The sequence below is a fragment of the Acipenser ruthenus genome, chromosome 13, assembly GCF_902713425.1.
Source record: "Acipenser ruthenus chromosome 13, fAciRut3.2 maternal haplotype, whole genome shotgun sequence".
In the NCBI taxonomy this organism is placed as follows: Eukaryota; Metazoa; Chordata; class Actinopteri; order Acipenseriformes; family Acipenseridae; genus Acipenser; species Acipenser ruthenus.
In genome coordinates this window covers 27208507-27352685 of record NC_081201.1, presented here as the reverse complement: position 1 = coordinate 27352685, position 144179 = coordinate 27208507, and the positions used below count along the sequence as shown (strand labels likewise).

The 144179-nt window shown below is 37.5% G+C and overlaps 5 protein-coding genes and 1 pseudogene across 8 annotated transcripts in view; 3 read left to right on the top strand and 3 right to left on the bottom strand.

Annotated features, from left to right (window-relative positions):
• Window positions 1-48858: 48858 nt before the first annotated feature.
• Window positions 48859-58774, bottom strand: LOC117417781 (5-hydroxytryptamine receptor 7-like). Its single transcript, XM_034030077.3, has 2 exons — window positions 58007-58774; window positions 48859-52732 (listed from the first exon to the last, which is right to left on the bottom strand). The coding sequence occupies exons 1-2, from the start codon at window positions 58534-58536 to the stop codon at window positions 51979-51981; spliced, it is 1284 nt and encodes a 427-aa protein (XP_033885968.1). The 5' UTR covers window positions 58537-58774; the 3' UTR covers window positions 48859-51978.
• A 1624-nt stretch (window positions 58775-60398) lies between these two features.
• zgc:65997 (uncharacterized protein LOC794398 homolog) lies at window positions 60399-63900 on the top strand. Of its 2 annotated transcripts, none has more exons than XM_034030701.2 (3): window positions 60399-61017; window positions 61870-62083; window positions 63060-63900. In XM_034030701.2, the coding sequence occupies exons 1-3, from the start codon at window positions 60694-60696 to the stop codon at window positions 63344-63346; spliced, it is 825 nt and encodes a 274-aa protein (XP_033886592.1). In that variant the 5' UTR covers window positions 60399-60693; the 3' UTR covers window positions 63347-63900. The 2 variants fall into 2 exon arrangements, with proteins under 2 accessions (XP_033886592.1, XP_033886593.1); XM_034030702.2 differs by having other exon boundaries at window positions 60414-61017; window positions 61870-62047.
• Window positions 63901-66800: 2900 nt separating this feature from the next.
• On the top strand, window positions 66801-90158 carry LOC117418467 (pantothenate kinase 1). Of its 3 annotated transcripts, none has more exons than XR_009306748.1 (7): window positions 66801-67336; window positions 79214-79566; window positions 81746-81999; window positions 83071-83247; window positions 83740-83863; window positions 86272-86418; window positions 87292-87417. XR_009306748.1 is itself a non-coding variant. In XM_034031555.3 (7 exons), the coding sequence occupies exons 1-7, from the start codon at window positions 67069-67071 to the stop codon at window positions 87694-87696; spliced, it is 1362 nt and encodes a 453-aa protein (XP_033887446.2). In that variant the 5' UTR covers window positions 66804-67068; the 3' UTR covers window positions 87697-90158. The 3 variants fall into 3 exon arrangements, 2 of the variants coding, with proteins under 2 accessions (XP_033887446.2, XP_033887447.1); XM_034031555.3 differs by lacking the exon at window positions 86272-86418 and adding an exon at window positions 87637-90158 and having other exon boundaries at window positions 66804-67336; XM_034031556.3 differs by lacking the exons at window positions 66801-67336; window positions 86272-86418 and adding exons at window positions 68002-68265; window positions 87637-90158.
• A 13263-nt stretch (window positions 90159-103421) lies between these two features.
• Window positions 103422-122179, top strand: LOC117418588 (monocarboxylate transporter 12-B-like). Its single transcript, XM_034031767.3, has 7 exons — window positions 103422-103627; window positions 111233-111471; window positions 116279-116382; window positions 118606-118749; window positions 119079-119679; window positions 121001-121260; window positions 121817-122179. The coding sequence occupies exons 2-7, from the start codon at window positions 111362-111364 to the stop codon at window positions 122041-122043; spliced, it is 1446 nt and encodes a 481-aa protein (XP_033887658.1). The 5' UTR covers window positions 103422-103627; window positions 111233-111361; the 3' UTR covers window positions 122044-122179.
• A 7123-nt stretch (window positions 122180-129302) lies between these two features.
• LOC117417859 (interferon-induced protein with tetratricopeptide repeats 1B-like) lies at window positions 129303-133680 on the bottom strand (annotated as a pseudogene).
• Window positions 133681-139553: 5873 nt separating this feature from the next.
• LOC117417631 (interferon-induced protein with tetratricopeptide repeats 1B-like) overlaps window positions 139554-144179 on the bottom strand; it is a 10750-nt gene continuing 6124 nt past the window's right edge. Inside the window, 1 exon segment of the mRNA XM_034925700.2 lies at window positions 139554-141856. Within this exon segment, the coding sequence (XP_034781591.2) occupies window positions 140425-141856 (1432 nt within the window). The 3' untranslated portion in view covers window positions 139554-140424.

The window sequence follows — 144179 nt, the reverse complement described above, 5'->3', positions numbered from 1 at the left end:
GAAAGACATTTGTCTATGTTTGTGACAAGCAGCTGCTAGCTATACAACTCTAAATATAAAACATTTTCTCTATGAATCCAGCATAATAGTATTTCAAAATCCAGCACTATTGAGTGTTTATTAGTGTTAACGAGCCTTGCGGCTCGGGTTCGTTTTGCCCTTTAAAATACGGACCAGACACAGAGATGGAGGGTTTGAAAGCGCTTTTGCGCTAAATTTTAATACAGAACCAAATCAAACAAACACAAAATAAACACCTAGCTCTGTACGAGCACTAACTAACACACAAGAACACCCTGACTACAAGTGGGACAGCTAGGCTGTTTCCCCACTAAACAATAAACAACAAAAAACCCACAGGTTTACTACAGCACCTTCTTTATCTCACGACTGCCAGGACGCAGAGTACCACTTTCTGCCTCCTTCTTCTCAGCAGCCTTGAGCAGACTAGCTGCCTCTCTTAAATACCCTGCACCTGGTACTAATTTAACAATGGCTACCAGGTGCAGGGGATAATTAATAATGAAACCATTAACACACTCAATTAAACAATACAGCAATACAATCAACCAATTACATTTAAACAAAACCACACATTTTACTGTGGGGAGGATTTCAACTCCATCCCCACTGTGCTACATTGATATTTTGGATTTCTGCTTTTGTGCCTACATAGAAGAGCTAGTGGAGAGGTCTACATGGAATACACACGGACTACACTGTCCACAGTCGGGGTGGACGTGGAACACTGTCAATTCACGGCCCTAAAGAATATTAAGAGATTTCCATATGTATGTGCTTCCATACAATGGTACGTGACATACGCTTTATGTTCTCTTAATTGGTTTTAACATTTAGACAAATATGGTAATTCTAAAACATATATATATATATATATATATAATGTGTGACAGGATAGCGTGTGTGGTGACGTCAGGCAGAAGCAGGAAGGGAAACTGACACTAAGGAGCACTGCAGTTAAAGGTGGCGTTTGCCGTTTTTATTAACAAACCAAAATAAATAAAATATTTAAACAAAAAAAGACTCTCAAACACAAAAGTAAATAATAATACAGGTCAGGCTGGGCTATAGCCTTCACTCTCTCGTTCCTCTCCGCTCCTCAAACACCCACCCCAAGCTGGAGAGCTGCAGGCTTTTTATAACAGGTGACCATCTCCCGATTAGCAACAAATTAAATCACCTAATTAATTCGGGAGATGGCCACCTTCTGCACGAGTTTACTAATCACCGTGTGGATGGGGCTTCCCATCCACGCTACTAAATAATAAACAAATGGCTACGCCATCATTTAAAATACAAAACAACCGGCGCTTCGCCGTCATAAATATAATACAATAAAAATAAATAAACAATACAAAATAAACACAGGGGTGGAGGGGGACCCCGCTCTAAAATAAAATAAACAAAACAATGTACAGGGCACCTCACCCTGTTACAATATGTTTCAAGTATTCACTAAATACATGTTTTGACAATCCTCTTCAGATCGAATCTTCTCTCCATTTTATATTCATGATGCCTTATTTCATGCATTTGTTATGCATGATGTGGGTCCATAAATATCTTTGTTACTAAAGTGGAATATTAGGAAATTAAATCATTTATCATATTTTAAGCTTGAACTCTTTCTAGCCTGCAGACCTGTTTACCGATCTAAGAAACTGAAAACGGCAGACTGCTCTGCTCTGAAAGATAACTCCATTCACAACAACAGACCAGCAAACTTATCCAGAATTCTGTATATACAGTGTAATGGTCATTTAGTCTATTTGTGTTTAATAATAGTGAAGCTTCAGTAAAGGACAATAGATGGTTTATTGTGAGGTTGCTTTACCCTCGAGTAACATTAAATATGGAAAATATCAACAGGATGTCAGATTATATTTGCAGCTTGTGTGGATGGCAGTCAGCATCGTGTCTGCTGCAGTTCAGTGTCCCTTCCACAGTGGTATTTTCATGCTTCAAGGATGCTAATTTCAACATAATATTTAATTTGAAAAACCTATAGGTCATAGCTTTTAATAGGACTATTATGTCTAAAGAAATAAAGCATTTTTTAAAGAAAGAAAGACAGAAAGAAAGAAAGAAAGAAAGAAAGAAAGAAAGAAAGAAAGAAAGAAAAAAATAGTTCATGCAAAACTGATGTTTTCAGCTTTGGTTCATTCAAGCATGCTTGAGCTTTTTGATTTCCATTTAGGTTGTCATTTCACAGGGCAATGGGCGTAATTGAGCTAGGTAGCCTGTGACTAATACTGCCTTACTGTTGCTGACAATGTGCTTGAGGAAAGCTGTCTCCAAATGTCAATCTGAACAGATGGGTTTTTTGATTTTAGAAAGTGGCAATACTCTTGGTCCATGGAAATAAATACATTTTGCTTTGCATGGGAACTTGCAAAGCAAAATGTTATTCTTTTGTGACTGGATCACTTTGAAATATTTGCTGATAATAGGTCTGCTAGGGTTTCCTCAGGGTAATACACTGGTAATAGAGAGCAGGGCATACATGTTTAGACACTTTCTTTTCCATACATTGTACATGTTATAAAATCAGAATATACTACATTGACAATCATTGAGTACTGCGGTTATTTCACTCATGAGGAAAAACAACCCACAGGGGATTGTGGGTTATTTGGCTATCCTCCTTCATGGAATAACTACAGTACACTATTAACATTCATGCTGTATCCTTTATTTATCAGATTTGCTGTATAATTACATATATAGTGTATATCCCAGGTTTAGATTTTATGGATGAATAGGGCTTTAGGGATATCGATGTTGATTTAGTCTGAATTAAAATCCATAACCTTCCCCAGCTGTTTTGATTGAATGTAATGAATCTCAACGGTAATTCAGAGAATGACATTTGTTTTAAACATGTTACCAAGCAAAGTTACCCATTCCTGTGCATAACATGTGTATTCAAGCTCTCTTTTAATAAAATACTAATAATATAAATATTTCAAGTTGGTTGACTTTTTCTTTCCGAAAGCAACAGTCCCTAACATATTGAAAGGGGTTTACTCGATGAATCCAGGACCAGAGTAACCACCAAAGGTCATCATTCTCAAAGAAGCAGGCCTGTATGTTGTCATTTCATTTCAGTTCCAGATCACTTGGTTTGTCACTATGGTTGCAGTCTCAGATCATTGAATGTGCAGTCAAAGATAACTGATCAGACTATTGCATGCTCATTAAACACCAATTATCTTCACACAGTTTGTTTACTTTAATTACAGTACTCTAGATGTTGTAAATTCAAATCATAAACCAACACACTGAGTAAGGCCCAAATAGTTTTTCAGATATGGTATAAATGATTTGTTATTTTTTTTACCTTGCATTTTATTTGAATTGAACTTATAAAAAACTTATAAAAAAAAATAGATAATGTGGGGTTAAGGGCAGTACATTTCATAGCGAATGTGGGGTTAAGGGCAGTACATTTCATAGCGAATGTGGGGTTAAGGGCAGTACATTTCTCCAATCTGCTTAAAATACAAAAGAATCACGTAGTACACTTTATATCAATGAAACCTTATTACATTTCTTCAGAGATCTAATCTTATAGATTTTCCTTATTTAAATGAATTTACATAAAAAATATCTCATTCACCATTGTTTTCATATATTTTGTTTATGCCTACACACATCTCAAACAAATGTATGTAACTCTTTCATGCTTTCTTGAAAAGTCCATCTTGAAAAAGCTGCACCCTGCATTCCCAGTTATACACAACCGGGAAATGAAATAGATTAACAATTACACTACAACAGCAATGTCAGTATTGTAATATACGCTTGTAGAACCCGAGCAGCACTTGACAGAGTTGTTGTACTTCTAGGGCTCTTCAAGGAATATAAATTCTTCTCCATCCCATTAAAAGACATTATTTAAAACAAATTGGTCTCTTAGTTAAAAATTGAAATTGGCTAATTAATGTCTAAGGTCCTAACTCATCAAACAGTAAAACCTGTAACCATCAGTCAGATTAAATGGAGGGAATTGTAATACAACCCCATAGGGAGTATCAGTATGTGCGTTATAATAAAAAAACTAATGAACAGCTGTAGTGAGCAAATCATTTTTGGCAATACGATAGGCTTCCCAAGCCAGCGTGTTATTGTAAAGATTTTATTTTTTTATTGTTGTTTTTCCTCCCAAAATTTTAAACTGCTCCTGTTTGCACGTGGTGTAACCAGTCAACGTGAAACTTGGCAGGTATCATGCCGTGTAGATTACAGTTCAGATGCAAAAAAGATTGCGCTCCTGTGTCAACCAAGATGGCGGCCTGATGAATTTCTTTAAAAACATTTTCAAAACCTTCTTCTTGGGAACCAGTGAACTGATTGATCTGAAACTTCGCATATGTCATCAGCAACCAAACCAGCTTCAAGTTTGCGAAACAGAAATTGCTGCGATAAATTTTACTATCAAAATGGCTGCTAGCAAATTCACTGAAACGCTCCCTAAACATCAAACTGCTTCTGTTTGAAAACGGTTACTTACCGTAACCCTGGTTCCCTGAAAGAGAAGACGACCACCAACATTAAGTATGGGATATTCCCTGCCCTAGAGGTAGGTAATACTGAACTCTCTATATCAGCTGACAAAGGCCCCTTCCTGTGATGATGCACTCGGTCCCGCCTACCGAGGGTACAAAACTGTCACTCACCGGAAGATCTCCCTCTTTTTCCTTGTCAAGACGGTAAGGTAGGACCTCTGTGTCTAGAACTGAGCGTGTTGATAGGAAGAGCACTCGAGTCGATTCGGGTCGGTTATAGTTCCGAGCATTCGTGCTGAAAGCTGGCTTGCCGCTTTCCTGGAATCAACGACTCTTGAATAAGACAGAGTTTTTTTGTCTTTCTGTCTTTAAGCGGCCCCCCTTGGTGGGCCGCTCTCTCTTTGCTGTCTGTTGTATGTGAGCGGCTGTCTGTGCAGCCACCCGCGAGTGAGTTGTCTTTTCCTAAAGAGAGCTACACAAGTATCCTTCTCAGGGCTAGGCCTGCCGTATCCCCACTGTCGAGTGACCCAGCCACGCTCCCTTCCTCGGGGGTAGGTACTACCGTATCCCCGTCCGAGCGGGGTCGCCGGCCAAACCTGACCGCTGCGGTGTGTCGGTTCATGTGCGTTCGGTGTGCTCTCTCTCCTTTTCTTCCTTCTTATAAACTGTAATTTTTGCTTGACAAAAACTTCACCCACCGTGGCTTCGGCCTCTGTCCCCCCCTGGTACACGCTTCGCGCTGACCAGGTGTGTGTGTTGACCACGCAGTCTGGGTACGCACTTTGCGGAGCGTCCTCTCCGGTGCTGCGGTACTGCGGCGCACGCATAGCCTGATTCTCTTGGCACAGGCTGTGTATTATCCGACGCCAGCGTAGGAGCTTAACGCACACGGTACTTGGTTCCCAGTATGCAGTGTACGGAGAATCATATTCACAGCACACACAACGCGCAGGTGTTCGTCGCTCCTTCCCAAAAGTTACGCACAGAGCGCAGAGTATGCAGTTTACGCTCCCCCTGCGCAAGGCGCCGCCCCCTGGGAGCTCCCGTCCTTGGTCGGCAAAGGAATAGCCTGGACTCGAACCGACGACGTCCAGACTATAGGGTGCATCCTGCACTCTAAGTGAGTGCTTTTTGGATGCGCCATTCGGGACCCCACCCCCGCTTTTACCATTCTTATGGTCAACTAACATCTAAGTGCCCTAAAGTATTTCATCAGTTGGTCACCAAGTCTTGCTGCTGACGTTCTGCAAAATGCACTTAATTGTTGCTGTGGGCAGATCAACACCTGCCAACAGAATGTGCCAACACAATTCAAGCATCTCTTGCATTAAAATCCTTGTTATGGTTTTGAATGATACAGTTCTTAGCAACATATTCTACAGATACATATTTCAGGAATGTGAATAATTCATCTTTAGTAGGTTGACAATGACAAACCCTTACCATGTTTAATGCCATGTACTGCTGTGTAGTAGAGCAAAATATCTAAAGCAAAGTAAAAGCATGGTTAAGCAGAGATAGGATAGATCATAGAGAAGCATGAGAAAAAGCATTGATAAGCTAAAGATTAGGGCGTAAGTGCTGTGTTAAACTTTTATAAGGGAAAGATCTTTGTGGCTTAACACTTGTCCACATTGTTCCCTCTGAGGCTTTCTTTGATCAATCTTTTATTGCTGGAGCCCACTTGCCAATCAGGATGACTGAAGGTCAACGGATGACCTCCGCTATCTCTGTCAAGGCAATGTCCTCTTTGAACCAAAAGTTTTTAATAAATTAGTAATGGCACACTTTCAAACATAATTGTCTTGACCTTCTGAGGGTGACAAGATCTGGCTTAACACCTGGTATATTGATGCTGTGCAGGTGTTTTTGAAGACAATCTGGCAGTGTTGCAGGCATCATTAGTTGAGCCTCTTCAGAATACCACCAAACTAAATGGCCATATGAAGGCAGGATTATTTAAATATAATGTGCAGTACAGATGTTTTTTTTAAATGAAGCATACATCAAATCCTTCTTTAACTACAAAGGTTTTCTTGGCAAAGAATATGGATTCACCTTCAAGTTCATAAATAATCTGACAAGCCGAGAGCGGATTTGTTTCAAGCTGTGAATTGCTAGCTGATTCCCAAGACTATGAATGACTGCAATTAAGATTCAAAAGAGGTTGAGTCTTAAATTAAAATGTAGTTTCAAAGTTAAAACAAATCACCAGATATAAATAATAATAAAATAATTCTCATTTGACTTGCAAAAGTTGACAAAGACTTGAGTACTTTAAATTGTCTAATTTGGAGCCTGCTCAGCATCTGCTGCTTGTACAACGGAGGAATGATGGGATGTCCTTTGGGGCAGATATAGTACATGTCTGCTTCACCTTCATGTTTGATTCTAGAGTGAATTGTAGGTAAAAAAAAAAAACTAAAAAAACCTAAAAAATGTACTAACACATGATTTCCTACTAGATTATTAAATTCATAATATAAAAATTAATTCAGGATATATTTTAACGACCATGTGTGTGTTAATTATACTTTATGAAACTCTGTAGTTTGAAGGAGCACTCTGATTGGCTACAAGATTCTAGAAGGGGTGGATTTATCTCTGATGGACCACTGGCTGCCGCCTCATCACAGAAACTTAATTTAAGGGTGCTCAAAATATCTTCTGCTTAAGCAAAATACAGCATACTCCTGGAATATCTCCCAGTAAAAGTTAAGATTTGTTAATAAAACCACATTTTCCTTTCTCTAAACTTAGCTAATTAATGTTTTCAATTTCTTCAGACCTGATGTTAATAAATGAAACCCTAGCTATCCTTAAAAAAATAATCCTAAACTTAAATCCAGTTTTGCTCAAAAAAGGAATAAATAAAAGTTAAATATAACTTCTTAATGCTTTTTTTTTTTTAAACAGTGAAAAAATATTCCAAACATAAACAGTAATAACGAAACAACAACATATTAGTGATGTAATGTTGGAGAAGTCCCCAGAGATTGTTTTAAAATAATGAATGGTAAATATATAAACTCGGCTCAAGGAAGCAAATCATATAAGTACTGTAATGTTTTGTTATACTGTATAAGGTTTTATAAGGTAACATACTTTCTGGAATATGTAAAAATATATATAAATATACCTAAAAACCCAATTATACACTACACCTTTAACTAACAGTCAGCTTACCAAGCAAATGTTTATCCAATTACAGATTTTAAAGTGATTTTGGGAAACTAGAATGACTAAACACTGCTCAGTTGAAGTGTAAGCTTAAAGATGGGACTCTGAACCTTTGTAAACCTGTGTAAATAGTAAATTGTCTGATACAGACAAATATAAGAGTGTTGACAGCAGAAGCCTGGACCAAAGTAAGGAGAAGCTTAAAATAGAAATACCAGAGGTCATCCCAGTAAATACGTGTAAAGACTACCAAGCACAAACAAGTGTTGTCAGGTAAGCTGGTTTTGTGTGTTCAATTTAAAGATGATCTGCAATGTCTTCATGTGGGTTAAAGCCACTGTCAGGAAAGATCTGACATTGACAGGATGTTAAGAGTCACCAGCCCCCAGAAGGAGACACTGTGACAGAATAATGGAAGGCAAGGAGAGGAATTTGGTTGTCCTTCAGAGGAAGGGTGTTCTGTGGAACAGCTAAAGGGCGCAAGTATTATGGTTATACCCTTATCAATAGAGGATCTCCAATTAAAACTTTTCATTGTAAGTAATGCCAGAAGTAGGGCATATGTTTATATGGTCCATAGTGGGTCCCCTTCACATAAAAATGTCCACTTCTTCCTGCTCAGCCAAAATAAAACACACTTCTGACCTTTTATGATTTTAGGACTTGCAATAATTACATTTAAATATTGTAATATGTTAAATAATGAAATATATATCTGGATAAAAGATGCACATCATACAGTTCATTCATTTTACAACAGTCAAAGTCACCACAAGTGCATCCATTTTGAATGTCTTGTGTTCTAAACGAATACTAAAATATGACAGATACATTATATCCAAAGACAAAGGTCAGAAAATTGATTTGACTAAGTGCTTCTGTGCAATGCATGTGCCCATTACTCCTTTAGAACAAAGTCTGTTCAAAGCCTGTTCCCTTCAAGAGAAATAATACATTTTTTAAAAACCTTTTAAAAAGTTTTTGAAAGCACATTAGGTACTTATTTAACGCAAATATAGGACCCCTTTCACATGTACAGTGCAGAGGTTTAGTAAATATATGGTTGCGGTGGTAGGAAAACTTTGCTAATTGAAAACAGATACAAACCATTACTAACTCCAGTCCTAAGTGTTTAATTTCCCATTAATTGATTTAATTCAGTAATGTTATTTAAAAAAATTACAGGTGTTATTTGTCATTTATATAATTAGGTTTGACATGCTTTCATGAATATGAACAGTGTTAGTAACAATTTATATTTCATGCTTGTCCTTTCTAATTTCCTCAGTTCCCCCAATTCTAATGTCCCCTGCACGAGAGACATAAAATAAACAGCATCATGCTCAGCTTTTCATTTGAGCAGTCAAAATGCGGCCCAGTAGTAAAAGCTAAGGACCGAATAAGTGTTTTTTGTAAAATAAATAAATAAATAAATAAATAAATAAATAAATAAATAATAAAATATGGAAGAACTAAAAAGAAACTTTTAAAAATTCTAGAAATTCATCATGTAAAGATGAGAGTTTGATTGTGAAAACTATGGTTCAAAATTCAAAATTACCGTACCAATTTACAACGTGGTAAAGAGTGTCTCATCTAGTAAAGACATGCCTGTAAGTTATACAGTCAGGGAAACGCAAGGTTTGAGTTCTGGCTGTGCAAAGTCACCACTCTTCGCTGGGTATTCCAGAGGAAGCATCACATTGGCTCAGGTGGACACCTGCAGGGCTGGCCTTTTGTCCTCCAGAGGCCGGTAGCTGTCCTCAAATTTTCTGGTTATAAAAGGGTTGGTCGTGGAATTGGAGAACGTCCACTGAACCTTCAGTGTTCCTGAGCTGTGTGGGGAATTGCTGCAGTGAGAGAACATAATTGGATATTCTAAATTGGGGAGAAAATCAGGGGTAAAATAATTGGGCACTAAAATGTAAAAATAAAATTTAAAAAAAAAATCAGTTTTGCCAAAACATTTGTCGACTGCATCATTGTCCTGGTGTTCTTTTTGAAAAAATGCAATTTAAAAATCCTAGAGGATAAAATGCTCTCCAGCTGTCAGCAGGTGTATACACTGGCTTAAGCAAGATACATTACCACACTTGTATGCAACATCAAAGGAGCGAAGGGCACAGGCTCAGGATGCATGAAAGCTACCCAAAGGAAATGAATACAATTCCTGTGACTCTAGAAAATGTTTCCTTTCTGCCCAAGATTCAAATTCTATTGCACCACTGCCCTTCTGTCTGTTTTTGAAAATCTAACAAAAAGTGCAGTTTCAAAACATTTAGTTTTAGTTTAGTTATTCTACATATGTTACTTTAGTATGTATATATATATATATATATATATATATATATATATATATATATATATATATATATAGTACTGTGCAAAAGTTTTAGGCAGGTGTGAAAAAATGCTGTAAAGTAAGAATGCTTTCAAAAATAGACATGTTAATAGTTTATATTTATCAATTAACAAAATGCAAAGTGAGTGAACAGAAGAAAAATCTACATTAAATCAATATTTGGTGTGACCACCCTTTGCCTTCAAAACAGCATCAATTCTTCTAGGTACACTTGCACACAGTTTTTGAAGGAACTCGGCAGGTAGGTTGGCCCAAACATCTTGGAGAACTAACCACAGTTTTTCTGTGGATTTAGGCAGCCTCAGTTGCTTCTCTCTCTTCATGTAATCCCAGACAGACTCGATGATGTTGAGATCAGGGCTCTGTGGGGGCCATACCATCACTTCCAGGACTCCTTGTTTTTCTTTACGTGGAAGATAGTTCTTAATGACTTTCGCTGTATGTTTGGGGTCGTTGTCATGCTGCAGAATAAATTTGGGGCCAATCAGATGCCTCCCTGATGGTATTGCATGATGGATAAGTATCTGCCTGTACTTCTCAGCATTGAGGAGACCATTAATTCTGACCAAATCCCCAACTCCATTCGTGTACCGCTCTCCAACCCTTCAGCGAACAAACTGCCTTCTGCTACAGCCAAATATTTCAAATTTTGACTCATCAGTCCAGAGCACCTGCTGCCATTTTTCTGCACCCCAGTTCCTGTGTTTTCGTGCATAGTTGAGTCGCTTGGCCTTGTTTCCACGTCGGAGGTATGGCTTTTTGGCCGCAAGTCTTCCATGAAGGCCACTTCTGACCAGACTTCTCCGGACAGTAGATGGGTATACCAGGGTCCCACTGTTTTCTGCCAATTCTGAGCTGATGGCACTGCTGGACATCTTCCGATTGCGAAGGGAAGTAAGCATGATGTGTCTTTCATCTGCTGCAGTAAGTTTCCTTGGCCGACCACTGCGTCTACGGTCCTCAATGTTGCCCGTTTCTTTGTGCTTCTTCAAAAGAGCTTGGACAGCACATCTGGAAACCCCTGTCTGCCTTGAAATTTCTGCCTGGGAGAGACCTTGCTGATGCAGTATAACTACCTTGTGTCTTGTTGCTGTGCTCAGTCTTGCCATGGTGTATGACTTTTGACAGTAAACTGTCTTCAGCAACCTCACCTTGTTAGCTGAGTTTGGCTGTTCCTCACCCAGTTTTATTCCTCCTACACAGCTGTTTCTGTTTCAGTTAATGATTGTGTTTCAACCTACATATTGAATTGATGATCATTAGCACCTGTTTGGTATAATTGTTTAATCATACACCTGACTATATGCCTACAAAATCCCTGACTTTGTGCAAGTGTACCTAGAAGAATTGATGCTGTTTTGAAGGCAAAGGGTGGTCACACCAAATATGGATTTGATTTAGATTTTTCTTCTGTTCACTCACTTTGCATTTAGTTAATTGATAAATATAATCTATTAACATGTCTATTTTTGAAAGCATTCTTACTTTACAGCATTTTTTCACACCTGCCTAAAACTTTTGCACAGTACTGTATATATATATATATATATACAGTGCCTTGCGAAAGTATTCGGCCCCCTTGAACTTTGCGACCTTTTGCCACATTTCAGGCTTCAAACATAAAGATATGAAACTGTAATTTTTTGTGAAGAATCAACAACAAGTGGGACACAATCATGAAGTGGAACGAAATTTATTGGATATTTCAAACTTTTTTAACAAATAAAAAACTGAAAAATTGGGCGTGCAAAATTATTCAGCCCCTTTACTTTCAGTGCAGCAAACTCTCTCCAGAAGTTCAGTGAGGACCTCTGAATGATCCAATGTTGACCTAAATGACTAATGATGATAAATAGAATCCACCTGTGTGTAATCAAGTCTCTGTATAAATGCACCTGCACTGTGATAGTCTCAGAGGTCTGTTTAAAGCGCAGAGAGCATCATGAAGAACAAGGAACACACCAGGCAGGTCCGAGATACTGTTGTGGAGAAGTTTAAAGCTGGATTTGGATACAAAAAGATTTCCCAAGCTTTAAACATCCCAAGGAGCACTGTGCAAGCGATAATATTGAAATGGAAGGAGTATCAGACCACTGCAAATCTACCAAGACCTGGCCGTCCCTCTAAACTTTCAGCTCATACAAGGAGAAGACTGATCAGAGATGCAGCCAAGAGGCCCATGGTCACTCTGGATGAACTGCAGAGATCTACAGCTGAGGTGGGAGACTCTGTCCATAGGACAACAATCATTCGTATACTGCACAAATCTGGCCTTTATGGAAGAGTGACAAGAAGAAAGCCATTTCTTAAAGATATCCATAAAAAGTGGCGTTTACAGTTTGCCACAAGCCACCTGGGAGACACACCAAACATGTGGAAGAAGGTGCTCTGGTCAGATGAAACCAAAATCGAACTTTTTGGCAACAATGCAAAATGTTATGTTTGGCGTAAAAGCAACACAGCTCATCACCCTGAACACACCATCCCCACTGTCAAACATGGTGGTGGCAGCATCATGGTTTGGGCCTGCTTTTCTTCAGCAGGGACAGGGAAGATGGTTAAAATTGATGGGAAGATGGATGGAGCCAAATACAGGACCATTCTGGAAGAAAACCTGATGGAGTCTGCAAAAGACCTGAGACTGGGACGGAGATTTGTCTTCCAACAAGACAATGATCCAAAACATAAAGCAAAATCTACAATGGAATGGTTCACAAATAAACATATCCAGGTGTTAGAATGGCCAAGTCAAAGTCCAGACCTGAATCCAATCGAGAATCTGTGGAAAGAACTGAAAACTGCTGTTCACAAATGCTCTCCATCCAACCTCACTGAGCTCGAGCTGTTTTGCAAGGAGGAATGGGCAAAAATTTCAGTCTCTCGATGTGCAAAACTGATAGAGACATACCCCAAGCGACTTACAGCTGTAATCGCAGCAAAAGGTGGCGCTACAAAGTATTAACTTAAGGGGGCTGAATAATTTTGCACGCCCAATTTTTCAGTTTTTTATTTGTTAGAAAAGTTTGAAATATCCAATAAATTTCGTTCCACTTCATGATTGTGTCCCACTTGTTGTTGATTCTTCACAAAAAATTACAGTTTCATATCTTTATGTTTGAAGCCTGAAATGTGGCAAAAGGTCGCAAAGTTCAAGGGGGCCGAATACTTTCGCAAGGCACTGTATATATATATATATATATATATATATATATATATATATATATATATATATATATATATGCACTGAAATAGAATATCTCACTTAGAAGAAAAATAAGTACATAGACATAAAGACTTTCTTTTTTTTTTTGCTTTAGTGTATTGTGACAGAGAGTAAATGAACCCTAGTCAACAATCTCTGTGTAAAGGTGCTGTGTAAAGGGAACAGTGTGCCCCGGACTGGATGATTTGACAGTTCATTCCAGGGTCAGCTGGAAGTTGGTCATCCACGAAAGGACGCAGAGCCATGTCTGGACATTGTCTTTGTTTATTATTGTTTCGGTACTGAAACCCAGTATTATTTCATTGTGCAAACTACACATTGCTGTGTAGCTGCCAGCGCTATTACTGAACGGTGCAAAACTGTGAAAAAGAAAAACAAAAGAACTGTTTGCACTGTGAACTCTGTATGTGTGTTATTGTTGGAGCACTGCATCACCTCTACACCTGCGCACTACAAACCACTTTGCCACATGTATACTTTCTCTTTATGCCATCTTGTAGTCATAAATTGATTGAACTTCCCCAATTGAAGTGTCCATTTACAGTAATGATTACAGAAGCATCAAAGGTGGTCCATTAGCAAGGATGCTGAAATTGAACGCACGTCACTCATTGAAAATGCATTAGGTATTAATAGGTTTCTTCTAAAAAATAAATAAATACAGGAAATCACACTTGGTGTAAACATGCATACTAAAAGAAGCAGAGCTCTGTTGTCCCAACAACTCAATGTACCTCTGTAAGTCCTTTGTGAAGCCAAACCATTGTCGTAAGTGTCAGGATGGAACACATAATCCTTCAAAATATTCAGCCAAGGATATTATGATTGGTATTATATTACAAATCACCCTTTATTTATCAGCAATCTGTTAAGAGGCGAGTGGATGTACTTTTCATTAACAGTTGTGCAATCAATGCTTGAGCAGCTAGCTTCCACTGGGAGCTGTACCGTATGATTAATATGCTCTGCATTCTTGCCATGCTAGTCACCGCCCTTTCCACTTGATCTTCAATGGAAATGCAATGCTTCTGTACAAGAGCACAGTTTGTTGCACAAGGGCAGCTGCAACGATATGGGCCATTGGAATGAAAGAATCATACCACAGTGGTACATATTTTGTCATACCAATGATATCACAATGGTAAAAACCATACAAACTGGTAATCCATTGGAGTATAGGAATAGGATGTAAGGATGTCTTTTGAGATGTTACAACACAAAAAAAAGAAACCTTAGGAGTCACAAATCTACATACGTACCCAATCTACACCCAACACATGTAACATTATATTAAAAAAAACACTGCATTAGAGAGAATTTTCTTTTAAATCTCAGCCAAAATATATCTCTCTGTTTATGAGAACTAAGCCCAATAAATGTAAAACCACTGTCCAAATAATGCTGAGAGTAAAGAGAAGGAGAATTTGTTTGTCTCATGTTAGGATGTATTTTATTAATTAGGTGACAAAGATGGTAAAATACTATTAGTCATAAGCTACCAGATAAATATACAGTTTATAGATAGACTACATTACCAATACAGTGATGAATGATGTGTCAAACCATTTTCTAAAGGTTATGGAATCAGGTTCTCTGTGTGGGTTTATTCCTCCCTCTCTGTCAGCATAGGTGCTACATTAGATGGTGCTGAAGATTGCAGTACTAGAATGAGTTGAATACAAAGCTTAGAGCTTGGTAATATCCTATTCAAGATCTCTTAGGGAAAGCTGTGTTTCTCAAATTATGTCTACAGTATTAATTAATCCCATCCCTGCCAAATCCTTGTGCAGAATGTGGCTGGAGCTCAATTGTTTAATTGAGGATCACTTAAGCCCAGCCACATGCTATAAAAGCAGGGAGAAATCTTTTGTTTGGGAGAGGGATTTTTTTTTTTAACCTGTGTTTTGATGTGTGTTTGTGTAGTGAAGGTCAATGCCAAGCCTTCGACTATTTAATCTTTTTGTTTGAATTTTTATTTTGGCCTTTGTGCCACTATTTTGTCACCCGGTGGGATTAATAAATGTGCACTCTAGTGCTTAAATTGCAGCTTCCTTGTCTCTGAGTCTCTTTCCTGCCAATAACATCTTGGGCCACAGAGCTATCCTGTTACATTAGGTATCAGAAGTGGGATAGCGCCCCCTAGAGACGAAGCAGGACTGCAGTTAAAAAAAATGGAAAGGAGTTGGGGTGCAGAGCCTGTGGAGAGGGGGGGCATCTCCGAGACTTGTGCCCCTGTGAAGATGTGTACAATTTATGGAGGCCTTCGCACAAGATGAGGTGGAGTTGCCTGAGGAATGGCTCTACCTGAAGGTCCAACCCCAGCCGCTCACCCGACAACACGAGACAGGCCCCTCTGCCTTCCTAGCCTCGTGGGGTGGTGGATTGGATGTCTAGAGGACCAAGGTTGGTGCTTTGCCTGCGGGGATTTTGGGCAATTGGTGCTATGCTGTCCCCTCTAACATCAAGAGGAAGAGTTACCCGCCCAATTGCCCAAGGAGGAACAATTTGCCAGAAAGAGGAAGAAGTGGAGGAGTGGCTGCTCCTGGAGGCAATGCCAATGCTGTCTCCAGGGCCAGAGGGAGAAGCCCTGTGGTCTCCAGAGCTGAAAGGGGAGGAGCCATTGCCGTCTCCAGTGCCAAAAGGGGAGGAGCCATTGCCATCTCCAGTGCCAAAGGAGGAGCAGCCGTTGCCGGCACCAGTGAAAAAGTGGGGGCCCCCTAACCTACAAGCAGGTTATTATCAGTGATTCATAGGATCAATTCCAACATCAGATAAACTTGTTCAAGGATTTTAAGGATTTTTCTGAAACAAATCAGGAGGCTGTGTGGTCCAGTGGTTAAAGAAATGGGCTTGTAAGCAGGAGGTCCCCCGTTCAAATCCCACCTCAGCCACTGACTCATTGTGTGACCCTGAGCAAGTCCCTTAACCTCCTTGTGCTCCGTCTTTCGGGTGAGACGTAATTGTAAGTGACTCTGCAGCTGTTGCATAGTTCACACACCCTAGTCTCTGTAAGTCACCTTGGATAAAGGCGTCTGCTAAATAAACAAATAATAATAATAAATCATTGTTAACAACCTTTTCAGCATGCTAGTAGGTAGCTTGGTAATGTTCCTTTCAAAGGGTAGATAACAATCAGATCAGCCGGACTGGACACATGATTTACTGTGAACATCTTTCTACTATAAATTTGGTTACAAAAACAGCTCAAATAATTAAATGAGACAATTTAATGTTTAATTAAACATGTGTCCTACACAAGCATATCTAAAACAGTATTTGTTGTCACAAATCAAGCACATTAAGGGATATGAAAATATGTAGCATTTTATAGCCCTATAGTTTCGAAGTAGATTATTATTATTATTATTATTATTATTATTATTATTATTATTATTATTATTATTAGTCATTTAGCATACACTTTTACCCAAAGTGACTTACAGAGACTTTTTATTATAGTAAATTATTTTAGATACTTAAAGTTCACATATTCACAGAGGATTGATTTACTAGGAATCTATTCAAAACAATGTCATTTATTTCAAAATGCAATTACACCAATGTAATTAATTTCAATATGCAATCACACAATAAAAACATTCAGGTATTCAGTCAAAGCAACTTCTATATTATTAAATATAAGACACTCTCTGAAAATGATTACATAAGTTACATGACAGTACAATGGGAACTCTTTGTATTTTCCCAAGCACAAATCAAATTGTACTCTGAATACAATCAGATTAATGAAATAAGTACCATAATTATTTCCAGAACTGCTTTTTGTGGATCTTTGCTAATATATGTATGATTTTACTATGCAAGGCGAGTTTTGTCCTTTCGGTCTGATTGGGTAGCCTATATCAATGTTCACAGTTCCTTTGACGTGAAGTTGTTAAGGCTTATCCTGCTAGGTATTGTTTCATTTAGTTCCTGAATAAATTACCTTGATTGAGGAAACCTTCAGTCAGAAAACTCGTCAGAGTGCCTCTGATTGTGTATTGTAATATAATTACTCTGATTCCTTACTGTCGGTATTGTTAATAAAAGCAACAGGACCTGCAGTAAGAACTTTTTTATGAATACCTCTATGTGGTCATTACTCATATTGTTCCATCAACAGTTTTCTGTCATGCCTTTTATGGAACTGGTTCTTTACAGTATGATGAAACAAGTTTGGTTATGTGCGTATGAGTAAATTATTATAAATAACCTTTAAGAAATCAATTGTCAATGTAGATATAATGCCTTTTCTGTTAATAGCAATTAGTATGACCTTTAATGTACAGAGCACTATAAAAAGGATGTTTCATTTAGGTCATCTGGTCATATTTTTTCAATGTGCACGCTTATCTGGAGTGTTGGGTTGTGCCCCGTGTTTTCTACATATGTTTGTGTAATATATTGTTTGGCTGCATGGTCACTTAATGAGTGGAGTAAGTGCAGTGTGCTCTTTCTGAGTGCAACACTCCCCTCATAAACATGTATTTTATATATCCCTTCATGTTGTTATACAAAAGCAATTATAAAACAGATAAAGCAATAAAAAGACAAAATAAAACCCCAAAAGGACTGGTAAAGGTTAAAATCACTAGCAAGTCCAAATATAGATCTTTGTTCCTTCGTTTCGCTGTGTTTTATTTTTCCATGGCAACGCAGTGGTATTACTATGACAATGCAATTGTTCTATTCAGTGAGGCAGAGGTAGAAAAAGGACAGCTACAGTACAATGGTATGAGGATGAGACAGCAGTGTGGAGTAGTGGTTAGGGCTCTGGACTCTTGACCGGAGGGTCGTGGGTTCAGTCCCAGGTGTGGGACACTGCTGCTGTACCCTTGAGCAAGGTACTTTATCTAGATTGCTCCAGTAAAAACCCAACTGTATAAATGGGTAATTGTATGTAAAAATAAGGTGTAAAAATAATGTTATTGTATGTAAAAAAAAATATAATGCTATTTCTTGTAACAATTGTATTGGATAAGGGTGTCTGCTAAGAAATAAATAATATATAATAAGTGGTAAAATGGTGCATGATGACATAACAATAATGGCACTAACAATGGAGTGATACATATTAGTAATGCAGTACCATATCATATAACTGTTCAATGTTTAACCTAAAATGTATTATACTACAGACAGTACTAACATCAAGTATATTAATATAGAACAAATGATTTATTTTGTTTTTTGTCTGTGTATGGTTGTTTCTACATAGAAAACTATACTGGTACTTTAAATTACATTTTTAAATAAAGTTTCCATAATACTTTTTGTCAAAAACGTTTTTTATTGAGTAAGATAAAAAAAAAAAAAAAGTCAACCAATAGCCTCACCCCAAAGTGATGTGTGTGACTTACACACACACACAGTATATATACTGCATCAGTTGCCCTTCTTAAAGATCAGAATGATTTTGGACAAGATTAACTCTCTCCTTATAAAAATAAATGAAGACCTTTAAAAAAGACTGAGAACTGTGGGCACTTAAATATCAAGGCAATCTACTGCCCAAGCTCATGCATTAGAGATAGTTTCGGAACAGTGCCAGTATTTATATAGAGAAAAAAAAGACCTTGACGCATAGTTTTTCACCAATCCTAGTGTTAAAATGTTTCCTTTGCTAAATTAAATCTGTCTCTTGAATCCTTGTTTGCTGAAACCACAAGCCTACAAGTTTGACTAAAGTGTAGGAAACATTAATTTACAAGCTTTTTCCTGAAGGGCGTTGTTTTAAACATTTTCCCTTTTAAAAACAAAATAAAAATAGTAACTAGAGTTGCTAGCAACTATGAAGGCTTCCAAGCAGTTATCGTGAAATTTAAGCGCATTGGTTATTCTAGATGAATCGTAATCATCAGAACATTATGTTCTTATTTTCTTAACTGTGCTAAATGTGTCAATTTTGGCACAAATATGAGAAGACTTTTGAAAATTGCCCAAAATTTTTATTAAATGTAAGATGGCTGCCACACCATATTGACCATGGCACAACATTCCATAGTCCTCTACATCCGTGTCAAATTTTGTGCATTTTGGTGCAGCTGATAAGAAGTTATAGGCAGTTTTATAGCCAGTTGCGTATGTTGATGATGTCATGCATCACGTTTCACCTTTAGGAGAGGTCAGAGGTCACGGGCGATGACATTTTTTCCTAGAGCACATATGACTTCCTATACGTGTTCCATTATAATTATGACCCTGTCGGCACGCCCTAGTAGTTAAAATTTCAACGTAAATTCCAATATGGCCGCCGTGCCGTGTGAGCAATCTGTTTCAAACTTCAGCAGTTATTACTTTTCAATGGTCTGTGCAATTGTGTTGACAATGAAGAGCATAAGTGCAATGGTGTTCTTGTTATGGGTTGCAAAGGTTTTTTTACAATTATCAATATGGCCGCTAAACCATGAAAATGACCAAAATGTGTCATTTTCATATCACCAGTACTTCACGTGAGTCTCTATGGTCATATAAAGTTTCATGACTGTAGTGTATTGCACCTTGGATTTATGCACAAATGTATAAAAATAGAGCTGTATGGCCTATAAAAAACATATGTTTTTATAGGCCATTGCTGCACTATCTGCTGCCATTGTCATAGTTCCACCTTAAGTTGTTTTTAATGGCAAGAGTTTTGAAAAATTCCCAAAATTTCAATGAGATCCAATATGGCGGTCGAACCATGTGACTTTTTCATTTGGGGACGCCATTCTGGTTGTCCAGCCATAGGCATCTACTTACGTATGAGTTTTCATAACTCTGCGATGTTGTTTGTGCGGAAAAATAATAATAATAATAATAATAATAATAATAATAATAATAATAATAATAATAATAATAATAATAATAACAATAGGCTTCCTAGCCTTTTGCTTGGAAGCCTAATTATGCATTGGCACTTAAAGATGTTCTTTATGAAATACAGTTAATCACTTTTATTGTTAAAGTTGTTAAAGTCAGCTCTTATAAGAATTTACCACAGTGAATTTGCATGGTAATTTCAGTTTTCCTGTGCTTTTCAACATAATTACCAATGGTTTAAAATATCCTTTACTATACAGTACCTTACATTACTTTCCTGCTTTATCATGTATTTACTATGCTATGGTAATCTTTTATAATTAGAGGTGCTTGTGAGAAACCTCGATTAGGTTTTGTAATCAATCAACAATTGTAAGCGGACAGCTTTGCCAGGAAATATCTGTAATTTGAAGTAGCCTTCTCCATTAAAAAAACAAACAAACAAAAACTAATAATTGAATACAAATTGTGGGTGGCAACAGACCTGAAGTTGCGCACGGTATTTATTCTATTAACAGGTGAAGGAGCTTACTAAAACCACCCACCTAGCTATATAATAAAATACAGGTATTATTTTAAAATAAACCATAGTGTGGCATTAACACGTTCTGGCTATACGGGACCTTTCTGCCATTTCAAATCAGTACACTGCTTCTGACGCCTATGCTCTCCGCTTTCCGGCAGCATTCAGTCGCCATTTTTGCCTGCGCAAAATCATTGTCAGACCTTCGTGAATAGCTCATTAATGTATGGCAGCTCATTATCTGTGTTTAACATGCTGCTTTACATACGTAAACATCATTAATGCCGCCCCTTTCATTTTGGATCCGCTAAATCCTTGTTTTCCGCACAGAAATGGGAATATTAAATAGGACGAGGACAGAACTGCACACAGTAATCATGTTGTGCGTACGGTAAACGCTTCGTAAATGAGTCACTAAGGGCTTTTTTTTTTCTTCACATTCACACTACACTGTATTGCTGCTTCATATTTGTTTTCCTTCTGGAGCTGTAATTGTCATTTTATTTGGGTTTTAATAATGCCCTTACTGTTTAATGCACAGCTGTAACTGTCATTTTAATAATGCCCTTACTGTTTAATGCACAGCTGTAACTGTCATTGTAATTGTTTTTTTTTAAAATAATGCCCTACTTTTTAATGCACAGGTGTATTTGTCATTTTAATTGTTTTAATAATGCCCTTACTGTTTAATGGCTTATTTGCAATCATTCTGAGTGATTCTGTTCTGTAGCTCCATTATTGAATTAGTACAATTTTTTCTCAAATGTACTTAACCTGGCTAGAATGAGGAAGGCTGTTCAGTTAAATAGTAAGGGAAATGTAAAAAAGAAAGAATTACATTTAAAGCTACTTATGCTTCAAGTTCAAAGCTGAGAAGCCAAATAATTATGAAGCACATTCCTAATCTCCACAGGCCTGTTAAACATTAATAGCTAGGTTTACAGACCCTGATTAAATCTAATCGTGGATTATTCTACCTAGATTAACACTGAGTTGTCCAAGATTAGTGCTCACCGGGGCCTGTGAATCTAGTCGTTAACAGAAGTTACATTTGTGCTTGGCAACTCTGGAAGACAAATGATTTAATTGGACTGACCTTCCCTTTAATTGTCATTGAGAAAATAATATGGTATCAGGGATTACTGCATGTCTTGCTTTTGTAAGTCCCAAAGATATGTAGATCAATATTGTAACCAGCATTTTAATTAATTTTCAATGCACATGAAAAAAAAGTAAATCTGTATAAATAATCAAATCTCTCACAATTTCTGTTATAACTAGAACACCCTGTACACTCTGGTAACACATTTTGTAATAAGACCATAAGAACATAAGAACATAAGAAAGTTGACAAACGAGAGGAGGCCATTCGGCCCATCTTGCTCGTTTGGTTGTTAGTAGCTTATTGATCCCAGAATCTCATCAAGAAGCTTCTTGAAGGATCCCAGGGTGTCAGCTTCAACAACATTACTGGGGAGTTGATTCCAGACCCTCACAATTCTCTGTGTAAAAAAGTGCCCCCTATTTTCTGTTCTGAATGCCCCTTTATCTAATCTCCATTTGTGACTCCTGGAGATTTATGATAGCAGGGTGCTGTGGATAATGGCGGCATATATTTTTTTATTACCAAGAAATCAAAGGCTTAACAACAGTGCCTGTAATCAGACCAAATATTGAATTAATATTTTGTTAAAGATTGACACAGCCCCTGCCATATGTAAGGTATAAACCACGACGGTAACTCTCAGTTTTAAAACTTAGCTACGGTTCATTAACATAACACAGTGGAATGATCACAGTATCATGTAGTAATCGTAGGACAGTATTGTGAAAACTTTAACAATAAAGCCGAAACTGAAACGCTTTAAATATAAAACTGGTTAATAGACTAGCAAGCACTGGCAAAATCAGTTTGTAGAAAAATAAATGATAAGGCAGAGTCATAATGATGTCATGAAGTCATTTTAATGAGGGGATTACCTCCAAAAGAGATGAAAAAAGTGATAAACAGAAAAAACATTCCTTAACAAGGTTTCTAGTAACAAAATTATTTCTACAAAGATAACTTAAAGGTAACAATGTGATTATGGTATTTGCTCAGCTCAAGCTATGACAACCAACTATTTCTGACAACTGCAAACTTCAGTGCACTGCAATCAGGCTTTAGAGCACTTGCACTTTCGAAAACCTCATTCAGACTTGCAAACGCATTTGATCAGCTCACATTGATCAGGCCACCAGTGGTTGTCTTCCATTGTCCATCCCCATCCTTCTGGCATGGGAATCTGTACTTGTAGTCCAAATGCCTTCCTGATAGAACACTCTCTTTATATTGTGCAGCAGGGCATCCTGAAGAGACAAAGAAGTGTAATTTATATAAACAGACACACAATAATAAGAATATGCCTGTCAAAATTATACAGAATACTGAAATATTTCATTTCAAATCTTTAACTGTGTAGGAGGAATGTTTTCCAGGCATTTGCTCTTCTTGCAGAATAGCTCCTTGTGTGCCCCATTGACTGTGGCCAAGTTGCTGGTTTCATTGTACATGACTACTGTGAGCCGAGGAATTGCAAATCTGTGCTATTCAATGTGAATGTTAACTATGTTTATTAGATTTATATTGGTATCTTTCGACTGAAAAAATTATTTAAGCCATGTAAAATAAATGTTATTAAGTTGTGGAGTAATACTGTTATTTCATCATTTTCATATAGTTACATTTGTCAAATGCATGTGAATTGACTCTTTATTATCATGCAACTGAAATTCAATTAATGGATAATTGCTTATCATTTGAATACTTATTTCTGCCTACTTTAAAATAAAGCATGCCCTCTTAAATGTTTAACGAAGTTTGATGTAATGTGTGTGTACACAACATATTGATTCCATCACTTTTTAAATTGAAATACTATAGTTAAATAAATTATATTGTATTGTAAATTGTGGCTTTGTGTTTCAATGCACATATTGTGATTTTTTTTTTTTTTTTTAAGGAAGTGGGAGATCTGGGCTTAAATCATTCTGACAGACCAAGACTGACCTCAAAATTGCAGTCTTGCACTCGGTGTAATTCTGGCAGCACAAGTAGATTAATTCTATGCTGTAAAGGACAAGTAGATGTCACTGGCAGCAACACATTTGCACAGCAAGGATAATAGTCTTGAGGAAAAGCGGAATGGATGCCATGGGTTCTAAAATTTATCAAATGATAAACAGTAAGAGATTGTGAAAGGGAGATAACTAGGAGAGCTATACAGAGCATCCCCCCTCCTGACAGCTGAGCAGTGTCATTGTGAGTCAGTTACATCAATAACATTCCATGACATTCACTTGTCTACACCAGGGAGACTACACTGATAGACAATCTGATACTTCAGGGAATAAAGTGTGGCCATGCAAGATTGTCATACGTTCCACAGTACAAGACGGGATTTCAGTTTTATGAACAGGACTTGACATCTATTTCTCACTCACAACCCTATGATTGTCAGATATAAAAGACATGGGTGTTTACATTGACTATGACAGCACAGAAAAGAAGCTGTCATTTTGTCAAATTCCATTGAAAGAGAAGATGAGTCATGATGAAACATTCAGAAAGGGTACATACAATCGAGGAGCAGATCTAACAATTGAGATGGCTGATTATTATCCTTTTATTATTATCATGAGTAGATCCTTTGATATACTGTAATTCCAAGTACTTCTGGAGAGGTGATGTGCAATCCCTTAAAATGTGTCAGGTGATTGGGAGGGTCAATATACATTTTTCAAAATAAACCATCCTTGTTGGTTCACTTTGACTGAATGTATATCAGACGTGTGTCATAACCAGAAAAGCTGCTTATTCCCTCGTTTGTATAATTGAGTACCAATGAATGGCCGAGTGATTTAAAAGCCACTTGGAAGCAAACTTTCCTGGAATGTTTCAGGATAGTAAAGGTTGCGGTCTCTGCATTGGACGCCAGTTTGAGAAAAGTGGGTAAACTATACAGATACCTGGGCAGCTCGCTGTCAGTTTGAGAGCAAGACTAAAACATTTAGGGATAACTAGCTACAAGTGAAAACTCGAACGCTTTGATTCAAAGTGCAGTGCCTGATCCTTGATTGTGTACGTTTCATTTCATATCAGACCTGTACAATCAGTTTAAGATTAATATATTTAGGAACATTTGAAATTCTCTATTTTAAGGTCTAAATCCTATCCAGACCACAGCTTTGAATGCAGACAGTGAGTGCTGCTGAAGTGGGTTTAGACCTGAAAAGGGGGCAATTTGAGTGGCAGCTTGAAGCATGTTGAGATTAGACTATCAGAGCAAGGAAAATCAGATTGTGTAAACCGGCCTCCTGAAGACAGCTTAGGACACAGAATGGCATTGACAGAAAAATCTGGTTGGAAAGATACGGTAAATGCCTAGTAATGTTGTTAATAATCTGTTGCATATAGAAAACCACAATGTGGGAATTGTATTAATGTATCATGCAGCATTCCATTTAGACATATAATATACACACTGTATATTTCTTACCTAAAACAAATTTAAAACGTATATCGTGGAGATTTGAGCAGAACATTTGTATTTTGGTTGTTCTGTAATATAATCTTGTAAACAAAAAGTCTACACTGTGTGGTTTAAAATGATGTGTGAAGGTGTGAACATGTATACACTGCTGAAGTAAACACAATCAAACCTTCACTAGAACAAATGCTACACATATGTATGTACAGCACTAGAGATTGGATTCTGTTTTCAAAGTGCTCGGGGATCACAGGGAACAGTTCAATTATTGTCCTAGCAGCCTACAAGATCAGCTACTTCAGCTGGATCAATAGATTTTGAAAAAGATATTCTGCAGTCACGACTTCAATAAAACCTAGACATAATCCAATGCTTTCTGCCACAGACAGCTGAACCCAATAATAAGTTATGCTTGGTAAGTTAACAGAACAAGAGAAGTACAACTTATATTAAATCTTTAACCCAAAGTATATTTCTACAATCATGAAGTTATCATTGGGTAGCCAGCCATAGAAGGGAACACCCATTATGTTTTGTTATCTTTTCTGCTTCTGTTAATTTTTAACTTGTATCTGATACTTCAGTTTGTTAAAAATACACACTATTGTTGAAGTGTTCATGCTGCTTGTTGTGTGTTGTAGCTTAAACTCTCTCCAGTTTTCTAGCTGCCATGACAGTGACCTTGACCACCAGCAAAAATACCAGGATGTAGCAGTTTGTTTTTATTTGAAATACTTGCATACAAAACAAATGATGAAACAGTTTTTAGAACAAAAAAGGGCCAGTAATAATGTTAATAAAGCTAATAAGAGGTATGAAAATGTATTATTATATCCTCGAAGAGCTTGTTGTCTTAAAGTTGATTTTTTTAAAAATGGGGTGTCCCTGCACCAATCTCTCAAGAGACCATGTAAGAAATACATCAGTAAGAAATACCACATGGTGTAACAAATGTGGTATGTCTTACGTCCACTGGGGGCAGTGTGTTGCAAGGGGGATAGATTAATGGTTACACTGGGGTGCCCAACATGTGATCTTAAACAGAAAATGAAATACAAGGCAATTCTATACAACAAGAGGTGTATATGTTAGTTAAACTGTACGAAGTTTCTCTCTACCTGTGGGTGTTTCGTTCTATTATTTCTGTGCCATTTGTAAAAAACAACCTTTTACTTTTACAGCATATCATTGTTTTGTCTTCACTTTTTTATAGTTTGACAAATTGATCCCAGCACTTCAAAGAGCTTCTAATGGTATATCAGATCCAATACAGTGAATGAGATGAGGAAATTTGAATTTGAAAATGGAACTGCTGAAGGCTAATTCACTACTGTGAAGACGTCGGGCTGCAGGTCAAGGAAAAGCAAGCTGATGCTGAAGCTGTCACTGGCTGGAAAAGCTGTTTGGGAGGTTGGGGGCTGTTAAATTAGAACTGTCAGTCTACATTTAATTCCAAAGGATAATGATTAAAAGGTGGGATCTGTGGAAAGCATGGCATCTTTCATTTTAGAGCCACTGTAACTGAAACCTAAACACTTCCTATCTGATGGTAAAAACAAATAACTTGCAGCTCATTCTAAAATATAAATATTGCACAGCCTATGTTGTACGTAAAGGTTAAACCACAGTGACAGTGCAATCAGAAATGCAATTTGAAGTTGTCAACATTTCTTGCATATGTAATATTATTTAAAGATATTGATATCACTAAATCTTTTTCACTGCAAAGTACCCTTGTCTGGTGAGTTTCAACCTACATAAACAAACTAATACTACAAAACTGCAGCTTATACTATACTGGTATTTTAAAACTCAGCAGACAGTTTATTAACCAGTGATAGGCTTGTAGAACCTCACTTGTCTTTGGATGGCTTTCACATTGTATTGTGTAATCAGAAGAATGCTTGGCACTTAATTTTAAAAAAGAGCATTTTGTTGACATCTGCTCATGCTGGACTAATTTGAGTCCTAACATTGTAATTCGATTTTCTAGACAAAATTATTACATGAATTAATCAGTAATTGTATTGTGTCATTGTAATGTACCGTAAATGCTTTAGTATGATATTAAATGTCAGGATTTAACACTCCATTTTGTAAAAAAAAAAAAATGTTTCAAACACAAATCTGTCGGGTACTTCTTTATTACTTGTAATATCGGTTTCACAGTACAATAATTATAGGTTTACAGGTGTTTAAACATTTTACAGATACATCCTCCAAGTTTCCAAATGCCAGACATCACATTTTAATTAGAATGGAATAATCACATGCCTGTAGTCAAGTTTAATTGCATTAATTAATGTCATGCATTCATTAAGGCTTGCAAACTGATCAGTAGTAATGACTTAAATAGTATATTTTAATTGTCTTCCCATTATAAGCAGATACAATTCCATTATAATTCCTGCATGCCTTGCATACATAATGAACAACACTTCTGTGGTTCATGAACTGCCTAATATATTTTATGAAACTGAAAAAGTTACAACTGCTTCAGCTTTGTGGGTTGAAATTGCCTGAGACTCCAATTAAAATATAATATATTATCTGACTCCAAAAAATTAAAGGAGAAAACATTAACTTATGTGTTCCCTCTGTCACCTATGTTCTATGGGCTTTTTGTTGTTATACCCCAAAACTTTGGAACACCATTCCTAAAGAGATCAGGGATTCTGCACTCTTAATCCTTTTAAATCTATCTTAAAGACCTACTTTCATAGAAAGGCATTTTTATGACTGTTTTTATTTTCTGTTTTGTTTGTTTGTAAAGCGCTTGCTTGTAAATGTTGCTTTTATGTTGCTTTTAAAGGTACTATATCAAATAAAGTTTATTAGGCTTCCAAGCCAAAGGCTGGGAAGCCTATTGTTATTGCTGTGTTTATTATTATTATTATTTTTCTTCCCAAACATCATCGCAGAGTTATGAAAACGCATACGTAAGTAGATGCCTATGGCTGGACAACCAGACTAGTGTCCCCAAATGAAAAACTTACATGGTTCAACCGCCATATTGGATCTCGTTGAAATCTTGGGAATTTTTGCCATTGGAACTATGACAATGGCAGCAGATAGTGCAGCAATGGCCTATAAAAAACATATGTTCAATCGAGGTCGATTGAACAATTACTTTGCCCGCTACGCTGGATTGGCGCCAAATATTCAACAATCTTCTTGTCTTAAACCGCAACGTCAATCGACACCTAAATTGGCACACATGTTCATGACCAGGTCCTTTCTACCATTTGTAAAATTCACGCTTTTTCATTACAAAACATGGCCGCGGCGCGCAAATAACCGTTTCACGATGGCTCTATTTTCATACATTTGTGCATAAATCCAAGGTGCAATACACTACAGTCATGAAACTTTATATGACCATAGACACTCACGTGAAGTACTGGTGATATGAAAATGACACATTTTGGTCACATGGTTTGGCGGCCATATTGATAATTGTAAAAAAACTTTTGCAACCCATAACAAGAACACCATTGCACTTATGCTCTTCAATGTCAACACAATTGCACAGACCACTGGAAAGTAATAACTGCTGAAGTTTGAAACAGACTGCTCACACGTCGCAGTGGCCATATTGGAATTTACGCTGAAATTTTAACTTCTAGGGCGTGCCAACAGGGTCATAGTTATAATGGCAAACGTATAGGAAGTCATATGTGCTCTATGAAAAAATTTCATCATCCGTGACCTTTGACCTCTCCTAAAGGTGAAACGTGATGCATGACATCATCAACATACGCAGCTGGCTATAAAACTGCCTATAACTTCTTATCGGCTGCACCAAAACGCACGAAATTTCATAACAAGTGATTCATTTAGGAGTTCCACATCAAGTTTTAGCTTACAGCAAGTAGTGTATAAAGCCTCTGGCTTGTATTTGATGCCCATCCAAAGAAAATATAGATATATCCTTGCATATGTTTACCTTTTTGGAATCAAAACAAAATGTATATTTTAGTTATGTGTAGTTTTTCTTTTATACATTTTTTTAAATCATAATCTACCTGTTTTTCTACTCAATTGGCAATCCTCAATTACTTTCAGGAAAACTGAAGATGTAACTCCATAAATTAAGAACGTGTCTGATTATCCTAAAAATAAAAGTTTGAGTATTAAATTGTGTAACAAGAGTGTAAGTACAGAGTAGCTACAGTGTAATTAATGTACCTCTATTTTAAAGTGTATGCTAAAAACAATTCAGCTGCATGCATGTGTAAATGGGCAAACACTGAAGCCTTGCACTCCCTAAGCAAGCACCTAAACCACTGTACATTTACACAAACAATTATAGAGCTTATCTCACATACAGAGGATAAAATCCATAACAGCAGTACATCATCATACACCACTGCTTGTCACACTCTGACCTCATAGATCGACTGCCACCATTCTAGAAGGATCCAGTCACGGCACCCAATCTAAATCTAAACAGACTCGCACACACTGTTAATGATGTTAATTGTCACAAAGTTCCCTTTTTTAAATTATTTAAATGCTACTAGTTTTTAGTTCCACCACCTTATAAATCAACTTTACTGTGCAAAATGTTTTTGCTAGACATGAGAATAGTGGACTTCAGCATGGGGTACATCAGTTTTTTTTTTTTTTTTTATTACAGCATCACAAAAGAACAGAAGCAATCATTAATACGTGTCTAAATCCCACGTAACTACAATCAAAAAAACCTTTCTGTTCAGCATGTGTTCTTTTCTGAATGATTAAGAATGAACAGTGGGTACATATACAGCAGAGGGAATCTTTGGTGCTAGCACTGCATGTACATGTTTTGCATGTGCAACGTCATTTTTAATAAATGAAAGGGAAACAATTTTGTCACATGAAATATCGAAGACGATGTTGTTCTGCATTAGGTTGTGCTAGAGAAATGGAATTAGTTATGAGCCATGAAAGGCAGAGGTCTGTGGTGTTCATAAATTACCTGGGAATGAGGATGGCAGATTCTCAATGGCTTAATGTTTAAATAAACTTCTAGTCTCGCAATGAGAAAACAAACCACACACACATACAGGCTTACATGTACAGTAGTTCCATCACTACTGTATAATATAACAAAGGACCTTAGTAGCATTACTAAAACATCTATATATGTACTAATATTGTGACTAAAATTACAATACTATAGATGTACAGCAATAGCAACAGTTTTCCTTAGCACACGATTCCACCTGTTGGTGGTGCTAATATATTGTATATTCTCCCCTAGTTACTGTACACCTACTGAACGAAAACAAAACAAATAATTATACCCTGTATGAATTACCTGTAGTATAAATTAATAATAATAATAATAAATAAATTCATACAAGCAAAACCCCAATTATAATAAGTTTTCTTTGAAATTCTGTACTGGTATATTTTGCTTGGTAAGTGAGATAAACAGTCAGGAAATGAATAAAGCAAATCCAACAAACAAAACATCACATGGTGTGTGATTTTATCAAATAAATGCATTTCATATTCTGCACTCATAACCCTTTCCTTTGGACTCATTAGAGTGCTTGTCCCCATGTTGGGTTCATTATAAATCTTAAGCAAGGTGTACCAGCACTGACGATTCTAAACAAAAGATAGAATTCAGCTGTAGGTTCTACCATGTGGCTTTTGGATATTCACCCTGTCTACATTTTAAAAAAGATTACATGCATGCACAGTAGGAAGTAAATCAACAAAACATACACTATTGACTGATTTCCTTCAACTTGTTCAGCACATCTGCATTATAAATATCTATCATTCCAATTACCTTTCTTGATTGGCTGTGCAGGTAATTATTGTTTTACATTACAATAAAACCATTTCTACCCTTGCCAAAGAAGAAAAGCCCCAGCTGCAGAGACTGTTTGCCCCATTCTAAAAGGCTGCCAGGTTTAATTCAGCCTGAACTGACCATATTTGAAATTCAAGTAGTTTTCCCTTCAGATCTTTAGATGGATATATTGACAACAGTATGGATTAGCAGTGAATAGCAGCTTCTAAAGATTTCAATATCACTGGTAATACTGTATTTTAGCCTTTATTTTACTTGTATTACTTGTATTCTCTGTCTCAGAACCTATATAAACCTACACATTTGTATTATATGATTCTTTGAATAAAGTTTGGTTACCATTCACCTTGTTTTAACGTGTGGCCATATAAATGATGCAACCTGCACGCTTGTCTTCTCATTTGGTACACAGCTGTTTTCTATGATTCTCTTGTTCACCTTTGATTACTTCTGTTCAATACAACAAATCATTCTGTGACAACATTTATTTTAACCTTCTGAGAAAAAAGTCATGTCCATGAACCTTTTGGGTCCTGTGCTATTCTATAAGCTGGTTCCATGCGAAGAAACTCTACTGCCACCTACACAATATTTTAAAATGACAAAACCCATGAGATCTGAAAGATACCTTCTTGTACATTGCGCCCCTTCTTCACCTCAGAATTATCACCATTCTGAGACTATAGAAATCAGAGAACACAGTAGTGTATCTGGCTACGCAATCCCACACAAACACCCCATTGAATCTCCTTATGCACACCTAAATCTATCAGCTGGTTCTTTTGCGCCCACAAGAATTTGTAAAAGGATGTACAAACTTTGCAAGTTAGTTAATATTTTCTCAGGTAGACTGTTCAAATGCCCCAAGTCTATTCATGCATGTACTCTATGTACACAGCTCCATGTGTTGCACAAACACGTCTATATACATATACTGAGGTTTATGAGTCTCTGAAATTGCAAAAGGTAAGGGACTGCATGCTGGGACATCTTCATTATTGGAACTGTTGAATGCATTAGTCAGTTTATTGCAGTGCATAGGGTACAGTTTGTTCATTAAGGCATAACAGTTATTGACACTGAACAATGTGTTCTGTGTATATACAATATTGTATGCTTTCATCTTGGCTACTAGTAAATAAACAACTCCAGTTACAGTGTATCGCGTCTGCGTCTGTTTATGGAATGTTATTTAAGTAATTGTAGCGTTTTAATATCTGCCAAGTATATGGCATTGGGTAGGGTATAGTTGGCAGTTGTACTGCAAACACTTGTCAACATGTTTTTCTTTTGATGTTTTGCCATTCTTGTTCTTGTTTTTTTGTATGTGCTTGTTAAGCAGCATAGTTAAGGTAGCTAGCTGTGTTATTGAAAATGAAACTATAATATAATGTATACTAGAATGTGTTAACTGATGATGTTGTTTTTATATGTACCGTTCTGTGTAAGTACTACTGACTTTTCTGAAAAGAAACTGATTACTGAGTGCTGTACAGCTGATGTGTGTGTGTGTTTTTTTTAAACATTATTTTTGTTATTGAGCTGCTATCATAGGTTACTGCTTGAAACCTTGCTAGGATCTAATGGATCTATTTCTGTGGCTGCAGTTATAGGCTTTACAACCTATTGGATTTGGGTCCAAGTTACAATCTGTGATGCACAACCATCCTACGATCGCAATTTGCAATGTGAGTATTTTACTAAAAACCCTTGGAGCCAACTTATTTGCTATAATGTGCTCAGAGACTTCATTGGAGCTCTCCTTGGTGCTGGGCCATGAATAACTTTGAATTCAGTAAAAAAAAGCAACTCTGGATGCCATGGTTTTTGGAGGAAAATCTCTTAGGCACACTGATCAAGAGCCCCAAGAGGTTACTGTTTTGCAATTTTAAACATTTGTGTTTCTAAGCACTTGTAGGGATACCGAGATGCTGGTTTGTCAGAAATCACCCATATGAAATTGTATAAAATGTGACGAAAATATGACTTTTTAAGTTTCACTCGTTTACATAGTCGACAAAGGAGAGTGAGGTCCTTTGGCCAGAACATAAAAATCGACCCTAACCACAGAAAGAAGGAAGTGGTGCTTGTAAAATTAACATTTCTCAAGAAGAACAAAAAATATATATTTTGAATAGAAATATCTTCAGTAACATAAGGAGAATACTGCCATTGCTACAGTAATACAATGCTTTAAAGGACTTTAAAGCCTTGGTTCACCGCTTAAGAATCATATGATCAAAGATACCTTTTTAGAAAAGCTTACACGTGAGCCATTTCTTATATTTTTGTATTACTCTAATGACCTATTGTCATAGTAGAAATCGTTCACTGGTATTTATATCTGTGTTTCCCTATTTTAATGACTGCTATCAAACGCCCTAAATAAACAGTGAACACTTCTCCAGATGGTGCCTTGCCAAGACAAGCAGAAGTATTTCATTTAGTCCCATTAAGCATAAAACAAAAATGGTCAGCATTTTAAAATTCAACAAAAGTCTAATATTTTAAAAGGTACTTGGTGTAGACTACTTCTCATTTAAAGTTGACATCAGTTACTAATGTTCAGTATGATCTGTATCTCACAAAAGACATGGGAGCCTTCTTGCATAGCATCCTTCATTTGAAAGTGAATTGTGACCTTGAATTCAATCTATTTTAGATGATATTGAGGTTGTAAAATGTGATTAAATGAAAGCAAGAAGCTGTGAAATCTTGACCAAAATTTTATTGGGCTGTTATCCTCAATCCTTGTACAGACTGTCCTAACATGTAATCTTAAATGCCTCTGTTACTGAGTACATGTTATTGAGTACACTACTTCAGTACACTGAGATCATTCCAATCGATGGGTTCAAACTCAGATATGTCATTCTCAATGGTTAAAAGTATGAGTTTCTTTATTGTAGTTCCTTGCTTATTCCCAAACAACCCTTAGAGCCTTTGACATAATATGTCCTGCTCATTAACCACTTATTAGCCAGTAAGTTTATTCAATAAATGGCAGGGGTGCAAATTTGACACTATGGCGCTAGATTCTAGCACCAGGGTACCTCATATAGTGCCAGCGACATTAAATTCTGACACCAGTAGACATGTTTATTTGTTTTTATGTATTTATTTGTATTCCTTAGCAACCATAGATGATATTAGTTTCTCATTGGATCTAGACTACTCACATGAACCAGCCACACTCCTCCACATACACAGGAGAGAAGGTTTATATCGTGTGGGAAGTTGTGAGGTGTGCTTGATTATGGTGGGTTTGGATAATTTAGCACCAGTCGGCTTCTCTGGTGCTAAAATTTAAAAACGTGTTACATCCCTGACTTATATAACCTTAAACCTGGACCACAATAATGTGATTGACCTGAGCAAAAACCAATTGTGAAGCAAATTCAAATAAGTGCTGTCGTTTTTGCTATCTTTTAAAATAAAAATGCCTGCTTTCTAATGGTTATGTATAAAAGAATAACCTGTTTATAAATGTTAGAAAAATATTTAAGTTTAGCGTGATTCAAAGCCATGGGTTGAAATCAGCTACAACAGTACATGAAGAAGGTTACATAAGCCTATATTTTCTCATGAAACACAGGAAGGGAATCATAATCAATGGTGAAATGTTATCAAATCACCATTCTGGTTCATTTTCCATTTCTGGGAAGTAGGCCAAGCCTAATAAACTCTGCCAGCTTATGTACAGCACTATATTGATGCCATGGCACTGGTAATGTAATATTTAGTGGGAAGGAATATTCAAATCTACTTGCTTTTCATTTCATTGGAACACGACCTAACAGTATGTATATTTGACCTTCAGGGATGTGCCATTTATAAAATGCAAAAATCTTTTGTTGTAGTGCTAAAAATGTGCAAAGCATGATAAACAGCAACAAAAAATGCAAAAACGCATTTATAATGTTTGATTAAATAATAAAAACTAAGGATAATAAAGAACATTAAAACAACTAGTTAAGATTGAAGAAAAAGCTTTGAAAATATTTCCCAAAGTTTTATTAATTAAATACAGATTGATGTTCTTTAAACCATTCTAAACTTTTGATATATGGGAAAATATATTTATGAGTATATTCAAATTCAAATATATTTTGTAATATATTGAAATACATTACCGTTTTTCATAAATATTTTAGCATAAATATAAATATTTTTTGCAATGTATTTTATTTGATAAGGGTCAAAGGCTGAACAACATCCAACTGAACAATATAATATGGAGAGACAACTATGATTAATTTAAACTGATTTTCAGAAAGCAGATAAAACCTTTGTTTTTTGTTGAAGGAATAAGCAATTTTGATGACTGAGTCAGTGCATTAGCAAAGCACAAAACAAATTTAAAATGTCACAACACAGTAATGTTTTCTGAAAAGCAATCTGGTTCTCCTGTTATGTATTCATAAAAATACACACATCTGCAAGAAGTGAACAAATGAAATCATTCCGCTCAGCACTAAATCCTGTGTTTTCAACGGTTTGGCTTGCATGGCTCTGAATATAACTGCTTAGTTAATGACACATCAGCAGTATTAAAAAGCAGCCAGGGCATGTCCGGAAGAAAATCAAATGAAATTACTGCTTTGTAATTGAACAGACATTAAATATTCCCCTTGATATAATGGAAAAGGCAGCTACAGCATGAATTAATATTAACATTGGCGGGACCAGTGATAATGTAGCTAGTTCTAGGAAAAGGTAAGAGAATCCATTTTAATGCTCAGTACTGGAGAGGTAAATCCACACAGCTTCATACAAATAGGACTGAGGATTTGTATAACCTTGCAGCAATATGATTCCAGACGATTGGTTCTGCCTCTCTATTTTCCCTAGTCTTGACTGTAGAATAATGTTGCAGTGAGATCAAGTTCATGACCTCTTCAGTTTCATTATTACACCCCATGTTGAGATTACAGGGCTTATTTTAATGATCTAAACAGCATGATATCTTATACCACCACCTTGTAGCTCTGTATTCAATACAATACAAGCTATAGAGCATTTTGAGGAGTTTTAGTGCCGTACGAGGATCTGCCGATGTTTATATCAGTACAATCTAATGTATATTCCTGGGTTCCAGGCACTGTAATTAAAAATAAGAAAGGCATTCAATACAAAGCCCTAATGGTTTATAATGTTTGGTTACCATGACAGTTAAAAAACAAATAGTAGTAACAAACAGCCAGGAAGTATTTATTTTTAACAAACACGTTCCAAAGTCCAGTGTATTTTTAGTCTTACTTTTACACAATCATTTATTTATTACAAGCCATTGTGCTTCTGACAAGCCTAATCCAATGTACAATTACCAGCCTTTTCTTATATCCCACATCCCAGAGGAGCTTGTATTTTCCTCTTTTTAAAAAATTTACAGAGTGGATGCATTGTTGCTTTTTTTACAATTGCCCATTTATGACAAAATTGTAAATAAATAAAAAATAAAAAATAATGCATGGTGTTTTCATCGCTACTATTTATTATGGTGCCCATTCTGTGTACCAGGAACCACATTTCTTGTACTGTGTTGTCACTAGCAGTCCCAGCAAACAGCTTTGAGTTTCAGGAAGGAGCAGTATGCTATTTGTATACTCTTAAAATGATTGTATTTCTCTCTGAAAATATGCTTTTGCATTTGCTTCAAAATATGCCCTGCTTTCCTTCTCAAACAATGCACGATTAAATCATGGCAAATATATGTCAATAAATGTTGCTACAGTGTGCTACTCCCCAACAGTGTTAATGACCCTAGTTATTGGTCTATCAAAAATGTTATTGTGAAAGTTGCTGTGAAGGGGGGACAATAGATGTTTTTAGTCTAGTAGCCACTTGTACTATATAATTAGTGACAGAAAGTAAACTTGAAAGGTTTTTTGGTCAGCTAATAAATAAATTACTTATAACATTAAGGTGATTTAAAAGATTAAAAGGAAGCCATATTTGTATTGCTAATAGGAATAGGAATAAAAAGTTGTACATCAAACTGAGTATAATACCACATACCACAAACTGAGTATAAGACCACAATACCAATGGAAACATTTGGAAGAAAAATGTGGTCTGGATACGGTGGCATACTGGTACTGCAATGGATTGTCAGTGTGAATTATTTCATATCACTGTGACACCATTGGTAAACTATGTCATTGACTTTCATATTGAAAAATGAGCAATTCTAACTACTGTGGATTAGTTCCCGGGGTTTTCTGTGACAAATCCAGTTTTCATTTGCATTGGGTCAAGTGATGATGTCATGCAGTTTAAATATTAAAAAAACACAAATAATTAAAACAAAGAGGGACTTTGCTGCTTCCTTTATTCATAATGCACCACATCAGTTACTTCAGATACAATTTAAATGAACAAACTGGCAAGAATTCATGGAAAGGATTTTTTAGACATTTCTTTTAAATATACTGTAACCAAGAATAAGCTGCAACCTTGTCAATGCTAAAAGGGACTGTTATTGTAGGGAAGTATGGTGGGGAGGCATATTAGTGTTGCACAGTGCACTGAGCTTCACTTACGGGCTTCAGTGCACAGAGCAACGCCTATATACTTCCTCATTTGTCTCACAATCAGCCTTGAGGCTACTTTTCAAAAGCGATTTTTGCTGCAGTAGATGCACGCAACAGAACAATAAACAGGTAACAGGGAAATGCAGATGACACAATGTCACTTTAAGGATTGAGTTTAGTTGAGTTCATCATCAGCTATTCTTGTTTCAATGGTGATTATAAACCCATGGGCATCTTTGTGTGCGGTATTGACATCCCCTGAAGGGAGATGTTCTTTCATCCTGAATAAGGCACAGTATGGGACACTCTTCTATATGACTAGACGATGTTCCTTTTTCTACATATGAACTGCACACTGCTTTCTCTTGTGAGAAATATAGATGCAAAGATTATAAATGAGCTTTTCCTTTTAGTCTTTCCTTTCTACTAAATGTGTTATGTCACGCCCCACAACTTACTAGGTCTGACATAATCCTAGTTAAGCATTTGATGCTTTGTTTTTGGGAGAACGGCACAACAGATTTCCAGGGTAATCCCCACATTAAATATGTGCTTGTCTGTTTTCATTACAATCACATTGATGGTGGTGAATTTGGGTTTTGCAAGCTATAGCCTCCATCACTAGGAATGAAGAAATGCACTGTACAGTGCATTCTAAATCCAAACTATAGGTGTTTTGAGTATTGAGAATTCAATGTCATCTGTTGCTATATGTGAAGGGATTGTATATTCTTGTCCCCTGGGACTCACAGTTGTTATCCTTTGAAACCAAGGATAAAGAAGAGATTCGGTAAACGATTGTCATGGTACATTTAGCATGCTGCTGTATTTTTGCAGTTTTCCCATTTTATTGTGTTTCACCATACCATCATCCAGGCTGTGTGGTCTAGTGGTTAAAGAAAAGGGCTAGGAGGTCCCTGATTCAAATACCGGCTCACTCACCAACTCACTGTGTGACCTTGAGCAAGTCATTTAACCTCCTTGTGCTCCGTCTTTCGGGTGAGACGTAGTTGTAAGCAACTCTGCAGCTGATGCATAGTTCACACACCCTAGTCTAGTGTAAGTCACCTTGTATAAAGGTGTCTGCTAAATAAACAAATAGTAATAATCCATACTTTTCTATGCTTTACTACATTTTGCTACGGCAATATTATAAAACCTTATACCGTAATGCACACAAGGTACTATTTTAATTCTCCTTTCATTTACGTCTTACTGCCTTTTTCTGAAGTGAGGGTTCATTTTTCTAAGGATTCCATGACAACCACACTGGTCAGGAACTGCGTTACTTATTTTAGGCTGTTACTACATGTTCTTATAAAATGGCAAATCATCTGAATAATTTAATTACTTTTCTAACAAAACATGATGATTGTTAGATGTGAAAACTACCTGAGTGTAGGAAAGGAAGGATGTGTTGAAAAGAGAAACCTATCACAGTTTCTCGGGTGTATTTATGTCTGTAAAAATAAAATGCCAGTTAGGGTGCTACTTTAATTATTTAGAACTAGATGTGGATCTGACATTATTTTAAGTTTTAGAATAGAAGCTGCAGCAGTGTTTCCAGTGTTTAATAGATTTTGATTTTAGTAGTGTTATATTGTGGTAATGCATAACATGTTGGGAAACTGGTAAAAGTGTTTGGCTATAGCTGTATACATTATTTTCCTTGATGTTGAGCCCTTGCATAATTGAATAGACTGCTAACCAAGGCATACAAATTAATTAACAGCTTTTACCACTGCCCCCTATTTTCTTATCTAATCACTTCCTTTGTAGTCTGAAACATGCCCTGATTGCATCTGGACCACTAGAATGAACCTCAGCTACAGCACAGGAAATTATCTGGTACCAGGAAAGTGCAGTAGTGATTGCTGGAATATCACTGCCCTTGTAAAATCTGCATGTCCCAAATCAATTAAAACACACACAAACAGAACCCATAGAAATCCAACAGAAGAAACGGGAGTAGTTATAATGCTGCTAGCCCATACGGAAAATAAATATATTTTTAATATATAGAATTATATATTTTTTAAACCTGAAATGTATTCATAATATATTTTCTTAAACATGACACGTTGCTTAAATATATTTATAATATACTATAAATGTATTTTGTAAATCAACATATTCACATTTATACATTTTATTTTTCTAAATTATATTCAAAATACATTGTAAAATATGTTGTAAATAAATATATTCACATTAATATATTTAAAAGTGAATGCAGTGTTTTCAAACAATATGTTTATATATTGCATATAATGGGAGACTGCAGCATTAAATTTAAAACAAGAAGGCTTCATAAGTTTATCCATGTACAGCAGATAAAAACACAGACACTGTGATTTTAATTCGGTAAATAAGTTTATTCTTGACGGAACAAATATGGTCGTTAATCAATCTTTCTGCAGATACTGAAGTGTTACAGATACCTCATAAAAAATAACTGGGCTAAGCCTCGTATTTAGAAGAAAAAAAAAAAAGAGAGGTCAATAACAATCAAGGACACAATAGGCTGTTCATATTTTAAGGCACCTTATATTTAAACTGTATGCCCACCAATATGAAAAAAAAAGAATGAAATTATAAAAACGTATTTCCAGTTTATTAGTGTTTTTTTTTTTACTTTCATAGCTCTATTTTCAGCAACAATTCCATAGCTATTAATGCATTTTTAAATGGAAGCAGCAGTTTTTTGTAACGTCTCATAGTTTCAGAAGAACAATGTTAGCAGGACTACAGAGAAGCAGCCAAAACACCTGTTGTAATGCAAACAGCCTTTTAGCATATGATGAAAGCTTTTCATTTTTGTACTTGAGTGTTTTATATACACTGAATTTTTACAAAATGTTGATATATTCCGTTATGTTTAAAGATAGTAGTAATTTTTAAGTGAAATTGCGGAATTCCATTCCTTTCTTATTTATTTGCTTCATATCTGTTTGGTGGAACACATGCAAAATATGGTGTGTGTCCAGGCAATATACATTATGTAATATATTGTGAATACATTATATAATACATGTTTAGTAAATATATTGAATAATACATTTCTAAAAAATACATGGACAATATAATTGATATATTGTTACCTGAAATTATATTTTAAATATATTTAAAATATGTTTAAGCAAATACATTGTAAATATATTTTCCATATGATGAAAACAGGCCAATTTTGTAATATGTTAAATATATTTTATATAACGTTACATATATAATACATATATTTTTCCATATATTTTATCATTCCCAAAGATTATGAGTTTTATATGAATAATATGTTTACAAAAATATATTTCAAATATATATATTTTTAGTATGGGAGTGTAATGGTATTTGGATTTTAAAACCTTGCTTAATAAATTACCCACATCCTTTTTCTAAGAGTTTGAGACTAATCACAGAAGACAGACTGGTGCTTCTGGGAAACATGTGGAGATGTCAGGATAGAAAACTTACAGGTTCACAAATGCTGGACATATTTATCTAAATGAGTTCTGTGTCTAATATCCTCCCACTTCACTAATACAGCCAGGGGAACTTAAAGGTGATCAGACATCGCCATAGAACAGGGAAACAACATGGGGACTTGTTTTTTATTAAATCCATCCCTGTGCTTGCTTATGCTAAATTTAAAACATATTTTAAAGTCTTGGCTTGTTACCCCTTTAATAGATGGGATGTCTCCAAGTCTCCAAGCTAAAAACAGTATACCATAAATTACTGTATATATTAAAAAGAGATATCTATAATACACATAGTAAGATATATAAGAATGAAATTAGCCTGGTTTTACATAGACTGGACCATTGAGTGAAGAAATGTGATCTTTTCTTGTGGCTTTTGTTTTAAACATTTCTCAAGAGGAGTACCAGTGTACAGATCTTGCATTTTTTTCTTTACAGATGTATTAGAAACCCTTGGTTCCTGTGAGGTTAGCTGGATTGCAAGCTTCATTGTGTCAATTATGTTACAAGCTTAATTTATGTCTCCTAAGAGTTTCATCCTTGCTGTCTTTAGGAAAACTGTTATGTATCACAGTTTTTCTTTGTGCAATTTCTAGACTCTAGGGTACTGACTCACACTCCACTCTGTATCATGTATCCACCAATACATATTGACATTATGAGAAGACTAATGGGGCTAAGTGAGATTGCTCCAGTAAAAACCCAACTGTATAAATAGGCAATTGTATGTAAAAAAAATAAATAATGTGATATCTGTATAATGTTAAATAATGTATAATTGGCATAATGTGATATCTTGTAATAATTGTAAGTCGCCCTGGATAAGGGCATCTGCTAAGAAATAAATAATAATAATAATGTAGACTGTTATTACTTTGTCATTGATTCTTGTCATTTTAGAATCCATTATCAATATAGACTGTACCTTTTCATCCTTCTTTTGTGTAAGCATATCATAAATGCACCAAAACAGAAAGTTGCCATGATTTTGGGCTATAACACCACTTTTTCTGGTTATAACATGTTTTATACCATATGTTTTATTGTGCTAAATAGTTACTGTAAATGTCCATTTAAAAAAAAAAAAAAATTGAGTTCCCAAACATATTTTGTCTTCACTTTCTCCTCAATTGAAATGCCCAATATGAATTATTATTATTATTTAGCAGATGCCTTTACCCAAGGTGACTTACAGAGACAAGGGTGTGTGAACTATGCATCAGCTGCAGAGTCACTTACAATTACGTCTCACCCGAAAGATGGAGCACAAGGAGGTTAAGTGACATGTTCAGGGTCACACAATGAGCCAGTGACTGAGGTGGGACTTGAACCGGGGACCTCCTCGTTACAAGCCCATTTCTTTAACCACTGGACCACACAGCCAGTGCTGCAACCTACTCAACAGACGACCTTCATTCCTGCTGCCTAGCAAACCCTCCCTACCTCCGGATGTTGCCAAAGCTAAACATAGGAAACAGGTGTTCAGCTTTTCTAGCTCATATGGCACCTGACCAGTAGGGGTCACTGTGGTGAAATGAAGTGAACCAACCCCTGCTGATTTTCCTCCCATGCCCTCAGTAGCCTGGTCACAGATTAAAGGAAGAAAATGTGATGAAGTTGTACATTTGTAACTGTAGTGAACTCTTTCTGGGCCTGTCCTCTTTTAAAGGAGCCCTTTTTAGTGCAGTAGACACATTGTTCCCTGAACCTGAGGGCCTCTCTTCGTGCTCATTACATAGGCTCCTATTGTAACCTTTCTCATAGGTGTTCTCTATATGGAGCACTAGTATAGAATGGTTTGTAAAGGATTATGGTTTTCTGTGGTAAAATACAAAAACGCATTGCTTAGGTAACCTCAAACATCCCTGGTTTCACTTTTAATTTAACAGTTTAATGTCTGCGACATAATGTATTAGGGTGTCAAGTTAGTAACATCACAATTTATACAACTTTTTCCAACAAGCACGGAGGCCGTCTGTCAATGAGCTATGAACATCATTCTTACGAAAAAAACAAAAAAACATTCTGGAATTCAATATAACTCAGTGTGTAACAATTGTGTTTAGTATAATTCTCAGATATAAAACTCTTTAAATGTGGATGCTATTTAAGATAATTACCTTTTTCTATTCATTTTATAACTATCATCATCATGAGGTTAGAAGCTAACCTTGAGAGAGATTTTTCATTTCATAACGTTTTTAATGTATTTTTAGTGCATCTCAATTTAATTATGTATCCAGACAAGTACATTTTTTCACACTTTTAAGATCAGTCCTTTATTACCTAGGTAAATACAATACTAAACCTTTGAGTATGATTGATATTGCTTAAGTACTTCAAATGTTGTAAAAGCTGTGGGACTAGGCCAGTTGCCATCCTTTTCCACTGGCTTATTTTTTTGGTTATAGGGTAAAGTGATAGATTGACACAGTTTTAAGATTTAAAAAAAAAATAACCCAATCCTATTTCCTTTTGCCTTTTAGACAATCTTGAAAACTGCAAACTACAGTTTTATTGCCAGCATTGTGCAGTTCAAGTACATTTCAAGAACCATTACATTACCTATTGTCTTCCTTTGATATGCCAGGATATTTACAGGCAAGCCATCTTAGATTATATAACCATACAATCCTGTTTATTTTAGATACATTAACAATTTAAAGATGCAATTGTAACATTGTGTTTGCCTAGTTAGTAAGATGTGGCATGTATATAATATATGACCAAATGGTTGCATCTGAAATATGCAGGGTCTTTATTGAGTCCTTATATCCTTATTTTAATTGTCACATTTTTCAGCTGCCTAACTAACTTCATCAGCATGGTCACTTCTTGATAATTTATTGTCTGTCATCTGTTTGGATAATTGTATGTTTTACAGAAATGACAGCTGTCGACCAGATCCTCTCTGCCATTTGGTCCCTTGCTGAGGACATTTCTTTGGCAGTGTGTCACTCCCTGCTTTTCCAGTGATCAGCAGAAAGATTTTCTATTTGAAAGTCAGGGCGGATGTTGAACACAATGCTTTTTCACTACAAAGGTAAAGTGCAGTACATCTTAGTTTTTTTCTATAGTGTTCCCTTTCTTTTCTGAATCAAAATCCAATTTCACATGCCATCTAGGAGATGAGTACCTGGGATTGCTGGCCCACATGTGCATATTTGTAGACAGCAATTCCTCATCTATTTAATTTATGTTTCTGCATTGGGATACATTTCATTTATATTCAGCATCACATTTACAAGAGAACCCTTTGGGACAATCACACATGCAGGAAACATCCTTTTATAATTGATTATTCACTAGTTAAATTAACCCATCAAGATGCAATAATAGCATATATTACTAAATTAGGAAATATCTGATTACCGTTATTAAACATGCTGATTAAAAATCCTATTTTGTTAAAGTCAACAAAGCTGTAAGCTCCTGCATAGATGTCTGGCTAATATCTTTCTCTGCTTGCAGAGAAAGATATTAGCCAAACATCTATGCAGGATCTTTGGTTTTTAAAGGAAGGTTTAATCATAGAGTAATTTTCATTGCCACTGCTTGTGTTGTGAAATGATTGGAATGGGTATCAACTTGAGGGTAGGGTATTTATTGCTCATATAATGCCAATCATGCCCTTTGTTCACTATATATGTTGATATCCCTGAATATAGTGTAGAATCCCTTGGTTCAAAGCTACAAGAATCAGGGTGGATACATTGATTGATTATGATAACGGAAGGTTAATTTAAAAGAATCTCAACATGTTTATTATAATACAACTTTATATACCTAAATGGAAAAGATTTCAGAACCATGTCTAATGTTTGTTTTTTTTAGGTTTATTTATGCAATCCAAACCCCGCATACAATGTGATTGGATTTCCTGTCACTGAGTTGCAAACCTGTTTACCCACACTAATATGTTTACTCCAATAATGTAAACAGTGAGCACATTTGTTTTTCATAGATTCTCCAGCCATAGGTTATTATGCTCAGCAATGATCCTGTCTTGAACTTAATGGGGAGTATTAGTGATGGAAGTGATAGAAGCAGGTAATATACATAGAAATGCATTTAAATTTGTATTTTACTGTGCAAGCAACTTCACAGTTACAGTACTTAACACTCAACATGTAATGCTGTACCCAGGGCTCCCATAAGAAGTTTTACAATCATGAATGCATTTTTTATCAGTTCATACTAAATAAAACCTCTTTAAAAGCAATGAGCAATTAATATTTGATCCCTTTTGAATATGTAAAGCTCCAATGTACTGTATCCGCAACTTGCCTAGATAGTTCTTACCCAGGTTAGAATGTCCATGCAGTTTTTATTATACAGAGAGCTAACATTTGAAAACTACAGACATGTGGCATATCTAGCCTTTATAGGTAACTCTGTCATTTGAATCATGAAAAGAAAGGCCCTTTCTTGCCTATAAGTCTCTGCTGTATTTTGCTTTTGTCTTTGCTAGTCAAAGGTGGTAGTCTACAGATTAGTTATTATTGAGACTGTTCATACTGAAAAAGCTTTTCCAGTATATCCATTTTTATCATATATATAATAGTTAGCATCAACAAAACACATAGATACTGCGAGGTACCTGCTAGTGAATTAACTGGTAGCCAGTCAATGGGTAATTCATGTTATAATTTACCACTTATTAATATTACTTCATGCAACAAAAATACAGTGGCATGAGATTGGGAAAAATTATTACTATTGCCCAACATCTCAAGGTTACGGTGTGGAGGTATAGTGTAATATGGAATGATGTACTGTATTGTAGGATGTTGGATCAGATTTGTGATTGGAATGTCACCTCTTCTTGCCCAGATGAAAGTTTTACTGGAAAAACTGTAATAACTTCACTATAAAATACAGATACAATTATCTTCTTCACTATGCACTACCACTGTTTTATGTAAACATTACCATTTGGCTCATACTTCTTTTCATAAATTACACAGTTTAATCAAAGTCATGCGGGATAGCTGAAAACCACAGATAAGAACCACAATGCAGACAATTCTTTACTACCTTTGAATTTGCATAGAAATAAATTCATACAACAAAGGTAGTTATTTGCATTGCTGCAGAAATGGAAAGAGGAGATCTGCATGGCTGCTTATGGTGGATTCAGCCCCTTTTTATATAAGGCAGCCTTCCTATCTAAATCAACAGCCCTGTCCTCTAATTCACAGCCTTTATTCAAATGACCACTTGACAAACTGGTTGTTCTGTCTTTTTTTGTTAAAGTTACCCTTTTGTTTAGTGAATTATTATTATTATTATTTGTTTATTTAGCAGATGCCTTTATCCAAAGCGACTTACAGAGACTACGGAGTGTAAACTATGCATCAGCTGCACAGTCACTTACAACATCTGACCCGAAAGACGGAGCACAAGGAGGTTAAGTGACTTGTTCAGGGTCATGCAATGAGTCAGTAAGTGAGCCAGGATTTCAACCGGGGACCTCCTGGTTACTAGCCCTTGTCTTTAGCCACTGGACCACACAGTGGAGAAGGTTCTACAGTGCTATGATTTTTGCTTTTAGAAAGAAAAGTTATTTGTGATGAAAAATGATCAATGAGAGATTGAAGACCCGGGCAGTGATCCTACTCATTGTGATCCACCAGTGGTTAAGTTAAAGAAGACAAGCTGAAGCGATGTCATGTTTTGATTGCCCGTCGAAAACTCTACTCAACTAGCTAGGGGGACTTTATTAAATATTATTTGCATTATTTAAGTAATTTCACTTTAGAACCCCCTCACATGTAGTAAAACTATTTGAATTGAACACTATGTAACACTGAATAACTGTGTTCATAATCCTTCATACCACTTTGAAATCCAGCATATTTTCTATTCCAGCAAAAAAATGTAATAATAATAATAATAATAATAATAATAATAATCTTTCTGAAAAGTCCCATCATACACTGTAGTTGATCTTGTGAAGTGAGGTGGGAAGCATATCCCAGTGGCACATTGCTTCAGGCAGCTAATATTCTCCCTGGTTAGAAAATTGTTAGCCCAAAAATGTATGGAAGTCAAATTTATTCAATTTTTCTTTTAACGCCAGTCATTTTATTTATTTTAAAACTTTATATTGGTGTAAATTTTCCTTTTTTCCTTTTTTGGATGAATAGAGTTAGTACAACTAATTGGTCATTTATTTCTCATTGTTTTCCCAACTTTCGATTCACTGCTTTCACACCAATGACATTCAGAGTATAGCAAAACCGTATTTACTTCTAAAAAACTCTCACAATTTCTAATGGTTGTACTACATAGGATTTCTGAAGGCATACAACAGTGAACAACAATGTGTATTTAGAAGCCTGTCATTATAATTTCAATACATATGTAATTAGAGTCAGTTCAGCTGTCATAATAACCCTAGTGGGAGCTATATATTTGTGCCTCACCCACATAAGTCTAATTTAAGATCCTCTTCAGCGGAGGGTCCTTTGAGTTCGGAACAACATGATCCAGCACTCACAGCTGACAAGCGATGCTTCTACACTGCTGTCTAAAAACATTTATATAACATGAAACATGTTATATAAAAATCACCTGCAGTGGAGATTAAAAAAATGTTTAGCACATAATAACATGTTGCCAGTGTTACCATTGGGATCATAACGGTCTGCCTCCTTATTAAAAAGCTTATTTGCTTTTGAGTTTAGTATTTTTGTATTATTAGTTTTTAGTACAATTCATTACACAATTACAGTAACATCATTCAACATCTTTATTAATTCCTATTGTGTTAGTTAAATATTAATGAATAATCTTCTATCTGTTCCAGATCATTAGAATTAGTATCCTTTTATTTCAGTCACACCTTCAGAACACTCAGTCAGAATTCCCCAGTGGAACTACAAGAAGTTTTGTTTTTTTGTGTTTAATCCTAGTGTTTCTTCTTCATGTTGCTTAAAAGACTGCATGGTTCGGAATGTGATGGACCATCTAGAAATGGTCAACATAAGCACACTCTCCATTTGAAATTACTACATACTGTATATAGAAATGGGATTAATTCATTAAAATGCAAAAGCATCTCTGTATAATTGGTCATTTGCACTTATTGCCTTTTATCTTCTCAGATAAGTTTAGCTATTTTTAAAGGAAATCTATTTTACATTTTCTAATTTTAATTTTTAACGTTCAAATTTAGATTTTAAAGGAGAGTAAAAACTTTCACTCACTTACATCCATATATAAACTATTATTTTTTGTGTTAAAGATGTTTCCCTGTTTTTTTTATATAAAAGTTTTTCTTCCAAGTAATTACTATTGTCCTACCATTGGAATTAAGTGTATGTGTAGCAGACAAAGGGATTTGGTACCAGGAAGCTGCACCAAATTTTATTTGGTTGTTTATAAAACATCTGCATAATATAAATGAAAGTATAAGATACAGGCAAAGTACAAAAAAAATCTTCAACAGAATAGCGGGACCAGTGAATCTATTACTATTGCTATTGAGGAAGATGTGATTATTCTGTTTATAATTATTAGTAGTAGTACAGTAGAAGTAATGATTTATAAGACACCTATTATAGTAACTGAAAATTGTATTGAAATTGCAGTGTATTCCTTTGTTAATATGTAGATGTTTATAAAGTGTGGCCAATAATATATTTAGCATTTTTGGACCACCAGATAAAACTGTATTAATGTGTAAACAAGGTCAAATAAATTGCAATAAACTGCACGGCTGCTTATAAAATACAGGGTGGAGATCATTGTTTTTTTTTTATACTTTCAGTTTAATCACAATGTGTTTTCAATCCAGGACAACAGGGGCTTAGTTGGAAAGCCATTGTAACAGCTGATAAGAATGCAAATGCTACCTTCAATGCCAGATTTAAAGCAACAGTCCCCATGGCCTTATGTAAATTCCAAATTAGAGCCATCATAGATAGACAGGTGTCTGCATAAGATTTGAATGTTCTTAAAGGCTTCTGCAAAAGTATAACCATCATACATGAATAATTTGTGACTCATAGATGGAGAGAGAAAGCCAAGGAGAGAACCTTCAAACCCCTAGATTCTGATACCGTGTGCTCAAGTTTAATCATAAATGGATAAGTGTTTTTTTAAATGTAAAAATGTAAGTGTGACATACAGAGAGACATACACAACAGCCTCCATATACACAGATACATTATATAAAATAAAGCTAAATACAGCACACTTGCTGTCATCGGTCAGTTGACTCATGATATAGTGCCAGGCATTGGTCTTATTTCCAGTATCACTGCATATGTTAAACATCGTGTCTCATTGGATGGGCCGAGAATCACAGGGCAGATAAATCATTTCTTAACAGGGGCCTGTTATTTTTTCTTTTTTCTTTTATTTATTTGTTTATTTTGACAGGCATGAAACAGTCACACTTTACACAGTTTAAACTTTTTTTGGCAAACAATTGGACATTAATCATTAATCTTGTAAAAAAAGACTCTAAGGAGTTCCCAGTATTGATTTCACACTGACCATTTGTTACCAATTCTGTAGCGGTAATTTAGTTGTAATTGGCAACTCATGAACACAAATGTAGCTTTTCCTCACAAATGGTCTAATATTTAAAGTTTTTGTTCAACTGTAACATTCGTTTAAAGTTTGTTTTAAAATGTACTTATTTTCCCATTAAAATACATTATTTTGTTACTGCCATATGTATTTATTCGATATTACAGTATTTGTGCCTACTTTTATTTTGTCCACACTACACTACACAAGCAAGGATTAGTGAAATACATAAACACATTGTATGTAACGTATTAGAAAAGTGGAGAAATGAAATCCATTGTAGCTTTTGTTCACGCCTCCGTGTCTGTTATTTCCACTTTGATGTTGGGCTCTTCACAGTAACAAAGTAACATCCACATAGCAAGCTCAATGCACTGTCTATGTGTAGAGAGCACCATTTTCAACAGCTATAATATGTATTATATTTCACCTGTTCCTCTCCTTGTATACAGGTTCAAATTATTCAATTACTATATTCAGCTTAACTGGAATAAGCCTCTAAAAGGTGTTAAAGAACAAGGACCTCTCAGTAGTCAATCCATTGTCATGATCAGTTGAGGAACAGTCACTTGAGAGACTCCTTGAGGTGCAATGGAATCAGGGAGTCTCTGCAGAGGATGCTTGATCATCACATTTTAAGGCATATTTTCAAAGCGTTTATTCACAAGGAAATTTCACATTCATTTTACAAAATGAGAAACAACAACTTGTCAGGGCTTAAGAGACCTTGGGCCTTATTTAGCAACAAAGTTCACCCTGATTTTTCTTAAAGGATTACAGCAATTTTAATAAAACTAGCAAGAAACACTTACAATAGTTTCTTCTTCTTCTTCTTCTTCTTCTTCTTCTTCTTCTTCTTCTTCTTCTTCTTCTTCTTTGTTGTATTATATTTAAACTGTTGTATTCCCTTCAGAAGAAATGAGGGCCAACTTGAGTTTTATTACTTAGCTGTTTAGTGCTACAGTAGTAATTAACATGTGTTTTTTCCCCCCACTATGCAAATACTCCTGTGAGTCGGCACCAAAAATTTGATGATTCTAACAAGAGGTACAAGAGGTTTTGAATACTGTTTATAATACCATATTGAAGTTTTGCCTTTAATGTATTGAGGCATGTGATCTACTGCTGGTTAATGTAGAAATAAATTCTGTCAACCAGGTCAAGAACAAATGAAAATCCTGATCTTAAATAAACAATTTACTTCAGGAGTAGCCAAGGTGGCCCCTCCAACCATGTTCTAAATGCATTAATTGAACCAATTAAACCTCCATCTAGACCCTGAAGTAGGTAGTTCTATCATTGTACTGTGATTGGACACCCCTGATTTACATGTTTGATATTTGAAAGTTTCTGAACCACGTTTATCAAACTGCGAACACAGGGTGTGGAGAACTACATTCCTCTACTGTAATTTTGTAGGTTTATGTCATGCTTAATTTAATGTTCACCACAAGACATGCAAGCCAGAAAACATCACAACAGTTTTACACGCAAAGGGTAACCTTTAACCTGGCAGAGCAACTTCACGTATGGTTTGTGAGACATGGTTTGGAAACTCTCTATGATAAAGCAAATGAAAAAAGGATGTAACTTCTACACTATAGCAGGTAAAGATTTTGTTCTAGACATAACAATGCTCACTTAAATGTGTATAATTCATCAAATACAGGTAACAGTTAACATTTTCAGCATTAAATAATAAGACTTTTCTCATGTGTAACAATGTTCGTTTATACAAATCAGTGTATGCTGGTTATGAACTAGTAAGTACTGTATGTGCAATTTACAATACAACATGATTTATACATAAAAAATAATAGTAATATGCAATTTTATTTTTTATTATATTTTTCTTACCTGAGTTAAGACACTTCACAATTTATTGTGTGGCTTACTTTATTGTATTTTACCCAGGAGTAAACTCCACAACATTTAATACCAACTCAGCATTTATTTAATGTATTTTTTCAATACTGTTTTAACACTGGCCTAAGGCCATGCTTTGCAATAATTACATATCCTGTACTGGTTTGCTTTATTTAGTGCTATAAATGCATTAAAAAATGTTGTGAAGTCAGAAAGTAAATTAAATGAAAACTGTGTTAGCCTCAAAGGTATATTTTAAGCATCTATTTTTAGCATTAGCAATGCTGCTATCTTGCACTGGTAGGAAGGCTGTAACATATAAAGTAATAAGGTACCGGGGACAAAGAGGTAAGTGTATGGATTTAACTTTCCTCTTTAAATTAACAGCTTGATTACATTTTTTTTTGTGACACCAAGTGCTAAGCAAAATTAATTTTAGAATGATAAAACCCCACGTTAACATAATACACCTTAAAGGACAGGCTAACTGAGCCACAATATTCATATTTTCTGAACACCCCAAGCATGTATATAAAATGTAATAAAGGAAAGGGGTACAGTATATAACCAAGTTACAGACAGTGTTCCCTCAAAGCAGTGCTGCTAGAGTACAAGTTCTGGTCTCTCTGCAAGCCTCAGAGCTTCGTGCATCCCTGCCGCTGACAGTTTGCGGTTGATGTTCCTGTATTTACACTGCAGCAGGTTCCGGTACGTGGTCCGCAGGTCCCGGTTGAAGAAGGCATATATAAAAGGGTTGATGAGGGAATTGGCATAGCCCAGCCACAATAATGTCCTCTCTACCCAGAGGGGGATGCAGCTACACTCGATACCGCAGATGAAGGGCCTTGCTGTGGACAGCAGAAAGAAAGGCAGCCAGCAAACTGTAAACGCCCCCACAACAATCCCCAGGGTGGTGGCTGCTTTTTGCTCCCTTTTGAAAATGGAGATGTTTTTTCTGTCGTGTTTGAGAAGCCGAGAAAAATGGGCGCACTCTTCCGACTCCTTGCGCAGTTTTATGGCTCCCGGGGCGGAGTCAATGTCGTCATTCTCTTCTGGCCGGGGGAAGCCAGAAAATGTGTGTTTAGCAGCACTCCTCTTGGCGGCTTTGTATATCTGGTAGTACATGATTAGCATCACCGACATGGGGATGTAAAACGCCACAGCGGTAGAGTAAATGGTGTAGCCAAAGTCTTGACTGATCAAACACACTTTGTCATCATTTACATTCTGAGCCCAGCCGAAGAGAGGAGGCAGAGTAATGGAGGCAGACAGGAGCCAAACACACAGGATCCTTTTGGCCATGCATCTTCCATTTTGTCTCACAGGGTACGTTAAAGGTTTAGTTATTCCAAGGTACCTGAAATGGTATGTAAAACAGAAGTTAAGTCCCCTTTTTAAATAAATGACCACATTACATTTAATAAGGTGCCTCAACAGACTTTAAATTACCAGTATTGTAACACTTGAATGTATTTGCTTGCGATTGTAAGTCGCCCTGGATAAGGGCGTCTGCTAAGAAATAAATAATAATAATAATAATAGTATGAGGGGGATCCCGAGTGGCGCATCTGGTAAAGGCACTCCGCGTGTTGTGCAGGATGCACCCTATAGCGTAGACTTCGCCAGTTCGAGTCCAGGCTATTCCAGTGCCAACTGTGGATGGGAGTTTCCAGGGGACAGTGCACAATTGGCTGAGTGCTGCCCGGGAGGAGGGGGGGGAGGGGGACTAAGTTGGCCAGCATGTCCTCGGCTCACAGCGCACCAGCAACCCCTGTAGTCTAGCCTGTAGTCTAGCCTGCGGGCTTGCCTGTAAGCTGCCCAGAGCTGCATTGTCCTCCGACGCTGTAGCTAAGGTGGCTGCATGGTGGGCCTGCAGTGTGAAAAAGAAGCGGTCGCTTTGGAGGACAGCGTGTATTCGTCTTCGCCCCTCCCGAGTCAGCAGGGGATGGTAGCGGTGAGCTGAGACTAAAAATAATTGGCTATTCCAAATTGGGAGAAAAAATGATAAAAACAATTGGTGACTACTAAATTTATAAAATAAAAAAATAAATAAATAAATAAAAATAACCAGTATATTTAAATTACTGGACCTCTAGTTCCCTGTTAAACGTGACAGATTCTGAGGCTGAAAGGCTTTTCTCTTCTGCTCTTCCAGGCTAAGGCCGTATTTTTTGTCATCTACTACTTCCACAAGAGCTCTTCTGCTCTAACAGCCCATAAGAGGACTTCAATTCAATTTTACATCAATTGCCAAAGGCAAAGGAATACACCCTAAATATCATTATAACTGAAGAGCTCTTCTGAAAAAGATATATGACAATGGAGTGAAAAAGCAGACACTACCATTCTTCCAGAAGAGGCAAAGCAGTGCACCCATGATAGGGAAGGCTCGGTACAGTACAATAAATTTAAGTTCTTCAGTGCCACAGTCTGACGTCACAGTCAATTGTTTTTGACTGGTTCAAGACAAATCTATATATTGGAAAAGCATATATGACATTTGTGAAATTATATATATAGATATATATATATATATATATATATATATATATATATATATATATATATATATACACAGTATATATACACAGTATATATATATATATATATATATATATATATATATATATATATATATATATATATATATATATATATATATATATAACCTCATGCTATATATACTGTATATATTTCTAGTATCATGATTCATGAAGGTTAGTGCAACATTTTATAATGCCCGGTGTAATTAAATATTTATTGTATTTCAATAGCTTGCACTTAAAAAAGGGTGTATTTCTGGACTAGGTATTGTGAATTATTAATATCACTAGAGGGCCCTGGTAGATGATTACCGAAATGGAATAATAGCGTTTGAAGATTGCAGTGTTACCCATACATGCATTATTTAAAATGAGAACTGTTTTTAAAATTTATATATATTATAGCAGGCTGCATGGTGGCGCGGTGGTTAGCACTGCTGCCTCACAGCTCCTGGGTTCAATTCCAGCCTCAGGGGTCCGGAGTTTGCACGTTCTCCCTGTGTTCATGTGGGTTTTCTCCAGGTCCCACAGTCCAAAGACATGCTGGCTAAGTGGATTGGCCTCTCTAAATTGCCACTTATTTGCCCTGCAATGGACTGCCTTCCCATCTAGAGTATAGCCCTGCCTTGCGCCCTGTGCCTGCTGGGTTCAGCTCCAGCTCAACGCGACCCTCTATAGGATTAAGCAGTTACAGATGATGGATGGATTATAGCGATCTACCTTAAACTGGTTCGTAGTGGAAAGAAATAAAACACCGGAGACAGTGTGCAGTTATAACTTCTATTTTTATTTATGAATCTTAATGCTCTTTCAGCGCTCTCTCTTACTCTTTTAATTATTGCCTTTAGTTCTCCTTCTGACTACTCACACTCACAACAACCAGCTGGAAGCACTGTGCCCATTTTTATATCTCCTGCTTTCCCCACCATGTCTCACACCATTGGACGGTTTTCTCCTGTGTCGATCACATGCTGGACCAGGTGAGTGCAGTCGATTTCTTTAGGCCTGTTATATCGGGTGGGGAGCCCTCGGAGGTGGGACTGATGGGGTGGCAGAGGTAGGATCCGCTATGTTTCCGTGGTGCAGGTCGAGTAGGGTCCCAACGCGCTGAAGGAAATGAAAGCCAAAGATGCAAGGGTCTTGTACAGTAGCCAACCAGACCTCATGGAATCTGCTGACTCCTCCATATTCCACTTTCAGCCATCCTCTCCCTTCTATCGGGGCCAGGTCGCCGGTAACCATTCTCAGTTTTACTGGGGTGGCGTGGACACGCTCCTTCCAGTCAGTCCGGGCCTTGTTTATCACATTGGGGCGGACAATCATGATGGACGACCTGGTATTGATGAGTGGTGTGCATGGTACTCGTTCGATGTGAACTGCTGCATTAAGGAAGGTTCCCTCTCTGGTCCGTCCCACCCCGACTGTCTAAGGGGGTTGGTACAGGGCCTGTCCCATTTCCCACCGGTTTGGGGGTGGGGGGGGGGGGGGTTGGCATAGCTGCATTAAGTTCTAAATGGCAGCAGTTAGCCATCAAGTGTCGGGCTGCCTGCATCTCCAGCATATCCTCTCCCATTGTCGGCTCCGGTCCAAGGGCACTGGCTCTCACTCTGGGGGTAGGGGTGTGCTCTGGTTCTCCCTCGTCAAGGTGGGTCTGATAGGCAAAGTGGTTTGGCCCATGGCATGGTGGGGACCCTAATTCCTGTAGCACAGCCTCAATAGTTAGCGCTTGGCTCACCGCTTACTTCAGAGTGCGGCTGTTGGCAAGATGGACTAGGTGGCTCGTTGATGTTGGCTGTAAACTGTGGAGGAAGGTATCGAGAGCGATGCAACGACTAAAGCTGTTGGGTTCATCGCTGTAAGCCCGTCTTGCTAAATGTACAATGTCAACAGCCAACGCCCCCAGTTTCTCCCTCAGTGCCCTCTTCCTTCGCTGGAGTTGGTCTTGAAGAGCGAGGTATGGTTCGCAGTCGTCGAACCGTCGCTTCATTGCTGCTAACAGCGCCCCATATTCGGTCCTCTGCTCCAAGCTCAGATCCAGTAAGATCTTGGATGCGGCTCCTTCTAGTGACTGGGCTAGGTAGATGGTTGTCTTGTTCCGCAGCTGATAGCTCAGACTGTACAATGAAGGCCTCCAGCTGTCCCGTGCTTCAGCCCTTACCGGGGGGGCGAGGGGGAGGGGTGATGTGGTTGTGCTGGGTGACGCTCAGGTAGCTCCAGGTGGATTCTCCATGGAAGAAGGGGGTGGCCTGGTTGCAGGGTTGACCACGTCGGTATCAGCGGTTGTGGGGGTCCGGGTTCCAAGTGGTGGTGGTCAGGGTGTCTGGATCTGCTGTCAGGTGGTCCTTCCCTTGCTGTCCTCCAGAATGCCCTGATAACCGGTGTTGCCTTCATAAGATAGTGCCCACTGTCTGCTCCCGAATGGGGCCTCGGGCTCTGGGTCTGCTCCCTCATGTGGAACTCATCTGGTGTCTTCCATGTTCTCCATTTAGATCCCACTTTACTTCTAACACTAGTATAGTGATCTGCCTTAAGCGGGTTCGTAGTGGCAAGAAATAAGAGACAGCGGAGACAGCGTGCAGTGAAAAACAGTTATAACTACTATTTTTATTTATGAATCTTAATGCTCTTTCAGCACTCTCTCTTACTCTTTTAATTATTGCCTTTAGTTCTCCTTCTGACTACTCACACTCACAACAACCAGCTGGAAGCACTGTGCACATTTTTATATTTCCCGCTTCCCCCCATGTCTCACATCATTAGTCCATTCAAAACACAATATGTAAATGAGCTCTGGTGATTGCTTCCTTCTCCCTATTTGCTAACCTGACGCTCCACTCTCATTCACACAAAAGTAAATAGCCCGAGCGAGCCAATCAAGCCGGCACCCATGTAAAGGAGAGAGAGAGGAGCAGCACAGACTCGCATTTTACAGTACAATCCCATCTCTCTCCCCAGTCGCTGATACAGTCCATGTTGCTCGTGTCTGGCTGCGGCTGCCCCAGGAAAACTATTATAGAAGACTCATTTAAAATAATTAATCAATCATTTTCACTATAAAACAGTATACTGTAGCAATTTCATAACATGAGAGAAAAGTTACAATGAATTACTTTTCCTTATTGTTTTATAATAACTACGAAAAAAAAAGATTACCTGTATCAAACATTTAGCATAAATTGCTATAGGGAATACAAAGTGCATATGGGGTCATATTTTCAAAAATACAGTATAGCAGAATTTAAGGTATGCAATGTACTAGGCAATTACTGTCTGTGTATGTTTCTTATGTTTTATGTTTCAAAACATACAGGTTTATTTGTGTAAAACCAGACTAAACGAGTTGAAAATATGTCCCATAGACATACGTGCATAAATTTAGTACAGTTTGGTTGATACGGTGTATTTACTAAACATGCATCGATTTAGTTTCTCGCTATACAAGAATTAAGATCCGGTACGGTACAGTAGAAGTATATATATATAATTTCAATAATTTAAAGAAAATAGGACTGAAGAAGTGCTAAAAGGATTATGTTACGGATATGTATCTGTCGCCTATTTACATGGCAGTGTATAAATTGGACAAAGAAGTCTAATCCAGTGGTTAAAGGGCTTGTAACCAGAAGGTCCCCGGTTTAAATCCCGGCTCAGCCACTGACTCATTGTGTGACCCTGAGCAAGTCACTTAACCTCCTTGTGCTCCGTCTTTCGGGTGAGACGTAATTGTAAGTGACTCTGCAGCTGATGCATAGTTCACACACCCGAGTCTCTGTAAGTCGCCTGCTAAATAAACAAATAATAATAATAATAATCTAATGTCTTCAGTTGTTATGTAGTTATATATTAAATGTGTCAATTCCCACATACTTAGCACTCTATTTTTTGTATTGTTGTAAAAGTGTGAAACAGTAGTTCTGGTACGCTTATGATATGTTAAGGAAATCTGTGGTATCTAGAAGCTAAGGTGCTTATATTATACACAATGATGTGGGAAATAAAAGTGCCGAAGAGTACATTAGGCATGAATGAAATGAAATGGAGTGTCAGTTTTATGTCTGATCACCCCGGGTGGTTTCCAGCATACTCACCTATCTATACTTATAACACACAGGGTCATGATTGAAGCTGTACAGCACATCACATCCATCGCTATAAAGACGTTACAGAAAACCTGTCCAAAGATCCACTGTCCACCAATAAGGTCCGTCACACTGACAAACGGCATTACAGCCACTGCTACCGAGAGGTCAGCCAGAGCCAGAGAAACAATTAGATAATTCGAAGGCTGTCTTAGTTTCTTTACAAAGCATACCGAAATAACTACCAAACAGTTTCCAGCAATAGTCAGTAAAGTGAGCATCGTAAGAATACCTCCAATAACTACTTTTTCCATGATTCCATAGTTCAGAATCTTCTCCCCACACTGAGTGTCGTTCTCTGTGAACAGACTGGAAGTTGGCAAGGAACTGGGAGTTGGCTCTTGTATTATTTTTAATAAATAATGTAAGTCCAGCGAGTCTGAAATCATTCTAGTGGTGCTGAGATCCCTCGGGTTTTCTTCTATCATGTAGGACCTGATGTTACTGTAAATAAAACTGCTGTTGGTGTCCATAACCATTTTGATCCCCGTTGTCCATGTGGCAACCCGGTGTTGTCAGCAAACTGTACAGTTATGCACCTGGTCCAATAATGCAGCATCGGATGCGTTCATCTCTTCACCCGGACCGTTCAGCAACAGTAACAGAAGTGGTGATTAAACAGGTATGGCAAAAGATTCAGCAATGAGTAATAATGGACAATAGGTCTCGCCTGTATAATCATTTTGAGTTACGAGTTTGCCCAAGTTCATGCTTCTTCTGTCCACTCTTCCCCAAAGAGAAGTGTTCTTCGTGAGTGAGCAAGGCTGGTTTTTATGTGTGATTAAGGGACACTTTCACTTTAAGAAAGACTAAAGACGTCATACCAATATGATGCTGTATTAAAATACAAAAAAAAAACAAAAAAAAAACAACGTCTTTAGGTGTGCATAGAAGGCATGTTTGTTGAACTAAACCTGCTTACGTGAAACAAGCAAAACGCATGACGTGCCATTGAGTTTAGTGAGTAAATCTAGGAACCATTTATCGTATAATGTGTTTTCCTTATTCCTTACTAGCATAACCGTTAAGTTAATGGTTTAATGAAAATATTGTTTTAATACAAATTAAAGCACTATGTAAAACAATCCGTTTCAGATAGACCATATGGGAATCTAAAAGTTTTAACTGATTTGGATGATGTGTTGTAAATATAAATACATCATTTCAAATGGAAGAAGGCAATGCCACAAGTAACATTGAAGCGGTGCGTTTTCTAGTAATTTTTTCCTTGTAGTTGACATGATTTGTAGGATTATATTTATTTGTATTTCCTTGGCACCAAAAATTTTTTGACAGTTCTAGTTCAGAAAATACCTTTTAATTAGTTGCTGATGGAAGTTGAGAAGACTCTAGGGTGGATAGTAAATGGATACCTTCTCACACACATCTGCTATCAATATCGACAACACATACCTCTAACTCAGTTTAAAGGAATGGTAAGCAAGACTATGATGACATCCCGTGGTTTAAAACATGCATATTCCATCATATGATCTTCCCTAAAATGCTGTGTGCTACACCATCATTATTTTCACTAAGGTTGAGATAAACTAGTCTATGGAATAAAAAGCCTTGTAATAAAAGGCTTTGCCTTGCCCAATTTGCAAAAGTTAATAAACTAATTGTATCACTAGGATTACCTTTGTCTTTTTGTTGAACTTTCAACATGTTTCCTGTTGCTAAGAGGATGTCCCCAAGAACAAGCTGCTTGCACCTCAGCCTAGCAACCTAAAGAAAATCGTATAACAGCACAGTGGACAGCGTCTTTAGATCAGACTGCACAGATGACGTTTATACTTCCATTAATTACGTTTTGCTGCCCTCTGGTGGTAAAATTAAATCAAGCTCATTCAATCACATTGATCTTTGTGAATTGAGATCTCATGAAAAGCGAGAAGAAATGGTACTTACTGGCTGCAGCCTGAATACTTCCTGAACACATTGTCATTCAGTGCTGGGCCGCAGCCCAAAGGAATATCCGCTAGAAAGTCTGTCCTGGGCCTCTCCAAAGCGAAGAGGTGGTGGTTGTTATGGCGATAGGGACTTATGTCTACTGAGGCATCCAAACGCATTTCATTTGTGACAAAATGGCATTCAAACGGCCCTCAAGATGAATGAAAGACTAGTGGCCCGCCGCGCTAGATTAGCACAAAGCAGTCAATAAGTATAGCATCAAACAGGAATGTCACTTTAAAATTGAGGCTGGTGTTTGTACTATGTACTATGACATTTCAGACGCGGTATTTGAAACTTGTGGATTTGGTATTTAAAAAATAAGAAAGAATGTTTAGTGTAGAATGACCCTCAGGGGCAAGATTGATGGTCAGCCTGGACGGCATGATCCAGCGCGAGCACTTTGCAAAGTGTTTAAATTGTTTTGGGTGATTCCTTGGTCGTTTCACGTGAATTGTTAAGAAAAGCCTCGTCCTCATTCGCTATGCTGTCATTTTAAAATGTGGTGCTTGTGTGCCACCTAGTGAAATCTTTGCTGTAATCGTCAGGAAATGATTTTTGGAGTTATACAACTTAGTTGTGTAATGTATACGTAACTACTATTTATCGCATTCAGAGGGCAGTGCAGAACATCGCCATTGACATTCTCGTGCTTGTATGTACTTACACAAGCATTGCTTATCATGGCAGCTGTAGTTTTAGTACAAGGTGCCAGCAGAGGGCTTGGACTGGAGTTTTGCAAACACATTTTGTCAAAGAAAAGCGAGGCAGTGATTATCGCAACATGCAGAAATCCGGAGAAGGCACTGCAGTTGAAAGATTTAGGAGTAAGGTATCCAGAAAAGGTCACAATCCTGAAGGTGGATGTGACCCGAGAAAATGAAATTAAGCAAGCCTCAGAAATAGTTAAAAGCAAATTTGGAAAAATAGACCTTTTAATTAATTCGTCCGCTATGTTGCATCCTTCGGGGAAGGGTGAAACTAGCCTCCGGGATGTATCGTCTGAGGTAAGAGTACTGTATTGAAAATTACTATCGTACGCTATAGTATTGTTAAACTGTGTTAAGGATACCCTGCTACCTTGTGCAATTACAAAGGTACGCCAAGTAAGAAGTGCATTTTGGTGCAAGGTTTGAAATATAATATAAAAAATGATAAGAACATAGATGTTTCATAATAAGCCCTGCATATACAGATGTGCTCCTAAAGTCCAGTATAAAGAAGTTAAAGTTTGAGCAATGTATCCTTGGTGATGCTACTGATTTGAACAGAGAACCTTGTACATTTAAATCAGAAAACTAATAGGGTTTTACAATTTATATATTTTTGCTTACAGCATACTCTATTTTCACAATCAAATGTGTGCACATAGCCTAATAATCCAAATTCCAACTGTACCCAAGCATACCCAACATTTTAAAACCTGTGTTGATTTGTGGTTGATTTGTTTATCCAAAGCAACTTACAGAGACTAGGGTGTGTGAATTATGCATCAGCTGCAGAGTCACTTACAACAACATCTCACCTGAAAGACAGAGCACAAGGAGGTTAAGTGACTTGCTGTGGGTCACACAATGAGTGGCTGAGCCGGAATTTGAACTGGGACTGTCTGTTTACAAGCCCTTTTCTTTAACCACTGGACCGCACAGCCTCCTATTATTTGGGATGCCTGAACAGCCATCTACAATTGTATGCATAATATTTTAATAGCCAAGCCCTGCATGTCCCAAATGTATCTATTTTGTAGGAATGGCAGGGTGGCATTTATTCCAATTTTACCTTATAACAGGTTTCGGTCTGACACTGATTCTGTTTATATATTAAACATATTAACTGGCTCTTCTATTTATCTCTCTTAGGGTCTTGTTGCCACCCTGACTACTAACACAGTTGGACCTCTGGTGATGGCAAAACATTTTAGCCCTTTGTTGATGAAGGGAAGTGGCGCGTTTGGACAACAGACAGCTGATGAATCCAAGCACCACAGTGGCATTCTAGTCAACATGACTGCTAAAGTTGGGTCTATTGGAGACAACCGTAAGTGTTTCAAATCTCTATGGAAGAATAAAACTGGTAAGATCTTATATTGTAACTTCACAGAATTGTTCTGTCTCTTGTCTGTATAGTATCCACTTAATTATTCTCACTGACATATTTTTTCCAACTTCACTAAGTTCTACTTATCCTCACCTCTGCATACGTGACTAGAGTACGTAATGGTAATTGACCTACAGTATCCATACCTACATACTATAGGGTAATGTCTGCTACGTGCAAGACCACCACACACTAATTTCCTCTCTTGATGGGACCATTAAAATGGTTGTAACTAACAGTATACTCTCAAATCGAATCTGGCACACAATTTTATTAACTATATAGGTCTCAAATGTGCAGTTTATGTAGATCTAAAAATGTACAATTCAGAGCAAAATTGAGAGTAGATTGTCTTGTGGTTCTATTTAGTGTTTTAGGCTGTGAGGGTTTGACCGCACTGGACAAAGGCAGAGTGCAGAAACACTGGGGCAGGAATCAAAGGATGTAGTTCAAGCACTGGTTTGCACACTTTTATTAAATTAAATAAAAAACAAAATACTTTTAACCATACAAAAACAAAAGTTGCCTAACAGGCTTCTTACAAAATAGCTCTATGTAGCAGCCCAGGAGAGCACACAGGTAGCCAGCCTCTCCCTGGAGTCCTGTAACTGCAGCATAAAGGGCAAGGCTAAATTGACAATCAATTAAGCAATTGAGCTTGACCAGCTGCGTTCACATAAAAATTTGAGATCATTAAGGCTTAGCTTTTTAAGTTTTTCCAGAGACATTTATACAGCAATAAATGTAACACAAAATAAAATCATAAAAATAAACACTATTTAAAAGAGAGGGTTTTTCACCCCACAATTTTCAGGGCCACTGTTTTAAAATAATATAAACATCTACCCAAATCCCCCTAACCATTCATTATATTTGCCAGATTCCGATTGGAGCACACAAGGCCTCCTCTCTGTTGTGGAATGAGTTACTAATGTTGCTGTCATATTTCTAGGGTTGGGAGGATGGTACAGTTACAGAATGTCCAAGGCAGCACTGAACATGGCTACCAGAAACCTCAGCTTTGAGCTTGGCAGAGGAAGGCCAAAGGTTGTGTGTGTGTCACTGCATCCAGGAACTGTGGACACAGACCTGTCCAGGCCTTATCACAAAAATGTTCCCAAAGATAAACTTTTTACTACTGAGCGTTCAGTACAGTACTTAATGAACCTTATAGACAATCTTAGTGTGGATAAAACTGGAAAGTGTTTTGCTTGGGATGGCTCAGAAGTACCTTGGTAAATTAACCTTGTTTAATACCCATCTTGAACTATTGTAAATGTGATATTAATTGGCTTTAAGGTAGTGGTAGTTTTTTGCAGCAGCTACAGTGTAATGTCAGTAGAATGTATTCATAAATGTTGCTAAATGCTTTGTTCTGTCTTTTTCATGTCATTATTTCTTTAAACAGATTTTATGTGTAATATCAACAGTGGTTATATGACCATAAGCTACCATTCACTTCACAGCATTATTTTAAAGATATATAATAGATGGACTTTAGTGAGGTACAGGAAAATAATTCCATCTCTGGTTTCTGTGACGTCATAAACTACAAGACAGAAGGTCGAGTAATTTATAAACTGTCTCAGAAACCCGAGATGGAATTGTTTTCCTGTAACTCACTGAAGAGGCCCATCTACAGTTTTTTGTAATGCATAGATACCCTTGTGATGCTAATATTAAAGAAGACTTGGTTCAGCAAGTCAATTTTCTCTGAGATGCAAATGTACCAGCATTACATCATGTTTTTAAATGTATTCTTGTTTTGTTGATCATAAATGAATATTTCTGTACTGAGGGTGTTGTCGAGTGATTGAAAACTAGACATTTTGTGTTTGAATTGAAAGTGACCGTCTCGAGGAGTCGAATGGGTCAAAGTTCAAGTAGGGCCTATATTTTCCTCTAGAGGAATCATCACTTTTTGACGTCACTACTCTGGTATTATGCCTTTTTTTTCCTGAATGGCAGAGGATGCAAATATAGCCTTCATCCGTGTGTGTGTGTGTGTGTGTGTGTATATATATATATATATATATTAGCATTGGATGTTGTCACAGTTGTAGTTACCAAAACTGGCCATGTAGGGGTGTCATGGGCTCACTTTATTTATCTTCATGCATCTATGTTGTTTAATGAAATAATGCAGAAACTGGAGAAAACGTCCAGTAAAATTGCCTTTTGTCTCCAGTACAAATTTCATTCCAGAAGTAAACAGCATTGCTGTACTGTGTATAGTATCTGACTAAAGATAATAACGGCAAATAAACTAAACTGGGGATAAAAACTGCACTTTACCCATGCTTTAGTGTTAATGAATTGAACTATGACCTGTTTTTTTTTTATTATTATTATGTAACCCTCTGAATACAAGATAAATAACCAGTGCTCACCGCCAAATTCCAAAGTACACTGAAGGTAAATTAACTTTATCTATTCAAACATTGGCTGTTTAAAATCTCAGTTCAGATCAGATAATGTAAGTTTACTTGAAGACAGCATTTTTCAGGTCAGGATCACTATCTTTGTGAAGTTAATGGTGCAGTGGGAGATCGCTGTGAAGTAACTGTCATTGATTTGTATGGACAGGCATTATGTCATTTTGTACAGGACCTTTCATTTACTTAAAGCAGTAAAAACCAAAACACATTTTCTTACCTGTCCTTGGTTTGATAATACGTCTCTCATCATTTTTCCTGTTTTCCAGACTTCATTATCTATTGACAGTGAAGCCTATTTATCCACTGGAAATTCATTTGAGGTGCAAATGCATACACTAGGATGCAATCTGATCCAGCATAGGGACCCTGGTACTTTTTGAGGGTCCTAAAAATGTATAGTGTGGTGGCAAGATACATTGTTTCCAACTGAATCATTGTGAAGATTGAAGTCAAGAAAAATAAACAAGTGTGAAAAGTTACTTAGTAGTCATGATGATTACTTCATTAAAGTACTTTTCAAAGTGATCAACATTTTAGCACTTAGAAACTAGAGTGTGTTTTTTTTTCTGCCTGGTGGTGAAATATAAAATTTGACTTAGAGATAAAAGAGAACTGCAGATCATGAGCTCAGTAAACAGCTCAAAGTTATTGTGGCACTGCTCTTATTAAATATATTAACAACATAGAACATTTTATTCATATTTAACATTTCAAAACAGATCAAAAGTTGCTTTTTTTGTTCGTAGAAAATCTGTGATATAGGTTGATGTTATGCTTTCAATACAATTCATCAAGGCCTTCTCTATTTGCTTTGAGGCAAAGCACAATTTGCACAAGCCTTTACTTGTTTGTAGATTTGTAAGACTTAATTGAGCCTTAGCAGCAGCTAGTCCAGTTCTCCACATATTTTAGTGATAGCTACAGGGTGCATTGAGTGTACAAGGATAGAACAGTCTTCCAAGTGTATCAGATCCAAGATGGAGATTGGTAAACTAGCGAGGGACATACTGGTTTCCTAGTATGGTATATGCACACTGTAGTTATAACTATTATATGGCAAGTTTTATGATCTTACCCATTTTAAGGCCTGGGTTTTAATAATAAAAGTCAGTGTGCTTCAAATAAATCAGTAATTCTGCTTTGCAAAGAGGCTACTGTCTCCCTGGACCCTCTGTGACATTTGTTTATGGAAACTGTATCTTTTTGTGTTATAACAGGATAACCAGATTTAAATGTAGGTGTATTGTTATTTATTTCTTAGCAGACACCCTTATCCAGGGTGACTTACAGTTGTTACAAGATATCACATTATTTATTTTACATACAATTATATTATTTTTCACACATTATTTTTACATACAATTACCCATTTATACAGTTGGGTTTTTACTAGAGCAATCTAGGTAAAGTACCTTGCTCAAGGGTACAGCAGCAGTATTCTGCACCTGGGATTGAACCCACAACCCTCTGGTCAAGAGTCCAGAGCCCAAACTACTGCTCCACACTGCTGCCCATATAATGGTACATGATTTTTCTTGGATCAAAAGACAGAAATGGTGTATCATGACATTTTAGAAATCCCACACACGGATCACTATGCTTTGCTTTGAGGTCTCAGGATAGATTAGTCATACAGTACACTGTATACCTCGATTTTTCTGCATGCACTCCATAGTAAAAGCACCTTGGAGCCCGTTTCTGTTTAAATCAACCATTTTCCTGTGTCAGCTCCTAGCGCTATATAAACACCAGTATTCATATACACTTCAAAACATCATTCCACCAGGTCACATTTATTTGCAAACTAGATCTTGAAGACAATCAAAGCCGACTCTACAAAAAAGTCCTGCGATACTATTGTGGACGCAGTTCTATTGCACTGAAAATTACCAATCTCATTTATGATGTACGAAAAGGTTCTCTGTCCAAAATACTGCATCATCTGCAATTATATAACCCAGTAATGCTGCAGCACATTTTGGTAAGGGGTCACGTCTGCTCAATTGTAATAATCTGAAAACTCGAGTACCTGGTGGGTACTATACATAATTATCTGGAATGTCCATAATAACATATATGTACTTCATAAGTAATATCGTATTAACAGAACTTTCCAAAATACTACACTGAAGTAGTATCTAATCAGCAAAAGAAACACAAATATAAGACGGGTACATTTTATTCTCGGTAAACTCGCCCTGTGCCACGAATTTGCGCAGGTTTTTTCTCGTGCCTCTGGGGGTGGTGAAGGGGGTGGGGTTAGGCATAGACAGTGACGTCGCATGCCGTCTGTTGGAGAGTAGGAAACTGCAGGAGGGGGTGCGTGAAGAAAGAAAATGACCGACAGTGACCTCGAAACATCCATGCGCGTCTGTGGCATTGCTGTCTTTTCCAAATAGTAAATAAATACGCCAACTCAACCTTTGTTGTACAAATACATTGGACCACAGTTGTATACTTCATAAATAATAGGTCGATCGTGATTTTTTTGCGGCACTGGCTTATTTCTCCGTGTCTGTGATTATGGACAAAGCTAAATCCATTGTGGAGCAGAACGGAGCAGGTTCTTGGTGTGCGAACGCACTGCAGAATGTGTTCCACTCGCCACAGATAAGCAACGACACCTGCAATGCTTCCAGTTCCACAACGTCTGGTAGTACTAGTGGTGGTACTACAAGTTCTAGCAATGGAACAACGGAGCATTCACATCTTCACCAGGATCTTCATGGATCCCCTGCAAAGAAATGCAGACTCAGGAGGAGGATGGATTCGGGAAAAAAGAACAGACCTCGTAAGTTAAAAAAAAAAATAGCCAGCTGTAAACAACAGGCTATTAGTGTTGCTTGTGTGAAGTTTATCAATATCATTATCTGTCTGTATTAGTTTCACAGTCAGTGCAACGGTACCATACTCACAAGCTGTCATAATAAAAACTAGTATTTTAAAAAGATTACTAATTAGGGTTTGTTTCACGCCCCCATACAATACCCCAGTTTAAATCATATTATCACTGAAACGTTTCCCAATTTATTTGCCAGAGTAGGGTACATAACGTTACAATTAGAATATTTCTTAAATGAAGAATACCTCATCATTGTCAATTTGTATTATTATTATTATTATTATTATTATTATTATTATTATTATTATTATTATTATTATTATTCTAATTGGTGGTAGTAGATAATGTCATTGGAAAATGCATGAAACTGTCATGTTAGGTAAATACAGGAGCACAACATGACATACACATCTTTTCTACAATTTAGTTTGTAGAACAAAACCAAGATTGTTGAATAGCATGGTGTGACGTTTGATTGGCCAATACTCATTCAGAAGGTGTGTGTAAATCGCTGCTGATTAGAAGGCCTGTCTTCTTCAGCCAATGGGCAAACAGAGCCTACCCTTGCAGGGCGGGGTTATATGGTCAGCCAGGAATGAACAGCTAGAAAAGCAAGATTCTTTGCATTTGGCATTTTTCTAGTTTTTTCTATCAATTGACATTTTACAGCAAAATTAACTTGCGTGTACAATTCAGACTGTTGCAGATATTGTAGCAGGACTTTAGCACAACCAATGCATTAGGCATATTTGCAGCAATTTGTCGAGTATATTATTTTTTTTTTTTTTTATGCATTTCGTTATTTAGTTTATTTACCTTTTTGTGCTGCGAGATATAAGCACCGGTCATTATGAAGCTTAAGGATATTAAGAAACCAGGTACGTATTATTTATTATTATTATTATTATTATTATTATTATTATTATTATTAATTTTAACAGTAATTCGTGTAGCAAACAGATTTGCACTAGTTATTTTATTTAACACCAATGAAATACTTTACTAGATGATTACGGTACACTGTTGTTATACAAAGCTTTCCAACTACAGTTCCCAGGCAGCGTTTTTAACACTGACAGAAATAATTAGTCCGACCTGACTACAGTAATGGTCCAGTCAGTGCAAAACCTGAGTGACTGGTTTCCTGGATTCCTTTTGTTAAGCAGTGTTACAGGTGGTACTGTACATGCTTTAATGCTTGGATTCTCAGCTTGGATTCCTGTACTATAAGTTTTTTTGTGCAGTAGCAGCTTAATATAGTGTCATGTTTCAGGATGTAATGTTTGAGTTTACAAACATTAAGTTACAACATTATGTAGCTTCGATACAGCATATACAGTACCAGTAGGAATGCCTCTGACCTACTTGAACTTCTAGGTTATTTAGGGAATATTTTCTTGATATACATGAAACTGCCCTAGACTGTCAGTATAACATTTAAGAAAGATTCATGAACTGTATGGAGGAAGGAAGTTGATTGTAACTTATTTGCTAGAATCATTTTGTAACACATACAAACATACTATTTTTATTTTTTTTTAGAAAATATTGAAATTTTAATGTTATTTCTTCACACTTAAATCTTAAACCTAATCTGGAGCAGCCAAACCTTTTTAGGTAATACACAGATAACAGTTCCTGAAGAGACAAAAAATATATCACTTGCAAGATAAGACTATAACCTAAAAAGTAAGTCTGACTAAAAATGACCAGACTATACTTAGACACCCTCTTTAACATAAATAGATCATAAATAGGACACACACTCTAAAAATCATAAATAGAATACTTAATCAAAAAAGCCATATTCGGTGGAGGTCAGTCAACCATTTATAAATCAGGAGCCGTCGCTTGGAAAGATCTAATCTTAGCTGTACGTAGATCAGCAGATTAAAGGTTGTTTTTTTATAAGCCTTTGTGTGTCATGTTAATGCACAATATATTATAATAAAAAAAGTTTATGTTTTCCCTTCTTTAGTGTTCTCCATAAATAGATGGTGTCAAGGTTCAGCTGTAAAAAATACAAGCCAAAGAACTACAGGTGGAGTTGAATAATTTCCCTCTTAGTGACTGAAGCAGTGTGTGACTTTGTTCAGGTCATTTGACCTTGTTCTGCATCAGCTAGTTAGATGCAGGCCACATATATTAGTCATTGTTTGTAATTCAAACATGTTAATAAGGAAGGCCCTCCGCTCCTGAGACACACGCTGTGGTTTACAGTAGTAGGATTTACTTTTAACAATAAACACAACTATTTTTGTTGATTTGTTTTAAAGATGTTTCTTATACAGTGCTTCAGTGTTACAATAACAGAGTTGAGAGTACAGTGGGAGCACAGCACTGCACTTTGCTGTGATGAACTAAAGTGACAAGCATGTTGTCCTGCTTGTATGTTTGTATAATTCTAAGAAGGTTAAGCTATGGGAAAAGACACCAACGAATCCAACACATACTGTATAGTGGGAAAATGTGAATGTAAGGGATTTGGTGATTTCTGTATTGCAATACACACGTTTCTCTTTGGTATAGTAGGAACTACCCAATGCAGACATAGCCTGTCTACACTATAATAAAGTGTATTGACCTTATCCAGGGTCACGGAGTTGGCAAATCCATGGAGAGGCAGTACTGTAGCATGCCTTTTACTACTACTGTACTAATTCCTCCTTCGGCTCTTCATTTGATTTAAATTTTGAGTGGTCGCCAATTTCCCAGAGTCCTTTTTAACAACAGAATCAATATATGGATTGAATTTTGATTAATTGTCCACAAGCAAGCTGAGTTTTCTGAAAACGTCATCCAAATGAGGTGACTTTTTTGATTTACTGAAACACAGCAAGCAATTGGTTTTGTCAGCATCCCACTAGAATCCAATTAAGTACGTTACTGTATAAAATACACCTAAAGTACTAATAACCAGACCCCTTTAGTCAACTGTTCAAAGCATGTTCTTTGGACTATCAGAAGAGTTGTCAGTTTCTCCTATTTTTTCGTAACTTTTTAAGTTTCTGAAGTTCTGTGCATGATTTTGAATTTCATAAAGCTAGGATCCTGCTTCTGATAGATACAGTTCATTACCACATACGTTTGTGGATTGCAAACATCAAATGTTTACATTCTAAAGGCATGCATGCAAAATGACTTTCCCTTATCAAAAGTATCATTTTAAGAAGCAGTGTGTCAGTTTGTTGTTTTGGTAGTGAACCGGCATGAGCCCACTGGAATCTCAATATTTCTGTCCTTTAAAAGAATGGCACAGCACCGACCTTTCACCTAAATGCCCTGGCTGTCATACAGTGCATCAGGTTACCTAGTTATGTCATGTCTTGTTGACACTGAATTTTCCAGGTTACGTGAAGAGCCAAGTATAGTCAGCCATCTGAAGCTAGTAAAAGCAAAGAGCAACTCTCTTCTTTCTAGAAGTAGTACTGTACCATTATATTTGGGAATATCTACAGCAACTAAGAAAGGGCACTTTGGGTAAGGTAGAATAACTGCCTTTCCATCAAGCTGTTTTTCAGATTTCATCACAATTTTTTATTGTTATAATTACTGTAAATACCACAGTGTTGGCAAGTTGCAAATCACAGGCACGCAGTGATTTTTCTATTTGACTGAACAGGTATGAACAAATGTCTTCATTTCGCAAGCCCCAAACTTTCCTTTGAACCCTCCACCCTGGTCCAAACCCCACCCCCAACCATAGGGTCCCTACACCTCTCTGACACCCCTATTATGGAGCACATTTTATAATTAAACATAGTGCTGTATTGTAGACCTCAGAAGTCTGTAAACTTGTCTATACTGCAGACTAAATCAGCAGTTCTACATAACACATAACATTACAACCTTAAAATCAATATTAAATCATGTAACATTACATGGCAATCCAGTCCAATTACCTGCCATTTGAAGACATTTTTAATAAGTTAATTACTTTGGAGCTGTATGAGAAACACATTTTTGAAAGACTGTCCTCCGGTGAAACCAGAAGAGCCTGTTGGTAAAGGGTACCGGCAGTAGAAAATCAAAGGCATCATTTATTCAAAATTAGTCTTATTCACAATTTCTTTAAAGAAATCAGCAACAACCACTGTGCTTTCTATAAGCAGTGCCACTGAGAGCAGGAGGGGCAGTGTTCTTAATTTACAGCACTGAATCCATACAGTGTTTAATATTTAACTTTAAAGCATTGCATGTTGCTGCATCTAGTGTGTGCACAAGCAGAGATTTTCAGTATACAGTTCAAGGGCAAGAGAAAAGAAGTATCACAGTAGTTCAGTAACCTTAAAGAGGTAGATGTACTAAGATGGGCCAGTCACAGCGCAAACATACAGTAATTTACATTTTCGTTGCGACACTTCGCAAAGTGTACATTTTGTCGTATGTACTAAGAGAAAATATGTAAATGAAAAGAGCTGCAATATACTAATTTACATTGCGAGAGTCGTGTGACATTGTTCAAATAAATAGCGGGAGTTGAGTTGTGGTTTGCTGCAGCAGAGGGTGCCCGAAGGATAACGTCTATACATGCAAGGGTGCAAGAATCAAAAGTGTTTTGGTGGTGGTTGGCAGGGATGGGGTTAATTCCTGTCCCTGCCAAAAACATGTGAGAATGTGGCTGTTCCCAAATGACATCATTGGTGTCAATTGGGAACAGCCACATACTGTAAAAGAGAGCTTCCAGCTCCATTAGAGCAGAGATCACCAGGGAGCTGGTTTATGAAGAGAAGTGCTGTTTAAAACAAAGAAAGGTATTGTGTGAAGTGTTTGTAAATGTGTATGTCACTGGTAAACGGCTTAGCCGTCTAGTCTGAGAGTTAGGGACTGTTTTAAGTGCAGTTAGGTTCTACGTTTCAGCTAGGCTTTTGTTTTGTTGTGTTTATTTTGTTTTGTAAAAATAAAAGTGCACCGAAGTGCTTCATTGTGCAATTCGTGTCTGGGTCTATGTTCTAAAGGGCAAACGAGCTGACTACGGAGAGGCTACATTACAATATATATATATATATATATATATATATATATATATATATATATATATATATATATAAACAAATGAAAGGCAGTTTAATCCCATCAGATTCTATAGTGGGGCCCCAACCTTCACCCCCAAAAAGCTTTTCATAATCATACAGTAGGCCCTCGCTAAACCGGACATGTTTGTCCGACATAAGGAGGTGTCAGGTTTAAAAACAATACAATAAAATCACACACACATACATTTATAGTTCTCAGTGTATATTAAATATAAATGATTGTGCTGAAATAACACTAAAAATAACATGTGTTTTGGGTAGGCTACACATTACATTATGTATAAATATTAATTTGTACAGTAGGCCTATACAGTACAGTAGTAAAAGCAAATGAATACCTAGCGCACTGTCATTTTAATTTAGCCTACTGGTAACCTTGTGCAATCCCCTTCTGACACCAACTGTATAGAAATATTACAAAATGAAATGAACTGGTACCTTCTGAGGTTCCGTATTTTCCAGGTCATTATTGAATACAGTAAAATGTTTATCTTAAAATTAGATTGAATACAATGTAATCTGTCAATGTAATAGTAAACCACTCCTAGAAATACTTGGAAATAGAAAAGATGAGATCATCCTTAAAGATTCAAATTTATGTTTTGTGGCAAGGTTGGTTCTGCACAAACTGGCACTGTTCTTTACAGTGAAAATATATTGTAGAATGGTGTTAATGTTGTAATTTAAAATGTACTCCTACAAAGTGCTTTTAGAATTCATGTTAAAGAAGACTCTGAGCCTATGCTAAAAACAAAAGCTAAGTTTATCGATTATTTTATAGAGGGGTCTTTTGATATTTCAGTATATCAATGGTCTGGGGCCCTCTTTTGCTATAGAACATCTATGAACAGTGACTTATATACACTATAATATATCATATTGTGTGCTCTATCACATCAGAAACAGACTTATTTAGAATACCAGGATTTACCCTGGCCTAAACTCCATCCTGAATTTACAGATAGCTGTACAGCATATAGGTTTACTACCTTATGGTACAGTTGCATTTGTAGTTCAGTTCTGGTCTGTGTTCAGTTCTGGTCACCTCGTTACAAAAAGGATATTGCTGCTCTAGAAAGAGTGCAAAGAAGAGCAACCAGAATTATCCCGGATTTAAAAGGCATGTCGTATGCAGACAGGCTAAAAGAATTGAATCTATTCAGTCTTGAACAAAGAAGACTACGCGGCGATCTGATTCAAACATTCAAAATCCTAAAAGGTATAGACAGTGTCAACCCAGGGGACTTCTTTGACCTGAAAAAAGAAACAAGGCCCAGGGGTCACAAATGGAGGTTAGATAAAGGGGCATTCAGAACAGAAAATAGGAGGTACTTTTTTACACAGAGAATTGTGAGGGTCTGGAACCAGCTCCTCAGTAATGTTGTTGAAGCCGACACCCTGGGATCCTTCAAGAAGCTGCTTGATGAGATTCTGGGATCAAAAAGCTACTAACAACCAAACGAGCAAGATGGGCTGAATGGCCTCCTCTCGTTTGTAAACTTTCTTATGTTCTTATGTTCTTATACACAACGATCCAAATCTCGAACAGCACTGTGCTTGCTGGAACAGTTACACCTTCTGAGAGATCTGACAGGAACTGCTGTAAATTCGTCCACACAGCCTGTCCCATCTGGTACCTGTTTCCTGTCCAGCATGTGTTGGATTTTCACTGCTACAGCTTACTTCTCACCTTCACCCACAAACCTTAAGGCACTCTGATGGACAAACAACATAAAGAGGGATAGTAAACATTTATAGTAAAAAAAACAAAACTGTTTGTTTACAGGTACAGATTACGTGATAATGTTCTGTGATCTTTGTTGACGAAAAGAAAAAAACTAGAGTGTTCTACAGGGCTTTAATGCAGCATATGCAGTAAAATATAATTGCAGTAAAATAAGATTCTGTATATAAAAACATAAAAACACCACCAGTATCGCTAAAGCAACAGAAGTGGTGTTTTCTGTTGACTTTATAAACTGTTTACAGTCCTGACTTGGAAAGGGGCCACATCAGGCCCAGTTATACAATGATGTCATATCAATGTAGTTTCCAGAGTCAAACTAGAAAAGTCTCCTACAAAGTATTGCTGTACCAGTACTCTATATTTGAATTATTACTGTTAAAGAAGCTATTATTTATCTTTGTACTATAATCTGTTAAAAAAAAAAAAACTTACCCTCCTTGCCCACTTGGTCTGAGTTGAATGAGTTTACAGGGTACTACTTTAACCTTCAGCTTCAAATATGGAGAAGGGGTGTGCTGCAACTATTCAATCAAAGGGTGTCTCTTCTCAGGAGGGCAGTGTTCAGCCAATCGCAAGACAAAACAGCTGCAGGAGGAGGGGATGTTTTGTTACACAAGAGTGAAATGACAGCGGTACCGTGCCCCTTAATGGTTTCTTCCTAAACTGTGCTAATTATAGCATCTCAAGTACATTCTTAGTTATTTGGATAACTTGGATTCAAATGTCAGCATGCCAGATCATTAGTGGAAATAGTTTTGATTGAAGGAAAGGTGGTCTGTTGGCGTGCTTGAGAAATCTACATGCTGCTTCATGCACAGCACACAATGTGACAAGTAGCTTTGTTTCTGAAGAATACAGAAAACATGCAGAGCAGTCCCTTTTTTAAATGAGGTTAGAGAGGTTTTGTCTGTCCCATTAAAAGGATGCTTAAAAATATATATATATATATGTTTTTTTTGATAATCTAGTAGTCAACTGATAAAAGTGCTTCTGTCAAAACATGTGCCCAAGTATTTTGTATGGAGAAAAGCAACTATGTTTATGTAACTAGACGACCCTGTTCTGTGTACCTAACACAATTAAAATATTGTCTTGTAACACATAATGTATTACATATGTGAATATGTTGGCTTTTAGAAGCAGATGCTCATATAAGACCCTACTGGTTCTGTACTGCTGTGAGAAAACTACCTGTACTTTCAGATCGACCTACGTAGTAAACTTCTCATTTAAAAGTAGTTCTCTCTTAAAAAATGTGATTAAAAAATCTATACTGTTATTGCAATACCTAATGTTTATTTATGTATGTATGTATGTATGTATTTTTGTGTTTATTGTTTTATCAACTTTAAGGTCATGAAGCCTGATTGGCTTGTAGATGGTGTCAGTTATCTTCAGCCTATCAGAAAAAAAGACCACATCATGCTATCTTGAGACTTGAAAAAGACTGCCTTTGATTACAAACACACATTATTGGAAAAATGAATGAACTGAGACACTCAGGAATGTGCTAATATTTTTTTACATCAGAGCTGGAAACTGACTTCCAAATGACATTCAGCTTAAGGGAGGCCTTGAGCAACACATGCTTTTTGCTTTGCTGTATGCCAAAGGTGGGTTAGCTTACTTATAAACTGAACTGATTTGGAGTTTGGCCTGTATATACCACTTCTGTCTTGCTGCACGCAACAAAACAGTAACATAGTAATATGGACAAAAATTTTGCACCACCCTATATGAACTCATTTTGCTTCATAAAGTTGAATGAAACCTGCTGAATAATTTTACCTTGACATATTGAATTACACACCGCTTTGTGGTTTTCTGTATACTTAACAATATTATTTCATAGTTGATGTTAAATAAAATATCTAAATTAGATTTATTTTTTTTGTTATGTCTCAAAAAGGTGATGCAAAACTTTTGGCCACAGCTGTACAGCAGCATTGATTGTACAGCCAGCCCAATGCATCTGCTGTGTGGAGCAAGCACATACTGCATTTATATTTTGGTATCCAGGTTCAAACACATATTGTGAAATTATTCCTAAATTCTGCTGAACAAGAAGGATCAATTTAAAATGTATCTGTTTAAGATCAGGATATTTGGATTCTGGCCTGATTTTCAGTTTAAAAATAACTGGTTCTACAACATAATGCATTTTGAAGGTTTAAAGCATTTGCATTCAGTGCAGTGTTTAGGTTTATGATCGACATGATTAAAAATAGGTTTGCCCCCTCTTTCTGTCCTTTTTTACCCCCAATGACAAAGATTTATTCATCTGTAAGAAACTAGTCAGTTTCCACTGACAATTGGAACTTACTATTTTAACTATTTTTATTTTTGTTTTTAAAAAAATATGCAAATATAGTGTAAACACACCATTATGGCAATATGCTTACAGTACTAGTTAAGGGACAGTGGCTAAGCTCTCTAAGGAGTGTTGTGTGCATGAGGGTGTCAGCAATTAGGTCATGGGGAAATACCTTCTGACTTGCTGTCTTGTGATTGGAACCAGTTGTTAGAACTTTGTGAGACTTTCCATGCATGTTTGTTACCAGACTATATCAATCATACTGTCCATCTAAATACAGTGCTATTACCTTGTGACTTATAAGTAGCTGGGTCATATAAGATGTATGTTTCCTTTATTTAGCGAAAGAGTTGAGGTAAAATATAGTTTTAAAGGTCTGAGTGGACTTCATCACTCAGTATGCAGTACAAAAAAAAAAAGAATCATAGAGAGAACTGTAAGACTGATTAAGATGTTTCAGATATATGAGTGCGGCATTGTAATTCAGTAAATGCCTGCTTGGTCTGCATGTTTTTACAACAGAAAGGGTTGAGTTTGGATAATCAACAAAAATGCAGGTTGTGTAGTAAAATGTATTCTCTCATGCATTGTATACATATTTTATTATTTATTTATTTCTATTTGACCTTGTTCCCATCCCTTGTTACTCCTAAATATGGAGCTCACATGGGTTTAGGCAAAATTATATTTCACTAAAGGGAAAGCCAGGCGGTCTCCACACACCAGACGTGATGCGATGTTTTTAAAATTGGCAACGAGACACTGACCATACACACCAGTAGTGACACAGGTTTGAAAACTGCCAGATCTATACAACTGTTAAAAATAGCTATTGATAAAACTGTGATCGAGACTGATACATATTTGTCAACATGTAGTGATTATGAGTGTCTTCTCTGATTTCAACACATATGGCAATAAATCATCCATACCAAGCTTATCCAGTTCCTTCGAAATGGACTCCCATATATTGTCTTTCAGATCTGTATCTTTATAATTGTGATGACCTTTGTCATAAAGCTCTGGGTATTTTTTCAATGGGAAGTATTGTGGTTTCCTCCGTCATTTTGGTACTGCTTCACCTTGCTGGACCACATGTATTGAAGCTGTTCTTTGATTGCTCAATTCCCAAGTTGACGCGCGTGAAATTGCAAAAAATAGGATTCAATCCTTCTTATTTTGTGTCACTCCAGTGCCGCTCCTACATCACCTGTCGTGTAAAGATACTTATCAAAACTATAGGTTCTATTTATTTTGTCGCATCGCGTCTGGTGTGTAGCAGCCTTTACTTTTTTTAAGTATATAAACAGGATAGGCTTATGTTACGCTGGTCAATTGCGTGGCTAAGGATTTTTCAACTGTAAAGTCAGACAGTTGGCTTTTAAAACAATTTTAATAAAGGATTGGTATTAGCTGTTTATCCTGCGCTCAATGATATTACGAATGCAGTGTGCTGGCTTACCTTATGGATCACCAGGCAATCTTCCCTCTATGCACTTGTTTCCATAGCAACCAAAGCAATCAGCTGGTGTTGCAATACTTGCTGCAATTTATCTGGGATGATTTCATGTCACAGTTGCTGCTTGACCTAAACTGAATGGTGACTGAGGCACAGCATGCAATAGCCTGCATAAATCAAATTTCAAAGGCACAGCCCACTCCAGGCTGTGGTATCTGTGTGGGTTTTGGTTCTATGGAGGTGAATTCCTTTGTACCTTATCTCCCTTTTAAAAATGGGTGAATTTAGGCTTTTATTAAGAAATTAAACACACACACACCCAAGGGAAGATTATTATTACCGAGGGGGGGTGGCAACTATTGCCTTAACATCCTTACACCACCAGGCAATAGTCATTTGATTGGTTCACAACACTGTTAGTCCCACCCCTTTTCAAAGGAACATCTTTCATCTCCACTCCTCACAACAGAGAGAAAATGGCTGAATGTGAATAAGCTACTGAACAGCGATTCTGTGACTTAACAGAAAATGAATTACAAAACATACGACAAAATAAAGATGTTCCAAACACTAAAATTGTGATTAAAACATCACTGTCACTGTTTTCTGACTTTCTGAAATTCAAAAAAATTCAACTTGACAATGTATACAAATATGACGGCCAGGATTTAAGCTGGAATGCAACAGTCAGCAAGCCAGACAGAGAGCTGTACGCCAAAAAAAACTTTGATAACTGCAGTATGAACTTCAAAAATATTTTCTGTTATTTATTTATTAATTATGCTGTATCAGCTATATTTAAACAAAATATATAAAGTCATATTTACAATCCAACCTTTCCTCACTTGTTTTCTTGACTGATTCATAGTGGAAAATTAAATGGCCCTCAGGACTATTGTTACCTCCAGGGATTGTAGCCCCCTGTCAGTAACAATAGTCTTCCCTCAGGGCAGTAATTTTCTGCTATGGCCCTCCTCTCCAGTCCATATTAACTATATATATAATATATATTTTTTATTATTGTAAAGCTGGGTAGTGGTACACTGTTATGTAAGGAAGTATTGTCGCCACCTCATTAATCAAATGTACCAGTCTTTCATTCTTGCACATATCCCATTTCCTAACCCAGTTGTATCAATATTGCTGTACTACTGTATGGGGGCTGCCAATTGCTAAACATTGCTTAAGTAATGAAAAACACCACTACTTGCATTTCCCTTGGCCAGATGTGCTTTTCATTAACATTGTAATGTGTTTTGTTCTGCTGCAGCCTTCCCCTGGTTTGGGATGGACATTGGCGGCACACTGGTGAAGCTGGTCTACTTTGAGCCCAAAGATATCACAGCTGAGGAAGAGCAGGAGGAGGTGGAGAACTTGAAGAGTATCCGGAAATACCTGACCTCCAACACGGCCTACGGGAAGACAGGGATCCGCGACGTCCACCTGGAGCTGAAGAACCTGACCATGTGCGGCCGCAAAGGCAACCTGCATTTCATCCGCTTCCCCACCCAGGCCATGCACAGGTTCATCCAGATGGGCCGGGACAAGAACTTCTCCAGCCTGCACACCACTCTCTGTGCCACCGGAGGGGGGGCCTACAAGTTTGAGGAGGACTTCAGGGCAGTAAGTGAGATCCATCATCAACAGATTTTTTATTTCACCTGTTTTCAACAATGCAGTCCTAAGAATAATCATAAAGCATGTTAAAGATACATTACTATCTAAACGTCATACTCGCTATACAGCTGTGTTTTGTGATTCTCCCACAGTGTCAGTGATTCATATCGCAGAAATCACTCAAGGTGCCGTAGTGTCTTCATCTTTGTAGGGTTTTATTAACCCTGAATGCTAAATGTGTTGCTGACTGCTGCTCTAATTAGCTGCCATAGGTCATTTCACTTTAAGTTTCTTCTATATAGAGACAGTACACTTTGGGAGTTCTCTCAGTGTTTGGTATAGAGCTGTATTCGATGCTTTTCCTGCTTCACTTTCATTACTGGTGTTCTCCAGTTTACTTTGATAGTAATACTTCTGCTGCTTATGGATCTGTATAGACTACAGAACTTTACAGCCTTATTGTTTAGATAATAAGATCTCACGTGCCTCCAGTAGGTTATAAGCACAAGCTTTTTCAAAAATCAGCTTATCAAAGAAACGTCTAGATTTCATATTGACTATGGATGTACCTCCTGAGAAACTGTGGAAACCATATAAATCAAATAATTTGTAGTATAGAGCAAAAAAAAAAAATTACACTCTACACTCTACTGTACCTGTAAGGCCTGAATTTAACCTGAGGCGTATACTTTCTGTAGGTTTATATGAGCTTAGTTGTAGCGGCATACCACTTTATTCAGGATGCATCTTCTTGGTGTGCTTTTTTTCTTCATGTTGAAATGTAATAAGTAGTTATTAGGACTAATTAGGCCAGGCTGAACAAACTGTTCTACAGGACAAGTTCTTTAGACTGCAGCTATGCTACCTTTTGCCTGATGCCATAATGTCTCATTTGTTCGTGCATTAGGTGTATGTGTGAGTGCATCTGAGAATTGGAACATTAATAGTGCTCCGCCCCCTGCTATTTAGTATTTATAGGTTTCCCCTTGGTCACATACTAAGATTACATGGCCTGAAGTATCATTTTTACACAGATGATACTCAAATCTACACTAAACCTGATATTGATGTGCTTGCTGACTGCATTTCTGATATAAAGAATTGGATGTCACAACATCTTTTGCATCTAAATTGTGATAAAACAGAGGTTATGCTGTTAGGTACTTCCCATCAGCTACGTAAAACCAAAGCTTTAAACCTGTCAGTTGATGGTACCATGCTTGAGTTTAGATCCAAAATGAAAAATTTGGGAGTGATTTTTGATCCTGGATTAACTTTTTTGAACCTCCTGTGCAGAATACTGTTACGGCATCATTTTTCCACCTTAGAAACATTGCTAGGCTGCGATCTATACTCTCTGCATCTGTAGTTGAAAAACGGGTTCATGCTTTTGTTTTCTCACGGGTAGATTATTGTAACCCCCTGCTCGCAGGCGTCTCTAAAAGCACACTTCCCAAATTACAATATGTTCAGAACTCAGCAGCTAGAATCCTGACTAGGTCACATGCTGGTGATCACATCACTCCTGCTTTGGAGTCCTTGCACTGGTTGCCTGTCAGGTTTCGAGTTGATTTTAAAATTCTTCTTCTTACCTTTAAGGCTGTGCATGGTTTGGCTCCACAGTGCTTATCTGATCTTTTATCTGTTTACACTCCCTCACACAACCTTCGACCAACTGATTCTGGACTGTAGTGTGTTCCTGCTGCTAGTCTACGCTCCGTGGGTGACAGGGCCTTTTGTTGTTATGCCCCAAAACTCTGGAACACCATTCCTAAAGAAATCAGGGATTAAGCCACTTTGAGTGCTTTTAAATCTAGCTTAAGACTAACTTTTTTAGAAAGGCATTTTTGTGAATGGTTTTTATCTGTGTTTCTTTGTTGTTGTGATTTGTGTTTTTCTTGTAAAGCACTTTGAGATGATTGCTTTTAAGGCACTATATGAAATAAAGTTTATTATTATTATTATTATTATTATTATTATTATTATTATTATTATTATTATTATTATTATTATATAATAGTTGCGTAGCAGCAGCAGACACCTCACATGTCACAGGGTACGCAGTGTGCAATTCACACGTGGTGCAGTGCTGTGCTTAGTTTGGCCATGAGTTTGTTTACTGGGACACCTGCTTACTGATTAACCTGCTGTTTGCTCACTGTGTGCGCTGATTTATTTTTTTCAGATGGCAGATCTGGAGCTGCACAAACTCGATGAACTGGACTGTTTGATTCAGGGGCTGCTTTACGTGGATTCCGTTGGGTTTAACGGCCATCCAGAATGCTACTTTTTTGAAAACCCCTCTGACCCCCACAACTGTGTGAAGAAGACATGTTGCCTTGACAACCCATTCCCAATGCTGCTGGTTAACATAGGCTCTGGTGTCAGCATCCTGGCAGTTTACTCCAAGGACAATTACAAACGAGTGACTGGGACCAGGTAAACTTGCTGAGCCACGCAGTCTTGTTAAAATCAATATAATTGCCTTCTGCTTGTACAGCCCCACTGGTTTATGATGTGGTGATTCGCCAGTTATGTTAAAGGGCTTTCATAATAGGGTAGATACTCCTACTCCTGTTTCACAATCCACTAAAATGTGTTGTTGCTGAACACCGGTACATTGATAAGTTCTCAGTTGCTGCCTTAACCAAACATATTCTAGTCTTGTCGTCTTTATTGGTATAAAAAATTAATTTATGGTGTAACTGGGTCCTATGGTCCCAGTATAACTTTTGGAAAATAATACTTTTAAATTATACAAAGTGACCCCCTAAAACTATTTTAGTTGTTTTTTTTTGTTTTTTTTAATACATTATGTGGTGTGCTGCACACTTTGCTGTATGAAGAGCAATAATTACTAGCCTACTACTAAAAACTAAACCATGGTGTCCAGTTTGCTTTGTCTGACACTTGAAACTGAAGCCAAGAAATGAAGGAGGAAAATGATTCTGTAAATTTAAATCTGTGTCATTTTTTGGTCTTAGCAAGCTATGTTGAGTGGGAAACAGCAATTACACATCACTTATTTGCATTTCACGTCTTAAATCTGCAATTTTAAATGGAAAGGCATTGATCGTTGGTTGCAGTTGGGCGGAAAAAATAAACCCTTAACTTGAACTCCTGATACTTCAAGGTTTCTACAATACACCCTGTTACAGGACTTCTTCATATATTCCCAAACACTTTAACATGTTCCTTCTCATCCTCAGTTTGACATCCTTCTATCTAACAGCCTATAATGGATTTGTATGACAGTTCATAAATTACTATAATGTCAGTTACAAGTAATGCACTATGGGACGTGCAATCTGAGCTTTAGTATCTCCAATAAAGTTAATATGCATTGATTCTATACACTAGTTTTATACTGTTATAGTTTTAGCTAACCCAGTTACACGCCATAAAAACAGATAATGCTTCATGAAATACCTGTCTATGGAAATCAATAGGTCTTTATCCAGAGAGTAGAATTACTGATGGCCTTTTTCTAATACCTTCACCCTCCCCCAGCCTTGGAGGTGGAACGTTCCTGGGACTGTGTTGCTTGCTGACTGGCTGCGAGACATTTGAGGAAGCCCTGGAGATGGCAGCTAAGGGCGACAGTACTAATGTGGATAAACTTGTGAAGGATATCTATGGGGGAGATTACGAACGCTTTGGGTTACAGGGGTCTGCTGTAGCGTCCAGGTGAGCTTCATACCTCCTTACTGTTCTACATGGCCATCGATTCTTTTGTCTTGCCTCATTATCATAACACTTCACGAGGCCTACTGTTAAACTAGCACCACGGTTTAACAGCAATAACTCCAAACTGCAGATTGCTCTTCACTGCACTCCAAACAGCTGACCACTAAACTATTTAAGTGTACAAATAGTAAACAAATATATTTGTATGTCCAATTTGTATTTATGTTTCAGTAAAAGATACTGAAACAATTTAATTACTGTGTTTATGCAAGTGTTTTCAGTATTTAGCTAGTGCTGTAATATTCATGTATTTATTATTTTGTTCAAAATTTCAGACTGAGGATTCTGCTTATCAATCATATAAAGACATGGTTTTAGTTAACCTTCACTTATGAATGAAAACAAACTGTTCTGTTGGTGAAATCATCTCCCAAACTCATCCATACAAGCAAACTCGACTGACCTGAATTGTATGTTGTCTTGTCATTTTAGTTTTGGTCACATGATGAGTAAAGAGAAGCGAGATACTATCAGTAAGGAAGACCTGGCAAGGGCTACTCTCGTCTCCATCACGAACAACATTGGCTCTATAGCTCGGATGTGCGCAGTGAATGAGGTAAGGCAGCTTGCTGTAATTAAAGGAGTTTCCCTTTCTTAACTGCTGGCACCTGTTCGTTGTATATTCCAAATTGAAGTATAAAATACGAGCAAAGAGCTGAAAAAGTATTTAAAGCATTTGTTAGCACTCCTTTTGAAGATTTAGTAAGCATTTTTTATAACAACTTCATAGAATTACATACAAGATACATTTTATTCTAAAACATAATGTTAACCTTTTGCAGAATCCATTTTACACAAAAAAAGTAATCAAACCAATTTTTAAAAAACATTGTTTGACATTGCAGCAATGAGTTTGCATCAGTCTAACCTTATTGTGCCAGTCCAACAGCGCAGTATTTGGCAGCATTTTAAAGGAGATTGTTGGGTCTGACTTTGGGAGGCATTTGACTTGGTTAGTGGCTCCAGCTAGCAAAGAATCTGGACAATAATCGGGAAGCCTGGATTCCAACTCCTGTTCTCACTGAAATTATTATTTTTAATTAAAATAATGAAATGTAGCCTCTCTGTCTGTCATCTATACAGCAGATATGTTAAAGATTTTACTGTGTTGCCCATGTCACTGTAGGGAAGAAACAATTAATTTAACCAGTTCATGTAAGATGTAGAAATAACATTTCTAAACAAGGGTACTGGAGTTACGAACCCTGGACTAGGTGTCAGGCCTCTGATAATATGCCAATTCCCTTTTGATTTTCAAATATCTGTTTTATTTGTATTGAGGTGGTGATCCTACGTGGTTTTGACATTTCCCCCAACAAACAATCATGTCTGGCATCTTCTAGAAAATTCCTAAGGCAGACGAACAAAACGATGTATTCCTCGAGTACAGATTAAGAAGTCAGAATTCTCTGTGCTTTCAGCTTCTTTACAGTGTTGCCTTGTGACATGGAGATCAAGCAGCATTGTACAAGGCTATCAAAGCACAGAGAACAGCGCCGGGAAGTGACCATAGCAACTTAGATAAAACATGAATTCTTAAAATAATCAATACTTAAGCATCACTTAAGTCAGTGTCCACAATAGTGAGATGACCTTTGTTCACCGACTGTGTTATGCATAGTACTGCATTGAACATGCAGTATCCACTGATATGTTGTGTTAAGATTGGTTCAGAAGGAAACCTGACACTGAAATGTCTGTGGGACTTCATGTATACCCAGGTCCTGCTAGGTATTGCACTTGTTTTTCTTTTTCAACCAAACACAAAAGACTCAGATCCGATTAACAGTGTTTTAACATACTCAAAAGCCCTTTGTCTAATTTTTGCTAACAGCATTTTCTTTTAGATTTAGTGCAATATTGCATTATGCTGCTATACTTTTAGTTGACCTATTTATTTAGACAAGTTGGTATAACCTGTAATTCTCAATAGAGGTTGAAATGTCTGCAAATAGTGGCTACAAGTACAATGTTAAAGCACAAGGACTTTTCTGTAGTGTCAAGTGCTTCAAAATGACCTTTGTTTTATGAATGTGTCGGGCACTGGCGCCACCTTGTGGTTTTGCGAAGAATATCTTTTGTGGCATGTCCTTGGGTGATTTTTCACTTGTTGTATTAGTCTTCATTTCATAAATACAGCACTGCAAGGCTGCTACTGATCAGGGTGTTTTTACAGTAATGTAAAACATATCATTCTACTTCGTTTTTCATGCGAGACAGAGTATTCTTTTGAATTGTGCTGCATTGTGTGCTTGTTTCGTAATGCGGACTGATGTCCACTGGAAGATGAGTTATGACCACTCATTTCCATTTAGTATCAGAACCCAGGCCTCGACTTCCTGTGCAATCTTTCCAATTGTATCTGTAGATTGATTAGTTTGAGTCTAGTCGGTTTTTAGGTTTAACACCTTTTCCATTCAAAAGCATTTGCAGCACACCAACCAGCAGACTGTGTACATTATTTACAGGAGCTGAAGACTATTTTAATGAATTTGTCAGGACAGGGGGCTTTAGCAAAGTCAGAATTGGTGAAGCAGTATTGTGAGTTAACCAACTAACCTAGCTCAGTAACAGATTTGTTTTGGTGTATCTACAGAATAATCTCTGTAAAGTATACAGAAGTATAAGGTATATCTCTCTAACATTTCGTCTCATTTTTTAAGAACCTCCAGCAGCATAGTATTCCTAAAGCAGTACTGGAGATTTGGCTGAGTGGAGAATACCACACTATTGAGCCCTCAGCACTATTTCTACAGACTGTTATTGACCTGATACGTTGCTGCTTGGACTGTGAGAGCTGGCTAAGTTGTTACCCATGGTGGTAGCTGCAAGCTACAGTATGATCTCTGCATGCTCTCTATGATTATGCTTTTCAGACTTGGAGACATCACTGCTGTGGTCCATCTGAATCACCATTTTAATTCAGAAATTGATTTTTTTTTTTTTTTTACATATTTTTTGCAGAAAAAAGGTAACAGTGGGTCATTCCAGCTCTAGTGGACTAATGGTACCGGTACATAAAATGGAAATGATCATGGGGCAAATGCCAAGTGCATACACAAAGAGCCAAATGCATACACAAAGAAGAGCTGCTTAACTCCTGTTGTACCGGTGAGAAAGGGTCTGTAGGTGGAAAAAACATTAAGGGTAGTCCACCCAAAAATAACGTACTTAAGTCATTGGCGTAATGCTTTAACCCCGGCTAGTCAATATGAGCTGGAACTAACCTGTAATTGCACTTCACAGTGCAGGAAAGTCCTTTGAAAATCTTATTTTGTATTACTCTTACAGTAAAATCTGTCTTTACGGTCACCGAAACCAGTCACCTGCACTTACCTACCCAACACAACCTTTTTGTTTTGTATTTCAATACAAGTAATAATAGTAAACCTGTCTGACCTGTCTGTATAAAGTTTTAGGTCCCACTAAAAAGTTAGACTAAGGTGATTACTCTCTGTTGCCTTATTCTGTTTTTAGATTCTTGCTTCCTGATGTAGTTGTTTAAATATTAATCTGACATTTACATCACATAGTCAAGCTTGAGACTATAGTTGGTCATTTAAACTGATTATAATTCAATTATAATAGAAGGTTGTTATAGTGTTTAATGTTACTTATGCATTATAACAAGAAAAAAACAACAACATGTCCTATGTAGATATTATAGAGATTGAGCTATATATTCTAAAAAATCTACAGAATGAAGTGGACAATATTTGGTCACATGGTTTCCTGTTAGAAGATGGCAGCACTATAGCCAGTCTGTATGTTCCCAGTGAACATGAATCGTGTCTATCAGCAGAGGGCAGTGTTAGTAGACAAGACTGAAATGTAACATTCAAAGCAATCAACGAATGCACATCACCAGCATTGTCCCAAAACCAGTTGATTTGTGTGTTTTCCTTTTGTGAATGAATTCATGCATATATTCTCGTCTTGCAGGTATTACCTGACTCTTCATCTTCCTGTATCTTTATCTTTCAGAAAATAGAGAGGGTGGTCTTTGTTGGGAATTTCCTCCGAATCAACATGGTGTCCACCAAGCTGTTGGCGTATGCCATGGATTTTTGGTCTAAAGGGCAGCTCAAAGCTTTGTTTCTGGAACATGAGGTATGCACCCATGTGTTTCTGATTATTGCTATTTTTCATGTAATATCTACAGACAATGTACAGAAAAAACTAAACCTTTGACAAATGACGCCTTTACACCTGTTTGTACTACCTAGATAGAACTTTTAACTTCATAATGCACACCACAATGGTCTTATCTTTGCTTAATGCATTACAGACGCTGATGAAGCAAATCACTACTTCATCTTTGTTTTTAAGGGTTACTTTGGAGCAGTGGGGGCCCTTCTGGAGTTACTGAAGATGTCAGATGACTTCTAAAGAGACTGGCCTGCGAAGAGAGAAAGAGAGAGAAAGCAAACAGAGTGATCTGTACGGCATAAAGCTGCTGTTAATTTTAAGGAAGCCACTACCAGAAATGGGAAAAGCCATTTTGTATAACTGTAAATATTGTTTATTCCTCCTTCTAGTGATCCTAGTTGAGGTAAAGATTTTTATGAACTAATTTAAACCATGGAACACTTGGGTCGAGATAACATTTTAGGGAAAAGATTCCTGTTCTACTGTATATATGTATCTTTTAAAAAGTGCGCTAAGGCCAAAATCTACTGACCTTCAGTAAGATGAAATCTAGATATCTACTTTCTCACTTGCTACAGCCTAAGCCTCTACTGGCAAATTTAAGTTTCTCATGCCTATTTCAGCTCTGACAAGTGTCAGGGGACCAAGTGGTTGACTCTGGTCTCACTAGGATTTGCCTGTGCTCTGGGCGGTGTTTTGCTTGAGCTTGCCTTGCAAATGAGCAGGCTACATAATACACCCAGCCAGGGACGTTGCTTCACCAGCAACCTCGCAATCCAAAGCCACTAATGCTCACTAATGTAGTTAGTAAAATTATTGATTGTGTTGCCTTTTAGATATTGTGGGGCATGGATTCACTGTGGGCTCATTATACCAGTATCTCTAAATCCTGGAACTTGATAGCCAAAGTCTGGCTCGCTGTTTGTGCATTACAGTGGATATTTATCCAGTAGGCTAAGAAGACCAAATGCGTTAGCCAAACCCCAGAGGAGCTACTAAACCTGACTTGCAAGGTTTCTGTAAAGCACGAATCTAAACATTGTGTAAGAGACAATAATATCATATGCCTGCTGGTCTTGCTGATGAGATTGATGATTGGATCATTCCCAGCAGAGGCAGATTGCCCAAGCTAACAGCATTACCACATACTTCCTAACAGCAGGGAGCAGTTACCGTCCTTCACTAGTAGAGGGCCACTCCAAAACATACTTCACTTTCAGCTTAATAAATGAGAATTCACTGAGTTTATATTTTTTTCTGATTCAGTAGCCCATGTCACCTACAAATTTAGTTGTTTTGTTTATTTTTAATATCAATGGCAAAACTCAAAAGTCAAGTAGAAAAACATTTCGGTGGCCAAACACATTCTCATTTCTTCTAAAATGGGTCCATTCTCTCTTTCTCTTCCAAGTGTGTACTTTTAATCAGAGCGTGATGTTTTTCGTTGGATGAGTTTTTAACCACGTGGGAGATTTTACTGGATTACTTTCTGTTCATTTTCATGACATTTCATGCTCTAATCTTGGTTTCAAGTGAAACTACAAAGCTAACCTGTGAGCTGCTGTCACTAAAAGTCCCCACTCTTTCCTGCCTTTTTGAAACACATCTATGAACTATATTTGGAAAGAGTTACCTTTCTTTGATCATGCACAGCAAGGATAACCTGAACTAGCAGTCATGCATGCTGGTTTGGGGTCCAAGAACAGGATCTGAAGAGTTGTGTTATTTATGTCTGGCTCTTTGCCACATGCTGCGTGTTTGCACGTGTTGGAGAAAAAATGCTGAATTGTGTTGCCACAGAAAACTGTTGAGAAAAACATCAAGGGCCATAGCGTATTCACAAAGTTTAAAGAAAACAAAGTATTGATGTTACAAAGCTGCAAATAGATACTGAAGCAAGTTAATTTAAGTGTCCTATATGCACCATTTGGTTGTATTTGTGCTATTTCGTGTAACACGAAACCAGTGCAAACGTATCACTGTGGTTAATGCTTTGTGAATATGGCCCTAGTACTGTATTCACTGAACTGTGATTTCATATGGTTTCCCTGCCCAAATAATGTGACCAGAACAGGAAAGCCAGACCCATATTAAATAAGTATGTTTAAAGTTTGTGTGTAAAATGCTGGTTTCTGCTTTCTGTTTTGGTAAATTCTGTTTTTTATTGCTGGTGTCAACACTATAATCCATGTACCAAGTGAAGGCCAAAGCCTAGATGTATGGAGACTGTGCTGAATTTAAATTTGTGGTTTATATGTTTGTGTTGCAAACCCGTTTCTGAAATTGAACAGAATTGTGAGTGAAATGACGGGCAAGTCCCTTTAATGGAACAGCGTGAAACTAGTTAAATTAAGACAACATAATTAATCATTAAACTCTGCATATATACTCACCCGCCATATCGCCTTGTATTAGAGGGTTGAAAATTGCAAACAGATGCCACATTTACTGACTTAAGTTTGAATCATAACCGTACACAAAGCCATGGTGCCACCACACAGGTTATTTACAATTGTGTTAAGCCATTTATCTTGCGTAATAAGTCTACTAAGGTTTTCTAGTCCGTTCTGTTGGTGATGTGCTGTGGTATGTGTGTTTGTGTTCTGCTGCTTTTGGTCTTGAGATGCTGTGAACACTTCCTTCCCTTTGTTGTGTCCAAGCCACAGGAAATAAACCCCCCTGTGTATTGTTTTTACAGATTATTTCTGTTCCTGTAATCCTGTATTTTAAACACATGCTAGCTATTTTTATAATATTGAAGGGTTTGGTTAAGTGCAGGTTCTCCACACAAGTAGCTGTGGGTGTGAATAACCCTGTCCTTATTACACAAGAGGGCTGAAGTTATTGTGGTAGTGTGACAGTCTGGCTCGCAGTGGTGATGTGTGATGACGTCACGGACCAGGAAGTAACTGAAACCAAACAGTGGATGGGCGGGTGAAGCTGAGTGCAACGGCACTCAGCGTATTTATTAATAAACAAAAACAAAAGATTTAACAAAACACCAAACAAAAGGGCACGAGGGCCAAACGAGTAAACAAACAAACAAGTAAGTGTCGTGCTGGATAATCCAGCACATTTTAGCAATTGTTTTTTTAAATGTTGCTCGCTCTCTCTGCTCCCCGTACTCTCCTCTGTACACCCAACCTCGAGTGCAGAGAGCTACAGGTTTATATACTCTGGCCGAGGGATTAACTAGTTGTTAATGATCTTATTATCCCTCGGCCAGAGTCTGCACGCGTTTGGTAAGGATGCATGACTGTCAGCTAGTTAAATAATCAGTAGCTGATCAGCCATGCATCCTCACGGGGTTTTTAAATATAATGACAAAAGACGCGGCGCTTTTACCTGCGCCGCAAACAAAAATACAAATAATAATACATATGGGCGGGACACTCCGCCACAGGTAGCCAAGTGCATTATGCCGCAGACATTGTAAGGGTATCCTAGTAAAGGTTGTGTATATATATATATATATATATATATATATATATATATATATATATATATATATTATATTTAATTTATATATACATTTTACAAATCTTTCCCCATTACTCTCGCATCTTGCTTGAAGACAGTGAAGTTGCTCATTTGAGGTGGAATCCATGGTCAGTGAACTAGTTTGGTCGCCCATAGACCACTGGTTCTGTCTTGTTGTTAAGTCGCCATTATTGAAGCATGTCATGTGTGTTTTATTTATTTTTATTTTTTTTAAACTTCACTTTTGAAAACCCACAATCTCACCTGAGTGGATGGTTCTTGCAGATCTTGGCAGCCCTGTGATCAAGTCAAGGATGTCCAGTGCCCTTAATAAGTTTTAACATGGCTTCACTCCTATACTGGTTAAAAAGGTTAAACGTGTTCTGAAGTTGAGATTCAAAGTTAGATTTTGTATTGTATTATTATTTTGTATTGCAATTTCAAAAAAGGAGAAACACAATTCTGTGTTTCTCTGTGTTTTTAGCTTTCCCTTAATATTTCTAAATGTAACCAATTTGAGTTTTTGAGTTTCTCAAGAAGACACTTCAATGCTTGGATTAAGCTCTCTCAAACACTTCTATTGTTTATCTTATACATTTAGATATTTCTAGCCTCAAGTACTCATTTGCCCGCCGCCAAAGAGCTAAAGTTCAACCGCATCCTGTAATTAACATTCTGTAAATGCTAGGCAACTATGTACAATACTACTTTTTTTCATCCTCAGTTAATAATGGGATTACCCATCTGTGACTGCATCCATGTGACATATAGCCACTTCCTTAAGATATTTGCTGCATTGAGAAATACTGTATCGCATATAAACTTGGATTTATGCAAGGATGTTATTTTTTTTTTTTAAATTTAGGAGTCGCGAATTATTTTAATTTTTCTCCCAATTTAGAATGTTCAATTATTTTTAGGCTCAGCTCACTGCTACGCTGACTCGGGAGGGGTGAAGACAAACACACGCTGTCCTCCAAAGGGTGTGCCGTCAGCCGCCCGCTTATTTACACACTGCAGGCTCGCCATGTAGCCACCACAGAGCTACAGTGTCAGAGGACAACGCAGCTGTGGGCAGCTTACAGGAGCCCAGCCAGACCACAGGGGTCGCTGGTGCGCAGTGGAAACACTGGTGGATCAAAGCCCTCCCTCCCCTGGGCTGCGCTCGGCCACTTGTGCGCCGCCCCCTGGGAGCTCCCGTCCACAGTCGGCAGTGGAATAGCCTGGACTCGAACCGGCGACATCCAGGCTAAAGAGCGCATCCTGCACTCCACGCGGAGTGCCTTTTCCAGATGCGCCACTCGGGAGCCCCTAAAATGTTCATTTTAATGAAGATTATGGGTCTTATTTTTTATATAATTTCGGGAGATGTCCTTTGTTATTGTCCTGCTGGAAGTAATATATGTAGTGATTATGTTTTGTTGCACCAAGCACCAGCAATTTTCTTGTGTAGATACTCATCTTTTAACACGTACCAGTACTCTTAACATAATCAGTGTCCCATGAAATGTATACAGTCAACTGTAGGCTTTACTTGCTAGCTTGACATGTCTATGTAAATGTGTTTGCCCATGTGAAAATTAAAGTGCATGTAACAATTCTGAAGTAAAAAGGAACTGACTTTTTGTAATAAAATGGAAAGCAGTTGTAACTGGTGTGTGTGAGATCTTCTTTTTACCAGTTGAGTCGTGACAGTTAAAATCCCCTTTAATGGCAGCTGTGCGTGGCCATTAAAGTTTGTGTAGAGAAACATAAAAGATCAACATGCAAAGACTGTTGAGCAACAACCTAGAGACAGAATCACTAAGAGACAGGTTCTAAATACACGAGTATGCTGCTGCATTACAAAAACACTTTACAACCTACAGTAATATTGTTGTCTTTCACAACCTCACCGAATATACAATCAGTCGAGTATTAAAGACGTGTGACCCGTGTTATATTTTCCTGTTCCATTGCACCATTAAATCCTAAACAAGTTGTGCTTTTGTAGAGATTGAAAACATGTAAGCCGTCAAATGAAAACACGTTATTCTGCAATTAGAGCTGGTTTTGACCAATAGCCATGAAAATGATTAGCATTATACTGTAGACATTGATATAGGTTGTCGTGTTGGTAAAGTAACTGTTAGTATTCATTCTAAAGTTAAAAAAAAAAAAAAAAAAAAACGTATTACCCTTACAACTAGGGTGTGTATGAAGGGCCAGACATGGAAATACATAGAAATGATAAAAGAAAACCTTGTAGTGCTGGCACACTGGCAGGTATTTTGCCTATTAAGTTTTACAGTCACTTGCAGCAGAACCTGTAAAGTAGCATAATGTTTGTTTTGTTCTTTGATGAAAGTAACCATAGAAAAGAGAAATACTGTAACATGGGCTCTGTTTTTTGTTGTTATTTCTTTAAAATAAGGGGTACTTTTATCTAGTCCAGTTTTGTGTGTTTATAGGAAGCATTCAATACATGCAGTCTAGTACTGACCAAAAGCAGGACATTCCTTCCTTTGTAGTATTTAATTACTTTTCAGCACCTGTTACAAGTGGGATTTGCTTCCTGGCAACTGTGTGTAAGCCGTAGGAATTGTATCCCTCTGCTATTTATTAGCATAGTTCAGGTTAGTGTTTGCACGACATGATTTTTTTTTTTTTTTTTGAACATCACATGTATGAATTATATAGTGTTAGGCATTTTTATAGAGAAAAAAAACTGTAGGTACAGATGGTAAGTAACCTCATGACACTGCTTTCCTTTTGAGATTAATAAATAAGCAATGTGGTCTATTGCTCTCCTTTTTTAAGTCTTCGTAATATCCTCTCTCCTTATATAGGTTTGTCTACTTGCTGAGGAGTGTTAAATTACAAAATAATTTCACAAAGCCCCAAGCATTAAAAGTAAGACACTCAAGGTCAATGGCCATTGCTGTTCCTGCGATTAATGGGGTGGTTTTGATTGAGGTTACTGACGAAAGTTGAATAAAACAATCAGTTAGCTGTTTGAATGTGCTGTTACTAATGGGCCCTATTTTCAAAAGATGATCAACATGCAATTTACCACATCATTGCCAACTGATGCAAACCAAAAATGCATCTAGTTGAAAAATGAGGTCAATATGTCTAATAAAGTTCTTGATCAGAAGTACTGACAGCTATACTGTATTGCTGTGGAAAAATCATTCACGATGGAGCAATTAAACTTGTTTGGGGGGGGGGGGGGGGATCTGTATGGTGGGCAACACGATTCTAAGAACACCTCCATGTCACTGCTGTTGACACCTAAATATTGTATTACACTTATTAAGCACCGTTTGTGCCGAGGATGGGTGCTGTCATCAAGCAAACATTAAAAACAGCCGAAAGCACCATTTTCACAAGGAGACACAACACCTCATCACACAGACATCCTTGAAATCGATTAGGAATGTTTTTTTCATAAGGCGTGTCCCCGGGCAACTGACTTGTTCCACTAAGTCTCCTGGGTGTTTCTGGAATGGACACCTTTGTAGAAAGCCAACAGTGCAAGCCGGTCATGATGGACCAAGCCTGAATACATGTGCAACATATATTGTGAGAAGCAACAGATGTTCTACAGTGGCCCAGTTACAGAAACCTTCAACAGTGGACACGACTCACCTGTTGCCACTTGAACAATATGCCAAGAGCTAGGCATTGTGGGCTTCAGTAGCAGGTCACAGTGATTTTCTGGACAGTAGAAACTTTAGTAATCCCACTCATTGATTAGACCGTGTAACACATTTTTTTTTTTTTTTTTGGTTCCTGGGTAGTAAGTGTTATTTCCTAATTGCTTATGCCTCAAAAGTATAGAAAATGGCTATTATTCCCCACAAACTTTGCTTTTGTGACCAGGACAGTGATATTTTGAAATTTACCTATTTTCCAGAACATTCCAGATAGATTCAGTGCTGAGTAAACTTGGAGTAACTTCTAGACCTTTCTCGAACTTTCCAGTAATATAAATAGTAGTATAAATACAGGGGCCTTAAGCCCACCAGTTCAGTTTAGTTCCAGCTGCCTAAGTGGATACATATCTGCATTTTTCTGAGATGGCATCAAGAGGCTGCAAGCATCCGGCAGACGCATTTTGCTATGTCTGCTGCCAATTTATCAAGACAAGAGCGAAAAAGTACTCCGTGGAGGCATCTGCTAAGATGTGTGAGGCCTACAAGGCATATTTCAGCATGCCTGTCAGGGATCAAGACAAACCCTGGGCACCTCATTTCACCTGCGAGCACTGCAAAAAACTCTGGAAGGTAAGATGGACAATTGTTGCTTGGAATTTTATGTTATAAAATTTGTTAAAATTTTTAAAATTGTAAAAGTTTTTAATTTTAAAATGTTTTACAATTTTCAATGTTATTGAAAAAATATATCATATATGAAAAATGTTGCGAGAGGTCTATGGCTGGGAGGTCATAGGAGACTTCAAAATGGTGGCATTCCTGATGGGTCTCCAAGGCGGTTTTACCAAGTTTCCCTGCTATCTTTGCCTTTGAGACAGCAGGGACACCAAGGCGCACTACCACAGGCGGGACTGGCCACAGCGGACCGAGTTCTCTGTGGGGAGGAACAACGTCAAGTGGGAGCCTCTGGTGGACTCCCGGAAGGTGCTGATGCCACCACTGCACATCAAATTGGGCCTTATGAAACAATTTGTCAGAGCTCTAGATAAGGAGTCGGCAGCCTTCAAGTACCTCCAAGACTTCTTCCCTAAGCTGTCTGAGGCAAAGGTCAAAGCCGGTGTCTTCGTTGGACCACAGATAAAGAAGATCCTGAAGTGCAATGAATTCCCCAAGAAGCCCACTAGTAAGGAGAAAGCGGCTTGGAGCAGCTTTGTCGCAGTGGTTCGGGGCTTCCTGGGCAATCACAAGGCCGAAAACTATGTGGAGCTGGTTGAGACTCTGGTGAAGAACTACGGCACAATGGGCTATAGGATGTCCCTCAAAGTCCATATCCTTGATGCTCATCTTGATAAATTCAAGGAGAACATGGGAGCGTACTCAGAGGAGCAAGGCGAGCGCTTCCACCAGGATATACTGGACTTTGAACACCGCTACCAAGGACAGTATAACGAGAACATGATGGGAGACTACATTTGGGGGCTGATTCGTGAAAGTGATTTGCAGTATAATCGTAAATCTCGAAAAACTACTCACTTCTAAATCTTTTGTAGTCATTTTTGTATTACTTTAGTATAAATACATGTTAATTTGGATTCATATGTTGTTTTTTTCTGACTTTATGTGAACGAAAAGACACAAATTCACCCGTTTTCTCATTGGAAATAGGTACATTTCAAAATATCACTGTCCAGGTCACAAAAGCAAAGTTTGTGGGGAATAATAGCCATTTTCTATACTTTTGAGGCATAAGCAATTAGGAAATAACACTTACTACCCAGGAACAAATATTGTGTTACATAGTGTTATTATTGCATTACCCACAGAACCACCATGGAACATCTCTCTCCTGCAAATGGGCCATTTTTTGAAATATGAAGGAAAGTATCCAGAACATTGAGTGCTCCACCACACATACTGTACAATGCTTTTAGAGTTTGGAGATGATTTTTTTTTTTTTTTTTTTTTTACTCATGGTAAAACTCTAGGCATAAATTGAATTTATGACCTCAGCTAGAGATGATTGACCTTAGAGACTTCAGGAGAGCTAACCTTGGCTTACAGTAAACTATGTCTGGGACATTCATTAATGACATTGCACACTGAGCTACCCTACAGTGTTTAATAAGTGATTGGAGCTGAAACTAAACACCATACAGCAACACGATTCTGGAATAATGTGAAGAAAGCTGTAAAAGAACACACATGATATAATCCCAGTCTCTTCCAAGAATGTGCTTTTGTAATTTGCATATAGACAATAGTGTACTGTGCACTGGCAATAAATAAATAATGACCATTGAGATCTTTCCAGTTCCCAGCTACATAAATAATACATGTAAATGAATGATACTACAGCTATGGCCAACAGTTTTGCATCACCTAGAATTTTAGGATTGAGACAAAAACTATATGAACATAATTTTGATCTTTTATTTAAACATCATGTAATCAAAGAAACTACAATTTTTGTCAGTTTTTTCGTTAAGTGTATGGAAAACCTCAAAGCGGTATGTAATTCAAAATGTTAACGTAACATTATTCAGCAGCTTTCATTTGACTTTATGAAGCAACATTTGTAATTCTAAAATGATTTCCATTACACGTGAGCAGATGTTAAAACTTCATGCTGATTTGAACTCGGCTCTCGCCAAGATAAGCACCAACTAAGACGTAGCTTTACAGTAAACTAATGTGATCCATATGTGTCTCCATCCATTTACGTTTCCTTCCATATGATGATGTAGATATCCTTCTGTCTGGTGTTAATGGCTGAAGTGTAATGCTGGCTCCAGGGATCAGCTTATAGGGTGATGCAAAACATCTGACCAAAAGCTGCACAAAAGCTGATATGAACCGAAACATCAAAAATGGCTGCGGTCAAAGGAAACAGGGGGATGACTGCTCTCTCTCAAGAGCAAAAGTATTATCAATCAGACAGCAGATCCCATTGCCATAGAAGAGGAGGGGAAGACACATTTACAAAGTCAGAAAGATCAACAAAGAGTTAAAGTGGACAATAAGATTACTCATGTAAAGCTTTTTTTTTTTTTTTTTTGAGAAAAATAAAATTGCTATAATATGAAGAAAACCCTGCAAGATCAGAATGGACGTACAGATGGTTTAAACAAATTCAATAAAGTACACTACAGTCTGGTCAGGATTGGTAAACCTGTTATTCTCACCTATTCTTTAAATAAACTTGTCATCAATTTTGCTAAACATTTCTCCTGCATAATTTACCTGCATTGTTTTAGCCCTGCTTTATAAATTACTTACTGGAAATGTAAACACTGCCAGGATGTCAGGTGTTATCAGTCACAATCTTTGTCTACGTATTCCTTGATATTATTAATATTCGAGTTTCCCTCCCCTACCTTTGGAGACCCTGGCTGTCTTCTTGTTGTATAATTGAATTACAATTGATTTTTTACATCAATTACTCTTCAGATGTGAGTTTTTATCTTGTGTCCCAACAGCTGAAACTATATGTTGGGAATGTAAACAAACTGGACTGTCAACAAGATCTGCCTTTTAAAAAAAGTAGCAGGTACAGAAAGCTACAGTATAAATGAATGTAGTGAACTGGCACCAAGTATGATTTCTTTAATATATTTCTTCATTTCAAGTTCCATTATTTCTAATTTAATTACTAATGAAATGCCAGCTGATTTCCTACATTATTTTCAAATTTATATTGGAATAATACTACTTAAACACTTTAATTAATATTGCTTTCAACACATTTGTTGGGGTACAAATAAACGTGGAATACCGGTATATAATACATTTAATACATTGAAATTAGAGCTACAAAATAATTATATTTATGGTATCATTCCACAAATGACATCAAAAAGTGGATATGTTTATGGTAGATGATATTTACCGTTTCAGTTCAGATTTCTTTTTTGTGGCTAGTTCTTATTAATGAACATTCTCACTCTTGCTTTTTTGAGATGGCTGGCATAGTTCGAGTGTTAAGTCTTGTCTAGCATCTGGAGTTATGTTGATATGTTAATCCTTCATGCCTGGCCAGTACACACCCAGACCCCATAACAACTTGTTTGGTTCATCATACCTCTAGCCACTATGACCAACTCTAATTCAAAATAGTCTTGTGGATCAAAATAGCCATATCACGTTTACATGACACACAGCGTAATAATACCAAGGGACATCTTAACAAACTAAACTGGTATTTTTAGAGGATGTGGAAAAGATTGTGAAACATATTAGAATATAAATATTTTAATTTCTACATAAAGGATGCAGTTAAAATACTGAGGATGCTTCACTCAAGTTAGACCTTCTTGTGTTTAAATCCAAAGCAGATTTGGAAATTTTAATTATCAAGACAATGAGGTTCTATTTATGTTATCTAATTAATACAATTACAGGAACTGAAAAATGAAAGACCACAACACTTCTAAAAGCTATACCTACTAGAGGATGCATTAAGTGTCTTCCTCCCATATATAAAAGCATTGACTGTCTCAGATTGCATCCACTCTTAAATGTAAAACTGAACTTGCTTGTATGTTTATGAGTGTTGAGTGGCTACTAATCAAGTTGAGAGTGGATTTCTTGCTGTCAGTAAAACATATTATAAGCCATTAAATCTAAATAGAAAAACAGACGTGAGCTGATATTGACATATTTAATCTGTTTATATAGATGCTGTTGTAGTTTAAGTAGTTTAAAATGCCTTGCCATAGACTTTCTGAGCATGAGAGCTAAACTCTCAGCAAAATTGTAAGTGTCGTTGCTGCTAATAGGATGTGACCATGGCCGTAACTAGCTATGAGGGCACCGAGGTCATGTTGGTTGTTTGTTTTGCATCATAAATGCTGATGCTTGTGTAAAAAATCTGGGAAAGTTCAAAAGACTCCTTTATTTTATCTGTTAGTTTGCAGTGTAACATAGATTTGGAGGTTGAATAGTAAATATCAAGTAGTCATATAAATACTGCCAGCTATAGCTTGAAACCTAGGTTTGACCTTAGTAGAATGTCAACTGGTTATGGCCCTGGATGTGACTTATAATGTTGGACCCAGCTGTTTTTAATGAACAATATATGTAATGATTACATTATGCAGCTAAACAATTAACTAAGTCAGCAATGACTGTAGAATGTTTTTTTTAAATATTAACAGTTAAGTCAGTGGCTGATCACTAAGGGCCCTATTCTCACTTGGTTTACACGCTATTTACACGCTGGAAGAAGCGCATAATCCAAGTGAGAATAGGGCCCTACAAGAGCAAGACTTGCATGCTAAGCTAACACCTTGAATAAAACAGAACAGAAGAATGACAGCAAGCATGATCCGAAACACTGCATTTGACATCTCTCGTACAGGAAAGCATTACATTGACAAAAGTGTAAGAGCAAACCCCAGCATTGAAAGCAATAGCAACACAGTGAATATATCACAGATATGATCTTGTAATATGGTACCAGGGTATTACACAGTAAAATCCCTGTGAATTATGCTTTTTACTCCAGTAAAACACAATTAGTGGAAACTTCAGTAAATACCACATTAACTGACAGTAACAAGCCTAATGGTAGTGGAATCTGCTGAAAATAATGGGCTGTTTTACTTCTGTTCGCCTTGCATGTCATGCGCCTGTTTTTTTAACTCCTCTAAACTTTTAAAGGTTTCGACAGAAGCATTACCCATTTAAAAATTCAGTATGTTTCCAACAGAAAAGCAAACTAATTATGGGGTTGACTCCGACTGAAATAGTTACATTATATTATTAGGGGTATGTTCTTGCCCTAATCCCCTGATCCCCTTGACAGTCCAGTATTGAGAAAGGAATCTCATAAATTAGTATCTTCCGTGAACTTCTCCAATGTTTTACTCTTGTTTGCTTTGTTTCAGAGCTGAAGCATGTGGTAGGTTTGTGTGGGAAGTGCACATGATTAATTCTTGATATGTATTTTTTGTATACAACTGTAAGTCACCCTGGGTAAGGGCGTCTGCTAAGAAAATAATAATAATAATAATAATAATAATAATAATAATAATAATAATAATAATAATAATAATAATACTTTGATATTTATTTATGGGTGTTTTGTACATAGGTGCGTCAGCATGTTCAGGTCATGAGGAAATCTGTTATTACATCATTTTTGGCAGTGGCTGATCCTTTTGTGTAAGCAGATTCACTTTATCATTCAGTGTGTCTTAATGCACCCATTCCATTTGTGGTCTTCTTTACCCAGGCTGCATTTGGGAGAGTGAATATCTGTAGTTTGGGTCCCAGGGTGAACTTAAAACAAATTCTATATCTATAGTGAAAATTGGCACCTATAAGTTGTTTACCAATATACACTCACAGGCAATTACACTTATAGATCTATTATTAGCCACAATTATGAAGGCATTTTCAAATCAATCCAAAAAACCTTACGTACTGTATTTAGAGTCACCAGCTTTCATAGAAACAACCGCACACACAAAAAAAACACAGAATGTGCATTTTAAGCTCTCGCACATAATAAGATACTGATTTACTGTATTGGGTGCAGTTAATTAAATTAACCAATGATTCTATTTAGCATTTTTTTATTGAAAAAATCCAAGACCCTTTTATTATTATTTGTTTATTTAGCAGACGCCTTTATCCAAGGCGACTTACACACACTAGGGTGTGTGAACTATGCATCAGCTGCAGAGTCACTTACAACTACGTCTCACCCGAAAGACGGAGCACAAGGAGGTTAAGTGACTTGCTCAAGGTCACACAATGAGTCAGTGGCTGAGGTGGGATTTGAACCAGGGACTTCCTGGTTACAAGACCTTTTCTTTAACCACTGAACCACACAGCCTCCTTATTATATCTTGGATGTAACAATATTTGGATGTAACCCTTCTTATCTTGGATATAACCATATTACATGTAGTTATGCCTATTTAAAAAATTACCAATATTTTCAGGTAAAAGATGTATTTGATTATATTTTTTTAAACAACAGACTCCTATAGGAACTCTCCTCATGATTTCTTTAGATCTTCTGGTTGTTAGGAATCATAATCATGTGACTCATAAGAGACACAACAATTGGTGCATTTAAATATATAACAATTTCATTTTTTTACCCTAAAACTATGGGCTGGTTTCACAAACCCTGATTAACACTAATCTTTGACTATCTAATGTTATTTTAGGTAAGGTAGTCCAGACCGGTGTGTCTGTGTCATATAAAAACAAAGTCAAGGAATCAAGTGATGATCTAATATTAAGAAACTACTTGCATAGCTCTCAACAGTAAAAGCCAGCCCTTTTTAAAGGTCTATTTGTGGGTGGTCCAGTCTGTGTAATTGTATTTCTGCTTTGATGGTGCAGGTTTTATTTATTTGAAACCTAACATATATAGTTTAAGGCTGTAGATTTTTACTGAATGTGACTATTTTAGTGGAAATTGAAATTTTGCTACATCATTCTTGGTAAAATAATACATTAAAATATAAATCATATATAAACCATGCATATCATGCCTCAAAGCACACTGCATAGCCACTAAAGGCTAACCCAGAACATACAAGAGGCACCTATGGCAGAGGACATGCACATACAGGTTTTATGCCATCTATAGTTATTACTTTGTATAGTGTGCATAAAGCCAGACTTTCAAACAGTCATGTACTGTTAAAGGTAAAATAGAAGTAGGGCCTATGCTGTGCTTTTAAAACTGAACAAACATGGACACTGATACCAAACAGACGTGGTAAGCAACTTGCTTTTGTAATGCAACCCACAGCTGCAAATGGCCTTGTATAGAAGCAGAAATATAGAAACATTGTGAAATGTAACTGATAAGCAATGCAGTGACCTGAGGTCTGAGGTGATAAGGTGACTTGAATAGTGTGAGAACATGATGTCTGGTTTTAATTGCAATAGAGGATCACAGAACCATATCTGAACATGAGCTAGACTGGGATCAACCGCAAGTCTGTTGTAGCATTTTCTTTTTGGGTAAAATGAAGGTGACGTCCAGGTGATGGTCAAATAATATTCATCCATGATCTACACATAAAAACAATTACCACCAGATATGGTAAAATGTTACTAGTAAATTTCCACAAACATTTGCAGATTAACAGCAATGTGCCAAACCTGACATTTCAGAACTATTTTGTCATGTAGTTCCACGTTTTTTTGGTGGATTACCATGGTTTTTACAATGCCTTACGGTAAGTATGTCACTATACTTGTATTATGTTTACTGTGCTTTTACTGTGGTATATTATTATTATTATTATTATTATTATTTATTTCTTAGCAGACGCCCTTATCCAGGGCGACTTACAATTGTTACAAGATATCACATTATTTTTACATACAGTTACCCATTTATACAGTTGGGTTTTTACTGGAGCAATCTAGGTAAAGTACCTTGCTCAAGGGTACAGCAGCAGTGTCCCCTACCAGGGATTGAACCCACAACCCTCCGGTCAAGAGTCCAGAGCCCAGCAGCAGTGTCCCCTACCAGGGATTGAACCCACAACCCTGCGGTCAAGAGTCCAGAGCCCTAACCACTACTCCATTCAATTCGATGGTTACGACAAAAGTCGTAGACATGATTAAGAACACCCTTTTATATCCATATGGACCTTTGAAAAGTGACCAGAGAGAGCAAATAATTTTATGGTGGGCAACTTTTTTTTTTTAAATTGTAATAGTCACGCTATTGCCTCTCATTTGTTGCTGACACAATATGTTGGAACATAAAGGATATCTTTTACATAAGCTCATAGGCTGAAGGGCGGGTCTGATAATTTGCACTATAGCTTTGCATTATTAGGAGTTGTAAGTATAGGAGGGGTTAACTATAGCTTTTTCACTCAGCCTACTGACTGGGTTCACTTTGTGCAAGTGCTTTGGTCCTTCCGGCATGGCTTTGTTTTTTAGTGATCGTTTGTGAGGATTGGCAGTTGTTACCCCTTCAAGATGTAAATGCAGTTCTGATTTGCACATTTATAAATTAAATTTGCAACTATGAGAAAGGCTGGAGAGCGCCACACAAGTGATGCAGAATTTAGGTAAGTACTGGTACTGTATTACATACGAAACGTAAAAGGATTAGAAAGTGCACAGAAATAAGCGATACTATTGTCGGGTTAAACATGGTGTTAAAGTTTTCCAAAATCTATAACAAAATTTTTTATTTTAATAAAGCAGTATTAAAAAATGCAACACAACGCGTTTTGATCTAAAGGACATCACATAACATTTGGTTCATCGGGGCGTGGAATCTAGATTCTAAGAGTTCATTTCTGGTCAATTTTATATCCAAGCCACTTATTTTCATTATGCACAATAATCTAGTGAAGTGAAAAAATCAAGCAACGTTGTGGTCGCTTATTTTAAATACCTATATAAAGTCTGAGGAGATTTCCAAGTAAAGACCAAAGCAATATTAGTATTTGAATTTGGAAAATGAATACATTATGTTGTTTTTTTTTTAAGGTACAGCTTGTCAGATCTTATAAACTGTTAAGGTTATAACTGTTTGCTATACATTGCTAATAAATAAAGTTGTGTTGTTTTATTCGGGGTAATGTCCATCGGTGGAAAAAGTTGTTGAGTTAACGAATTTCTTTTTCATTTTTAGGAAATTTGATGGTGATCTGATTGCAATTATCATGAAAATAAGTCTTTTATTTAATAAATTATGGTTTGGTATCAATCCTAGCTGTGCAAAGACAATATATAACAATATACTAATACGTTAAAAACAGTGTATTACGTGCGAGACATAAAAAAAAACCAGTAAGAAATGGCTTCGTTTTCAACAAATGCTGCAGTATTACTGAAGTTATTTTTTTTTTTTTTTCCAAAAGAGTTAAAAGAATGGGGTTTTTTTTATTTTTTATTCCAAAGCCTGTTTAGGATTGCAGTTGGCTTATTTACAACTTTACTGTATACAAATCATTAAAACAACTTTTGAGTTCGTTTTGTGATTAGTCTAGGGACCTGAATCTCATTACCAAATGCCTTCTGTGCACAGGAGCACTGGACGTTCACGCTTTGTTTTAAGGGTCGTTTTTTTTGCTTTTAGTTTATTAACTGTTAACAAACATTGTTCATTTTTAGGTAAGGGTTAGGCTTAGGGTTAATAAAAACCTGATTGAATTTGCTCAACATTACTACAGTTACAATTTGAACCGATTTCAAGCATATGATCATGTCTTGATCATCCTGTGGCTGTGGTGTTTGATTGACCATCCATAGGGCTCTGGCGTTTGCAGTTTTAGCTGGCCTATTATATATTATTAACTAACAGTTAACAGAAAACAAATAATGTACATTAACATGTTTATTAGCTGTTTGTTAACAGTTAATAAACAAAACAAACAAACAAAAAAAACACCCTTTAAATAAAGTGTGACCCACTGCACTATATTACTCAAATATTTCAAGCAGTATTTAAACAGAAGGAGACCTCTGTTGACAGGGAGTTTGACACCCTCTAACGGTTGTTGCTCATACAGACCCTTCCAGGTGCTGAGGTTATCACTGTGAAAGTGGTTTCTGTTGCATCCAACATACACAAGCCATCTGGTCCTCTTTTATTTTTTTATTTATTTATTTTTGTTAGGGGGATATTGTTAGGGGGACCTGGAATATAGGGGCCAATAAAATGATGGCTTAATGAGTTGTTTCTTGCTAGCTTTAATTTACAACAATTGGATTGCTTTATTCCTCTCAGGAAGAATTGAGGGCAAACTTCATTCAATTTAATTCAAACGTAAAAGGCATTATTATTGCATCCCCTTTTGAACACTTAAAAAAACAGTACTGCAGATGAGCTCACAGTCTAGTAACCATCAAAGCAGTCTTCTTGGAGCCATTCACATCAAATGACTGGAATTTTATAACGTCACAGAAAAGATTTTATTAGAAACTCATTGTAAAGTTATACAAGCACTGGAGGCTTTGTACTTGGTACACAGCACTTACATGTCTTACCAGTAAACCTATTAAGTGAAAAGCTTTCTGTTGTTTTACATATTCTCACTCTTTACTGGAGTGTATCTCCATTTCCCATGACTTCATTCAGTCTACATCTAAAAAGATAAATACTGCAAAAAGACAGAAAACACATAAATGAAACACACAAAAATGTGTATTGATCTGTTTCATGAGTTCACACACACATTCGTACTCTACTTGCATTTTAGTACCAAGATTGGGCAAATTTAGCTTAAGTTTTAAACTGACAGATTGCAATGGTAACAATGTATAAAAAATAACCATTTACAATCAAATAGAGAATGACACTAAATATCCTCAGTTATCATAGTTTCAAATAAATGAGAAAAGTAAACAGAAAAGCATATTTAAAATGCCTGTTTCTCACCTGACTGGAATGGCCACTTTGTGGATATTGGGCAGTCCTGCTTTCAGGCTGTTTGTTTGGAATTTGGACATGTCTATAAGGACAGACAGAGTTTCTCCTTCCTAATCACTCTTTTGACCAATACTGGCTCTGAGCAACCAAGTGACCTTCACTGTGAAGGATCACATACAACAAACAAAGAAAATGCCATATGCTGAATCTCAGGTGTCTAATTTAATGCCTGATCAACTGCACCTAATTCACTTGCAAAACAAATAATCTCAGTATAAAACCAGCTGTAGACATTTTTTAGGACTAGCGCCAAGTATTAGTTTGAACCCTGTTTACCTTAACACTTGATTTTGTTTTTTTTAAGACATGGGTCTATACTGACCTATATTGGTGGCAACCAGCGATCATCAGAAATGCTGTCATTTATTAGATTAACTCACCAACCCGCAGAACTGCACAGTCCTCTGCGAGTTTGTAAAATCATTTCCCTGACAAGCTGACCCCTTTCTTTAATTAACTCGAATGGTTGCATAATATATGTTATTGACTGTCTGCTAACTACTATGAGGACAAATCAACACAGATAAATACAAAAGAGAGAAGTGCTGTTCAGTTAAGATACCTTCACAACTATTTGGCTGGTCATTTTGTGTCCCACAGTGTGTTGCAGGGGGACAGGTTCACAGTTGCACTCTGGTGTACTGGATTCATGTAATGAGTGTTTAGACAAGGTTCTTGACATCTGAATACATTTGATGCTTTGCAGCGGCTTATCTTATTGTGTGTTCTCTGTTAACTCAATTGTTTCATCTTAGATCATAATTTAACAGATTAAATACTCAATATCCCTTTTCTATCATGTTGATGGTTGGTAGTTTTCAGAAATGACCACTAGGGGTGTGCCGCTGTAATTTCTGCCACTGCCCCCAAAAATGTGGCTACTGTAATTTAGTAAATGAAATATTATTATTATGTTTCCTTAAAGTTTTGTTTTTCTTTCATATAATACTGTGCTGTCTTCAGTATACCATGTAGGATGTATGTGTTTGGAATCAGTATTTTTTATTTAAAACCAAGCACAAGAAATCCTTGTGTTGCACTTATTTTTACAGCAAAGGATTTGGAATGGTGGTCGTGATTCAGAAGCTTTAACTTGTGAGACATGAAAATGACTTATTCATGAAGTATGTTTATGTCATAGACTTGTATACGTTGAATATTCCCTGTCCCATATTCATAAAACATACTTGTTTTGACATACTGAGACTCTTAGAAAATGTTGGTGGAACCGCAGGTTTTGTTAAACAAGGGTTGCACTTGTTCTTGATCTTAAACTCTTTCAGTCACACGTGTGCTGTTTGCATTGACATAGCTGAACCATGTTTATCTTTCACATGTCTTGTCATGTCTAGCTTAAAGAGTGTTCAAGGAATTTTGTCAACAGCTGTTGTGGAATTTTGTTATAAGACCCACCTCTAAAGTTAAACACTAGATAAATGTGCCTTATGAATACAGCCCTGTTATTTATTCTGTTTTGATTAAGTAAATTAACACCCATTAAAACCTTTCTAGGCTATTGTTAAGGAACTCAACAACTGTCTAAAACACTTTTATGAATATTAAATTGGATATACTAGAAATGCGCTAGGACCTATTCATAAACTGTAGCAAACCACCTTAAGACAAGCTAATGACTACAGACCTGCTTCAAGCTCAAATTTCTCTTCCTTCATGTCCCTGGATGAGTGCTGGAAGATAACACCTCTGGGAACGTATCTGTTTTGTACCAATGTAGAATTCTAAACCAGATCTAATTTCTACACAGAATCTCACCCTTTGTTTGATCAGACATCGTGAGTCCGTACAGGGTTCCATTTCAAACAAACAGCTATTCTTTCCAGAAATTAGCTCTCTAATTGTTCAGCATGCAATGCTTTGTTTATTCACACATCGTCCTTTATGGTTTATTTCAGCAATAAAGTTGTTTATGAAGTTGCTGAAAGAAAACATGTCCAACTTGTTTACCAGTGCTACCAAAGGGAATACATTCTTTTTTTGTTTTTAGCATGTTTAGATTTGAGCATAAAAATATGATAAATGCCAAATGCATGAGAATATGCCTGACCTAGAAAGTGAGCAGTGCTCCACTGTGGCCGTGAATTACATACAAAATACAGAATTTCATGTTTTAAAAGGTTGCTCTGTTTTCAAGTTCAGCGCACATGGGGCTAGATTCTCAAAACGATTTACTCCAAACTATCAAAGCTTATTTTCATAAGAAAGCCAAAACGCAAACCGGAATTAAATAACGCTGACATTAATTAAGGGGCTGGTAGGTAGTCTGTAGTTGTTTCATACTCATTGTAGAATGTAATTGGTAATTTTCCTTTCAGAAAAAGAAGAGTGGAAATATAGCCCATACTGTATTATACTTGTCTGGATGTTTGTTTCTATGAAAACTTGTGATGTATATAACTTCCGAACACCTTGTTGGATTCATTTTAAAATGTGTATATAAGTTCACAGTTTTGGAGGAATGCAACAAGCACAATTGCAGATTTTATAACAAACTGTTCCTCCAAAACCCTATTAGCTGAGCAGAAGAGTAGACGATGCAGGAAAGTAGGAAAAAAAAGGAACCACGATTTTGATAAACAGCTGCTTTATTTGCACTACTGATAGACTATTGTACTGCATTATATCTGTGTATACGTGACTGACAGACAAAATGGCAGTTCATGAAATTATATCTACGTTAACCACCACTTCGGGCGGGTGACTGTTCTATTGAATGCAAATCTGTAACCAACGCCCTGCCCTTCTTAATCATGATCTGTTTCGGGGCAGACTGCTTTTACTTGACTGTAAGATGCAAGCTTCAGGCTGAACAGATCACATGCTAATTGTTTCCATGCTGTGAGCTTAGAGCTGGATCACTTTATAAATGGCTCAAACGGCACAAAGGCAAGAGATTTGAGGTTTCTGAAAGGGATACAATTAAAACAATTACAACATTGTAGCAATCATGGTTCAGTCATGAGGGAGTTTGGTTGGCACATGATATTAAGAATAATTAAGGATGTACCAAAAAATAAAAAAATGTGCATTTGATGTTTACTGCAATTGTTGAAGAGGATTATATTAAATGTGCATTTGATGTTTACTGCAAGTGTTGAAGAGGATTATATTATTCTCCCTATACGTAAACAAATGATTGAATGGATCAATAAATGGTGCTTAATAATGCTTACCCTTTCAGTTTACTAGCTTTTCTACTTTCTAGTTTTCTTGTTTTGAAAACTACAGTGTCTCAATCCCAAGGCACGTAGGGTCAGCAGTGTACCTTTGATAATTTACAAGGACAGTTTGATTGGAGATGAGTGCTTGATAAATCATTACACAGATGTACTGTAACTGGACTCCTGTCCACTCAACTGTTGTCAGATAGAGCCATTCTGCAAATGTGACCTGAGACAGCCAAGGGCAGTCATGGGTTTATATTTATTCTTTAGCAGTGTTGCATCATCATTCAAGCTCGACCGGTTTGGGGAAAAAAGTAATACAATGTAGGGCAATAAAATGCTGAAAAAATTATTGAACAAAAAGTGCAGAATAACTTGACATAAATGAATTCACACAAAAATATAGAAAAGAGGCAAATACTCACATGTAAACAAACGTTTCTCAAAACCAATGTTATTTTATACCTTAGCACACAGTCTAGTAAAATGTAAAGTATTCAGTTGACAAATTAGGGAAAAACATATCCATTAAGATGTATGTGTCTACCTGTTTCTAATGTTTTCTCACACATAAGTGAGAACCAGTTTATGATCTCAGCTGTTTTACAGTAAGGAGGACTAAATCGATTGGCCTGATTTACATTGTGATGTTATTTTTTCATCTTATATAATATATATTTTTAAAGTTATTAATACATTGTTTAGTAATTTACCGAACTAAAAAGTAATCTTTTTTTTGGTTTGTTTTTTGCTGAATACATTACTAGCAAAACTTTCTTGTGAATGGGAAATGTATTGCTTGAGCTCATCTGTATTGAAAATCTAAAATAATAGTAAGAAATTAATGAAGGCCTCTTGGGTCACATTTTGTGGTTGCTAGGGATACTGGAACCTTGGGGATCATGGTGCTGGTGAAGGGGCCTCACCTGTAGCGTTAATGTACTTTAAAATCAGAATACATTTCTTGGTGTATTTTCTTGTAATATATTAATTGAAGAAATGCAGTTCTTATACAAGTTATTATTAGTAGTACACAGTACATTGATTTATTCCTGTATCTTTCTTTATTGTTCTTTTTTCCATACAGGAAGTAAAGGTTACTACATGAGTAGGAAACCATTTGTGTTTGTGATGTGACCTTAATTCTAGTTTTTATTACATTACCAGTATTTTTTAAAAAAAAAGAAACATTTACTGATGATGAAGAGATTAATTATCCTGCCTTATTGGAAAGGAACATTTTGTAATCGCAGGTATAAAAATAAGAATTTATTTAAACAACTGTTGTGAAATTGGGATAAAATATATATACTTCTTTGAGGCTTCTTTTTACTGCAGCGTCTAAAAGGACACTAGATAGTAGAAAGGCAAGTATAATAGATGCTGTATATACACACACACCTGTGGAAAAGTTGCCGTTACTATTTCTCTGGTGTAAGTATTAACAGATTAGGCTACATGATAAATTACGTAATTGTATTTATAAGCTTGTTGCCTGATTGGGTAGCAAAAGAGAAAACAGCTTTGACCCCAGTGGAGCAAATCAATAATACACTTTCTTCACTGTGTTTTCTTTCCAGCAGAAGTCTTAGAGAGCAAGCTACTACAAGAAGGGGTGTGGGAGATTTATTCAAGAAAAATACAGCGGGTCAAGTCTGAGCTGTAACACAGTCTAAACTTAGGAGTGGGTTCATGGGAAAAAAAAAATTATATAAAAAATACACTCTTCTAATTTGGTGTTTTGTCAAAGCGAGGGGGTAATTTGACAATAGAGAGGAAAGAGAGTAAATATTTGTCTTCTGCTTGGTTTGAGACCTTTTTTAAAGCTTACCTTTTATAATGTTATTTGTGATGAGCAGCTAGAGAGAATCGTAACAGGATTGAAGGTGTAACTTGGCTTGGTATTTGACATTTTAATCTCAATATGTGAACATTTTATTCCTCCTGATAATCTTTAAATTATATATATATATATATATATATATATATATATATATATATATATATATATATATATATGTGTGTGTGTGTTTTTCTGTGTTGTCTTGCAGATCCCTCATCAGATAACATTCCATGGATTCTGTGCAATTGCAGCTGCACTGAACAAAGTACTGTAGGAGCTCAGCACTATTAACTGAAATTTGAAAAGGGGATTAAGAGGACTGAGCTCTGTTCCAACCATGGCTCAGACTAATAAGGTGCTGGTAGCTGCCCCTCCAGACGGAGGCTGGGGATGGATGATCGTTGCTGGCTGCTTTATTGTCACCATTTGCACCCGGGCTGTCACCAGGTGAGTGGGGTAAACCCCATACAAAAACAAACTGCTGTATTTATACAGTATAACTGCATCAATCTGCAGTTTAGTGCAGGGTTTTAGACACTGTACCTTTGTAATTCAGTACTACAGCAGTGCAATGAAGTAATACTGGAAAAGGTATTCCAACAGAAGTACTGTACAAAGTTGTTTTAAAATAATGCAGTGTATATTTGCCTAAGGGACACTTGAACAGAACTTGTTTGTGTTTATATGGCTTTGTTGTTTGAAATGCTGTATAATGCTGTTGCCAAGCTTTGTGTTTTTTGTTTCAACAACAGTGCTGTTTCTTTAGGTCTACTTTAAATAGTGCTGTGCTGATAGGGGAGCTTGTAAACATTTATGATTTGGGTTACAACAACAGCAGATAGGTCATATATCAATACTAGACAGCAGATGAATGTACTTCAAAATGATCTATAGCATTGTTTTCATTCATGGGAGGATTTTCTAAAATAATTCATTAGTAAGTGATCTGTAGTCAATATTCGAAGGTAGACTGAATGGAAAGCACTGGGGAATGAGGGTATCTAAATCTGGTGTGTCACTGACTTATTTTGTAGTGGGATCCCACTACAGGGTTTCGGTTAACTGAACTGGCAAGAGATGGCTTGTATTTTCCACAGATTACACTGCAGTTCAGGTTACAGAGGACGCCCTGTAAACAGAGTGTCCTTATGAACGTGACTTTGAATAGCCCTCTCAGTAAAAGCCTTGTGGATCTGTTTTACCGTTTGGTCAGTCATTTGAGAGTTTTAGTGGTGGTAAATGGAACAGTGATCATTATTGGCTTACATTAAACTGACAAAACACTACCAGTATACTGTAGTTGGTAACCTATAGTAGCTTCAATGTTGGGCACGCAGTGTTTGGGGTATTGTGATTGGCCCCTGGACTTGCTGGGTCACAACGCATGGAGACCTGGGTGCGTACGTGTCACTAAGAAACTGAATTAACATTCCATGGTATCAGCATTCCTTTGTCACATGCCATGAGCTTTCGTAGCAAGCAAAACTGTAAGTCCTCCAATTACCAAATCTTTTTTTAGAGAAATTATTTGTGCAGACATGGCACAAACTGTACTGTGCAGGATAGAGCGCAGTAACATGCCTTGACCCTGAAGACCCTGCTGAGGTGAAATTACCACACTTGCACAATCACTTTAACAACATTTTTAAGTGAGTAATTGATTAGCTAAATCCTACTTTCTTACTAGGTAATAACTAAGTGAGTGATCCCATTCTGCTTACATTTAACCCTTGGAGGGGTCAAGTAGTACAAATCTGCTGGAATTCTTTGAAGATATAAGTGAGGGACCATCTTTAATGGATTCCCTTTAAAAAATGCCACTATCCCTTCATTAAATATATAATTAGAAACAGCTTTTATTCACCATTCCAAAGAAATTCTCGATAACAGCGGAATAAAATCCTAAATATCACGCATTACCTTGGTAGTTGAATCTTGTCTGTATGTTTGCCTTCTCAATGCCATGAGCTATACCTCAACCATACCATCAAAAGAGCATCACTACTACATACTGTAGAAGGTGCAACGGTTGACAATAGGTTTAAAATAATTTAAAAGTAAATTAGGATTAGCGAGAAAGTACTCCTGGAAAAGTTGCTTGCACCGGGGAATAATTTGGGGGTAAAAACTGTAGAAATTTGGAACAAATAGGGAAGGGATATATTTTCCAGGAAAATAGATGAATATCTACTGAAATTAACCAAAATGAAATACTTATTGGACCAAATAGTCTTTTTGTGTGCAGTCCCGAGCTTTAGAAAGCCTAAAATTCTATTCCTGGTACAGTATCTTATTACTTCCTGTCAGACTCAATCACGTGGTCAACCAAATGAGACTGGAACCCGGGAACAGACTTTTTCAATGGGAAGTGACAGGGCACCAGGGCAAGAAGGCAGTGCAATTAATGTACAAAAAAAAAAAATTGCAAGAAAGAGAACTTCAGCATAAAGAGTGCTAATATTGCTCATGCTAATGAGAGATAATAAAATTGATTTTAAATCCTTGGTTATCACTCCTTCATTCTTCTCATTATGTTTCACTTACATTTTATACTTAGTATCCAAACCTATTACCTTGTGGCTCCCATAACTGAATCTTTCTGTATTTAGAGATAATGTGCCTAATTTAATTTCATCTAACATTAAAGACTTGACAGTGAGATCTATAGGTTTTTTCTTTTATTGAAGTTAATAACACACTCCGCCCTCTACTATCAAAGGCTAGTACATAGCACATTGTACTAATCACAATCAGACAGCAACAGACTTGGGATTTTGTATTCTAAACTACAGTAAATGGTGTCACATGGAAATATTGATAAGAGGCAATCAATCTTGAAGCAAGTTGAGATGAATCGGGTAGATTCTGTAATGTTCTCACACACAGCAGTTTCAACACAGTCGAGTTTGTGTTGGTGATTAAAAGAGGTCTTTCATTCAGTTTGGACTGCATGCAGCAGCTGTGCAGTAAAGACTAAGTAGTGGAAAAAATATATCAATATATGTCTGGTGCTGAGTTTTTTAAATCGTAATCTTTTTTCTTTTTCTTTTTTTGTCGTTGTTGTCCAAAGAGATTTTTTTGGATAAACTAAGTTGAAAAAAAGAAAGTATTTCTGTTTAATCAGTAGATATTTCTAGTTAGCATCCTGATGTTCATCTTTGACCTACAGTGAGATCTATCTGGTTTTCATTTAATTATCTTGGTTAGGTTCTGAATTACATTTAGCACAGCCAGGTTTTTCTTAGCTGTGGGCAGTGGTCCATTTGTTGAGTATTATAAAAATGCTGTTAATGTATGCCAGTGGTGTCACTTATCTTCTATAATTTACAATAATTCATTTCACCAGTTAGATTCTATTCATTTTCATTAACTCACTAACTACCAAAAGGTTTAGAGGGCTAAGCCTACTGGAAAATGATATTGTAGTGCACTGTAGAGATTACCAGTAAATGGCTGACAGACTGCATTTAAGAGAAAGGAGCTAAATTAAATGAAACAGGTTCGTTGCAGTCCACACAGGTTTTAGGAATGAAAGAATAATCTTCCCTCTTCCCTATGAACATCGCACTGCAACGTGAGACCTCTTAGCACAACATACTGGGCAGCAGAAATAACATGTCAGCCTTTAACAAAAAGTGCAAACACACATTTCAGGTATTTTATTTGTGTTTGCAAATGAATAAGTTATACATTTTAAAGGAATCTTAAAAAGCACCAATGAAACCTTCCTTTAAGTCAATCCTTTCATTGCCAATAAAATAAAAAGGCATGTGCACGTGTTCCAACACTGTTTTCAGGGCAGACAGGATGGCTACTGCGGAGGTTATGATTTCGAATTGAATTCATATGTAAACATCTAAATTACACAGTCCGCTCTTAAAATCAGTTCTTTCAGCAGACACTTGCAGTCTGTTTATTATGACCACCTCAAGGGACTGTCTAAAAGTGGTCTTTATAGACTGGTGTTCTTATTTACATGTGATTAAAGATGAGACGTGTAGAAAGTATACAAGGGACAGGATCGGGATGGCCAAATGGCACTTAATACAGGTTTGACTGTATTTTAAATTATGGGGAAAAGTGAGGTCAAGGATTTATGCAAAACGTTTTACAAAAGGGCTGCTTCAGTTGAAAGGATTTGTTTTTCTATTATGTGTTAAGGCAGGCGATTATATATAGATTAATGAGGAAAAAACAGCAGGGACTATTTTTACCCTTAACGTTATTTACCCGCACAGTGTGTTGAAATGAAATTACAGTATCAAAAGGATTGTCCACACAAACGCATGCCTGTCTGGTCAAACAAGGGGATCAAAACAACATTGGTTTATGATTACAGTTCAGTTCATTGGGAGGGAGCCCTTGACAAGTCTGGATTAGACATTGCTTTTCCAAATGAGTGTCCGTTTGAAAAAGTGCTAATCCAGTTATACGGAGCGGGTTTAAAGTAGATGCAGTTGTGCTTATTTCTAAAATGATCAATGAATGAACTTTGCTGGCTGAGATATAGTTCATATTTGAGGTGGAGGCGAGACGTTTGGTAGGATCTCCGTTTACAGAAACATTAGTTGGTAACAGTCAACTTGATTCCATAGTTGTTTATAGGAACTGTAGGTCTTGTTTGGAAAAAATACAATTGTGCATGGATTCAAATTGAATTTTAGTAGTATTTGCAAAGGAAGGAATTAAGGTTAACATCAAGTTGTTATGCATCTATGAACATATTATAAACAATTTACGGCAGTTATTATTAATATTATGGGCAGCGGTGTGGAGTAGTGGTTAGGGCTCTGGACTCTTGACCGGAGGGTTGTGGGTTCAATCCCTGGTAGGGGAAACCGCTGCTGTACTCTTGAGCAAGGTACTTTACCTAGATTGCTCCAGTAAAAACCCAACTGTATAAATGGGTAACTGTATGTAAAAATAATGTGATATCTTGTAACAATTGTAAGTCGCCCTGGATAAGGGCGTCTGCTAAGAAATAAATAATAATAATATTAACAGGCTATAGCAGTGCAGTGTTATATGAACAGGTAATTAAGTCATCGATAGCAGACCTTATAATTCATTTATAAGATGATATAAAGCTTTATATAATAATGTGTCATTAAAATGCTACCCCCTTTAATAATATTCTCTCATTTACATATGCTAAAAAGTAATATTATAAGCACTGTCAGTATTAATGACTTAATGCTATCTGAGTTTTTTGTCGACAGTTTTAAGAAGTCACCTTGCCCTTTTCGTATTTTAGATGTATCTCCATTTTTTTTGTGGAGTTCCAAATGCACTTTGCTCAGGATTACTCAAAGACAGCATGGATCCATTCTTTGGTGGACTGCACAACAATGCTCTGTGGTAAGTGAATTTATGACCTGTTCATCCATTCGACCCCCTCAGAATATCCCTGTCCAAAGGTGACCCATGCTGGAGTCCACTTCTGACTACAGGAAAGAAAAGCCTGCTTGATGTTCCACTGTGAGATTGGGGACTACCTTGTTTTTATTTTACTAGTCCGTCTGAGACTAAAGAAGAGATATATCATAGCATATGAATAATGAAGTAGATCTATCATTTCTTAGTTCATTCCTGCATAGTGATGGGCTTTCCTGTAGCTTGGGGAGGCAAAACAAAAATGTAAACAAATAAAATGGTTGGGTGGCCCATTGTTTAAAGCACTTTTTAATTAACTTGTTGATGGCTCACTACTGGGTCTGTGCTAAAATTAAATGAAAAACAGAGGAGTAAAGACTAGATGGATAGCTTTTAATAGCACCTAAATATGAGACTGTCTGCCCACTGATTGCACAGCATATCGACTCATTGATGGAAGGGCGTAGGTGACCTCTTTCCCAGCTGGATTTCTCCAGAGGATCTTACTCAGCACCAAGAGATCACACAAGCAGAATAGGCCAATCAGAGCTGAATCTGACACTTTCAGCTTGCAAACCTGCTTTTTACACTTTGCCCAATCCGTATGTAAAAGTGAATGTGATACACATTAAGTACAGGGAATAACTGGAGAAGGTTTACATAACAGACACTAACAAGATCATTTTCACATTTCTGTTTCTGGTTTGATAATATGCTGAACAGCGCCAATAATTTCTATAAGCCTTACTTTGTACAATAACCTGACAGATACTGCCCACTTTCAAAGTTTAGCCCGGCTACTTGGATTGGTTACATATCTATAGCAGCATATTCCTCAGCAACATGCGCAGAATTCTCCCCTTCCTCACCAATTACTCCACGCAGCTGCTAGTTCAGGCCCTGGTACTGTCCCGCCTCAACTACTGCAACTCCCTCCTGGCTGGTCTTCCTGTCTTTTTCCTTCCTCATTTCTCCCACGCTACACCACTGCTCCGCTCCCTGCACTGGCTCAATATCGCTGCTCACATCCAATTCAAAACTTTTGTATTCACCTATCGCTGTCTAGGCCTTTCTGCTTCCTCCTATCTCCAGATCATTTCTCCCTACACCCCCTCTCGCCTCCTCCGCTCCTCCAGCTCCGTCAGACTTGCTGTACCCCCCCTCCGCTCCCCCGCCTCCAGAGACCTTGCCCCTCAGTGGTGGAATGACCTACCCATGGCTATCAGGACTGCTCAGTCCTTGACCACCTTCCGGCACCTCCTGAAGACACACCTGTTCAGAGAGCTTCTGTAAACCTCAGTTCAGCTTGTACCTGCACTGAACTGCTCCATACCTTGCCGCATTCAACTACTGCTCCTAACTGTAACAAGAAAAGTTGCTTCCTGCTAGTACAGGCTAGATAGAACTGCTTTTTTCTATAAATTGTAACACTGACTCTATTAACTGCCTTGCAATTAATTTCCTTATTACAAATAATATTAAAAACTAAATGTAACAATAATGGCATATGATATGTAATGCACATAGCCACATATAATATATTGTGTAACAATTTGCAAAGGTCCAATTTAATGTTTTTTTAATGGGTTAAATTTGTAAATAATCCACTTTTTGCAGCCCTGCACTAAAATCAGTGAACACATTTCCAAGTGAAACACAATACAAATGATACTCCTCACACAGCCCTCTTGTGGATTTAATTATTAACAATGTTAAGAGAATGTCACCAGCAGCTGGATTATAAAAACATTTAGAAAAAATAAAGTAAGATAATGAAATAATGCGAACCATTTGCAACAACTATGGTACTTGTGTTACTAGTTTGTGTGAGACTGGATTCCATAATCAATGTATTTTTACTGAATTATTTTGTATTATATACTGACCCCAAACTCCCCTCTCTCATCACTGTATATATATATATATATATATATATATATATATATATATATATATATTATTTGTCATATGTATAAAACAATCTAGTTTTAAGTTGAAGTATTAATGGCAAAGACAATTCCTTGTTCTGTTTTTTCCTCGTTCTTGTTATAAAAGTACTATATATTATAAATAATAACAGCTATATTGTGTTTCCATTATCAAGAGAATATATACATATTTTTTAAAGCTCATGTCTCCCGATATCTAAACATTGTATATAATCCTATGTTTAGTATGATTACCAACTTGAACAATGTGTTTGTTTAGCCCCACTTGGCAGCTTCATTGGGAACCGCCTGTCTTGCCGATTTGCAGTAATCTTAGGAGGATTCATGGCTTCGACGGGTCTTATTCTGAGCTCCTTTGCCACCAGCCTGGAGAACCTCTATCTGTCACTGGGAGTCCTTACAGGTTACTTTACTTTAACAACAAAGATATCCTAGAAAAATGTCTGAAACAACCAAGTTGATAGTAGTTCATTATTTTTTTTTATTTTTTGGAAATAAGTGTATATTTTTTTATTTGTGAAAATCAATAACAGACTTAAATTAAAAAAACATATATAACAAGGTAAAAAAAACCTCACCTAATTACAAAGAAACACCCTTTTGAGTTTTTTCATGTCATGTGGACAGTGCTATAGGGAGCTGCATGGAGATGAATGGACACTATAATGGCTCATTTATCTATACATTATAAATGTAACTCTGGATAACCCTTTGCCTTGTTTCTATGGACAGGCATTGGATTTGCACTTTGTTACACCCCAGCCATCGCCATGGTAGGAAAATATTTCTGCAAAAGGAAGTCACTGGCTTACGGGGTTGCTATGTCGGGGAGCGGTATCGGGACCTTCATTCTGGCTCCAGTGGTTCAACACCTGATTGAACTTTACTCCTGGCGTGGGGCACTCCTGCTGCTCGGGGGGTTTGTCGCCAACCTGTGTGTGTGTGGCGCTTTAATGAGACCCATCACCCTTAAGGAAGAGCAGCTGAGCGGCGTGTTGTCTGTCGATGAAGAGAACACTTACAACAAACAGCAAAACAACTTGAACTCCAAGTCTGCCTGCAAACCAGGGCAGCCTATCAGGACAGACTGCCTGAACAGATGTGTCTTCTTCCAGTCACTGCAGGAGTATAGCTTCTTCCTGATGCCTGATTTCATGGTGCTAGCAGTGTCCATCCTCTTCCTGGCCTACGGCTGCAGTGTTCCATTTGTTTACTTAGTGCCTTACGCCCTGAACGTTGGGGTTAGCCACCAGAACTCTGCTTTCTTGATGTCCATATTGGGGGTGATTGGTATTGTTGGGAACATTACCTTTGGATGGCTGACAGATCGAAGGTGAGATAGTTTTTAATGTGTAATATTTTTATTAGAGACAAAGCATAGGCAGAGCTTGAGCTGAGGAAAGCAATTCCCAGAATTTAGTTGTATAGGTTTTCTTTTCCATACATACAGTAGTGCTTTGTCTATAAACAGAACACTCCCTGGCGTGTGGTGGGTATTTCACTCAATGGCCATGGACAACCAGCTCAACCCCTTTGGGGCACTTTTGTGGAATAACTACAGTACCCCATAATCATTCATATACTTGATATGTGTTCTTTTTCCACCACATGTCCACATTGTTAGAGGACAGGTGATTTTCATGTAATTACACACATATTCTTCCAGTAGCTACCATTTAAGATTAGAAACCATTGGTAGTCACCTAGTTATCATCATGCGGTTAGGTGATTATGAACTGTACTCCCCATAAATGACCCAGGGAATGTGACTAATAGTTACTATAGCAACAGCATGTTGAAAACAATATTGCAGGATGTATGAACATACTGTACAGTACAGGAGACCAGACTGTGTTTATGTTATAAAGATTGAAAAAGTAGTCTTAATAGTGGTCAGGTGGGCCATCTTTTTATACAGAGCGGCTAATATAGGCAGGTGGTCCTTCTCTATAAGTGGTCTTTAATACCGGTTGACATTCTTAAATGCTGAAAGCACCCAAGCCCTATGTATTTAAGGTAAGCCATGACCTGACCTTAACTTGACCCTGAGCAGATCAATGAAGTGACTTACGGAGCCCTTAGGTCACTGCTGGTCTGATTCTACACCATATCTATGACTACAGTGTGTCATTCCATCAGTTGAGTCAGTATGCTATTTCCCCCAAGTAATGTCATCAAGGCCCCTGTAGAAATTCTGTGCTGCTGGCAAAAGAGGAGGCTGTGTGGTCCAGTGGTTAAAGAAAAGGGCTTGTAACCAGGAGGTTCCCGGTTTAAATCCCACCTCAACCACTGACTCAGTGTGTGACCCTAAGCAAGTCACTTAACCTCCTTGTGCTCCGTCTTTCAGGTGAGACGTAATTGTAAGTGACTCTGCAGCTGATGCATAGTTCACACACCCTAGTCTCTGTAAGTCACCTTGGATGAAGGCATCTGACAAAAAAAAAAAAATAGGAGGTTGAGTTAACATGACTGTTCCATCCAAGGCCAGTACTACCACTAGTTAAAAATTATGCTGTCATCACATGAAGCCAATCCGAGCACCACATTTACTTTAGTAGTGTAGAAATTAGTCTCCAAATGTCCAGTTTTTGAAAATGGCTGTAGTGGGTCACTTTTACTGTAATACGTTTGGTTTTTCTGTTTTGTTGTTTCAGGTGTTTGAAGAAGTACCGTTATTTTTGCTTCTTGGTTGCTGTTGGCATGGATGGCCTCTGTTGCCTCTTGATTCCCACCCTGCAGAGTTTCCCTCTGTTAGTGCCATTCTCAGTGCTTTACGGGTACTTTGATGGGGCGTACGTGGCCCTCTTGCCTGTAGTAACATCAGACATTGTTGGAACTCAGTACCTCTCTTCTGCCCTCGGAGTGGTCTTTTTTCTTCATGCTATACCCTATCTCATCAGTCCACCGATCGCAGGTCAGTGAACATCTTGAATATTCAATATTGTAAAAACAAGAATACTGTACACACTGTTAGCCCCTGTGAAGGATGCATGTTTCACACATTAGAATCTAAGTCAGTATAGTTCTGCATGGTAATCTACCTCTGCTGGACTCTGATTGGTTTAGATAATAAGCACTATGGAACCCTATTGAAAAAAAATATAAGGACTGTTTTAAGGAATGCTTTGTCTGTTGTGTTAAGCCAATATTGAATAATTAAATCCAATAAAACAAATTCTGTTTAAGAGAGGGTTTATTAGTTTTCTGAAGCACTGTATTGTTTAACCTAAGAGAATATTTATGAACACAGTCCTTAAAATAGTCCTTAAGGGGTCCCCAAGAGAAACCTGGTAAAAGCAAAGCTGTGTGGTGTGCAGGGTGAGTCATAGATTTGATGGCTAATTCATGCTTTAGTATAATTACAAGCAAGCAACCTTACAGTGTTGAGTGGTATCCATCTAGCATAAGAATAATACCTTTTTATTTCCCTACGACTTTTTAATAGTTTTTCAATGTTCTTTCTTTTTCAGGCTGGCTAGTGGATCGAACAGGCACCTACACAGCTGCCTTCATGCTCAGTGGATTTTCCATGATTTTCAGCTCAGTTTTGCTGGTGTGTGCTGCTTTGATTAAGAAGTGCTTTAGAACTCGGTCTGGGTCTTACTCCACCAACTCGGACCCCAAACTCCAAATCTGGACAAACACTGGCGAGACAGATTACTGTGTAGCGGCAGATCAAGAACCGAAGCCTGTATGATAAAGACTCCAAAGTATACCTTATAGGACTGCACAAGTAGTTAGAATATTCAAATATAGTTTTTTAAACATGTCCAAAAAAAGCTTCTTTTTTTTTATTTGTACTGTCTGTTTTTATACCAAAGTATTGTGGATGATACAACAGAATTATATATATATATATATATATATATATATATATATATATATATATTCCTTTTATTTACCTCCCGCAATCAGAATGTGGAAGTATCCTTTTCTTGTACATTTGAAATAATTTCAGGCAAGTTGTAAATACTGTTAACAGTGTCTTCTCTTTTTTAAATTTTTTTTTGAGTGACCAATTATTATTTTATTTTTATTTTCCCCCAATTTGAAATGTCCAATTATGTTTTTTCTCCTCACCATAGCGAGTCCCCACAGCTGTCCTTACAAAGGTAGCACGAAATTCTCCTGTCAGGACTGCACTCTGATTGGCTATCATATTATTGTTGATAAAACAATGTATAATCTTCTCCTTAACCTTAAGGTCAGTATCCTATACTGCAGTCATTACACATCTAAAGTAGTTCATGTTTGGCAGTGAATAAGCGTTTTTGTGACTTTAAAAAAAAGTGACCGAGGTGCTGACTTCCTCAGTTGTCCTGACAGGAAAATTTCATGGTACCTTTGTAAACACTGCGTTCCCACACAGCACAGACGTTCTGAGGGAGTGTGAGCGTCCTCCGATCTCAAAAGCCTAAAGCCAGAATCGCTTTTATGCCGAGCAATCCAGAGCAGAGGTGGGAGGGCTACCGATCCTGGAAGACAGAGATCAACCCTGCTTCTTATCCAGGCTGAATATGCTCGGTGTCTGGCCAGTAGAGTTCGCTGTTGCGTGATGAGGAGAATAAGTCCCTGCTGGTTTCCCATCCCCCACCCCAGGAGCGTCAGAGCCAATGTGAAACCCCCCTCGGCAAAGTTCGGCCTCTTTGCACAGCCCGGACGCGAACTAGCGCCGTTCAAGCAGTGTAACTCATCCTGCGCTTCCCGCAGTAGTGCTTTCACTGGATGAGCTGCTCGGGGACCCTACAGTGTCCTCTTTTAATTATGGGCTCTCCATTAAATACAGTAGACAGTTACAAGAGGCTTACATTCATGCGTTAAAATATGTATCTGTAAAAAAACAAAATCTAGTTATTTATTTATTTATTTTATATAAATTTAGTCGTTGCCAATTAGTTTTTATTATTTTCTCCCCAATTTGAAATGCCCAATTATTTTATTATGCTCAGCTCACCGCTACCACCCCTGCGCTGACTCGGGAGGGGCAAAGATGAACACACGCTGTCCTCCGAAACGTGTGCCGTCAGCCGCCCGCTTCTTTACACACTGCAAACTCACCGTGCAGCCGCCTCAGAGCTACAGCGTCGGAGGACAACGCAGCTCTGGGCAGTTTACAGGTAAGCCTGCAGGCGCCTGGCCAGACTACAGGGGTCGCTGGTGCGCAGTGAGCCGAGGACACCCTGGCCGACCTAACCCTCCCTCCCCCTGGGCGACGCTCGGCCAATTGAGCGCCGCCCCCTGGAAGCTCCCGTCCACGGTCGGCTGTGGAATAGCCTGGACTCGAACTCGCGACGTCCAGGCTATAGAGCGCATCCTGCACTCTAGCGAGTGCTTTTTACTGGATGCGCCACTCGGGAGCCCCCAAAATCTAGTTATTTTTAATGACCTTATTTACTTATTTATTTTTGTTTAAAATAGCATACAAACCTGCATGACTCGCTAAATTCTAAATTGTTTTGTATCTTTAGGGAAACTATATAGATGGAAATGTGAGTTTGTCTTTCTGAATATGCTTCAAGCCATTAAGTCATTGCATCCACGTTTGTGTTACAATTACTTTCAATACATGCTTTTTTACAGTACCAATGAATATGCCACACATGAACTTAATTAAAAGTTTATTGTAAGCACATAGCTCGATCTCTGCCTTAGCTTTTACTGAGGAGTCAAAAACTAAACTACAGCCCCGACTAACAGAAAATGACCATAGCCTACGTAAAATAAACTCATTATCATTGGTTGGTACTGAAAATGCATGGATTGAATATAATCATAGAGGCGGGAAATTTACCCTTACAGTTAACACGTGTAAACAAGTTCCTTTCCGTTTTAAGTAATGTCTTGTTTCCTTCAAACATGTTAAAGGACAGATTCTGAAATAACAATAATTTAATCAAAACTATGAAACGTGAGCAAATATACCATTCCAACTATAAACACCCAAAAACAAAAAAACGACTGGGTGTGGACGATTGCCTGCCCCCTGCGCTAAAATACCTAGTTACTGCTCTGTTGTTAAATTGATGAGACTAATTAAACCATTTAAATATAAGCTATTTTAATAATACATTAAATCATTAAAATACATTTACTTTTTGGCTATTTCTTTCTTTCTTTTTTTACTCACTGCGTCAGGCTCTATTGATGTTGTTGATGTGGTTTAACCTGGTGGATTCGGATGCTTGCAACCTCTCGCTGCTCTGTCTGGGCTAAATCCCGCCAGAACTGAACAGCTACAAAATGACCGTTTTACACACAATTGTAGATTCATATTGAATATATGAAAACACATGGCGCACTCATGAAAAAGCATTCATGCCTGTGTTAATCACTTTATAAAAATAACGTTCTAGGTTACCCTAGTAGGCCTACCTTTTTTAAAATTTTATTTTCACTGCAGGTGCCATAAACTAAAAGCGGGTGTTGACGTTATTTTGACAAAAGGTATTTAAGGTGTTGAGCTACATGAAGTGGCTGAAAACCGTGACTTTTTAAAGATTTTGAGCAAAATGTCGGGACGCTGGGACCTTTGTTGAAAAACCGGGACGTCTGGTTACCCTATCTTGTTGTATACACCTGGAGCCATGTTTTCCTACACTTGTCAAGTTTGCCATTAATAAGTTGGCTTTGCCACACAGTACTGCAGAATTATGACAAGTTTTTTCTCAGATGAGCCTTTCTTGTAATAACAAGAAATGAATTGTCTACAGACATTCTGAATGGAATTTTGACCATACTGTTAAAAACAGCACCAGCTTCAGACCACCAAAGCAAATGATACAGTCTGCAAATGTGTCCATGTATGACCAAAGAAGTAAATAAGCACTGCACAAGTAGTAAATGTAACTACACAAAACTAGCTCTGGGCAGTTTACAGGCAAGCCCGCAGGTGCCCGGCCAGACTACAGGGGTCGCTGGTGCGCGGTGAGCCGAGGACACTCAGGCCGACCTAACCCTCCCTCCCCCTGGGCGACGCTCGGCCAATTGAGCGCCGCCCCCTGGAAGCTCCCGTCCACGGCCATACTGTTAAAAACAGCACCAGCTTCAGACCACCAAAGCAAATGATACAGTCTGCAAATGTGTCCATGTATGACCAAAGAAGTAAATAAGGATTGCACAAGTAGTAAATGTAACTACACAAAACTAGCCTATTTTATAATGTGTTTTATTGTTTCAGGTTTTTTTTTTAATTATTTCAGTAAAAAAAACAAAAAACAGTATCAATAGGCCACTGTAAATCTGTATTAAAGTTAAAAAAAAAAAGTAAAAGAAAAAGGTTGGCAACCCTGATTTGACAACATGACAATGTACAGGTATGTTTGTTTTATTTAATATAGATTTGTGTTGACTATAGGGGACCAACAGTTAGTGGACACAAGTTTGAGTACCCTCCTGTACAGAAGTATCATGTTTTTTGTAATTGGATAACAATCAACATATGATGTTCTTGTCCATATTGGAACTGTTGTATTTTTTATTGAGTAAATCAGGAAAGGTGATTTATCAAGCTCTGCTATAGGATTTGACACAGGCTTCAGGTTGTTCCAAATTTATTTTGAAACGTATTTAGCACACCACCTTCAATTAAACTGGGTCTGTCAGATTCAGTCAGTCTTTCAGTTCAGAGCACTGCGTGAAACTTTCATCATAATTAATAACTAGAATTCGGCATAATTGACTGTTTCTGATCAAAACTATGTATAAAAACTTAAAAAATTTAAATGACTTAACGTTTTGCAAATTGGTAGTTGTTATTCACATAGGAAGGTAGGAGCCCAGTAGTGTATGTTTGCATGGGTTAACCTGGCCCTGCTTGTGGGTCAGCTTTTACGACAGACATTCGGATGGCAGGTGGGAAGGTTCATCTAGCAACACTCCTGCTTGCCAATTCGAAATTCCATGTTTAGAATTGCCATGGTTTAACATCTTGTATCATTGGAAATGTTTTCTGAAGGTTTGATACCAGGAACCATTGAATTCAAGATACCTGCCAGCAGACAGAGCCAGTATGTCACATATTGAAGGAAGATCTATTCAAAATGTTGTTGAACAAAGCATGCTGTCGTTGTTAAAAGATACCAAAAAAAAAAAAAAAAAAAAAACATTCTAAAATCTTACACTATACAATGGTGACTTTTAAAGTCATTATTATACTAGACCACCACCTAGTGGTGTATTGTTAGTGGTGCATGCAGGACACTTGGCTGTCAGTAAAACGGAAATGTAATTTCTTGTTTACAGGAATACCACATGTTATTTATGTGTCTACATTAGATGACACTTCAGTTTATTTTCTGTTAACCATTCATTAGCATTTGTTATATCATATTGAAGTTGAAGAGTGAACTAATAATGTCATTGTTCTAATAAGAAGGTCGGCATAAAACTTAAATGTGATGCTACCAGTACTATTAATGAATCAAATTGTATTGATTAATCAAAATGTTTTTGTATTACTGTGTTTAATCTGTACAAGACTATAAATACAAATGTGACAAATTATCACTACTCAGAATAACATCTGTAGCACTGCATTTTAAATGTTCTGAAGTGTGTGGATATTCAGACAGTTTCATTATCTATAGTATAAAAGGTTATAATTATAGGAGACATTCCAAGATTAACAACAAATGACCTGCAAAAAAGTTCAGTCAGAAATGCCTAGTGATGTCATTTGAATACATTCATAAAAACAAGTTCGGTCGAGCACCAAACCATGTTAAGCCAAATGTAACATGGCGGAGGATGTGCAAGAACCGGCGACCACACCTACGGCAAGTGAGCGTCTTAACGGTCCAGAGTCTCGGCACCAGTGAAACAATACGCAGGCTTGGAGCCAACCGGGAGCGATTGTTGTGTTGTTCTTTCAAATAAATGGAATCGAATTTCGGTTTCATTTCTTTTGCTACTCAGCATGGTTCTATTTTTTAACGTTGAAGATGTTCTCAGTTACAATTTCCAGGTATTAAACTATTAGTTAATAGCTAAGCATTTTTAATTTAAAGTCAGGAAATTTCTCTATAATAATCCAAACCTATTTGAACCAAATGACATTTGCCGATGCCAAAATGAAAAGTCTGCATACTAATAAAATGTTGTGATCAAATGGAGAACAGAGTGCACTTTTTAATGGACAGTTTAGCCTCTTTTGTGCCAAGGTAACAATGCACTGTATATTATCACTCTAATTGGGCACTGAGCAATGCTTTTATTAGCTATACATGCTATGATTTTACCAAAGTATACCAGAGTAAGGTTTTATAAGGATGACAAGGGTGTTTATTGTGTTAGTATCAGTGATTGCAATTCATTCTTGCAATTCTCTGCATCACATTTCAGATACACAGTGAAAGTCATAATGTATGTAATAATGTGGTTGAATGAGCTGCTTGTGGGAATCAAGAACAGCATTGACTGTACAAATCACTCAATACAAAACTGACCAGTGTATATTTCACACTGTGCAGAAGAGATCAAACTGGATCTAATGAAACACATTTTTATTCTTTATTGTATATATTACACTACATACTTGGATATTGTACATTGCTATGCTAATGATACCCAGCTATATTTATGGCTAAAACCAGAAATGTATTCTGCCTGGGCGTTATTAGCTACTTGCCTTACAGACATCAAGCACAGAATTTTCTAATGTTGAATTCAGATAAAACAGAGGTTATGCTAGTGGGATCACAGAACCAACTAAAAGGAAATGTCGGATTACATGAGCTCGACCCTTGCAGTCTCTCATCAAAACTTAAACTAGAAATTAAGAGTTTGGGGTTCATCTTTGATCCTGATCTATCATTTGAGACTCATATTAGGGAAGGTACTAAAGTATCTTTTTACCATTTGAGAAATATAACCAAACTTAGACCAATTATTTCTGTATCTGATGCAGAGAGACTAATGCATGGCTTTATTTCATCTAGAATTGATTATTGTAATGCACTTTTTTTCTGGTGTCCCAAAACGTGTAGTATCCCGCTTGCAGCTTGTTCAGAAAACCACCGCTAGAATTCTGACTAAAACCAGGGAAAGTGAACATATTACCCCTGTTTTGGCCTCTTTATTTTGGCTCCCTGTGCAGTATTGAATTGATTTTAAGATTTTGCTTACAAGGTCCTGAATGGATTAGCACCTAGTTATTTGCAGGAGTTACTGACCCCATATCTTCCAATCCGCATTCACAGGATATGGGGCTGCTGGTTATTCCTAGGGTCAACAGATCAATACAGAAGGTAGGGCTTTTTCTTGTAGAGCTCCTAAATTATGGAATGCTCTGCCTTCATTTGTAGGGAAGCTGGGACCGTTACAAGTTTTCAAGTCAAGACTAAAAACGCACTTTTATAAAATGGCTTTCTTATCATAGTGGGTCTTAATGTAATTTTAAAATTGCTGCATTTGTATGATGTGTATACTGTTATTTAAATGGTCTGACTGTGGCAATTGTATGTGTGACTTGCTATACAAATGTATTGTGGGTTTTTTTTCTGTTATGTATTGTACAGTGCTTTGCAATACTTTTGTATAAAAAGCACTACATAAATGCAATAGATGTGTGAAGATTGCTGTGAAGATTGCACTATTTACCAAGCAACAAAACAGATTATAAAAAGCAATTAATTTAAATCTTTAAAATAAACAAAAAACTAAGTGCAAGAAAGGCCATCAATGTACTGATGCAACAGCATGTGTTACATTGGATTACTTTTTTTTTTTTAAATGCATTCACAAATTGTATAGGCTTACAAAATGCAATAAACAATATAGTGATACGATGTACAGATAACATTTCTACATTTTGTATATGATGTGCAAGAAGATAAGCACATTTTAAAGTGCAAGCAAGTACAAGCATTATTTTAGGAATTATACATGAACAGGCAATACCACTATGTTTCATCTGTAATATCTACTGAGCATTCAGTTGAGAACTGTTGTTAGTGTAATAGAACTTCACCCACTCGTGGTTCGTTGCCCCTTTAAAAACCAGACCCAGGACACAGGAAATTGGATTTTTACAGCGCGGTTGCGCTAATTTTAATAAACAAAACAAACACCTAGCTCTCTTTGAGCACTAACTAAACATAAACACTGGAACCTAAACTAAAAACAGGACAGCTAAGCTGTTTACCTGTTACCAAAAACTAAAACAAAACAAAGTTACTCAGCTCGCCAACAAAAAGGATTCACTCTACCATTTTCTTTCTCTTGTACGCCTGCACACCCTTGCAAGCAGACTCTTCACACAGCAGCCCTGAACAGACTGGCTGCTTCTCTTTTGTACCCTGCACCTGGCTCTAATTTACAATAATTACCAGGTGCAGGGGATTTCACTAATAAAATAATTAACAATAATAATTAAACAATAAAACAAAACAATTAAATTAAGCAATTGCACATATTTTTCATGCAGGGAGGATAAGCCCCCTCCCTACTGTGTTACATCAGATATCAAAACTATGCAGGCCATATTTACAAAGCGTTTACTCCAGTTTTTAATTAACTCCTATTGTGTGAAAGATAAAACACAAAACTTGAACCAAACAAGTAAGTGATATAATTCAGCTCTCACAGTGCTTTGATTCTTGTATTGTAACATTAACATGATTTTTTTTCTGCTTTCAAAAAATAGGTGTGGAGAATGGAGGAAATGCTTTGAGAATATGGTCCTACTTTCTGTAGTCAGCAAAGCACTTTAGCATTTCACCTCTGTTTTTCAATTCAATGAAAGGCGCAGGTCACAGAACGCACTCAGATATTCGTCATTGCCAGGGTCACGCAGGATAGCCTTCTCATAGCATCTGATCGCTTCCAGTCTCTCATTATTCATTTGATGAGCGAAGCCCAGAATACCATAGGCTTCCCCATCTTGTGAATTCCTTGCAATCTTTCTTTCTGCTAAGTTTTTCAGCTTCTTGTAAAGCATTATTTGGTCTGAGTTGTTTTTCTGAATTTTGAGCCCATCTTTGTAGCACTGAATAGCAAGCAATTCGGATCCTTTGTGGTACAGCTGGAAATCTCCATAAGTGTAATAAAGTGCCTGCATATTTTCAAACTTGACATTTGGCATTTTAAATATCTCCTCAAACAATTCTCCTGACTTTTTGGTATTCCCAGATTCTGCATACATTTTGGCCAGATCTAATTGCCCGTAAAAAAAGATGGCTTCTGCTTGGTTGTTTTTTCCAGGTGAGAAATGCACATGCTGACAAGTTGCTTAATCTCAGTTCTGTTTTGGAATGGCTTTTTCTGCTCTTTCAACATGGATATTTTCTTTCTATAACTGAGACTTATCTGATGGTTTAGAAATGCTGAATTTGGTGTCTGTTCCATTGCCTTCCTTAACAGTTCCAAGCATTTATCAAGAGACCCGTGTTTTCAGAAAAACTTTGTCACGCATCGAGTAACGTGGGGGTTATCTGGCGACAGCTTCAGAGCTTGCTCCACTAATTTCAAGGCTTCCTTATTTTGTTTATATTCCCAAAGTTTCATCCCCAGGAGTACCATGACCTGTGCATTCTCCGGGTCTAACTCGAGAACACGTCTCAGCTGTTTGAATGCAGTTGAGTCATCAGCACAGGCACCTTGTGGTTCTCTGGATGCGATATAGCACAATGGCATAACCAGTATTGCACTGTGTCTCATCTGGCTGTCCTTCAAGAGCCTTTTTGAAACATTCTTTTGCTCTCTCATAATATATCTTGGAGTACCTCAAATAGGACCATCCCTTTTCCCCATACACCACAGGAAGGAGGACACTGTAGCGGGAAGCTGTGGGGAACTTCTTGCAAATGTCTTCCAGCTTCTCCAGGTAGTTCTCAGCTTTGGTGATCTCACCCATGTGATAATACAATCAGGCAAAGTTTCCATATGTAACAATAATCAGCTCTTCAAAGTCATGTTCATTGGTAGTCTTTTCAAATTCTTCAGCTTTCACTAGGTATTTTTCTGCTTCTTCGTTAAAATCTTGCAGGTGCTTCACGTGAGCCAGTTGGGTGTATGAGCGCCCAATCCCCTTGTCCTTGCCGATGTTCAATTGTATCTGTTCTTCCAGTCTATCAATTAAATCATTGAGGTCTGTGTCTTCCTTTTTAAAACCCCATGTAAAGTGACACTCCAGCTGTAACAGTTTGGTTTTCAAAGCATTTTCTTGGTTTGAACTGTAAAACATTTTTAAAAAAATGGTTTAGATCGAATAGAATAAAGTTATGAAAGAATTTCATTACATTAACTATAAAACATGTCTTTATTAGTGCCTTTACATGTTTGTTTTCATTGGCAGCAGACCTTGATACAACCGGTTTGAATTCTGAATTGGTATGATAGAGTTGTAATGTATTGGGTATACATTATAATTGAATAGTGTTAGGCTGTAAGGTTAGATATTGACATCTAGTGGATACTAGATGTAAGTTAGATACAAGGATTACTAGCCTGGGGTTCCGGATGTTGTATTCAGTTTTACTGAGAGTTAAGATGGCGATCTCCAGGAAATAAACCATGTTGTGTTTATGCAACACCGTGTCGAGTAAATCCTTTAAAGTATTATCAAGGATACTACAAGAGGAAGTTACCAAATTAACATTACATTTGAACAATAATGTTAAACTTTCAAATCCACGCAGAGGGATGTCCGTTACTGTCTGTTATGTTTGCATTGCTTAGTTATGCTGCTGCAAATTTGCGCTATTCCTTTAAATTAAAAATGTTTTATTTCTTGTAACATAGTTACATGCACCAGAATCACATTTACTAGCTTGCTACACCTAGACACAATTCTATTGGACAGGTTTCCCCTCTGAACCAATTAGTCAACAGATAGTGGAATTTGGGGGTGGGACTTAGCGTTTTGATTGGGTTTGTGGGAGAGAGAAAGAAGGTTCGACGCAACGTGAGAGAGAGAAAGAAGGTTCGAGAGAGTGCGAAGGAACAGACGCAACGTGAGGGAGTGAAAGAAAAGTTTTATATTAAAAGAAATATTATCTAAACAATATATTTTGTACTGTATTAGCATTGTATAAGAGGCTAATATATTTAAGTAAACCAAACGCTTGCTGTAGACCAGAGGTTCCCAAACTGTGGTACGCGTACCCCCAGGGGTACGCAAGACGTGTTTAGGGGGTACGCGTGACAAATTGTGTAATGGCGTACTTTTTTTTTTTTTTTGCATTTTCATAAGACTTGTCATACTCACACAAAATTTTAAAACGCATTGGAAATTCCTTTCAATTTCTGCCGTGAAATGGAGAAACAAACAGAGAGCCGTGCAAGACAATCTCGCAGCAGCGGGACACTTGGGATCAACGCTGTGGTGTGCTCGTTTTGCAAACCTCCAAGTGGTAACAATGAGAACAAGGATACACAGGGACAGTGACGTACAGAACTCTCACCACCAATAACTGCACAACGCGAATTAAATGTATTATATTTATGACGTATGTTTTTAGTTTTTTATTAATTACATTTACTTACAGTGAGTTAGGTGTTGTTTACCTAATACACTAACAGGAGTGGGAGGGGCGTTTCACACATGTTTACGTTACTTTTGTGTTTGAGGAATTCAGATGTGTAAAACGAGCCGGCGCGTTTGCTGTATTGTGACTGTTAAGAATAAATAATAAAGAAACCTTTGGTTAAACAAGGTGCACAGCGTCATACATAACACTGTCATTCTGCCGGTTTGTGAAGAAATGTACAGCTTGTAATTACACAACAACATGACACAAATATTCATTTGCAAGATTCAGTCTTTTAGTAATGTACTGTAGCAGACAGTTACAACAGTTTTAGTTTTATGTAAGGTTTTTATTTCTGTTTGTATTTCTGTTTTTCAAATATTTATAAAAACGTCCTTCTTTCGCAGCCAGTTCATCTTTTATGGCATGTAGCTGAAATGGTAAAGTAATTAAATGTCCCTGGCAGCGGCAGTGTCTGTTTAGTGCACGCAAGAACTTGCAGAATGGATAAAACTGTGTTGAGAATTTTAAGAAAATGCATTTGAAAACATTTTTTGACATTTTTAACTTTCATAACTGAAGAGGATGCCGGGGCTCTGCACAAATTAACCACTGGCATTTAATAATTTTTCCGTAGTGGTGCCCTACAAAGTTTAAGCACGAAACTAAATATATAATGCAGGATACTGTGATAACTTGTAACAATTGTAAGTCGCCCTGGATAAGAGCGTCTGCTAAGAAGTTATTAATAATAATAATAATAATAATAATAATAATAATAATGTTACACATATCAATCATAAATATTGTTTACTTACTCCATTGTGAACACGCAAATCTCAAGGAATAGCTTCTGTCTTTATTCTTGTCTGCTGAGGCTGAAGTGTGCACGGTACTCTTTGTACTTAATTTAAAGGGTACCCACTGATGCCTTGCTCTGACCAAAGCATCCAGAAACGAAACTGAAAAATGAAACAAGTCAACATTATTGCAATAGTTCTAATTTTTGTGTGCATCAGTATAATGTAACTTAAAACCACAAGTAATACAAAGCCTTGGCATTTTTTTTAATTTTTGCATTTTTTAATTTTTACATTTTTTAATTTTTATATTTTAAAATGTATTTTTGAATAGTTATTTTGCATTTAAAACTGATGCACAAAATATGTTGCAAAATAATTACGTGATACAACTGAACCAGGCCTGGAACAAAAGTAGGTTAAAAAATTAAATTAACCAAAATAAATGTTGCAAGCTGTGTTGTAATAATTGGACAGACACAAATGGTTTAAAGATAAAAGATAAAATGTAATTCAAAGCCAATTGCCTGTACAGTGTGATGGAATGGTGCAAATATAGATGGACACTCCTAAAGACCAATCTGAAACACTGCAAAATGCTATTGTAATTCTCCACATCATCCCCGAAGCTCCCAGTGGATGTGCAAGAACTATAGCCATGTTAAGAGACCACAGCAAGATATAAATGAGAGAGAACAATGTCTCATGGTAGTGTGAGAAAACTGATAACTTATAATGATAATTAAAATCCAACAAAATTCAATAAAAGTGTCAAATTAGACTTAAATAAAGACTGGAATGAAATGAACAGTCTTGAATTGGTAATTGAATATACCTGAAATTAAGATAACATTTTGGTTTAAAATTAATTGTCTCCACCCCCAGACGGTGGAGCACATTTGGGAACGGTTCGGGAAGGCACAGGTCGATCTGTTCGCTTCGGCGGAGATGACACATTGTCCCCTATGGTACACCCTCCATCGCTCAGGCGGTCCACTAGGGGTAGACGCCCGAGCGCACGTTTGGCCCAAAGCGTTTTTGTACGTTTTTCCTCCTATACCGTTGCTCCCGGCCTTCCTGGAGAAAGTATGGTCAGAGAAAGCGTCAGTTCTTCTAGTGGCCCCCAGGTGGCCCAGGAGGATATGGTTTGAGACCCTGTGCTAGCTGCTGGACGGCCAGCTTTGGGAGATCCCGCTTCGCCTGGATCTCCTCACTCAGGCACAGGGCTCCCTTTGGCACCCGGATCCGGGCAGGTTCCAGTTGTGGGTCTGGCCCCTGAAAGGGACTGCTGGCTAGCCCTGGGGCTGTCGGACGCGGTTGTGAGCACTATGCAGAATGCTAGGGCAGACTCCACTAGGTCAGTTTATACCTACAAGTGGAAGTGTTTTCAAGCCTGGTGTCTGGCTAGGAGCCATGACCCCCTTACTTGCCCGATGCCAGTTATATTGCAGTTCCTGCAGGAACTGTTTGATGCTGGAAGGTCTCCTTCCATGCTGAAAGTGTATCTGGCAGCTATATCTGCTTGTCATACCCCCGTAGATTCTAGGTCTCTGGGTGCGCATTTTTTGGCTACGCGCTTTCTTAAAGGCGCACGGAGATTACATCCTCCTAGGAGGACTGTTCTTCCTGAGTGGAGCCTTAACATTGTACTGGAGGCTCTTACAAAGGCCCCGTTTGAGCCTTTAGACTCCATAGAGCTGAAGTACCTGTCTATGAAGACAGCCTTCCTTTTGGCTATCACCTCTGCTAAGTGGATCAGTGAGCTGCAGGTGCTGTCTGTGCACAGCTCCTGCATGCGTGTGTGGGAGGATGGAAGCAGAGTTTCGCTGCGCACCAACCCCGCTTTCCTCCCCAAGGTGATCACAGCTTTTCATATAAACCAATCTGTGGAACTGGAGTCTTTTCACCCGCCTCCGTTTGCTTCACAGGAGGATGAGAAACTAAATTTCCTCTGCCCAGTGCGGGCATTGAGGTTTTATGTACTTAAGACGAAAGCTTTGCGTAAATCGGGTCAGCTTTTTGTTTGTTATGGTACACGGACCTTGGGACAGCCCCTCTCTAAGCAGTGTCTGTCTCACTGGATTGCATACACGGTGTCGACTGCATATGATGGTGCTGGGTTACCCCCACCTGGTAGAGTAGCTGCACATTCGACTAGAGAGTTGGCTACATCGTGGGCCCTTTTTAGGGGCTCTTCGATGTATGAGATTTGTGCTGCGGCTAGCTGGGCTATGCCGCATACTTTCACCAGATTCTACCACACTAATGTGGTAGATCCTGCTGTGCCATCTGTGGGCACAAGGGTCCTTGAGGGTGTAATTTCACACCGCTAACCTCTAGGTTAGACAGCGCTTGTGCGTCCCTCATATACTGCCGTTCCTTCTCCCTCGCGACAGCTCTGGTATACATTATCCCATGCTTAATGTTGGTGGTCGACCACCAGCCATGAGGTCGCTTCGGTCGCCCTCACGGATTCGGCGGGAGATCTTCCGGTGAGTGATGATTTTATACTCTCGGTAGGCGGGACCGAGTGCGTCATCACAGGAAGGGGTCTTTGGCAGCTCTGATATAGAGAGTTCAGTATTACCTACCTCAATGGCAGGGAATATCCCATACTTAATGTTGGTGGTCGTCTTCTCTTTCAGGGAACCAGGGTTACGGTAAGCAACCTAATGTTCCCCCACCTGGCTGTCGTTTATTTCTAAAAATGGGAAAATTGTATACATGATACATTGATATCGCAGTTGCGAAGCATTTGGTTTTAGCAGACGTTTTTGTGTCACTCTTTTTGCTCAAGAGAAAAGTAAGACATGAAAGATCAAATGTGGTGCAGCTATAAAAGAACAGAAGTCTAGGCATGCTGCATAAATCATGCTGTTATGAAACCAATACTCCTGTGGTGTGTCAATGTTCTGCAATTGCCCCTATGGTTAATTTGTGCCCCGGCACCTCTGTGCTTGCTTGCAGGTGCAGATCCCTGGCACTTCTTCAGCTATGAAAGTTAAAAAAATGTCATTAAATGTTTTGCTCTCAAATGCGTTTTCTTAAAATTCTCAACACAGTTTTATCCATTCTGCAAGTTCTTGCGTGCGCTAAACAGAGGCAGTCTGCTGCCAGGGACATTTAATTACTTTACCATTTCATCAGCTACATGCCATAAAAGATGAACTGGCTGCAAAAGAAGGGCGTTTTTATACATAAATAAGCTTACTTTATTTGAAAAACATCTTAAACGATACAAGACAAATTCTACAATACTTGGTTTGATTAGCAGTAATTGCTGCAAAAGGTGCTTCTACCAAGTACTGACTTAAGGGGCTGAATACTTAAGCAACCAGTAAATTTCATTTTGTACATTTTCTTTGCAAGTTCTGCTGACATTTAACCTCCTCATATAACAGTGTTCAGTTTAACCACTACAGCTTTGAATAAAAAATGTTTTTGTTTGTAAAACTGCATACGTTATTTGTAATTCAACAAAATGTGAAAACTTTGCAGGAGGGTGAATACTTCTGCAAACCACTGCATACTGTATATATATAATATATAGTATATATAACTGTATAAACTTGTCTATAAACACTTAATATTTCATTATATGATACTTGTACTTATATAAGCTGATAATCATAAGTGAATTGCATTCAAAAATTTTATTTTTAAATGAAAATGTAAATCTTGTCAATTTCAATGAAATGGTCACCCATAGCAAGGGGATTTCAGTCTGAAGCCCAAGTCAGTTAAAAGTCTGAAATGTGTATAACACGGTGTTAGAACACTGGCCTAAGTATAAAAGTGTCTTTGTTAGATGTTCTCCGAGTTAACTAGCATGTTACCTAATTAACCTTTTGTCACCAATTATTGTTAACAGGTGAGGGTCCATGATTACTATAAATATAGGTAGCATAGGCACAAGTTTGTCATTCCTGAATGTAAGGGAGCAGAAAATGGCAAAATACGCTCAGTTAAGCAAAGTCTGTAATTACTTTAAGAAATGAAGGTCAATCTTTAAGACAAATCGCAAGAACTTTGCAAGTGTCTGTAACTGCTGTGGCCAAGACCATCAAACGATTTGAAGAAACTGGCACGCATGAGGACCGAACAAGGTCAGGCAGGCCAAGGGTGACCTCAGAATCAGAGAACAGGTTAATTCGAGTCACAAGTCTGCAAAACTGGAGATTAACTTCCCCAGAAATACAAGCTCAGCTAAATGCTACTAAAAGTGCAGATGTTTCAACATCAACTGTTCAGAGCAGATTGCGTGAAGCTGGCCTAACTGGAAGAATTGTTGCAAAGAAACCATTGTTAAGAGTGCAGAATAAGAGGAAGAGACTTGCCTGGGCCAAAAAACACAGAAACTGGACGTTTGAGGACTGGAAGTCGGTCTTATGGACCGATCAGTCAAAATTTGAAATATTTGGGTCCAACCGCCGAGTATTTGTAAGACGCAGAGAGGGTGAGCGCATGAGTTCTGCATGTGTGGTTCCCACTGTCAAGCATGGAGGAGGCAGTGTCGTGGTCTGGGGTTGCTTTGCTGGTGACAGAGTTGGCTATCTTTACCAAGTGCATGGCAAGCTCAACCAGCATGGCTATCATAGCATACTTCAGAGGCATGCCATTCCATCAGTATTACGGCTAGTTGGGCAGTCCTTCATTCTTCAGCAAGATAATGACCCGAAACACACCTCAAAGTTGTGCAAGAACTATCTGGCGAAGAAGGAAAGTGAAGGACAACTCAATTTAATGACCTGGCCTGCCCAGTCTCCAGACCTCAATCCCATAGAACTTGTATGGGACGAACTGGACAGAAGAGCCAAAGCAAAGCTACCCACAAGTGCCCTACATCTCTGGGAATTGCTGCAGAAGAGCTGGGAAGACATGTCGGGTGATTTCCTGCTGAAACTTGTTAACCGAATGCCTCGTGTTTGTGAGGCTGTTATTAAGGCAAAGGGTGGCTATTTTGAGGAATCCAAGATTTAGAGACAATTTTCAATTTTCTTGAACATTGCTTTGATACTCCTTATGTTTTGTTTTGTATATTGTAACATGTGTTTTCATTTTCAAGTATTTACAGAAACGTATACGACGTAAAACATTGTCAATTATGAAAAAAACCAGCAAGTGTACTCAAACCTTTGACTGGTACTGTATATATATATATATATTATAGTAAACCAATGCTTCTGACATGGCAAGTATTTTGAACTTCTTTACTTAGAGAATACTTACCTTTAAAAGAGCAGTACTTGCTTTTCTTTGTTTAACACTTTCCTTAGTTGCCAGTGGGAATTCTAGGTGTAGCACCGACCAGAGATGCCATTGGTACTGGCTGTGCCATTTGGTGCTACTTGCAAGTATTTGTAATTGATGCATGTCGAGTAAGTACATTTTGGACATTTTATGCTGAAATTTGCCTCAATAAACTCAGCAGTTAGTCCTTCAGTTTGCCCCCCCCCCCCCCCCCCCCCCCACCACACACACACACACACACAATAATTTGATGATCTACACAGCAGCAGTACTTAGATTTACAGTATCTATAATAACGACTTTTTTTAACAAAGCACACTTTTTTGTGAAACCAGCAGCTGCTTATTCAGCATGTATTTTTATTGCATTTTTATTGCAGTGATTCACACAGGTCAAAACCAGCACCCTTGTATCTTTCATTGACTGTGTCAAGCTGCAACACTTTCTCTTTACAGCCTATAGCTTGTGGTTTCTCGTTTCTGAGTTGATGAGCTGAACCCAAGACAGCCATTGGAGAATGTGTCTGTATTGATTCATTGGATTCTTGTATTTAAATAAATCAGAGGTAGATCTGCAGTAGAGAGAAATACTAGTAAAAGAAATATCGGATTTGTAATTAGTAGAGATACTAGTATGAACATAAATGACAAGATATTGAAAAAGAGATCTAGTTAAAACATTTGTCACTGAATTTCAATTTATTTTAGTATTTCCTAAGGTAGAGCATATTATAAGGAATCATTTGTGCAAAGTGTATACAGTGATAACATATCAGTCACACATCAGCACATTTTGTGAAATCAGCAGCTGGTTATTCAGCTTTTTAAAATAAAGACTGCACTTTCTCAGACAACGTCTAGACATTTATTTTATAATTTCAGCTTTAAAAAAACAAGACAATGGTGTTTCGACTGCTAGGTCTTCATCACAGAAGTCACTTACATAGAGTAACAAAGTATCAATTAGTTACATCACAATCGGAATGATAACATTTTCAATTAGTCAAATCACATCACATATTTAAATTATAATACTATTACTGATTATACATTTCACAATTATGAATCAAATTAAAAACACATCTTTAATAATTAAAAGCAGATAAGCAATGACGAAGTTCAATTGCATTTTTGTCAATTCATATCACAATTAGAATAAAGAACCATTTTAAATTATATAATTCACAATTTTTAAAAGTTGAAACAACACACTAATGATGAAAAGCTGGTAAACAATGATACAAATCAGTTAATTGGGTCAATCCACATCACATAATTAAGGCATAGTATAATTTTCAATTATACGTTTTTGAGGTTATTTATCCAAATAGTAACAGCTCTTTAATATTTAAAAACAGATGCATATGTTGTCATACAGTCACAATCAGAAAATAACCAAACAGGAATACTAAGAAATATTCCCACTGCTGTCATTTAATTTTCATTTCTTTTAATACAGTATTTTTTAAGAGCATATCATAGGGACATGTTTGTGAAATGTTAATTCAGTGATAACATTTCAGCATTTTATTTTACCTGTATTTTATTTTCTTTTTTTGCATTTCTACTGCAATGATCCACACAGATCAAGAACAGCATGCCTGTATTTTGCATTGCCTGGGTCAAGCTCCAATGCCTTCTTATAGCAGTTGATAGCTTGTGATTTCTCATTTCTAAGTTCATGAGCTGAACCCAAAATGGCAAAACCTTCTGCATCACATGGATTTCTTTCAATACGTCTTCCGGCAATTTTTTGTAGTTTAGCATAACATTGATTGCCTCGTGAAGATGTATTTTGCATCTGTAACCCAATTTTATAGTGTTTAATAGCATCAGGCTCTGATTTTTTGTTGTAATATTGGAAGTTCCCAAAACAATAATGCAAGCCCTGTGTCTCATCAAGCCATGCAAATGACATGTCAAATAACCTCTGATATATAGCTTCTGCTTGTGTCATGTTGTTACATTCTGCATACATTTGTGCCAGGGCTAACTTAGCATGAACATTTAATGGTTTCATCCTAACAGCCTTTTCTAAGTGTACAATACTTAATTTCACAAATTTATCAACCTCTGTGGGATCCTGATTCCACTGTCCCTGGAATTTACCAATTTTGGATCTGTAGGCAAGTCCTAATTGATGGTGTAGAGGAAATGAATCAGGAGCTGCTTTCAACGACTCTTTTAATATTTCCAAGGATTCGTCTGGACAGCCATGTTTTCTGAAAAACATTGCTGCATATCTAGCAATTTGGGGGTTATTTGGTGACAGCCTCAGAGCTTGATTCACTAATTTCAGGGCTTCCTCATTTTGTTCATAAACCTGCAGTTTCATACCCAGGTGTACCATGAGAACTGGGTTTTCTGGATCTAGCTCTAGAGCGTGTTGTAACTGTTTTAGTGCAACTGAGTCTTCAGCACAAACTGAAGGTCCAAACGTTTCAAGGCGGTACAGCACAATGGCATAATCTGCATTCCACTCCTTCTCATCTGGCTCTTCTTCAAGAGCCCTTTTAAAACATTATTTTGCTATCTTATAATGTTTCTCATCACAAACCTTCAAAAAGGACCATCCCTTTTCCCCATACACAACAGGAAGGAGGACACTGTAGCGGGAGGCTGTGGGGAACGTCTTGCAAATGTCTTCCAGCTTCTCCAGGTAGATCTGGGCTTTGGTGAGCTCAGCCATGTGATAGTACACCCAAGCAAAGTTTCCATAAGTGACAATGGCCAGCTTCTCAAATTCATCTTCATGGTCCTTCTTTGTTATCTCTTCAGCTTGTTCTAGATATTTCAGGGCTTCTTCATTATAACCTTGTAGGTGCTTCACATAAGCAAGGTTATTGTACAGTTTTCCCTTATATTTTTCCTTGCAGAATTGTATATTTTCAAGTATTGTAATTTCCAAATCGTTCATCTTAATTTCTTCTTTTTTCAAACCCCATGTGAAGTGACACTCTAGTTGAAGCAGTTTGTCATGCAGGGTATTTTCTGAGCTGTAAATTACAAGATATCAAGATGATAATGAAATTCAATATTATCATTACATTTTCCAGAATAAATATGTATTTGATAAGAACTATATTGACATTCCTGTACAGAACCCATGTTCTGAAAGCTGCTTACACACTGAGGCCCCAGACAGACCTGCTAATATACATTTATAAAACTAAACTAATCAAAAACCCTGAGATGGAAATGTAGCCCAAACCCCCTAATTTGCAAGTAATTGACACTAACATTATGTATACTTAGAGTATGCTAAGTAAAAGTTATCGCTCCCTGCAATTATTAACTGAAAGAATACATCTTTAAAAATGTAACATTGCTTTGGTATAGAGCTTTGGGCCCATATTCATAAAATGTACGTTGTTCTCCTTTATCGTGCCAGTAATAGTGTTTAACATGACAGTTGATGCATAAACACCATTTACCTTCAGAAAACTTCACTCATTAGACACCAATTTTCTCATTAGCATATTATTTGTCTGACTTAATAAATCTGTATTGTGCCGCTAATTGACCCTCACCAGCATCATAATTAACATGTGGCTCAGACCAGGCGTTGAATGAGATGCGTCTTAATGGTATCATTACCTAGCATAATTTCAGCATTTAGGAACATGTATTTAAGCCAATAGTAATAATAATAAAGACGTCTATGTTTAATTATCCAATAATTACGTAATTTACATATTTTGTTATTGTAACATGTACATTAAATTGCATTGTTACGTCGTCTGAACAGTATAGGCTACTTACTGTTTGGAAAACATAAACGTTTGTAGCCTATTCGTTGCTTTAAGAAAATGGCAGGCTTCGGTGTGCTTGTGTGGACTGTATATCAAGAGGAGGGAGAAGACCATGCAGTTTGAGCTGTGACTTCCGTGACTTCCGTGACTTACAGATCATGTACACTAAGTCCCTTATTTATATCCTCACTAATGTCCCCTAGGTTAACAAGCGCATTCCGCTCCTCCAATCCTCGGATGCCACACCGTTTACCATCTGGGTCATTGAGTAGCTGGATACCGTAGCTGCGCCCTTTTCCTAAATGCCCAGCTTCCACCTACCCTACGGAATAAACTGTCGTGCCATTTAGTTAAGGATACTCTGTTCCTCGTTACACAGTGCCTTCACAGGTCAAGAGGGAGATCTAACACCAAGCACCATTCAATCTCTGCCTCAGTGCCCTAGAGCCTCGGTGCCTCGGTGCCTAGCAGCAATGTCGGGCTTTCACCCTTGCACATCCTGCAAGTCAAACCTTCCCCAACATGACAAGCACGTATTTTGTGTCCGGTGCTTGGGCAGACAGCACACCTCTTCTGCTTTAGAAGACAGGACGTTTTGCCCCATTTGCGCAAACTCTAAAGAGAGAGTCGTGCGCAGGAGGCTAGTAGAGTTTACAGACGAGACCTCTACAGTCAACTCAGAAGGGCCTTTCACAGAGCATACCCTGTGCGCAGGCTCCAGCCCCTCGAGCGCGCAGCCGCTCAGGCTCTCCTTCAAGGAACAGCAAGAGCCAACCTAAAGAGCCAGATGGCTCAGGTCTTAGAGTACCTGATCAGGCAGCAGGCTATTGCCCCTACTCCTGCCCCAGCTCAGCCTCTGGCACCTGCACCGGAACTGATCCCGCCTTCACCGGCTGTCGATACGGTTCTCTCAAAGCAGGATGAGGTGATGAGAGAGGAGGATCAGGACGCAATCTCCTTCGATGCGTCCTGGGATGGGGAGTCAATCAGTCGACCAGAGTTCCAGGAGTCGACTCAGGAGGTGGGTCTCAGCTCTGAGGTTGCTTCTGAAGCTGAAGTGAGCCCTCTCTCAACCTCAGTTTGGGTGCTCATGGAGCGAGACTCCAAATTCCTCCTGTATTCAGACTGATGCAGGCTTCAAACCCCCAGCCTTTTCCAGTGTTCCTGGATTTTCTGGAGGAGGTTAAGTCCTCCTGGCAATGATCGGCCTCGGCGCCGAGCATCTCCAAAAGCGTGGCCCCTAGCACAGTTTCCACCATAACGGTCTTGGTATGAGCCCCTCCATTGGGAGGCCTGGCCAAAGGTCCTATATGCCCTAGCGGCCAATGCAGGATCACAAAAGCCCACCTCAAAAAGGCTTCCGCAGGTAACGCACCTTGCCAAAACAGGAAGTCTCTTGACGGCTTATCTGGATGGCATGCTGCGATCTGTAGCCCTTCCCATACCGCTAGCTTCAGAGCTATGCCTGGTCTCGGGTATGCTACTATAGATCCGCAAACTCTTTAACACCTCTCCCTCCCCCGCACCCCCTCCCGCTCCAACTCCTACACCCACTGCAACCCCTACT

What these genes read in the sequence shown, in the direction of transcription:
- LOC117417781 (XM_034030077.3), bottom strand. Translation starts at nt 58,536, where the DNA reads ATGGTTATGGACACCAACAGCAGTTTTATTTACAGTAACATCAGGTCC. An exon ending in TGTGTTATAAGTATAGATAG is followed by an intron (nt 52,733 to 58,006) that starts GTGAGTATGCTG and finishes ATACCATTTCAG; the next exon opens with GTACCTTGGAATAACTAAAC.
- zgc:65997 (XM_034030701.2), top strand. Translation starts at nt 60,694, where the DNA reads ATGGCAGCTGTAGTTTTAGTACAAGGTGCCAGCAGAGGGCTTGGACTG. An exon ending in TCCGGGATGTATCGTCTGAG is followed by an intron (nt 61,018 to 61,869) that starts GTAAGAGTACTG and finishes TATCTCTCTTAG; the next exon opens with GGTCTTGTTGCCACCCTGAC. An exon ending in TCTATGGAAGAATAAAACTG is followed by an intron (nt 62,084 to 63,059) that starts GTAAGATCTTAT and finishes TCATATTTCTAG; the next exon opens with GGTTGGGAGGATGGTACAGT.
- LOC117418467 (XM_034031555.3), top strand. Translation starts at nt 67,069, where the DNA reads ATGGACAAAGCTAAATCCATTGTGGAGCAGAACGGAGCAGGTTCTTGG. An exon ending in GGGAAAAAAGAACAGACCTC is followed by an intron (nt 67,337 to 79,213) that starts GTAAGTTAAAAA and finishes GTTCTGCTGCAG; the next exon opens with CCTTCCCCTGGTTTGGGATG. An exon ending in TTGAGGAGGACTTCAGGGCA is followed by an intron (nt 79,567 to 81,745) that starts GTAAGTGAGATC and finishes TATTTTTTTCAG; the next exon opens with ATGGCAGATCTGGAGCTGCA.
- LOC117418588 (XM_034031767.3), top strand. Translation starts at nt 111,362, where the DNA reads ATGGCTCAGACTAATAAGGTGCTGGTAGCTGCCCCTCCAGACGGAGGC. An exon ending in CTGCACAACAATGCTCTGTG is followed by an intron (nt 116,383 to 118,605) that starts GTAAGTGAATTT and finishes GTGTTTGTTTAG; the next exon opens with CCCCACTTGGCAGCTTCATT. An exon ending in CATCAGTCCACCGATCGCAG is followed by an intron (nt 121,261 to 121,816) that starts GTCAGTGAACAT and finishes TTTCTTTTTCAG; the next exon opens with GCTGGCTAGTGGATCGAACA.